A 116,447-nucleotide genomic window follows, 5' to 3' on the forward strand; every position below is an offset into this window, starting at 1 on the left:
ACCTGATCCACCCGTTCGCCGAGCACCCGTACTCGGCGTACTACGAGGTCATCACGCTGTCGGTGCAGGGCGCCGCGGTGTTCGTGCTGCTGCTCGCGTTCGAGTTCGTCAAGCAGCAGCTCGAGCGGGAGCTGACCGCTCTGGACGACGAGGCGTACCAGGCGGCAAAGGCCGCGCCGCAGTTCACCGCCGTGCAGCCCGCCGGCGCCGCCGTGGCGGACGGAGCCGCGCCGGAAGGGAAGAAGGTGGTGCCCGTTGCTCTCTTTCTTGCTTGCTTGCTTGGTTTATTCAAGGCGAATTTGGTACGAAATTGCCTTTGGAGATGCGGCTATATAGTTAGAGGAAATGCCACACTTGGCTGCGCCACGCTGACAGCGAAGCAGCTACAAGATACAGTACCGCAAATCAGTTCTGCGGAATCCCGCAAGGTGGGGAAGAGTACGTGAAAGAGAAGAATTGTCATCGGCCTTAATTGTAGCGCGAAGCCTCGCAATTGAAAAAGAAATTCGCCCTAATCCGGGATTTAGTACAATATAGTACTAGAAAAAAAAAGAAAAAAAAAAAAAAAAAACACGCATGTAGACACATTGTAGACCGTTTTGCTGTTTACAAACACGACATCCTCGGAAGCTTCCTGTTTTGCCCTTAGAGGATGACGGCAGCAAGCTAGCCTCGGCAAGCCAACTTCTCTGACGTCACCCTGCTTTCCTTTGAGCCCCACCTGAACGTTGACGCATGGGAAATATATCCTCATCGCTTGCCGGCATGGAAGAAGGAAATGAACTAGGAGAGAGCAGCATTACATCAAGCAGCCACCCTCGTCGAGTGAACTCTCCCTGAAGCCATTCTCTTCGCCTTTTCCCCTCTCAGTATTGGCCCAACACGTGACTTCTGCGACTGCGCATTGGCCCGGAATGTTCGGTTCCCGGCAGTCTTTAATCGATGTGCACTTGTTCGGCTCCTGTACCGTATTAGCTCTGCCCGCACAGCCGGAGCACTAAAACCTACCGCGCGCCTGACGGGATGATCACGCGTTGAACAGATACGTTTGACACAAATCGTGTTGCGCAATCTTATCTCCTAATGATTTGCATCCTCCGTGGTTACCGGACCTTAACTATCCTTTAGGGCTGTATGTGTCAAAACCTCAATCTGATTCACATCGCATATTCGCATCACACTGCGCAAGTCAGTGACGATTTCGAGAAGACGTGAGTATATGAACGTCACTGACTGTCAGCGAGTCTGATTGGACGTCAGTATGTACGCGAGTGAGTTCATGTCAGCGGGGAGTGGACGCCTACACGAGCGTACATAAGTGGGTGCCGGTAGGTGATGTGATTGGAAGTGAATATGAATGCGAATGAATGTTGGTGAGAGTGAGCGGAAACGTGGGTGAATACTGCCGAGTGTGGGTGCGCATGAGTACCGGTGAGTACATAGCAGCCCAAAATATTGGTTAGTATGAAAGATTATCCGCTTGTTCTACCGACCTATATGCTTTAGTGTCAACTACAGCTAACCTTGTGCAACTTTTGCTTCTTGCTGTTTATTTTGTTTTTACCTTTTCTTTTCTTTTTTTCCTGGTAGGGTGTCGACTTGCTCGACAGCGACGTGCAGGCGGAGAACAATGTGGTTGAGGGCATCGTGTCGGGAAAACTGCCAGTCACGCCGGGAGTCACGTGGCCCGTGATGGTCGTCCGTCGTTTGCACAAGTCGTACGGCTACTTTGAGAGCAACGTGGTGCTTCGGGCAAGTGCCTATTATGTCCTGTTGTCCTAGAGATGCAGAGGCAAATCAAATAGAATTGAATTTACTCCATTGGAAAGCGACCGGGTTATTGCCCACTGAAATGGACCACTGGGTTTAAAGGAAGCTCTGCCCCGCGCCGTCGACTCCGACTTTTTCATTCGAATGCTCGTGAAACGCTGAAATGTTACCGTTAGACAATGGCAGAACCAAATTGAATGAGATGTGTTGCATTTAATAGAGAAATCTAACAGTAGGAAGCAGCTTTTTTGATTTCGGAGCTTGCAATGTTTCACAAAAATTGCCGGAAATCGGCAGGCTAATAAAAACTAAAATAGTGAGTCTGCATATCTGTAAATGAGTAAGGAGAGATATCGCAGTTCTGTTAAGTACATCTGTTAGAGCATCTAAAGTACACAAAGTTGATACGTGAATTTACAGTTTAAATTAAATTGTTTACGAGGTTATTGCATCTACAGTACACAAAGTTGATACTTGAATTCACAGTTTAAATTAAATTTTTTACGAGGGTATTGCAAGAGGCCTACTGAAAAATAGTGCTTTATTTCGGAGTATAACACACTGATTCAATCTGCTTTACATGTAGTATTAGGCGCACTTTACAGAATTATAAAGGCCCTCGGCTAACGGTGCTTTCCCGGAGCAGCTGGGCGCGCGTGCTGCATTACGCGTTTTTGCTGGGGAGTGCGCCGAAATGGAACGGCCATGGCTCGCTCAAGCCAGCATGCCGACTTCCCATAGATGGCGCCACTGCCTACGCAAAGTAGCAGCACCCATAAAAGAAAGGTCTGTAAAACAATACGGGCTATTTTACTAGAGTGTACTAGACCATATTCTAGTACACTCTAATTTTACTGCCCAAACAAGATGGCGGCTGAGCTTCTTGGCAATTGGCTTGGCTTGGCTGGGAAAGTCGGCGGAAAGGTCGTCTGCGCACAGGAAAACGTAGTCATGGTTTTTTACGCGCTTAATGCTAGTTACGTTGTGTTTTTCATCTGTTCGCCCACGGAGGGTTAAAATACAGCGATAAAATTTCTTAGCTTTTCCTTGCCGACGCGAGGCGGCGTCACGTCGCAGAGACGTCTTCCAGGCGCGTTTCGTTATTTGGCTTCGAAGCTTGTATTGTTAGTTGTCAACGTACACTGTGTCGAATGTTGGCCAGAATTAGACCACACCCATGGTTAGTACATGTGTAGTGGGGATGAAGCAACGGACGTAGCAGTGGGACTCTGTCTTGGATGGAGGTGCGAGCGTAGATCGCGACCCGCTGACGCCGGCTGAGACTGTCTTTGTGCCCGTCGTGCAATACTTCCGCCTGCCGTCCGGCGTTAATAAACCCCCTTCCAAAGGGGTGGAGGTGCGGGGCCTGCAAACCTGGAACTCCGAAGTCGGACGCTACCACCTGCCCCGACAATGCCTGACGAAATCCAATAAGCCACCCAACAAGCCACCCAACAAGCCACCGCCCAATCTCCGCAGGTAGTCGTAACCGGCGCGCTGCGCCTGCGTGACCCTCCCTTCTTTGGTGGAACAGATGACCACGATGTGGAAGATTGGCTGGCCACATTCGAAAAGGTGAGCGGCAACAATAAGTGGGACGACCCGTCGAAACTGCAGAATGTGTCGTTCTATCTCAAAGACGTCGCAAGCCTGTGGTACCACAACCATGAGTCCGACTTCGCCACATGGAGTGCGTTCAAGGAACGCTTCGCAGACGTGTTCGACCGCCCCGCCGTGCGCAAGCTCCGCGCCGAACAGCGCCTCCGCGGACGTGCGCAGCAGCAAGGCGAAAATTTCACCAGTTAAATAGAAGACGTCATCGACCTGCTGAAGCGCCTGAATCCGTCTATGCCCGAGCAGGAGAAGATAAAGGACGGTCTCGAAAGGCATTGACGACGACGCCTTTCAAATGCTGCTGGCAAAGGACCCACGCACGGTAGCTGAGCTTACGACCTTGTGCCAGAGCTTTGACGAGCTCCGTAGGCAACGCGTCTTAGTGCGGCGGCCGACAACACCAGACGATTCCCTCGCCGCTTTAACCATCGGAGGTGATCACGAGACGCTACTCTCGCAAATCAAGAGTATGTGCGTGAGGAAGTGGCTCGGCAGATCTCGTGTTTATCGTATCTGCCGACCCCAGAAGTGCCTACGCACAATCTCGCGCCGTCTCTCAGACAAGTCATTCAGGAGCAGGTCTCCGAGGTGCTGCCTTCCGCCTCTCAGCCGCCACCTGTTGCCGCTCCACTCACTTACGCGGCTGCCGCTGCAATGCCTCCGCGTCGACCGCCGGCGTTGGCCCCTCAACCTCTCCGACAGCCACCGGCGCCATTCCCTGGTGCACAGCAGCACATCGTCAACCCGTGGCGCACTACTGACAATCGACCGATATGCTACGTTTGCGGAATTCCCGATCACGTCGCACGCTTCTGTCGTAGGCGCTTCGCGGCTGCCTCGGGTGCACCAAGATACCGCGACTATTCATTCCGCCCCCGGTACTACACTCCACAAGACGCGCCATCTGAGGTATACGCACGAGACCCTCGGTCACCCTCGCCACGCCGCCGTTCTTTGTCGTGTTTGTGGCTTCAAGCGCTCTTGCGCCGTTATTTATAAATACGTGTCTGCATTTTCAAGCACTCGTCGTCTTTTAAATAAATCTAGGCAATAATGCACTGGTTTTAACACGCAGAGGTGGGGACCAGTCAAGCTACCGTTATGCAGCTTTTATCCTGCCATCCCCACCACTTATGGGAGTCAGTGTACTTACGTGTTAAATAAACTTATGTCTTATGAGCCCATTCGTAGTCATTGCGAATTGCGGAATTTTGAGCGCGGTATGTTGTTGAAGGTGATCACTTTGCGAAGTCGCGAAGCCGTTTAAAGCCACAAGGACGAAATTTTTGGAGATCCCCGTGCTGTGCCCATGGCACCCATGCTGGGCCGTTATAACGTAAGTCTATTCCAATCTGTTTTTATTCCAAATCTGCCATTAGCCCTCAGTGATAGGTCAAAATGGCTTGGGCACTGCCCATTTAGGCGGTGCGTCCACCTATGTGGGCTGAACTCGAACCATTCTGACCTATCACGGAGAGATTAAGTGTGGATTTGGAATAAAACGTGCTGTGCTGGCAATCCAATTGGAATTAGATTGGAATAGTTTTACGTTATACCCGCCCTGGTTGCGCTAGACATGATGAGTATACCGCTAAACTCGCCCCCTCTCGCGGACATTCCCTGTATTAACTTCTGTAGCAAACTTGATAGCGCTTTGGACGCAGAATATGGCGATTATGAAATGAGGTACATACGAGCGGTTGGGCATCGATCATCGTGTTTGGGCGCTCACTCGCGCGCAGGGACTGTGCTTCACGGTGCGCTCGGGCGAGTGTTTCGGTCTCCTCGGCGTCAACGGGGCGGGAAAGACCACGACGTTTCGGATCCTGACGGGAGAGATCATGCCACACGCCGGAAACGCCTACATCGGCACCGCCTCCATCGTCGAGCAGCCTTCAGGCGTGAGTGTTGCCTGTTTCTTTTTGCATTTTTCAACGAAGTTTTCTTTTTTTCGGGAACCGGCTCTCCCGGACTTCGTATAGCTCACACACAGGACAGCATTGATACAACGATTCGGCTTATATGTGCTCCCGTGTGTACTACCTCTACAAATGATCCGGTGGCCGACTCGGTTCTCTACAGAAAGGGGCAGTGAAACAATACACTGTACCTGAATATTCTTAGTGCGAAAGAAAGAGACATTCGAAATTATAACGTGGGAAAGAATGAGAAAGCCGTAAAATATGGACGCAGCATGAAATCAGAGAGCAGAAAACTTGCTGTAGCTAGGACAAGGCAAGATGTATGCACTGAAAGATAAGCAGGGTAATATCATCAGCAATTGTAATGACGTATTAAAAGCAGTGAAAGAATTTTATACTGACCTGTACAGTGCCCAGAGCAGCCAAGCTACTTTCATTCGAAGTAGTGATGAACAGGATACAGAGGGTCCTTCTATAACTAGCGATGAAGTTAGAAGGGCCTTGCAAGACATGACCAGGGGAAAAGCTGCTGGAGAAGATGGAATAACAGTCGGTTTAATCAAAGATGGAGGAGATACCTTGCTTGAAAAGCTTGCGGCCCTTTATATTCAATGTTTCACGACTTCAAGTGTACCAGAGAACTGGAAAAATGCCAACCTTATAATAATCCACTAAGAAAGGATACGTTAGAGAATTGAAAAAAATTATAGGCCCATTAGCTTGCTTTCAGTAGTGTATAAAATATTCACAAAGATAGTTTCTAATTTAATCAGAGCAAGACTTGACTTAATCAACCAAGAGAACAGGCTGGCTTCAGGAAGGAATATTCTCCGATGGATCATTTATGTCATCAATCAGGTAATCGAGAGAAATCTGCGGAGTACAAGAAACCTCTTTATATGGCTTTCATAGATTATGAGAAGGCATTTGATTTAGCAGAGATACCAACAGTCATACAGGCATTGTGTAGTCAAGGAATGCGGGGAGCATACTTGAATATCTTGGCAAATATCAACCTTGGTTCTCCACAAGAAAAGTAGAAAGTTACCTATCAAGAAATGGGTCAGGCAAGGAGACACAATCTCTTCAATGCTATTCACTGCATGCTTAGAAGAAGTATTCAAGCTCTTGTACGTGGAAAGCTCAGGAGTGAGGAATCAGCGGCGAATTCCTCAGCAACCTTCAGTTTGCAGGTGACACTGTCTTATTCAGCAACAATGGGGACGAATTACAACAAATGATTGAGGACCTTAACCAAGAAAGTGTAAGAGTGGGGTTGAAGAATAATGTGCAGAAGACAAAGATAATGTTCAATAGCCTGTCAAGAGAACAAAAATTCAGTATCGTTAATCCGCCTCTAGAGTCTGTTAAGGAGTATGTTTATATCTAAGTAAATAATCACAAGAGACCCTGATCATGAGAAAGAAATTTACAGAATAAAAATTAGGTTGCAGTGCATGTGGCAGGCATTGCCAAATCCTGACTGGGAGCTTACCACTGTAGTTGAAAAGAAAAGTGTACAATCAGTGCATTCTACCGGTGCTAACATATGGGGCAGAAACTTGGAGGTTAACAAAGAAGCCGCACAAAGAGCGATGGAACGAAGAACGTTAGGCCTAATGTTAAGAGACAGGAAGAGAGTGGTGTCAATCAGAGAGCAAACGGAGATAGCCGATATTCTAATTGACAATTCAGAGAAAGGAATGGAGCTGGTCAGGCCATGTAATGCGTAGGATGGATAACCAGAAGACCATTAGAGTTACATAATGGGTACCAAGAGCAGGGAAGCGCAGTCGAGGATGGCAGAAAACTCGGTGGGGTGATGAAGTTAGGAAATTTGAAGGCGCAAGTTTGAATCAGCTATCGCAGGACAGGGGTAATTGGAGATCGCAGGGAGAGGCCATGAGGAATGCCTCATGAGAAGGCATTCTCTTTGCCTGTAGCAAATAAACAGCCGCTGCATTTACGTACACACATTGCGCATCTCCTGCCGACAGCTTCTGCTTCTATAATTTTTCTGGAATTATGTTTTTTGTCTCACCAGAATCACGCATTCATTGAGCGAAGACGCGCCGTCGCATTTCTTACAGTGAACAGAAAAAAAAATCGCGCGCTATTCCACTTCTGTGAAGGTGGATTACCAGCGAAGCAGTTTATCACATGACATAACGGTGACACAGAATTTACATCCAAGGTATGAGCAAATTTTATTTCGTTTGAACGGCGACAGCAATCATCCCGAAGAAAGACACACGCACTTCTATTTTGATCGGCGGTCTTGATCGGTGGCATACATTCGCGTGGAAGACTACCGCCACCTGGGGAAGCCGGAGGAAACTAGACACGCACGATACGGGACCGCCACGACCGGGAGAGCGGGAGGAAACTAGGCACGCAAGCGCTTGGAACGGCGACAGAGAGAGGGCGGTGCTAGCGTACACATGGCCTACGCGGGTCGCACAGCGGTAAATCTTTGAGAGACGCTTGTTATCTACCTGAGCATCCACTGATCTTGAAAATGGTGCCTATTGATAACTAATCTACTCAAAATACATATCTGATGAGAGGCATATGCATTATATGCATATGCGTACGCAGAAAATGCATATCTGATAAGTGATGAGACGTATGAGCTTTTGCATAGAATGAAGCGATTTGGAATCAAATTCGGGAGCTGAGTTTTTGCACACGCATATCTGTTGACGGACACGAAAAATGCTTAGAACCCTAGCCATAGACAGCTTCGCTGTAAGATGACCGTCTAGGTCCCTGTCTGCCAGCGCTGTGATGCCATCCAAGAACTGCTATAGCGGCTCGATTGGCTGCAACTCCATGCTACGTTCCGCTCGTCTACTACGGACTCGTTCGGCAGTCCGTAGTCGAATCCAGCCTGTACTCGTCCGTATACGTATGCTGTTTGTGTTCTGTCACCCGCAGTTCCAGCGCTACCTGGGTTACTGTCCTCAGCGCGACGGCCTGCTCGACATGCTGACGGGCGTGGAGACGCTGGCCCTGTTCACGCGACTCAAGGGCATCGCGTTGACGCCACAGTACCTGGAGACGCTGTTGGACGTGTTCCGCCTCGAAGACATCGGAGACCAGCTTGTGAGCACGTACAGGTATATTGAACCTCCAAAATAAAATTTGAACTCGTATAGGATAGATAACCGATGGACTATTAGAGTTGCAGAATGGGTGCCAAGAGAAGGGAAGCGCAGTCGAGGTACGGCAGAAAACTAGGTGGGTTGCTGAAGTTAAGAAACTTGCAGGTGGAAATTAGAGTCAGCTAGCGAAATACAGGGGTAACTGGAAATCGCAGGGAGAGGCCTTCGTCGTGCAGTGGACATAAAACTAGGCTGCTACTGCTGATGATGATTATACTGATGATGATGAGCGAGATGCGACTATTATAAGAACGTCTGTGCAAGTATCGAACTATTCTCTACACTCTTAAGCCCCAGCTATGAGCGGAAAAATTTGCCATTTTTCCACTTACCTGAATGGAAGAGCGTGCCGCATAAAATCGCAATATATTTGCAACCGTGCTTCGTATAATGATATAATTTTTTTTACTTTATTAGTACAGATAATCATGTGGAACCGTAGTGCAGTGAGATAGCCATTGTTATTTCGAACGCTGTTCCACCTACCTGTAGCTTTTACCCGGAACATTGTTCCACGCACCTTTTAAGGCGCCAAATAACACACAGTACACAAGAGAGGACAGCGGGGCATGAGCGCCGGTGTCTGTTTACAATGTGTCTGTTTTGTCGTCCTAGAATTGATTACCTCGTCTGACTAGCGGAGCCATATCACCTTTGCGTCTAGAATCAAATGTATAAAGGGTAGTCATGCAAAACTATCAATAGTACTATCGATAATACCGTAGCTTAGTCGTTACCAAACTATCGATAGTACAAGAACTGTCGATATAGTACCATCGATAGTGCACTATTGACAATGTAAAATCACGTGACGTACCGTATCTATAAACAGTGCAACGTAAGTTTTCCAGTTTTATGAGCTGAGTGTCACTGGTGGACAGTTATCGCAAAATTTGTTGTAATATCACTGACCAAGAATTGCAAAACTATAGATAATACTATCAATATTTACTAATACAGCCGAACCCGGATATATCGAACCCACATATAACGAATTATCGCGTATAAAGAGCAGCATTAAAATCACCTTTGAATAGTTTTCGAATGAAATTTTTATTTGATACGTAGAATTACCTATATATCGAACTTTTTAATGATCCACTTCAGATTCAATATATCCGGGTTCGACTGTATCGATAGTGTCATAATGAAATATCCGTGATACTATCGACATTCTTGTTTACATTATCCATTGTTCTTGCGTCACTACTCCAGAGATGTAATATCGTGTGTATCAAGGATATAAATTAGGTCCCGCTCTTTATCACGCGCGGCGCAGTGCGGGCTCCCGCCGCAAGCTGTCGCTGTGCATCGCCATGCTGGGCACTCCCCGCGTCCTGCTGCTAGACGAGCCGTACGTCGGTGTGGCGCCCATGGCTCGAAGGCGCGTGGTGAACTACATCAGCGCGCTGCAGCACATGGCCAAGATGTCGGTCGTGCTCACGTCCCACAGGTGATGGAACTAGTCAGACTGTAGGCGCAGATAACCGGCGGCCGCATTTGGGTGCTTGTATAGCGCAAAACTATACAAGGTAAACTCGGACGCCTTCCAGGTGAGAAAAAAAAAATACAGAAGTCAATGTGGGCACATGGTGATGATAATCACATCAACGCCCACTTCAACATCAACGCCCACTGATAATCACATCAACGCCATGGCATGACGGCACATGCCACCAAAGTTGTATACGCTCAAACTATGCAAGGTAAACTCGGACGCCTTCCAGGTGAGAAAAAAAATACAGAAGTCAATGTGGGCACATGGTGATGATAATCACATCAATGCCCACTTTGAAATGGCATGACGGCACATGCCACCAAGCTTGCGCTTGGTCGACGTTGGCCCTCGTGACCGAGCGAACGAACACGGCGAAGGGTGAAAGAGAACGCAGAGCGCACCGGCAGATGAAAGACGGCGATAGCTAATACAGCGCGAGGATAAAACTGGAGGAGGAGGGTGCAATCATGAATCGGAAAGTGGAGGAGGAGAGTATAGCGAAAACGTGCGAAGAAAAGCGTAGTGCCGCGCAAGACTGGCTTTGCGGCGACAATGGATACGAGATGGCGTTATAGTATAGCACGCGTCGTCTGTATGGAAACAAAGCGCTGCATGAGCGGAGGTCTGTCTGCGGCGGCTGCTGTGAATCGCGCCCACGCGTCACCCGCGTGCCGCCTCTCGCGATCTCCCGAATAGCGAGGCCTTCGCGCCACACTTCGCTCTGTTTGCAACGTGCCGCACGAGACATTGTCCGCGCCAGTCAATACATCGCGAAATGAGAACGCGTATACAGCTGCGCTCAAATTTCACATTAGTATCTTAATCGTCGATAATTTTTGTTGTTGTTGCTGTTGTTACATGAAATGTCACGGCAGTGCCGCCACATCTTCCTAAAGCAAAGGCGTGTTGAGCGCAAATGATGTCACAGTGAGATGACACGTAAAACAAACGGCGCATCTGTTGGCCAAATGTACCCTGGCACTGTTTGTCCATATTTGCACCCAACGAGCCATCATCCGCACGCTCTGAATTGACTTCTGGGGTTTTACGGGCCAAAAATTACGATTTGATTATGAGGCACGCTGTAGTGGGGGATTAATTTTGACCGCCTGGGGACCTTTAGCGTGCCCCCAGTGCACGGGGCACTGGAGTTATTGCATTTCGCCCACATCGAAATGCGGCCGCCGCGGCCGGGATTCGATCCCGCGACCTCGTGCTTAGCAGCGCAACACCATAACCGCTAAGCCACCGCTGCGGGTTACATCACGCTCTGCAGTTTGTGTAACGTCGTAACACAGCCTTTCTGCACGTGGCGCACAGCCTGACCGACGTGGAGTTCCTGTGCAACCGGATGGCCATCCTGGGTGCCGGCCGGCTGCAATGCCTGGGTTCACTGCCTCAGCTCAAGGCCAAGTTCGGCAAGGGCTACACCATCACCGTGAAGACCTTACCGGACCGAAAGCACGACGAGGCCTACCAGCACCAGGTGATCTACGCCGTCTCGGCGGCATTCCCGGGCTCCGAACTGGTGCACTCGTACGAGGTGAGCAAAAACCACCGGCGCGGGGTTGAAGTCAGCATTTTTAAAGGGAAGCTTTTCTGCTTGGGTTACCGGCGAGGTTTGGTGCTGTGGTCGGTGTTTGTGGTGGTTGGAGTGTGGAGGAGGAAGGTGAGGGTGGTGAGGAAGGGGAGTCGCCGAGAAGAAGGCGGGAAGAGAAGTAGTGACACGCACCGATTGGTTGACGCAGCTGATGTAATAAGGTAAGGGTACGACGGCACGGCGCCAATTGGTTGGCGTAAGCGATGAAGTCACCAGGCAGCGGTGGTGGACTGCATTGCAGGGGACTTGTACTACACGTTACAGATAAGAAAAACGTAACCGATTACAATTACTTCTTTCAGAAATGCAATTGATTGTAGTTAACCAATTACTGTCCCCGTGAAAGTAACTGAACAATTAGCAAATACTAATCGATTACTTTCACGTTACTTTCCTCCCTACTTTTATTAACATTGCACGAATACAGCAAATAAAAAGAGCTCGCCTGGCTCTTTCGGTGTGTCCTCTGCAGCCCTTCACACGTTGTTTACCTCGCTTTCAAAAATTTTCATGTCATTTGACCTCGTTGTCTTGTAGAGACATCTGCAGACACGCCGAAAGCTCGCTCGATGTGCCTGCTGGAGAGAATGGCTTTGCTGTAACGTACGAGCACCTTGCACACAAGGTGGTGGTTACTCAATGCCGCGATCCTCGGTTTGAGATGAAACGAGGCGCTTCATTGTTACTGGGGCTAAGGCTCTGATCGGGGCAGTGAAAAACTGAAAAATCGGCCATCGGCGATTCCCTGGCCTCAACGTCCGAACTGGCTATCGCTATCGAGCCATAGAAGCGCCGTTTACATTTGTCAGCCCACATGTGGTGGACCTCCTCCCGGCGCCCTTCACTCATTAGCCATTTAGACTGAAGCGACTTATTGTAGCCGGCAAACGTTCAGTTCCTTCGAACGGTGGCCAAATGTGTTGTGTGATTTAATTTAAAGCTGATTGTTATTTAGCCGTAAAAATACTGCTCGTGTTTTAAAGTCGCGTGTATACCAGGAACGAATATATCAGGCAGATAGAAACATACGCGTTTAACGGCGAAGAGCTCCTGTGTATACATCAGAGAAGTCGCAGACTGTGGTAAGCGAAGGATAATTGAGCAGCAACTCTTGCCGCCTATGAAGGGCACCTAAAAATGCTTCCAGGTGAGAGAGAGAGAGAGAGATAGATAAAGAGAAATAATAAGAGAAAAGCTGCGAGATTACCGACTTGGAAGTAACGAATTACGTGGTACTTACTCGTAATCAATTACATTGACACAGCACCCGCTGCAGGTGTGGCAGGCTGAATCGGAGCATGGTCGGAAGCGGAGGCGGAGCGGACACGAACGGAGTCTGTCATTGCGACTATATCGATCTGGTGGACGTAAACGTTAAGCGCAGACACGCACATAAGGGCGTATAACTTCTAAGCGTAAACTATATATGAACACAGCTGCATAGACGCGCCTATCTGAAGTACCAAATGTGGCAGCATGCTTGTCAACTGGAAGGAATATGGGCTGTGATAAGTGTGTGGGCATTGGCGACATAATTTTTTTCTTTTTTTCATGCAAACTTTTCTGACTTAAGTGACTCCTGCGAAGGTTCTAGCATGAACTAAAAAAAGAAAGGTTATGTAATCGCTGCTGGTCATCGTTCTTTTCAGGTGGCGCGGTGTCCGTGATGTATGCCTACTAACCTTTTGCATTGTACGCCTAAAACGCACTTGTTCTTTTCTTCCAGGGCGTTCTGGAGTTTCGCATCTCGTGGGTGCGCATCCCCTGGAGCAAGATGTTCGTCCTGATGGCGCGCATCAAGAAGAGCTACAAGCTGCTCGACTTCTACATCGCCGACACGTCGCTCGAGCAGATCTTCCTCGGCGTGACGCGGAAGGAGGCCAGCGAAGCAGCGGCCGCCGCTGCGAAGCAGTTGCAACAGCAGCCCGTCGCCGTCCACCAACTCATGGCATCCACCCTGGGCATCTGATGGGAAGGGGGCTCCGCATATGGGACGTCGTCATCACCAGCAGCGCCGGAGCGTCCAGGGCGCCAACTCTTGATTGCGAAAAGAAAAAAAAAAAGAAAAGAAAAAGAAAGAAAGAAAATACCACCACGTTTTCGTTTTCTGACACTGCTTGTTTCCGGATGTTACGTCGATAAAGGAAAGCACGGTATTACAGACCAATATAGAGCATGCTGCACATGGAATATAAAGAAAAAATATTACCAGCCCTTCCCCTGTCGAGAAAATGGGGGGTAAGCGAAGCCTGTGGCAAGACGACACTATCGCATGTGTTCCGCTTCGTTTGCCCTAAACTTTGGGTTAGCGGCTTTTCGCTGACCTTTCGCCTGGGGTACAGAAGCCCTCGCGCTAGAATCGGCACGTCGACAGCGAGCCCTTTCCCGAGCTAGTTCGCGGCACCGTTGCTCCAGCGCAGCCTGCTCCTCGGCGGAACGCACCACGCATCGGCCTTCCCATCCAGGCGCCGAAACTGATCTGAGGCGAGGGAAGCCGAGGGAAACCCGGCGGAGCGCGCGCCCAACCCCATTTCCTTCCCTTTCTCTCCCCGCGACACATCCGCGACACACCCAACGACTCTGATTGGTCGAGCGCGTCACGTGATCCGGCGCTGCGCCTGCTCCTGCTTTACTCTGGGAGCAGCCGGGTTATAGCGTGACACCACCACCACAGCCGACACTTGCGAGGTAATACAAGCTTCGCTTGAAAACCTTTGAAGGCGTCACGCAACATAAAGGCGTTGCGTGACGCCTTTATGTTGTGGCGATGACAATCGCCAGCTTTGAAGCCGGCTGGTAAAAATCTAATCGAAAGTGCGAAAGTAGTAAGGGCTACGAGGAGCGCCATTGAGGGGAGGAGGCGGTGTGTGAAGGTGGGGAGGGGAAGCTTCGGATTTATTTCGAAGGGCGCAAGCTGCGCCCTTCGCGCGCAAGCTGCGATTGTCGTATGTGTATCTTGTGTTAATAAACCGGGCATTTGATGATCCGACTCCGGAGCGTTCTCTGCACCGTGCCGGAGAGTCGAACCCTGCCGTAGCGTCCTTTGAGCGCTGCGGACCGTAGGAGCGTCGAGCCCTGTAAAGGTCGTCGCTCGTCGGGCGAGCTTCGCGTAAACCCATATGCTAAGTGAATAATGCTGTTTTGAAGCGTATGGTTCACTTTTACGTCCGCAAACGTTGCGTTGACTGCATCTCAGCACTCAACTGTGCCGGCTTGTATTGATTAGGCAATCGTGGCGCTAAAAAAAAATATTTCGCTGACATGGAACAAGAAAATCACGAAGGAGAGAGAGAGAGAGAGAGAATGCACTTTACACAAAAGAACACGTGAACGTAGGTAGCTCCTCCGCTCTGCAGTTGGTGGCCCCCTCAGTCGAGGAGTCCAGCGGCCTTAGCTGCCCTTCTCGCTCGGTTGACCAGGCTGAACTTGCCCTGAACTCGGAGCTGGATAGCGCTGCTTCCCATTGCCGTGTGATGGGGTGTGTTGTAGTTGAGAGCTCTGGAGTGGATGTGCAAGCCCATACCATGTTTTAAAGCGTTGCGCATTGTTCGCAGTGGGGGCATTTATAGTAATACAGCGCAGGGTGTACGGCATGGTAGAGACTCGAATGTGGATGTGTGTTTGTTTGGAGTTTCCGCCATACTACGGCTTCCTCTCGCGTGCGAGCATCATGAGGATCACGTGATTATGTTGAACTGCATTAAAGTCTGTCTAGCTCGCGGTCATGTCGCGGTAATCTTTAGCGTAGTCATTGCCACGTTCGGCGCACGAAACGACAACGGGTGCGAGAGTAACGGGGAGTTAGCGCACTTACGAGTTGCAACCAAGAAAATATATGTACTATATACACATATTCGTTATGGTTCGTTTGGGTTGCCACGCGGCATAACGTCAGTGTGAAACTAAATATACGAATGTTCAATTTCCCATCTTTAAGTACACTTTCGCGAATTGTCTTTGTCCCCGGTCGAGCACGTCCGAATTAGATGGTGGGCATCCACTGCAGACGCAGGGGCGGAGCTGTTCGGACACTTCGGACAGGGAGGGCGGTGCGAACGTACACATGGCCGACGCCGGTCGCACAACGGCAAATCTTTGAGAAACCCTTATTATCTACCTGAGAGTCTACTGGTCTTGAAAATGGTGCGTATTGATAACTAATCTACTGAAAATACATATCCAAGTGAGGAGACGTATAAGCTTTTGCATAGAAAGAAGCGATTTTGCATCAAATTAGTGAGCTCGGTTTTTGCACACGCAGATCTGTTGAAGGACAGGACGAATGCATAGAACCCTAGCCATAGACAGCTTCGCTGTAAGACATCACGTCCCATTCGTTGCTGTTGTCTGCGATGCGAACCGCCGACCAGCCTCCATTCACATACGCGTTTCACGTGAGTCGGGCCCTGTGAACCTAGCATTTGCAATCGATCTGTCAAAGCTCGACTAGCTGCACTGGACACCCGCTCATCCCGACAGGAGAGCGTTTAGATGAACACGACTGGCAAATCGTAACCTGACATGCCGACTCGGAGCGGCCTCCTTGGTAAGGCGTTGTTTCCGGGTTCGAATCCCCCGGACAAGGGACGCATTTTTGTTCAGCTGCGAAGCTTTCTTAGAAACCCGTGGTGGTTTTCTTTGTAGATTCGTGGTACATCCGGACGGATGACAATTTTTCTCTTTTACGACCTTTCATTCACCTTGCGGGCTTGCGCAGAATTGATTTGCCATATTCAGTGTTCCAAACCTTCGAGAAGCCGATTAATTCTCTCATTCTACTATATGCTATCCTCTTGTTTAACTCAGATGCTAGAGCGACTGCCCCGGTAAAGCGTTGGTTCCAGATTCGAATCCCGCACCACGCCGAATTTTAATAGCTTTATTTGCCTCACTTCATGTGTTTTGCGGTATATATAGTGATCTGGAGTAGAAAATGACGCTTGATTCGTAACCTTTGAGAGAGTCTGGCGCAGTGCCGTTGGGGGAGAGGGAGTCGGAAGAGAAAGTGGATAGAGGAAGAGAGAATGAGGGGTCGCAGACTCGACCGTGCACGGAAGTCGGGGGGCATCACAGTGAGCATCGCGGCAGCTTCACCGGCGGGATGCTTAGTAATACCTTCTGCTTCGTTCTTCAGGTCAAGGCTGCCCTTCTAGAAAGCCAGCTATCGCCGAGTGGCAGTCTTCCAGTGATCAAACAAGTCGACCACAAGTACGCATCTGTACCGGAGCCACTGCTACGTGTTAATTACATCGACAGTATCGTGCCGAGTGTCCCCATCATGACAGAATGCACGTCACTTCCCTCGTGGGTGACGTCACATCACGTGTTCTTCTTGGACACTACAAAAAGGACTGACACCGGCGTACCTTTCCAGTGGGTATCGCGGCAGCTTCACCGGCGGGATACCCAGTAATCCCTTCTGCTTCGTTCTTCAGGTTATGGCTGCGCTTCTAGAAAGGAAGTTATCGCCAAGTGGCACTCTTCCAGTGCTCAAGCAAGTCAACCAGAAGTACTCATCTATACCGAAGCCATTGCCACGTGTTAATTACGTCGACAGAATCGTGCCGTGTATCAGCGTACGTGTGTCGCCAGCATGACAGAATGCATGTCACTTCCCTCGTATGGTGACTTCATATCGCATGTCGTTCTTTGACACTACAAGAAGGACTGACACAGGCGCACCTTTCCAGTGCGCATCGCGGCAGCTTCACCGGCGGGATGCTCAGTAAACCCTTCTGCTCCGTTCTCCAGGTTGGTGATCGCTGGCCTTTTCGTTGTTATCGAAGTAATGACCCATTTTTGTTGCTGGTGCCTTGTCCACCGTGCGCACAAAATGTGGTATCTAGTATTGTCGTCTCGTCGAAATTTTTATTGGTTTGTGGTGACATATAGACAAATCCTGGTCCTCCTGATAATGAAACTTTGATGGAGCTACCAGCCGGGCAACGGCAAATGTCGGAAACAATGGGCTTTATTCGATTCTCGCAGGACAAAATTGAAAAGAAACTCTCCGCGGTGAACTACAGAATCGATCCATTAGAGAGGCGGTTGTCTAGTCTTGCTACATAAGGTTAGCAGATGCTCGACTTCTAGAACAGAGTGTCGAGGGATGGGAGGGGGGAGTTCAACGCCGCGAGCACCCTCCCGGGTAGCTGTATCTTAAAAGCCATCTGCAGCGGGGGCACAGTCCACCCTACGCTGTGTTTCGGCGACTTAGTTCGCGCTGATGCGAGCGGCGGCACGAAGGTCAATTCGCTCGCTGCTGTGGCGCGCTTACTCACTCCAGCGTTTTGACAGCGAGTTTCCGCGGTCATCGAGTGAGATGCGTTCATGTTTGCTTGTGCGCGCGTGACGCCATGTTAATTTAGTTAGTATGTCTATGTTTAGAAGTTTATGCGGCGGATAAATACACTATCCTTACTTCGTATAGCTATCCACTAAATTGCTATCGCAATCGATGCTTCGTTTTTCGGGCAAAACTGTGATATTTTATAGAAGCCATGTACCGGCCTCTTGACTCTACAGTTTATTCAATAAATCTATTGAATTTCTATTTAAGCGAACATGTTAAGCCTGATGGAATAATTTTATCAGGCGATTTTAACATTCCAAGTGCTTACTGGCTCACAATGTCGCTAAAAATGCTACTGATAAAATAGGTGAAGCAATGACGGATATAGCATTTACATCTGACCTGATTCAAGTTGTTGCGGGATTCACGTGAATTCAGGAGAGTAACAATGCTCCTGCTGGATATTTTCTTCGTTAGCGGTACTATTAACGTCAATGTTAAGTCCGAGATTACTCCGCGAATTTCCGATCTTCTGGCTGTTCTCCTTAGCCTCAGTGATGTTGATGTCAAGAAAAATTGCGAGACTTCACACTTTCCAAACTTTTCACGAGCAGATGATGTATAAATAATCGATTTGCGTCTCTTTCTCGTGGAAAATTTCTCCCGCAGTTCGTCTAATGTATATGATCTTTGGATTTTATTCAGAGACATTGCGAGTGAGTGCATTGATAGATTTATGCCTTTGATACTTCAAAATAAATCTAGCTAACACTTGGGTAGGCCGGTATACTCCACAAATGGCATAGGCCGTTAAACAGGTTAAAGAAAAGATCACGCTTCCTTGTTCACCCTTCACACTTTCCAAACTTTTCACGAGCAGATGATGTATAAATAATCGATTTGCTTCTCTTTCTCGTGGAAAATTTCTCCCGCAGTTCGTCTAATGTATATGATCTTTGGATTTTATTCAGAGACATTGCGAGTGAGTGCATTGATAGATTTATGCCTTTGATACTTAAAAATAAATCTAGCTAACACTTGGGTAGGCCGGTATACTCCACAAATGGCATAGGCCGTTAAACAGGTTAAAGAAAAGATCACGCTTCCTTGTTCACCCTAAAAGCCTAGAACAAAAAATTGTTGTTTTGAGTTCGAAGCTCAAAGTTCCTGTGGTACTTAACAAAGAAAAAAACTATTTCGGAGTTTTAATACATGATTTCATCACTATAGTGCCCCACAAGACTTCTGGTGAGCGATTTCCCTGACTTCAATGGTTGCTCTCAATTTTGTTGTTGATGGCATTCGAGTATCTGATGGCACTAAGATAGCCAATGCTTTCAATCAACATTTTCACTCATTATTTACCAGCAACATTGGTATGCTGTCGAGCTTAGCGTCAATCTTATCATCGGTACTTGCCATTCTAAATGAGCAGGGTATTTTAAACATGCATCCAAAAATTGACATTAAAAATCTTGTGGCCCGGATCAAATCCTGAACACTTTCTTCAAGAGATATATGTGACCAATGGGTGGCTAAATATTTGTTTTGTTTTCAAAAAATTGCAAGGGCAAGTGCTGATTGACTGAAGGACAGCCAGAGTAAGACCATTTCACAAAAACGGGAAAGAAGGACTCAATAATTACTGACCAATATCTATCTATTGTTAACATCCCTAACTTCAACAGTTTGTAAAATGCTTGAGTATGTAGTTCACCAGTCATACCTACAAGTTTTTAGCTACTCATAAGGCCTTTCCCGAGTCTCAGCAAGGCTTTAGGAAGGGTTATCCCACATGTAGACAACTAGCAGAAACCATCCACGACTTTTCATTGGCAATAAACAATGGTGTCCAAACAGATGCAATATCCATGGATTTTTCGACGGCATTCGACAAAGTGTTGCATAGCTATTAACTTTTAAAGTAGGCCAGACGGTTAACAAATTGAATTACAGCGTACCTATAACTAACCGACAGCAATTTGTTTTGTTTGGGGAACAATGCTCCGATAGGTTTCCGTAGATTCTGGCGTTTCCCTGGAATCGGTGACTGGACCGCTTTTATTTATTATGTTCATCAATGACGTGTGCTCGACGTATCTGTTAAAATCAAATTGTATGCAAATGATTGCCTTATGTATTTTCAAGTGAAAATCCCCGATGACCAAGTGCTGTTCAACAATATATTTCCAAAAGTAATCGCTTGGTATGATGTTTGGCAAATGCCTATGAACTTCGACAATTAAACCATTTTCATGAGAATTACATATAAAAAGCACCCATTAAAATTCCAGTACTTTTCAGACAATGATTTCCTCTTGAAAAGCGTAGCATTATAAGTATCTAGGGCTCTGGATTACTAGCAATCTTTCTTGGAATAAGCACATAGATCACGTCGCAAGCAGTTTTCTAAACTTTTCTTTCTTGGAAAGACCCTGAGACATTCCACTCCCACTGCTCGTTTGCTTGCCGAGAAATTCATAGTAATACCTTTCCTTGACTACGCTGTCATAGTTTGCGACCCGTTCACATCAATAAATGAGAGCAAGATTGAAAGCGTACAAAATAGGGCAGCTCCTTTCCTCTGCAATAATTTTGGACGAACATGAGTAAGATCTATTGTAACGAGAGCAATCCTAATTACCTTCTCCAAGTGAAAGAAATAGTTTCTCGTCTTAAATTTTTATTAGATAATTAACGGGCACTGCAAAGTAGATCTTGCTAATTTCATACACTTTTCCTTCCACAAGACAACGCGACGATCTAGCCATAACACCCTTTCGAACGCACGATAACTGCTGTAAGTACTCGTTTTTTTTTTCAGGCACAGTAATTAAGGGAGCGGAACAAACAGAAATGACGTTGTTTTTGCAGTCATCTCTCGAAACGTTTGCCTAGCGTGTATATCTAACGATTTCGAGCGTTGGGATTGTACGGCTGTGCTTGTAGAACTTGTCGTTCTGTTTCCTTGTTTCATCCTGGTATTGCCGATGTACACGTGTTTAATGGTCCTTTTTTATTTTGTTTTATCTTCTTGTCAGTTGTTCGTAATACTTTTGGTTGTATTAATGCACCCTGATCAGATCACTTCTTTGAATTGCGGCATCTATAAATAAATAAATAAATAAATAAATAAATAAATAAATAAATAAATAAATAAATAAATAAATAAATAAATAAATAAATAAATAAATAAATAAATAAATAAATAAATAATAATAAAATTGAATGGGCAGGTGGCAGTCCTCAGCAAATGGCCAGCGTTGTAGCGGGCGCGCACAGGGTGGCGTTCCGAGTTGCCCCTAGAAACTATGTAGGTGGGCGACCAAGTGTCGCTGGGGGCAGTTGGTCTCCGGTTCCCGCAGAAGCGTCCTCGACTACATCCACGACGTGCTGTGCCGCCTCTTCACTCGCCGCTGGGCCTGTCACAGCGGCGTTCAAGTGTTCATGCAGCCGTCGTCGACATTCCCGAAACGTCTGCAGCGGGAGCAGCGGTGGACCTTACACTCGCGACGGACACGAACCCTTCTGTGGCAGCGCAAGCACTGCATCGACCGACCGGACACCACCACCAAGGCCAACTCTTCGGAAACGCGGACCTGATGAGGAAGGTCCTCCACCTTCAAGCACCTCTTCCGCTTGAGAAGAACCGGTCCCTGTGATTGAATACTTGTCTGCAACAAGTTACACGCCACTTCTCCCGGCTCTCCTCAGCCACCTTGCCGAAGGCCGCGTGCACAGTCTGGACGTCTTCGTCGGCCACGCCTTGCAGCAGCCAGTGAAGCCTGAGCTTCACTTCCTCGTCCTGAGGGTCGGCGACAACACAACGACGCCCCTCCATCTGAATTGCCTTGGAGGCCATCAGGAGTTTCGTGGCAGCCACATTGCTGAAGGTCACCGCCCAGACACTGGAGAGTTTAGCGCGTCCGGTATTCGAGTAAACGCAAGTGGACTCGGATTTTTACCGGATGAGCGGAGGGCGTAAATGTGAATGATGATGATGATGCCTTGTTGCCATCCCCTTTGAAACATGGCGGTGGCAAATAGTCACCTGGCCTGCTTGAGTTAATCGGGCATACCATACGTAGTTTTCATTCTAGCATTTTCGTATGCATATCCTTAATGTTTTCTCTTCTTCAAAACTTATCTACTTTGCACCGCTACCTATACCTGTACCGGATCCGGTCATATCAATCTTATCACTGCATTTCTTTCACCAATAATATAAGTTTACGAGCGCTTTACTGTAAATTGTATTGCGATAGCAATTATATGGACCCTTCAGGCACATTTCTGACGTCGCCGTCAGCGTCGCCGTGAGGTTCCGTATAAAGTACAACGCCGTATGCTTTATGCGCGAATGAAAGCGTGCGAGGGTTAGCCGACAATGGCGGCTCAATCTCGCGCGCTCAGGGGAGGAAAGCGGGGAGTAAGCGCGCCGTCTTCCGTCGCGCGCAGGCCACTAGAGTCAGGGGAGGAAGGCAGGAGGGGGGGGGGGGGGGCTTTCCACTCCGACGGTTTCTGCCTACGGCGCGGCCGCGTGCAGCCACTTGGGCCCTATCTTGAAAGTGATCTGCTATGGGGACAGAGTCGCCGAGTGCTTATTGCTTCGTGTGCGATGGGTTTTCGCCACTTAGTTCGCGTGGAAACGAGAGGCAGCATGCAAGAAGGTCAATTCGTCCGCTGCTGCTGCCACCACGCTTCCTCACTCCAGCGTTTTGACTGCGAGTTTTCGCGGTCATCGAGTGAGATGTGTACATGTTTGTTTGTGCACGCGTGGTACCATGCTTGTTATTTAGTTAGCGAATGTTTGCAGGTTTGCATGGCTGATAAAATTAATATCCTCACTTCATATCATTAGTCTATATTTATGTCCACTGCAGGACAAAGGCCTCTCCCTGCTATGTCATGAGGGAGGTAGTGGCCGAATACTGCACCAAGGAGGCCAATTCCTGTTCTGGTGAGGGAATGAATTTGATGAAGCTTAGTGGGCCTGCCTAGTTTGGTTGCACCTGGACTAGTATAGCCCCACTAGCTCTCGGCAATATATTTTTTTGCCGGTGTCAGGCACCACTCCATGCCTGAAAATGTAGTGGACTGGAGCAGGATTCGAACTTACGACCTTCAGATTTGAGGTCGGGTGTTCTACCTCTGCTCCACGCCACCACTCTCACTTCATATAGCTCTCACTAATTTGCTATCGCAATCGATGCTTCGCCTTCTGGGCGAAACTGCAACTTTTTGGCAGCGGCGTTATCGTGTTGCTACCGAAGATTTACACCGACAGGGAAGTAAAATACACTTGGTCAGTGCAATATTAGCTTTGTGTTCGTCTGGTTGAGCTCTGCGTCGTCAGGTGGCTGGGCATCGTGCAGGCCGTTCAAGTTTGCCCCTCCGCTCATCCGGTAAAACGCCCAGTCCGCCAGCGTTTACTGGAATACCGGATACGCTAAAACTTTCTATTAATTTACTACGCCCCAAGGCACACGACTTCAGGCAGCATGCCCGTCGGCGTAAGGGCATCCCTAAAATCATCGACCTTGTACGACGTCGCTGATATATCACCGTGTAAAAACACGGTGTTATTCACAACTAATACTTTCGGTATTTGAGACCAAATAACTGGTAGTCTTTGTCTTCTTCGTTGCGGAACCTCCTGTCGCGGCCAAAAGTCACCGCTGTCGCAGCCCCACTTGAGGCCATGATTCTACGATACGATCAGCTCGCGGGCTGGAAGCAGAATAACTAGGCCTACTAAGTCACGATCGCATGCACACTTCTCTCGTACCAAAGCCGACTAGCTGCTTGAGACATTTGGCGCGTACGTGACGTGTCAGATGCTCTTTTGTTGTTGTTGTTGTGACAGCAGTGACAGCTCGCGCTTTGGGGCGCCGTGTTAAACGGCACCCCCCTTCTCCGGGATCGGCCCACATTTTCCACTACTTTCCCTTTATCAGGTAATGCTATACGTAGAAATTGTGAAACACTGCACCGCCTTCATGATCGTAGTTGGTCCAACAGGCTTTAGCGTTTCATCGCCAGAGGGCAAATGCCGTCGTCGCTTGAACACGTGTACACAACACATGACATAGCTATAGGCGCGTACGATTGTATAACACTCAATCGCTGATGACGTCACATTCCGTGTATCTCTCGCTCACGCCTCGTCCAGTACCTGTGTATAACCGAACAAGTAGCATGTAAACTCTCGTCGAACGACCGGAGTAAAGTCATACCGTCGGCGTCCCGCGATCGCCGTCTTTATGCCCTCGTTACACACACGCTTGTGTCAGGCACGTGTATATCTGTTCGTCTTACACCACGTTGGTCCACCTAGTAACGCTTTGCGTAATCGCAAACGATGCTGGGTAGCCAGCTACCAGCAAAACGCTAATGTTGTCGCAGCCTCAAAACATGGCTCGTACCGACGAGTTTCACCACACTGGATTTCAGATTGAAAAGTGCACTCGACACGCGACAAACAGGGGTAAAAGGCAAACAGTCAAAACGAAGCACTAGGCAACTAAAGGTCGAAAGCAAATTTTGAGAGGGCTCAATTTTAAACATTGAAAGAAAGAATTAAGTGCACTACGGTCGGCACCCTATAGCAACGTAATCTTCCGGGGACGCTTTCATGAATCTTTTGCAGAGCAGTTATCATAGACTCATGGCTTGTGTGTGATTGACAGGCACCGCATGACGATATGTTTGGTGTTGTAAGTGCCAAATCCAGTTTACTAGCCGGAAATATGAGAAACATTCTACGGAGGAAGGAGAAGCGGCGGCAAGAGAGAAAGAAATGGCCAATAGTTCTTGGTTCGTTACAAAAAGGGCAGTGATTAGTTATAGATAAGCCACATCTATGAAGGTAAAAATTCAGGCGGAGAACTCTACAACGGAAGCTCGATAACATCACCCCGCACTGTCGTGAAATGGCATTTTCTTGTGTTTCATTGAAATTTCAGATGTCGTAGATCCTCAGTGGAAAGTTGGGATAATTATTCACTACAATTTAAGAATAATATGCGTTTAAATGTTCTTCCTGATTTCTCTTTTATAATAGGAGCTACATTTAATTCCAGACCATTTAGTGACGACGACGCGAGCGAGCCAGCGGATTCATTTAGAAAGATTTCACTATGTCCCAGACCCAGACAAAGGGGACTTCAGACAAACTGTCCGGAGGAAGTATCGAAAATCGATACTCAGCAGGTGCGACCGATTATTAAAGTTAAATATGTACAGACCGAAAGCGCATCTGTAGCAATTATTACTTTAGATTTCTGTGGACCCAATTTTCTGATGGCCAGGATAAGTGCCGGAAACTCTGCAAGAAATATTGGGGTGTAATCAGCCAGATGGAGAGAAAAAGATCACTTAAGGTGAAAAAGATGCCAGCTCCGGCCTTGCCCAAACTTTGTGTTGCGTCCGTAGAAATAACAAAGTGAGACGGAAATTGACCAAGATGATCTTGAAGAAAATCTTACGTACGCGCGCTTCTCATAACATCGATTATCTCTGTGCTTGAGATCTGCGTCATTCTTTCAACAACCAATGCTTTCTTTCTGACAAACCAGTCGGGGTATCCATAACTTCGAGCTACAATCGGGTGGATGACAATTGTCCCTATCACATTTTGGAATCTATGTGAAGCGGGGGAGAAAAGTTTAAAGATACGACATGCTGAGGGCTCGGCCTGAGGTACATCCCTCGAGCCAGCTACTCTGCCCTGGGGGAAGGGAAAAAGGGAAAGAAAGAGTAGCATGATGGGTGACGATGACGGCAGAAGGAGAATGTAAAACGTATAACAGACAATTAGGTTGGCTCAAGGCCTACAGTCCAGACCCGTACATTTTAAAAAGTAAAGCAAGGCCTGTAAGCTCTCGCGAAGCACTTAATAAAATGCTATAAATTTGCCCACTTCATTCCTGCGTCTCTGACTCTCTCACATATAGGAAACTCGTCCGCGCCCATGTGCTCTCGTGCGCCCGTGCTACCCATTGTAGCTATTCCGTAAGACAGCAGCACCAACAACAGCAGTCAGCAGCCACTATCGGGAAACACCGGGCGAGCTTCGCTTTCCCGCTGATGGCCTCTGAGATTGGCAACATGCGCTGGCCGCTTGCGCGTGCAGCTTCAATCTCAGAGGGCACGCCAAACAAATATTCGGTGCCGGGCACTTGGTGTAGAGGGCGCCAAAGTCCAATTCATTGCAAAGATTGTTTCTCACGCTGCGCGGCGTTTGTTAGCGAGCGGCTGACCTTGCACATGGCAATAGGCCCATGACTCTGGAGGGCTTGGAGGGACAATAAAGAGAAAAATAAGTTGGATACACGAATACCTTACCATTCTGTAATACCAAGAAAAGCCACCCTTAATTGAAGAGGAGGCTTGGTAAAGACGCACATACAAAGGACGGGTGGCGATGCTGCCTTGGAAGTCGCACCCCCTGCTCGATGTGACGTCATGAACTTAGGCTGCGTCTGCTCGAGCCCAGTTAGTTTGTTATCTGTAAAGCTGGGCTACATTGTATATTTGCAGAGCCAAAGGCTGAGTTTATAAGTTTCTAGAACTTTAATTACGATAGCAAGTGACACTCCAAGCGATTTTTTCCCTCGTCGTCGACACCGCCGGTGTCAGCGTGGGGCTTCGCATATATTTATGTGTATGTATGCTATGTGCTTATCCACGCCACATAACCGGGTTATATTCGTACAAAGAAGAGGAAGAACGAGTCAGTAAGACGGGCAACTATTTACAAGTTGTATTTACAACAGCGGTTGCAGCGCTGCCCGGTTAGGTTCACGCGCGAGCCCAGCTCGTTCTTCCTCTTCTTTTCTCGAGTGATGGCGCCCGCGCGCCTCGGTCAAACAATCAAATACCACACGCGTGTAGCAATATTCACTCACTAAAGTTGCTCATACCAGGTCTTACGTTCTTGACTAAATTGTTCCTCGTAATTTCGAGAATGGTAGCCCACCACAAAATGTCATGAAACTTAACATTCACAGCGCATGCCTTTTATATTGCTACACGCGTGTTATCAGACTATCTTCCCAGACTATATGGTTTTGCACTATTAAAAGTGCAAAAAAAATATAAGTGCTTAAACCTGAAAGGGCTGTAATGTTACTGGCGTGGCGTACGAGCAGCGTAGTTAGAGTGTAGCTTCATGGTGCCCGTTACTGAGTTCGATGGTGTTTCCTCCAGCTCAGAAGCGGTAGTGAGTTGCCTGTACACAGTTATCATCATCTCAGAAACAGTAGGCTGGACCGGTGTTAAACGTGCTGGGAAAAAATAACTAGCTTGGTGCTTCACAACATCCATCATCCCTCTGTTGGTAAAGTATTGTGGCAAAACTTCATTTTCATTCATTTGGGAAAATGTTGGCTGTTGCCGGAGAAAAAAATGAAGGACATGCCTCCCTTTTTTTTTTTAACTTCGCACCGAATCCTCAGCGTCGTTATATATTGTGCGATGTCATGGATTACAAAATACGCGTATTATATGTCGTAAGATAGGCGGCTTCGGCCCAGAAGAGCTTTGGAAACTTGGAAGGTTGAGTCCTTGCTTCACTTATGACGAAATTAAGTCTTACCTTTTATATAAACCTAGAGTACACCCTAGCACTCTCAAAATCCGTGACGTCTCGGCCAGCTGATGAGCAAAGCATAGGCTGGCGTCGCCACCTGTCGTCCGTTCTCGCGTGTTTTCTTGCTCACTAAGCCTCTTCTGGCCATAACAGAGGCCGTTTCGCTATTTCAGGTGTCTTATTTGGCAAGGACCGCACAAAGAGCGACGGAACGAAAAATGTTAGGCCCAACGTTAAGAGACAGGAAGAGAGCGGTGTGGATCAGAGAGCAAGCGAGGATAGCGGATGTTCTAGTTGACATTAAGAGGGAAAAAATGAAGTTGGGTAGGCCACGTAATGCGTATGATGGATAACCGGTGGACCATTAGATTTACAGAATGGATATCACGAGAAGGAAAGCGCAGTCGAGGACGGCTGAAAACTAGGTGGGGTGATGGAGTTTGGAAATTTGCAAGTGCAAGTTGGAATCAGCTATAGCGCAAGACAGGGGTAATTGGAGATCGCAGGGAGGGGTCTTCGTCCTGCAGTGACATAACATATGGGCTGATGATGATTTGTTAATGATGTGTCATGTTACTTGTCATATTGCTAATGTGTCGTATTAATGTGTCCAATTAACCTGGGGACTTGACGCCCTGGACGCCGACGAGTTAACTGACCGGGCCATCGGGGCAAATTACCTCACCGGTGGTGTTGATAAAGTAGCCCACTTGAACTCCTCGTGAGCTTCCAGCCTAGGTGGCGCTTCAGTGGTAGTGCATTTTTTTCTCGTTTAATTCTAGGTCTTCATTTCATAGTGTCAGCTGTAAAATGATTACTGGCATAATATTTTATATCTGTCCTTTCTTTTTTTTTGGAGGGGGGGGGGACTAACTTACGGTCAAGACCATCTAAACCCCAGAGGAATAATGGCAAGCATCAGAGCTTTTTAATTGACTTACTCTAATACTTCTTTCTATAGACCGTCTACAGCGGTTCGCTAAGCTAAAGCGGTAGCTAAGCTTAGCTAAATGAGCAGACTTCTCGTATATACAGCTCTGACTGTTCTTGCTGCATATGCATCTTCGGGGACTACGAGTCTTTTGAATGTTCAGAGAAACCGGTGGTTACGAGAGGCAATGAAATCAATGAAGATGTACTTTTTATGGCACTGAAAACAATATCATCGACAGACGGCTCGCACATAACCACTATCCCGACGGATCACACAATACTCAGCTGATACCTGCTAAAGCAGTACCTACTGCATAGCTTCATCCGGGCACGCAGACGCGCCGACTTGATAGTATTCGCTCAACGTTATCAGGCTAAAATAAGGTCGTGTGTAATTTATCACCAGCACCACGGCCGCTAGATATCCAGCGGCCGTGCTATAGCACTAACATTCCGTTTGCGATTTCGGGTTAAAGCATTGCATTACTGGCGAATAATAATTCTGCCAGAGAAAGCGAAAACAGCGCTTTTCTGCCTATTACTGAGCCCGTCGTCTGCTATCGGAAACGGGAAACCAGAAGGCACAGAATGGCGGCGCGCTCATGTGTTCAAGATGGCAGCACCCACGGGGGAATGACAATCATAGGAGCGAGCATCGCGCAACGCGATTGAAGACAAGAGTGTCGTCCCAACACGTGGTGAAGACGTCAGAGCACGGAAGAAACGTCTCGGCAAATCTCGATTCTTGCTCCGTGATCTCGAGCAATCTCGACGCAAGAGGTCGCGTGTAGGCCGACACTGAGCGAAGGGACTGGCGTCACGGACCGTTCGCTTGCCGAGGCTGGCTGCGTGACGTAATGCTGTCGCCTATCTTTTTCCTTACTTCATGGCAACACCCATGCAGAGGCGCTGTAAACAGTCTACGCGAATCCAGTTTCGGTTTCGGTACCCGGCTGGTGGGTGCCTCATGACACACTGGTTCGCTTCATTCCTGGGATATGCGCCGCTGCTACACGGGAGTACGCAGTCAGAAGAATCACGTGCAGCACTGTTTATGACGTTTTTATGAGTAACCTAGCCTTATTGCTACACGGCGTGAGCAAATTTTGCTCTTTGTCATGACGTCACCAGAATTTGGATGACGCCTGCAGGCCCGGCATTTCGAGACTAAGTTTATAGTATCAAATTAAAATATCTAGTGAGTGTTTACAACTTTCATAGTATGAATTGGCACTTTTTTTAAACACCCATCCTCAGTTTGTCCAGTTTCGAACACGATAGCGTTAAGGGCCCCGTGTCGCAGAAAATCGGGTGTCGGCGTCGGCGGCGTTGTCAGTGAGCGAATCTTTTCGTATATATTTAGGTACATGTGTATGCCACGCCTTGCTATATGACATGCGGTATACGCGGGTTATATTGCAACACCATCCTATCGCTAAAGTTGCTCATACCTTGTCTTACATTCTTGACAAAGTTATCCCTCAGAATTTTGAGAATGACCGCCCACAAACAATAGTTAGGAATCAAAACACCGGCCGCGCATCTCTTTTATGTTAAATCTTCTCAGACTGAAATATTAAAAGTGCGAAACAATAGCAGGAACCTGAAAATGATGTAATTCTTTTGGCGCGGCTGTGTACTACCTCTGGGATTGGCGCGCGCCAGTCGGTTCTTTGCAACACCATCCAGATGGCGCTCGCCTCTGCGCATCCGCTGCAGCGGCGGCGCCCGCCTTGCGGGGGAAAGATAACAAAAAGAACCAGAAAGCTCGTCGTCGAGCATAGTGTTCGCCGCCATCTTTTCCCGGTAAACATTACGGTTACATAGGCTGCAGCTGCCAGGAAGCGCGAGATGCAGTCAGGGATCTTAGAATGCTATCGCGTTCCGCTTTTAAAGGCGAAGCTTAAGCATCCTTCAAGTTCTTTTTTTTGTTTGTGTGTGTGCGCAGCTGTGATCTCCAAAATATTTTTACGGAGAGTACTTTTTACAATGTCGCCAGTTTGCTATCCAATTAACACTCCGTTTTTAGCGAAATGTTTCTAGCAATGAAGATGACGACGCACCATGAAGTTGTTTTTTTGTTTTTTTTAATTGTTACTATACGGCTCTCTTATTTTTAAAAGCTGTCTTTAACTTCCTGCGATGGCAAGTCAATGGTCGCTCTGTGAAAAGGGAAAACGAACCACCATGTTTGAAAACGGTATCAGCTCACAAGATTGTGTTTCGCTTAGAAAAGCAGCTTTGATGCATACAAGTTGGCTCACGAATAAGCTCTTCAGCACGTCTTTAAAGAAGTAGCGACAAAGAAAATGTTGGTAAGACTCGAAAAAGGCAAACTTGTCATGAAGGCCATTAGACGCACTAAATTTTGCGACTTTCTCGCTAAGCTACCGACGCTGACGGGAAATTTGTGGTGCAATCTTACGGAATAGTGTACAATGCTTAGCATTGTGCACTGCTTGTAAAGCATTGTACGGCGCTAACAAGACAAAGTGATCAAAGGAAGGTGGAGACGTGAGGGCGCCTGGCGTTGTCATTTCGTCACGTTGTAACCTTGTCAAAACGTTGGCTCCAGGCTGAGACGTTCTTCGTTCGCTCACCTGTGACCACTGTACGATGCCTTGCGGCCATGGCAACTCCAAACACACTGATGGGTGAAAAGTGGCAGGACCATCCCCTTTCGACCTTTGTTTATTAATAGTATCGTTATTTCAATAACGCGACTACGATCTCGATGAGTTCTGGTCGATTTGTCTTCTTCGATGCTCGCACAAAGTAGTTCATGAAACAGAGACACAGCGGTCGCACTGTGAGATCACTAGGATACACAATAAACAGTATGTTTGACACACAGTGGGCCATGACTGATTGCCACTTAGACGAGGCCGACTCGAGTGACAGAAGCTGCAGCAGTGGGACTAGCTCCTGATATCCAGCGTTTTTTTTTTTTTTCATTGGATAGCGTATAAGTGCCTAGATTAGCGAAACAAAAGGCACAAATGTTTAGCTGAGATCCAAACAAGGGCCTCGGAGTGACTTCATAACTTTGCAGATCTTAAACCAAAAGGGCAAATGTTTGGTGAGATATGAAGCGATACCTTGAAGTGATTTTAACGCCGCACGTCTGTCACTAGAATCAATCCGAAAATGATGCGCGAAGAAGAAATCAAACGATAAAAAAAGAAACGAAAATGTTGCATTGAACACAAAACGAAACACACTTCTGATATTCATGTCAATAAACTCTGAAACACTCAACTGCAAGCTCGCAAGAATGAAGAAAGCGGTACGATAACAAAGAGAACAAAAAGACGTAAATTGCGGATCGAGTGCTAATTCCACTTTGTAGCCCATGTGACAACATCACCGTCTCTCGTTCAAGCTGGAAATAAAAAAGTATCATTGTTGCTTCAATTTCACGAACATTGTTGGTTCGTCACACGCAGGAAGTACCCTTCATCGATCAGCACGCAGTCGCAAGAGAAGACAGCGCTCGGACTTATATTTTGTTCGTTGATTCAGCGATGCCGCTCAAACTTCGATCGACACTTGGGAGAAATATTTAGTCCTGGTTTATTATACTAAATTGCACTTTTGAAATAATAAAAACGACAGAGGCTTCGCTACACCGAAAATACGCAAAAACGAAAAGAAAGACCCGTGGCGACGCCATCGCAAGGATCCCGCAACAGCCAACTTCCTGTGACGTCAAGAATTTTGCTACCACATGCTCTGAATTAGTTGCCCATCGGTAATGAAGGATAATATTGCATTCTAAACGGATGGGAAACTCAGCCTAGTATAATTTTCTAGAACTTCTGCACACACTCAGCCCGTCAAAGTATACTGCGAAATATGTGACGTCACAAGCATCTAAATCAGCCTCTGCCAATCATGTGAATGCAGGCAATGCTTTTTTGAAGAATGCCGCTATGTTCTCTAGTGTCGTTTGTTGTTCACTAGTGTTCTCTGGTGTGACTGTTTTCTCTAGCAACATATTGTGTGAATGAAATTATATAAAGCACACTCCCCGATATCGTTAGTCAGCATTGTGGTCAACTAGCTGCACTAGAGTTGCTTCATGGCTTCTGAAACACGTTACGTTCACCTGAACCACAATGGCTATAGGATAGTTATAGATGTTGTTCAATATGGGTCTCTGTCTACGCAAATCTAAATTGAACGATTGAAACGTCTTTTTAGTGTCCTAAACTATAAGAGCCGATAAAGGTTTTAATGAAATCGTCACAGCATTGCGCGACCGCATGACGTCACCAAAGGCCCACACAATCAAAGACGAACACTTGTCGCCATTTGCAGATGCGCATTCAATTTCAAAAGACATTCTCCGTTCCCCTACGAGTCACGTATTTGCTCGACGCCACCAAGCTCTATGGACTTTTTGTCTAGTTGTCTGATCAGCTAGCACAGACCACAGCGAAAATAAACATCATACACACTCAAAACAATACAAAACAAAACAGAATAAATGTTTTAAACGAAAGCGTGCTCTCAGCAACCAAACAAAAAGCTCTGTTAGCACAACAGAAGGGAAGCTAACAACAAACACAAAACAGGAACAAACACAGAAGAAATTGCGTTACGTTTTTTTTTTCGTTTTCTGATGGTTGACATGCTATGAAATTGTCAATACTTGAATGCGTGTCAATTTCGGCACGATCATCGATAGCTGGCGTCGCCACTATATCGCGCTAGAAATTCTAGAATGCCTGCTGCATAACACATGCTCGCTTCACAAAAGTGTACTTTCTGACGCCTTGAGCATGGTCATGCTAACACTTTGCTTTTGAACGACCGTATTTGGAATTGCACAAGTACTACAGTACTCTATTTTGCCTCCAACTGAATGACTACAAGGCGTCGTGAATAAAACAGTCTAAAAGTGACGCTGTAGCCCTATATATATATATATATATATATATATATATATATATATATATATATATATATATATATACATTAATCAGTAATGCCAATTCCTGGCAGGCGATTTTTCGCTTCGCGCTCCGGAACTAACCGTAGTTATTTCTATCAAAACAGCCGCATTACATTGCTCTCTAGACAAGCGCCAGAATTAATCACTTTCTCTATCTTGTGTTTATTGAGAACCAATTTAGGGCTTAAGATAGTTACAAGCACAGCTATCAACGTAGGCGAACATGTGTTAAAACCACACAATGATATTGCAAAAAACATGGCTGAAGAATACTGAAAAAGGAATACTGGAACGTTTCAACGTATCATTTGTACTAGTGCACATTTAAAGAACTGAACTGAGAAAATTCGTCTGAATCATTAAAAAAGGTATAATAAAAGCTAAAAGAAATAGGAATAACGCTGAGGTTAGAATAAGGCTTAGTTCTCGTAACACTTGAAATAATGCCTTTTTACGAACTGACAGATGCGAGCATTAATGAAACCTGGAGAGTGAAAATGTAGTCGTTATACATCCTCACTGGCTCTTTCTTGGTGGTAAATTAGTCTTATAGCGCATTCGGATGCGCTTGGCAACTATAAGAAAAATATAATTGCTTCATGCTAATCTATTTGGCACTACTTTCGCATCGAAATGTGTGTCAGCTAGGTGGCTACTAAAGGCCAAACGCGTTCATGCAAGAACAGAGATAGCCTAAATTTGACTGGAGAAAAGAGACGCAGCACACGCCGCGAAGCGTTTACCGCGAACAGAACCGGTATCAGATATTGGAAAGTTATAGCTTTTCCGGAAACTTATACCACAGTTTACGGGATACCAGAGCGCCGAGTACGTCGACGGCATCCGCAGCGCTGCCAGCTCCATCATGTAACTCTTTCATCAATACAATCCGTTCAAAACGTTTGTGTTTCTCCAATGTTCTCACAGTAAGTGGCAAGCAAATAAACCTACTTTACTCTAATGATAGTTGTTTTCGGCGCTTTTGCATCGGCAGGCGAGTAAAACGTAGTCCTTGCAATCGTAGTTCATTGTGTTCTAGTTAAGGGCAGCGTCACGAGATGGAGCCAGAAGCGTCGCTGCGCACGTCTCTCCGGTGTTTCGCTATTGCATAAACCATAACACGTTTACAGCCAGGCTAAATCTATTGAACGCTGCCCAGAAGAAGCCCTACTACTATGCACATGTGAACCATCAATAATGGTTGTGAAAGCTTTCACAAGAGCTGCTGTAAGACTTCTAAACGAGATTTCAAGTTTTACATAGCATCACAACAACAAAATACGCGCGCTGTCGAAACGCGTGTTCAACGCGAGGCTTTGACTCTCAAGTGTCCAAAACAAGAAGGAAGAAAAAAAAATTCTCGAAAGAAGCGTCACTATGCCTGCATTCGCATCGACGCCAGCGTGACGACACATTCGTTGCCGATTTTCTCATCACCTCTTGCAACCGATGTCTCTGCAAAGACCATTTGGGATCAAAGGCAGAACCCAGACGGGATCACCGCACCACAATTCACGGGCATTGCGCTCTTCTATCATTTCGTGTCACGCCGTGTCGCCTGCACAACAGGTGATGAACAGCCACCTTTTTCAGCGCTACAGTTGAGCAAATGCTCCAAATGTGGTCCTTGTATGGTTTGCTTTCACGCACACCACACTAGCGCCTACTTCTGTGGCAAGCTGCCTATCCCCACAACACCCGGCTCGACCACAGACTACCACAGGGGCACTGTTCTCCGGCAACTAAAAAAAAAGCAAGAGTCCACAAGGTTCACAGTCATCCAGCGTAAGCGGCACCTGGAGGCTCCTACTCATTAGGATTTCGTGACTATAGCACTGAAGCCGACCATGGATTCCAAAATCTATGTTGATAAATTCTTCGTTGCAGTGTTACAGCACGTACAAAGCGTATAGGAATAACAAGAGGGAGCAGGCCAGAGTGCTGACTTTCAACTAACAGAGTTATTGAGGGCAGCTCGCCAGTTTATGCCCGAGGACCCGGCAATGTATGAAAAGATAATGGAATGGAAAGAAGACAATCGCCCGCCACCGAATCGCCGTCATACGCTAACAATCACAAACGTCATCGCCGGTCTACAGATTAATACAATTGACGGCGAACTGGCACAAACTGTTGCTTGACACTGACACAAACCGTCGGTTGAAAGTCAACAGTCTGTCCTCTTCCTTCTTGTTTTTTTTCCCCCTACAATTTGTGTGTGCTGTAACACTGCTATATACGAACAATACATCCCGAACTAGAATGCCAGCATTCACTACGTTGATGACGGTCAATAGAGACGGTCAGGTGTCCGCGGCGTGGGAACAATTCCAAGCTTGCAGCTTGGAATTGTCGGCTAAAGAGTGAGGGAGGCGGGGGGTCGGCGAATCGTCCTTTCCCACGAACGATAGCTAACACTGGTGAACCATGGGCTGCAAACTGTGGTGCATCGGGTCGAACGCGCACGAAGAGTACAGCAGTCCCGGCGACGGGTACAGTCCGGGTTCGGTCTTCACCGACATGGCGGGCATGTCGTCCAGCGCGGAGGACCTCGGATGCTGCTGCTGCTGATGCTGCTGCTGGTGGCTGGAGTGGTGGGCCGCCTGCTGGGAGTGGTGGAGGTGTTGTTGCTGATGATGCGTTTGTTGCTGCTGTTGCTGCTGCTGAAGGTAGGCGAGCGCCGTCAGGTCGTCCTGAAGGTGGTGTCCCGGCAGCGCCGGCGACAGTCTCTGAGCGGGTAGCGCCGTCTGGTGGGGAGTCGCGACACTCATGCACATGCCGGCCATCAGGGGAGGAGTGGAGCGTGGCGTGCACGGCACGGAGTCGCCGCCGCTCACACGTCCGCTGGCACCGCTCCTGCATCGAGTGGACCGACAAGACGGGAAATAAAAGTTAACGCTGCGGAAGTCACAGTCGTTTGTCACAGTCGTTTGTCACGGTCGCCGTCACAGTCACAGTTAACGCTGCAGTAGTCACAGGCGGGAACGTTTGCACTGCAAACGTTCACGCGACTGTTTGCTATTCAGTTTCGCTGCCTACCTGCTTGATGTTTATTGAATTTGATATTTATTTATTGTAGGATGACATTGTATTTTATTTATCTTTTTTTTTCTCGTTGTCTCTCTTTACACATTTCCGTTTGTATTCTCCTGCTGACACCAACCTGAGTGCTCCTGGCTTTATGGTTTTCTTTCTTCCTTTGAAACTCACAGATTTAGCAAAATTTAGGACCATTTAACTTTTCTTTGCTCAAACCATCCGATTCTAGGCTGACCTTCCTAAAAGGGTATGTCCAACAGTTCCTGAGGGCATCCTCATCACGATCATCACCATCAAAAAAAAAAAAAAAATCCTAAGATCAGGGTTCCTTTTAGGTCCCCACCATCATCGTAACCATCAACGTCTTCATCAGAAGATTTCGGGAACGGTAGTCCAGGACCTACATGGAGTTTTCAGTTTCTAGTCCACTAATCCACACAGATAAAATCAACATCGTCTGCGCACCATGAGGAGTGCTGCAATTCTAAACAGACTTGAAAACAATAGTGAGGCTACTCGTACTACATTTGACCGAGCAATACACGAAAGAATGTGTTCTGTCGCTGTTGATGCCTGTCTGTCTGTCCATCCGTCCTAACTCAGAAATAAGCGAACCTAAATAAATAAGTACTCGTTCCCTCATCAAACAATTTTCTTTCCATCGGATAAAATCTGTCTATTGCAGGCCTTTCGAAATACCGATCGCACATCAAATTTTCCCGAGATAATTGAGAGAAGCGCCACAGTATAAACATGTCAGATGATTTTCGGGATATCACAACTGAATCTAAGCCCGATATAATATATTCGTTTCATCATCTAAAAAAATATATATAATTTTTAATTATGAGAAATTCGTCTATCATGAGCCTTTCGGAATAGTACTTATCACAGACCATACTTTGCCAGGGTATTCGGTATATCGGAAGGGCATCAAACGAACAGCGTGGCGGGAAACTTATCATTGGAGAACTGGAATATTGCGCTCGTCTTCATAGAACTTATCTGATGTTAGCGAATTTTCTGATTGGCTGGTGCCCACCACAAAAAGTAGCGATTGGCGTGATAACCAAGACGATCGCCAATTGCGGGAAATACTTACGAAAAATAAATTTTGTCAATACGAATCCCGCATGGGCCCGTATTCACAACATTTCTCCTGCGCAAAACATCTGTGATAGGCCATCGCCGCAAACGATCCTGTCATTATACATTCAAGCTTCGCGGGCGGCAAAAGCTGGCCAATGTGGAAGCGGTGTTACACCAGAGAAGTTTTGTGAATACGACCTCTGTAGTGAACTGAGCATTTTGTATGCTGGCCTCGTGTTCACATAGATCATACCCGAGAATAGGCCGTAATAGCAGTTGCCAGGAAATCGTGGTTTTAACCTTTATTAGCGGACGTGTTCAGACAGTAACAAACTGTTACGAACTAAAAGCTTTTTGCGAATTCGGCCCCATTATTTCTCCCTGATTTCATTCCTTTCTCAACACTCATTCGCATCACCCAGTATAGCCTAAGACCAAGCTACAGCGTGTCAATATTCTGCCAGTCCATGACGCCAGTGCAAAAAGAATGGAAAAGGAAAAAGAATCGTGGAAAAATACGGTTCCCGATGCAGGGTCATTGCCCGCGATAGGTACAGACCACGCGTAACAGTTTCATCGCAGTAAGCAAATTTGCGTGAACAGTTTGGTGAACGGGAGGCTGTCGCTAACTGCCAGTTTTGTGTTTCGTAATTAAGAGGTCGCGCTCATCTGGATGGGGATAATGTAACGACTTTATTGCGATGCTATTCCTTCTCGCACTTGATCAGTGATGCGAGCAGCGCTCCGTACACGTTATCATATGGATCAGTCAGCCTTGAAAGGTGAATGATAAGAAAACAACCAAATCGAGCGAAGTAAGTTCTTATATTATACCAGCTATGGAGCAACTTGTCTTGTTCGTTTAGGTCGTCACCTGCAGGAATGTTGCTCTTCGTTAACTGTCTCAATTTGGCAACTGGCGAAAAGTCATCACATGCTGAAGAAGATAAAAATCAATACTGCTTTGACTGCGCACACGTATAGGGCCCGCCGGCTTTTTTGTAAGCCTAAGCGCAAGAACGTGTCCTCCGACCGGGACGAACGACAGCAAGTTCTGATTTTGTGGGCGTGGTCATAAACGACTTTGAGAATTTAGCAGTGACCCGGCGGGCCGGAGAAATTACAGCAGTCGTGGAATTGGTAGACATGGTCGAACCGTCCGTGTAAATGTGAACGTTGGTCCCGATACACTTCTTTGTTGAATATATTGAACAGGAATCGCCACGCAACCCGCCGTGGTTGCTTAGTGGCTTTGTCGTTGCATTACTAAGCACGACGTCGTGGAATCACGACCCGACCGAATTGAATTGAATTTAGCAAAACCTCCATTGCATCCATCATAGGAGGAGTGAGAGGGGAAGGAAAGAGCGTGAGGGGTGGGAGGGAGGGGAAGAGAGGGTGTTACGTATCAGGGGCGGCAGAAGACTATCGTCTTTCGACGTCATTTGCAGCGAAGCAAGCAGATATGCGGCCAGTTTTTTTTTTCCTACTATTGAACGTGTAATCTTCTGTAATGCTTCTGTAGATGCACTACGCAGTTCACAAGCGATGCCGGAATGCAAAAATCAAATAAGGCGGATGCGTAGGATTAGATGCAGATGGAGCAATGTTACGAAGACAAAGACGCGACGTATATGATGCTTGTCGGGTGAAGGATGGTATAATGAGATGTGTATGGACAAAGAATGACAAAATAGAAATGCTTTAAAGTATTCTATATTCTTTGTGTCACCGTGTCCCACATACTCATTCCGGGGGACTGGCCAGGAATGGGCAACACACCCAGTGACATCACGTGCATACCTAATGGACCATGAACGAAGTAGCCCAAATATAAGAAGTTTCAGAACCAAAGAAGCCATTGAATGTCACGCGCCATTCTTTAAATGTCCTGTCGGCTTTACATATACCTAAAATCTGCAGTTACACGTAGATTATTTGTCCCATATAGTTTACTTGTTTTATTGCACAGAGGTACGCTCACTAGTACGTGCGTTCATTCGCTTCTGTGCTATATCATATATACACAACGAAGTGCGACTGCTCACTTTTGCAATATGATACGCGTTCTCTTATAAGAACTAGGCTTCTTCATTCATATTTCCTGAAATCAACACGTAATACATTAGTAATAAAGCGTTACATGAAGCATACTACTTAGTTTCCTGCAGTATGGACAAAGAGCGCGAGTAACCTTAAAAAAATACTCACAGAAATATTCTGTGCCTCCCCTTTCTTGCTTTATCGCATAACTGGAGACTCCGCAACTCCAGTATGGCTCCAGAATTCCACGAACCCGCAAGAAGTAATTAATTATATTTCTTTCCACTTTCACTCTGCACTTCGCGGCGTTCGATCGACACGGGATGAGAAGTTCGGTCTATTGATCTAACGTGCGGCACACTTGTAACCTTCTCTCCCCTAGTACACTGTCATATAAGCTTTAACCAGGGCGATTATAATACTAAAGCACCGATCCGTGCATCAATGACACCACGTGATCACTACACGCCGATTTTCATGACGTATAGAGTAACCCTTGCACCATAACCTATACGCCAAGAAGCCACGCTTCCTTTGGCGCGCGCTTTGAATTCGTCGCAATAAAAGATGGTATAATTTGTGGTTTCCTACACGTTCGAGGAATTTAGGTCTCGTACCGCAATTACGGATTCGGCAACCATTTAAGAAAACAAAAAAAGAAGAAAGAAGATCAGGGATAACAACTTTGCGACAGTACTCTTTAGGAATCAATGAACGAGAATATCTCGTGGAGCGGGCTGGTGGGGTAACGCATTGGATAGCCACACCAGCCCGCCATGAAGCCCAATGAAATGCACGATTTCCCACCATACCTATTTACAACAGTGCATGACACAAATTGAGATTTTTTTCCAAGTTAATGTCTATGTAAAAGAAAACTGTCCTCAGTAGTTCTACACAATAGCCAAGCGAACTAGCATGTTTATTCAAGAGCACCGGGCGTTTTCCAGGAAACCGGGGCTTTGCGAATATTTTTTTTTCTTCGAATCAGTTTATAACCCGAAGATACCTGTTCAGAAAGCCAGGAACCGGCTCCAACCGTTCTAATTTTCGCTCAGGAGCCGATCCTGAACCGAGCCGATAAGCATGAATCCGATCCGAACCCGTAAAAATTTCGGTTCGACTCCCCTCGCTACACACTTCGCTACTGGGTGTAGACCTCACTAACTCGTACTCCTTCCTCATGGGGATGACTTGGGAGGCCTTCCTTTGACAGAGAAGCGGTTCGGACGTACAACGCCTGCCTCTTCGGAGCGCGCTTTGCCAAATGGACAGAGGCAAAGATCCTGATGATGGATGCATGGTGATGAGACAAAGATGATGGGTGCGTGGCATTGCCCATCACAACCAAGAAAGTTACGCGTGCTCTAATAACTTTTATAGAATCTACGGACTTGACACTTATAAGAGAGCCTGCGTCTACTACTGCGGAGGTCAACTATCACTCTCGTTTTTGCCTTCTTTTTTTTTTTTCTTCAGTCCTTCATCCCCTATAGCTCCCTTGTGCAGGGCTAAGCGGACATCCACCTGATTAGTCCTCCCTGCCTTTTCTTGTTTCTCCCTCTCTCAACCGGGACAAATTGAGTGGCGAGTGAGCGAGTGAGTCAGTTATTCAGTCATGAGTCTCAATCATTCAGTCATAATTTGAGAACTTACACATGCGCTAGGAGCGAGACACCGAAGTAGAAGAAGACAGGACGAACGCAGCGTAGCCAACCGGACGTCCACCTGGTCCGGTGCATTTCTATTCAGTGTCTTGTCCATAGAGCAGTTTAAGTTCCCAAATAATGTCTTGTCAACTAGCCTCCCAACACACTCTCCTTGCATTCATAGTCATGAAGTTGCTAACTTCATGACTAACAACTTCATAGTCATGAAGTTGTTCTGTTGGTAGGTCAGTCAGTAATTATTTCGGCGAGTCGATCTGAGAGTCGGTCAGTCTCGCAAATAGAATGCCCATGGCGAACCTCCACCAATCAAGTGGCGCACAAGTGTTGCTTCCGACACAATGAGAAGGCGTGTCCTGTACACGTCTTTTCGACGCCGTGCGCACCTTGGCGTCAGCAATGGCGACAACACGCGTGTCATCGTCTCCGTCTCTTCCGTACCTTTGCACCTTGACGGCGCGCGCCGCGATCGCTGACGCCGATAGCATAGCCTTGTCATTTGTTTGCTTGCTTGCTTCCCACATCCTCTCCAACAACATCCCTACTACGCCTTCTCGTAGCCGTTGTTGTCGCCGACGTCCAGGGGAAAGAGAGACGGCAGCAACGCTCACGCACAGCTTTCGACCAATGGCAGCACAGCAGCGGCAGACGACGACAAGCGTCTGCCGCCAACGCCACAACGCTGTTCATCCGGCCAGGCGGCGGCGGCGGCGGCATTCCATGCAAGCAGAGAATCAAAGGCACGCCACCGAACGCCATAACTGGCACCGGCTCCGTCAGGTGCGAAAGACAGGTTTCGTATGACTACGACGTCTGTATCCCGGACGGCGTCGAGTCAAGCGCAGAGCGGAAATGGCGAGCGATGAACGCCGGTGCCAGTATTCGCTCCCCCCGCTCGCCTGCCTCCTCCCGCCCATACCTCGGCCCTCGCGGCAGATCGCTATTCTTTTTTTTTTTTCGTTTTTTCCGTGCCTATACCTTACACCACCGGCGCCACCGAGTCTGATGAAGAGCAGTCTTTTTTTTTCTGTTCTGCATCTTTATTTCTTTTTTTTCTGTGTTGCATTTTTCGTTTTTCTTTTCGTGTTTCTTTAACGTGGCGGTTGGCTGCGGGGTGTGTTTGTGTTTAGTTTTGTTCGCCTGCCTGTGCCTGCGCTGTTCGGTGTTTTCTGGCGGCGCGCATCGAATGACAGATCCGGTGTCCGGTGTTGTTTGCCCGTTTTTGCGAGGATGCCGCAGTGTGTGCGGAGTCAGTGTGGGCTCTTCTAGTTAGGCCAAGGCGAACCGCGATATGCGAACTTGGCGTCAATGGTCGGACCTGCGGTGAAGCCAACCCTGAGGCTTAAACCTAATATCTAGATCTATCTCGTTTCTACTTCTTCCTTGTTTTCTAGTGACTGCGTGTGTCACCGTGCCTGTCACAGCGCAATTGAACGAAGCTACACCAACTAGGCCATTTTCAAGCTCTGCTTACTTTCTTTAGATGAATACTGGGGTTTTCAACTCTGCAAGGCCTTGTCGCGTTATCACAGTATCGCGTAGGACCTGACATACATTCTCTCTTGAGATCATTCTCTCTCAGTTTAGTTCTTTATCGGCAGCAAAACATAGCGTTCGTCCTATCAATATCTCTTTTTGTGATACCAACGACGTCGGCTCGGACGAAGAGCCTTTTTACAAGAAAATTATTGTCTCTGTCTATCTTCTTTAGCGGTGTGTGAGCTCACTCGCGGTCAGTCATGATAGCAAAACATGAGCCAATTAGCCCGTTAAGATGTCCTCAAAATATTATTGAAAAGAACAGCAAATATAGAAGCCATCTTCATCTTTGCCTTTCACATCCATTTTTTCCTTTTCGCGTTCCGATGAATTCTGCGACGCCACAGATATCGCGTCATTTTCGCACATTGAAGCCTTCTGGTCAGGAGCTAGAGCAAGTCTCAAATGTTTTCCTGCTCTGTTTTCATTCACAATGGAATGCAACGCCTTTATTTTAGCTACACACACTAACTAGCCTCATAAAAGAGCTATTACTTCATGGTTCGGAAATTTCAGGGTTGATATCGCTACCAGCAAGTCACTTTCATTTCGTTTCCTGGCTCACTCGACTTCTGTATTCGGTTTAAACGAACCCGCTTGCTTTCCCAAAAGTGAACCCCGGACGCTTAGCTGGATGTTATTTCTCAGCGTCCATCAATTCCATCAAAACTGTTATGTAGCTCGCAGTCAAGGCAGCCAGAGAACAATGCGGAGTGACTTTACTACGCGACATCCTAAGATTATTTAGGGCCCATTCACACTTGTGACTAGGCGAGGTCGCGCGACCGATTGCGACTGGCTACCAGAAAACTACTCAAGACGAACTATGTTCACACTTACAAATGCGACTGATGAGTCGCTAAACGGAAATGTCTCGCGATATGCCGTTCACGTCTGCTTGCAATGTCATTGCCGCGTAATATAAGCGTCAGCGTATATGGACGTCCTGTTCCTTCGCATCTGATTGGTTCGGCTGTTCTGCGACTGTGGTCGCGCGACTGAAAAATCGAGCAGTGAGCGACTGGCCCGAAACGGTCGCATTTCGAGAAAAGCGATCATTTGCGACTACTTGCGACTGGTCGCTTTGCGACTAACTTCGCAAGTGTGAATGGGCCCTTAGTGCACGCAGCCAGCGTGTTGGCTGCCCGCTATACTGGCTGACGTAAGCAGGACGTCACCCTGGAGGGGCGCGGCTTTGCGCTCGCAGCGCCCTCCCAGTTTCGGTTTCGCGCCGAAATTCGTCGTGCCACATTTCAGCGGGTAAGCACTTTTTTTTTTCCAGATTCGAAAGTCGACGTGGATTGTGCGGAGAGTTCGCTTTAATTTCCCAATTACGATAAGCCCGATGAAATCAAATGTTTACAAGTTAAATAATTGATTTTTTTTTGTTTTAGTGACTAATTGCCGCGTATCACCCGTCACCCTGCGGTCGCCACCACTGACGTCACCACTGGCATGTGTCCGAAGGAACCGTCCTTTTATTTCAAAACGACTATATACAAGTATTGCATACATTCTTCGCAGAAACACCCGGTGTACATTTTATTTGTGCTTGACAGCGGTGTATGCTAGCACTGCATTCTTATGTTGCCACGTACTAGAGAGTGCAGTTTCTTGCGAATATGACGGTTTGTCGCTTGTGCGTGGATGATCAGAAAAGATTGGGAGCAGTGCGGAGAAGCTTCTGCACTACACTCAGCGATTCTGTAGGAATCGCAATGCCTGCACGAAGCAGATTTGACTGACAGGAAAGGCCAAAGTGGAAACTATAATGTGAGAATTTACGGTCTCGGCAAATCCGACTGCGTAATTTACGTAAACTTGGTGGAGCAGATCATCGAGTTTTCGTGAAATTTCGGAAGCGTGCACAATGCTGCACAAACGGAAACGTGCACAATTTGGGTCTCGTGAGCGGCTTACAATATGCAGAGCTTGTGATACATAAGGCTTCGATAATTACGGGAAACTAAGCTGGAAAACAGTGTGCGGAGAAATGTTTCTCCTTATATTTTCTTCTTCTCTGTATTCTAGTTAAGATGCACAAGTGTACATTTGTGATGCCAAATCCCAAATTGGAACCGGAAAAGGTATATTTAGCCGATGATGGCCATGCAGATTCATCATAAGTCTGGGCATCAGTCTGTACGGCGCTGTATATACTTCAATGGTACGTGCCGACCATGGTGACGCATCCAGAAACAGAGCACCACGTCCTTCATTTTTGCCTCCAGTACACGCTTGCATAGAGGTCGCTGGCTGATTTTCTATCCGAACTCATCAACGGACCGCTCAGTGAAGACGTACTAGACCTTGGCTAGACGGTTGCAGAGGGAATCCAGTTGCAGTTGCAGAGGGAAAGGGCACCACTTACATTCCTACAAAGCACGGGCGTGTTGACTCGCGGCTGTGACTAGTCCGGCTGACAGAAGACTATCCATGCCTTTCAGTCCACATCGTCAGAGCTCTTAATTCTCCTTCTCTCGTTTTCCCTTTATACTGGGGCGGAGTAGCATAACTTCGTGCACCTATGAACCGAAAGTTAAGGGGGCGGAGCTTTTGCACATGTTTTGCGGCGTCAAGTATATTCTGCATGGTAGTATTCTGACAGCGCTTTCAGTTTCTTGGAGCAGATATTAAAACAGCATTGCCGTGCGTGCGGTTGTTTCGCATTTCGTCGCAGGCGAAAGAGAACAGTACTTTATGTGTTATTTTAATAAGACGTGAAAATGTTTGTGTTTTAAGTTGCCCGGCTGTATAAGCTATAACGCGAATAGGTCTTCTTCCGAACTATATTTAGTAGTGGCGTTACTCCTGCGTGCTTTGCCTCCATCGCGTTCCCACCATTTCCACAAAAGTTGTCCGCGAGCATAGACTAGTCAACCTCAGGCCAATCTTTCTGCCATTTCCCAAACAAATCTATCTCTCAAGCTGAAAGGCATCGCACAGTCTGCACGAGAAATTGCCTCGAAACAACCGCAATAATCGAAATGGGTCATAAATAAACGGGTCGCATTTCGCACGCGCCAGTTGACGGCGGTTTTCCAGATCGCATTGGACCATGGGCGTGGGCAAAAAAAAAAAAAGTTAGGAAAGACCCAAAAGAAAGGCATACTTGGCTCGAGCGCCAAACCTCGCGTTCTCGAAGTGCGAAGGCCTGGTGGCAGCTGTTACACACTCGCAGCCGGCCTGCATGCCATACCCCGAGTGACCTCGCTATTGCAACGCCGCTTCCTCACCAAGATAAGCAGAGCGGCAGCTGTCAACAACGCCTTCTTCGACTGCTTCACAGACGCCTTATGGCGGGTGTCGCTTGGTGCAGAGTTACGCGATGGCATGCATCGATGCTCACCACTTTCGTGATTTTTGTTGTGTTTCTGTTTTTGTTCCTCTAATACACTTCGATTTGATCGACGCAAGGCCTAGTTCCCACGTTCGGCGCACGAACCACAGTCCACCCCTTACAGATTCATCGATGCTATATAAGAAAAGGAGGGGGGGGGGGGGGTCAGCAGACTTCAGCGATTTATCCATGTGGCAGAGACAGGCTCTCACAACGTTGTTGTTGTTGTTGTTGTTGTTGTTCCTCAAGTGATTTGGCACCATACGCACTCTGAGGGATCGCCCATGAATCGGCAATCTCAAAGAAAGTACATAAGCCCGCGTCATCACCTTATTTATCACCCGTGGCTCATATACACATTGACCAAGAAGCAGGCGGTTTTACATATACCCCGAGCTACTAGACCCTCACTGTAAGTTATGTGGAGATATCGCCACTCTGAACCACATTATCTGGAACTGCCGGAAGGACCCCCCCCCCCCCCCACTCTCTCATGGCCACTCCCTCATACCGGGCATGGAATAATATCCTCGCCGGGACCAGCCTGGAGGATCAGCTCCGGGCCGTGGACAGAGCCGGGGAGGTGACTGGCAGGCACGACCTGACAGACTACCTCCCCCCTTGAATTTTGTCGGATAAAATTGTAGCTACCTACAAGTGATGTGTTTTTTTAGGTGTGGGCGAATATTCGAAGTTTCTAATACGAATCGAATGTCACACACTTAGTATTCGTATTGGTGAATAAACTGTTCGGTACTTTGGAGTACTCTAAGCTTACCAAATGTTTCGCAACAACCGACTGTTAAAGTCTGGTCACTGTGCTCCGTCTGCTAAACGAAGTATAGCAATTTATCAGAAGTGAAACGCCGATAGAAAACGGATAATGCAAGTTTTGTTATCGGCTTTATTATCGTGGGCTACCAGATTTTTGGCTAATTGTTTAGAGCGAGAGAGAGATAAAACTTTATTTTGTCCATGATGGGGTCTGGGGGCGGCGGGGGTTGGGAGACTAACCCCCAGGCCTCCCCTTCCTCAGACGGCGGCCAGCCCTTGTTTTCTGGCGGCGTCTTCGGCCATCCGGACGGCCCAGAGCTGCTCTTCTGGGTCCAAGCTGAGCAGCAAAGTCTCCCACTGCTCGGCCGTAGTTATGATGCGTGTAGTGTTAGTGCGGTGAGTGTTGGTGGGTGTAGCTTTCGGGCATGCCCAGCCATTGCAGCGTAAGGCTCTTCGTCTACTTAGCAAATCTTTTGAGCTCTTAAATATTGTCGTAATAAAATTGAGAAGTGCTGGACATTTCTGTGACTAAGATATAAGACCCACTTGGCAGGGCACAAGAGTTTGAGGTTTACGAACTGGTGTCGAAAAGATCGGAAACTGGCAATACTGAAGGTTGATCGTTTCATCCATCTCTGAAAATGAATCAAGGTGGTCTTGACGTTCGAGGTTTATGACAAGGTTGTTGACGAGATTGTTATCTCTGAAGCTTTAATTACTTCTGGCAGCCCTTGGCAGCCTGCCACTGTGACGGGCATTACTATGCTTATCGAAAAATAGATTCCTATTTTTACGTATTGAGATTTCTAGAGCAAAAGCAGATCAACCGAATACGCTAGAAAAACCAGAGCACAATCAACTGATGTTTCTTCTTTGATCCCGCAATTTACACATGCCCTAATCAGCGAAGCAAGGAATGACGTCAAAAGAAAACCTACGACACATCGAACACTTAGAGCATATGTGACACGTGTCAAAGAAAGAAATTTACAAATTCATTATTTACAATGATAACGAAAGCTACACTGGCGCAGTAAGAAGTCAAGCTCATCTAGCCCTATTACATGCATGTTGCCAAGCGGGTTTGGCGAGTCAACCCGCCTTTTACCAGACGTGCATGTTGACAGAACTGACTTCCACACTCGCTATAGGGCCGACTCGCTATTCTTTACATGAATCTGACGACCGGATTTTGGCGCGAGAAGACAACTCGATCCGACTTTATCAAATTCATGTAAAGATAGATTATGCCCAACCAAATTCCCTTTTCACATTTCTCGAGTTCAAGTTAAAGCTAAGCATCGTGAAAAAATGCAGTGCTGATAAGGTTCAACTGGAACCTCAATGCATGTATATGTATATGAAGCCAAGGTTCTTTGGCTTTATATGGTCATGATCAACCAAAATTGAGCCCCTCGGGTTTCCGTCTTTCTCGTTTAGTGGTGACTGTATTTATCAGTGGACCAGGCGTACTTAAAAAGACGAGGAGCACAACTTCGCGGTTATCTTCAGGTTCATTTGCACAACACTTTCGGTCGGTGGACCGACTGAAATTGTTGGGCAAATAAACCTGAAGCTGACCGCAATGTTGTGCTTCTCGTCTATATATATATGTATATATACTTTTCAAGATTGGCTCTAAGCGCACGATTTCTGCTAAAGGTATGACTTCATTACATCAATAAAAAAGAAGAAAGAAACGCGTAAAAGCATATAATGAAGAAAATAGAAAAATAAAGCAGTGTTGCACCGATTTCAACAAAGCTAATCAGTAGCCATGTCGCGATGGACATTGCATCCTTTCTTGGGGAGGAAAAATGAGAGAATATCTTAGTAAATTGTTGGAGCCACTCTGCGCAAGAAGTTATCGCTCACGGGGAAGTACTACGCAAGTACTGCCACGGTCGTCTGCGCACAGTAACTGTACGGACTGTATCGGTGTGACTACTGCAACAACTGCTACTGCTCCGTTTTGCGCGCGAAAAATAGAAGAGCAGGCGTGAACAGCACCCCCTACAGAGTAGATCAGCGCCGCTCGCCATTCAGTCGAGGCATGTGCCCGCGTATCAAGCCCAACGTGCGGTTAAGAGCACGAGTGCGCGCAAGGGGAGGTTGATGGCGCGTAGATCGCACGCGGGGCCCCGGGGCACATTTCGCGATAAGATACCGAACCGAGCAGCAGTCGGACCACAGCCTCGACCCCGCGGATGACTCTCACACGCCCCGTCTCTCCCTCCCCTCCCGCATCTTTTTTTTTTTTTATATTTCTATTATCGGGCTCCAGTCGACGAGCACGGTCGTACGTCTTCTGAAAAGACGTCTGGAGACCCGACGCACGCTGCCTCTTTGACACGGCGGTCCACAAGCCATTTTTCAGTTGCGAGCGCACATGCATATAAATGCATATGTAACAGCCGCCTCACGCTTAGCAGAGGGGGCCGTATTCTCAAAGCCATTGCGTTCGTAAGGTTTACTGTTTGTCATTAGAGAGTTTTAGCGCGTTCGTGTAACTTATTACAGTTTACGTATACTTGAACGCAGGAGACATGGACGGCGGCGGGGACAGCGCTAACAGCGACGTCTTGTGGCGATTTGTTGAACCATAATGTGTCCGAAGCGTGCATTTGTGTGTCGTGCCGTAATCGTGGAAAGACACTATTTAAAAAAAAAGGAACTTTACATTCATGATTATGCTGCTGCTGCTCCGTTGTCCGTTTGCTTGATATAGTTGTAATAGAAAAAATTCGAGCCCCTTGGCTCGTCTTAATATCCTTGCTGGTTAAACTCGACGTCACAGGCTAACACTGTCCATTGTTCGGGGGAGGGGGGGGGGTGCTATTGTGGACCCAGTTAATTTCCAACATGTCGAATCCCACCATACAGCTTCATGCTAAAGTAGAAATGTGGTGGCACAGCCGATAAACCGTCGTTAGCATCATGGGTAAATGCATATATTTTTCTATACGGTTTCATACGGCATATTTGACCTAAGACGTTTCCACTTGTAATAACGTTATTTTAGACTAAATTGTATATTTAGTATGTTTTAGATTGTGTCATCGTGCAAATTCCAGTGAATGAAGAGTGTTGCTCAGTCGCGCAACACTTATCAGCACTGCACTTTTCACAGTGCCGATTACCATCTGCTAAATAGATAATCAATTTTAAGGACGCTATAGATCTTACTGACACATTTGTCAGGACAGGAGTTCTACTAAATGCATATTCAAATGAAATCAAATTTTATTAGTTCATACTTATAGAATTACAAAATATACAGAAGGTCACATAGTCGGGCACTGTATTGTGACCCCATGACCGAAATATACAAACAATAGGTTAAGGAAATGACCAATTAAAACTTAAAACACTGATATATAAATCTCAAATAATATCAAACGAATGAAAATACCGGTAAACAACAAGTTATGACTATTGACAGAAAAGCATAAGTACTAGGAGAGAGTCTATCGCAGTGTTAATGTTCGGCATAACGTTCGCAATTGGAACATGTACTCTAATGGGATTAATTGCGAATTAAGTAATTAGATTTGGTTAATCAGGTAACGTCAATCAGCAATTTTTCTTGCAGGTAGTCTCCGCCTCTAAAGCAACCCAGATAATTAGACAAAATTGCGATAACTACTATACAGGAGGTCTATAATAGGTATGTTTCTATTAAAATATATAACAATATAACGGTAACAATATAACGCGGTATAATCTCGATCGTTCCCGTCGGTAATGTATGGCGGACCGTTAGTTCGAACTAGCCCACTTAAAATTTCCTAACTTCATCACCCCAACTAGTTTTCTGCCGTCCTAGACTGCGCTTCCCTTCTCTTGGTATCCATTCTGTAACCCTAATGGTCCACCGGTTATCCATCCTACGCATTACATGGCCTGCCCAGCTCCATTTCTTCCGCTTAATGTCAACTAGAATATCGGCCATCCCCGTTTGTTCTCTGATCCACACCGCTCTCTTCCTGTCTCTTAACGTTAGGCCTAACATTTTTCGTTCCATCGCTCTTTGTGCAGTCCTTAACTTGTTCTCGAGCTTCTTTGTTAACCTCCAAGTTTCTGCCCGTGTGTTAGCACCGGTAGAATGCAATGATTGTACACTTTTCTTTTCAATGAGAGTGGTAAGCCCCCAGTTATGATTTGGCAATGCCTGCCGTATGCACTCCAACCCAATTTTATTCTTCTGTAAATTTCGTTCTTATGATTAGGGTGCCTTGTGAGTAATTGACCTAAATAAACGTACTCCTTTACAGACTCTAGAGGCTGACTGGCGATCCTCAATTCTTGTTCTCTTGCCAGGCTATTTAACATCATCTTGGTCTTCTGCCTAATAATCTTCAACCCCACTCTTACACTTTCCCGGTTAAGGTTCTCAATCGTTTGCTGTAATTTGCCCCCATTGTTGCTGAATAGGACAATGCCATCTGCAAACCGAAGGTTGCTGAGATATTCGCCATTGATCCTCACTCCTAAGCCTTCCCAGTCTAAGAGCTTGAATACTTCTTCTAAGCATGCAGTGAATAGCATTGGAGAGATTGTGTCTCCTTGCGTGAACCCTTTCTTGATAGGTATCTTTCTACTTTTCTTGTGGAGAACCAAGGTATACTGTGGAATACTTGTAGATATTTGCTAAGATAATCACGTATGCCTCCTGTACTCCTTGATTACGCAATGCCTCTATGACTGCTGGTGTCTCTACTGAATCAAATGCTTTTTCATAATCTATGAAAGCCATATAGAGAGGTTGATTGCACTCCGCTTATTTCTCTATTACCTGATTGATGACATGGATATGATCCATCGTAGAATATCCCTTTCTATATATGCTGTATCAAATAGCTTACTTTATTGGTTTACCGGGCCGCATACCACGAGATTCACCAATGGTATATAAGGCAAATGCACAAATCATTATAATAGTTTGGCACTGCGGTAGCATTGTACTCTCACGTATACATTTCGACACTTGGGTATATCTGCTCATTCTCTCTTTGTTCTTTTTACTTTGCGGTTTGCGATATTTGTTTATCTCTACAGTATTATTGTCTATGTTCTTTGTATTACGCTCTTTTCTTACTCACGAGTCATTTTGTATGACGTGTCTGAGACGATATGCATCCGCTGATGTCACTGCTGCTGAAGAAAATAAAGAAGACTGCTGCTTGTCAACATGTCTGGGATAGATGTTTTTTTTCAGCCCCTCTGCCTGTAAACAACGAATGGAAATGATGGAATTATGAATGAATTATGAATGGAATGGAATAGAATTCGATGTGATTAAATTTGATGACCAATTCGCTGAGTTGCATCGCAATAGTGGGGGAGAGGGAAGTGTCTCTTCCCCCTATACGAAAAATTCTGTGCGTAAAAAAACATCCGTGCGCAGTCATCTTTCAGGGTGAAGAAAACAAACAACCGCTGAATCATTGCGTTCCGTCTAAATGACGTAAGACTCGGCGTCACAGCGCATCTCTCGCTGTTTGCTTGATTCCATTCACTATAGTACCTCGTCAGGGAAGAGCTCCCGGACGCCGCATTCTGAAAGAACAATAGTGGCTGTGTATGCTTCGTTGCCGCAATGAAGGCCTACCACGAGTCTCCGTTCAGCGCGCACCCTGGAGCCCGTGGGATCAGCACAGGCAAGGAGAAGACGTATGGGGACGTCAGGTGCTTCGAAGCGATCAAATCGAAGTGGCCAGCTTAATAACGTTCATCTATACTGTGCGGAACGCGGACGGACGGACATGCGTTGCGTCTATTCAAGCTTACCATAGTAGCTCCCTGCGTCCCGCGCTTTCCCGCATTGCCAGTTGTTCTCCCACCCAACGTTCTCAAAGTTGTGCGTACCCCCTCCCTCCCTCCTTGCTCCCTAGCGACGGACGAAGTGAAAAAAAAAGTCTGAAAAAAAAAATAGGAGCGTCATTCACTTCAACTGCGTGACGAGCATCATTGAACTCCGCCCCATTCTTTTTCTCACGCTGAAAAATTTCCCCCACCCGTTTTGTGTGTCTCCGCGCTTTCTTTTGTTCTGTTGCATGAACGGTTTCTGATTCCCGCAAAACTAAAAAGAAGCAGCAAACCAATGTTTTTTAGGTCAAGCAACAACTTTTTTTTCGTACTTTCTAGTGAATGTGCGTGCGTGTGTGTGTGGGTGTTTGTCATCGTGACCACGCTGACGAACGTGTATTACAACAACCAATTCTCGAGTGCCCGTGGCACGATACTGGGACGTGAAGACAAAAGGCTGATTTATTGTTCCATAATGAGTACGGCAGTCCAAAACACGACATTGACATGGAAGTAAACAGGGTGGGCGAACACCAAATTGATTTAATGCTGTTACACCGTCGAACGTTTACCCTTAAAGAATACTTGGACCACGGCCAACAATGGGTCTACAGAAAAGAGAACTTGTAGCTTTCAAAGCCGTTTTAGAAATTAAAGAACTCTAAGGCTCACATACACGTCCATGGCTGAGCCCACTATTATTATATTTAGATACTACAGCTCATACGTGTATAATTCACGTCTGATTTTCTTATATATTGATATGTGATCTTTTATGCAGCAATACGAAGATAGGTCAGCCGTCTTGTCTGCAGAACTCTCAACTTATGGGCATGTTTTCAGACTGACGTTTAGATACTGAGTGTATCTAAGGAGTGCCATAATGTAGTCTATAATGTACATTCTTTACTTGTGTTCAGAAGTTTACAAATGTTCGTGATATTAGACTGTCCCCAGTGTTTTCTTTTTTTCATAGTTTTCCGTGCTTTCAGTTTTGCGGCAGGAGAAGGCGCAATTTGGTAATGCATTTCGGTAAGTATACCGTATTTGAAAAGCTTGCGGTCTTATTTGCCCTATGAAATTATTCAATAAGAAAGGAGATGTTAAATAACTTAAGACGTATATGTAGATTGGCTCGCTTGCGGCATTGCGGAAAATATTTAATAAGGTAACTTCAGGTAGAATCAAGACAACGTTCGACTTCAGTCAGGCCAGAGAACAAGCTGGCTTTAGAAACTAATATAAACAACGGTTCACCGTCCTTCTAGTCAATCAGGTACTCTGGAATTATGTCGTAATATAACCAACCTCTCTTTATTGCTTTCATTGATTACTAAAAGATATTTGATTACGTATGAATACAAGCATTCACGAAGGCACTCCGCAGTCAAGCAGCATACAGAAGCATACGTAAATATCTTTTGAAATGTGTATAAAACTTCCACACCTACCTTGATTTTCCACAGGAAAAACCGAAAAATGCCGATTAAGAGTGTAGGGTAAGGATACAGTCTCCTCAAATTTTTTGCCTGCATGGTCGAAATATTTGGTAACGTTTATTGATAAAGATCAAAAGGGAATATCACAGCAATCTGTCGTTCGCATATTGCATTGTCTTCTTCGGCAATGTTGGAAACAACTTGTGAGAAATGATTCAGGACTTTAAACGACTAAGCCAAACGGTAGGTTTGAGGACTAACATTCAAACGGCTAACGTAACGTAGCTTGCCAATGTTCACAACTTAGCAGTCAAGGCTCCCGAAACTGTACAAGAGTACTTTTATCTATAGGCGAATGAGGCACTGCAGAACCGAATCACGAGAAGAAAAGCTACTCAAGAAAATTCTTGCAAAACCATCAAGTATGATTGTCAAAGTAAGGAATAAAAAATTATGCGGACCGAAAACAATCAAATGGACACTCGATCAATACTTCTGGAGTACGAGCATACTGCTGACGTCGATAAAAATTGTTTGATAATGGCGGCACAAATTATCGTCGACATGTTCTGGCAGACGGTATGAAAGCATGACGCCGACGATGTGACGACAACGGAATTTGCGACGATCGATGGAGGTGGTGACGACGCGAAGACGGCGGTCGCATCGCCACGACGTATGTCGACAACGGAATGACGACAGCGTGCCGACGATGACAGGGCAACGGCCTCACAACTGCACTTTCTGCTTCGCACGTTTCCTCCGCGGAGGTCAGGTACATCCTCCGACCGTTCCCGTTAAAATCGTGAAGATCTCGCGCGCTATGAGAGTCGCTCTAAGCGAAGCTGTGGTCAACCGGCAAAAACGAAACGGCGCAGCACGACAACAGACGCACAGCGGACTTCGGCAGCTTCGGCGACGAACGCGCGCCACAACCGTCAGCCCAGGCTATAGAGTGATCTAGACTTCTACACTCTACTAGTACACTCTAGTACTAGTACACGCCTACTAGTACACGACTAGTACCCGACTAGTACACTCTATACCCAGGCGTGGAAGAAATGCGACACAGTGCCACTGCAGCAACTAACCTTCAGACACCACAAAGCTATTGCTCGACAGAACGATGCGTTTCTGAGCTATAGGACGCGTGTTTGTAGCGATGTCATTTCTGATGCTGCCTTCTCGCGCTTCGTCATGGGTCAGAGCTGCGCAACGCCAAGCTCCGCCCGCGTTATCGATTGGGTCAGCCAACCGTGAATGGTGGACGTTGCAAGTGGCATAGAATCGAGCGGAAGGCATATAGCTACGAAATCGCGGCCCCATCTCTCTCCCATTAGTTCCTTTCAGCCCTGTGGAAGCTGCAGGTATTCTTGGCCAATAGGAAGGCCAAATGCTTCTCAAGATGCGTTCGTCTGCGCCGGGTCGTCTGCTCAACCTATGCCTTGCCATCGCGTTGATACGCGCTCCACGATTGGTGGACTGACGAAACAAATGTTCTGGAATTTTTACCATGAGCTGCGTTTACAGTGACTACGACAGCGGGGCTTCGCTGCACCTATAGATGCTTTTTGCGACGATCCCATGGGCGCCGCCATGTTTGATCACGTGATGAAGAAGCGTCGATCCATTGCTTGTTTCAGCCGCCTCCGTTGCCTCCGTGTTTACGATGGATGTGCATGATGACGCCCGGTGCGACTCAGCAAACCATTGTTTGGGCGGATGTCGTGATAAAACGATACGCCATTCCAAACGATAGCGGTCATTTCGTCGCTCGTCTGAGTGTTATGCCCTGCGCATGCGCACTTTCGAGGTTTTCAAAACTCGGACACTCTTGCCCCGTGATAAGCAATCGAAAGTGTCACGGCGAATGTATGCAGCGTCCCCTCCAGTTTTGCATCCACCACTCGTTAGGCTGTGTGTTCTGGCGCTGCTGTCTACTCTGCAAACCTTTAGCGCAGGGTGCCTGTAGCCGGCGTCACGCATGTTTCGGCGCATTGATTCACGTGTGCGCACATTCACTTATTCTTGATGCGTTGGCGACAGAATCGGCGCAAGTTTGCATGTGAGTTGGGGTAGATGTGCGTAGATAACGTGCGAGAAATTTACGATGCCGGGAAGCGGTGCTACTCCTTTTGTCAGCGTGTAACACCCCTTTTTTTTTTCTTTTACCCTTGAGGAAATCCGAGAATCGCGAAGGGCCATCAACACGGGCACTCCGTGTGTAGCATCAGTGCGTGAACACTGATTAATTCAATTCCTTAATATGCCAATCACTATTTTCGCACCTAACCACTGCACACGTCTTCACTCTACCGTTCCACATTTTTGGAACATCAAAAGAGCACAGTGCGTTAGCGATCACCCAGTTGCATTTCCGACAGCTGACCGTACAGTAGCAGTGTCGAAGCGTTCATGGTCCCGCATTCATGCGCTTTCGCTGAGGCAGCTTGCAACGGCGCCATGTTTGTCCAGAGCAAACTATATACTCCGCGAAAATGGTCAATAGACCCGATTGTCAAAGTTAATCCCGAGCCTTCCACTATGGCGCCGCCCGCAGTCCCAGCGTTGCCTTGGAACGTTCAAACTCCCGAATAAAAAGAACGCGTCCCTACTACCTCCCAGTCACCCTCCTCTTAACTTTTGCGGTATTAAAATTATCCCTATACGCAGTCCAGTCAAAGCTCCCCTGCGCGCAGTGTTAACCGTAATGGCGCCGCCTGTCTGTCGTTTTTCCTTCCTTTTTTCTAATTTTTTTAATGTTTTGAACGCACCCTGTCGGCGTGTGGGGGAACTTTCCACGGGCTGCTTTGAAGCTGGCCCTGGTGCATCGCGCGATATCGCAGGGGGAGTAGGTAGGAAAAAGAAAAGCCAGGTACGGTTGCCAGAACAATGGGAACGCTCCTCCGCTGCTGTAACGTGGAGCGCATAGCACACATCTGGGGCCTCCTTTGTTCTCGCGAGGTCTTTGCTGCGTCCGCTGGAACGGAGCATTTCACTTCAATTAATGGCCGCCGGCTTCAGCTGACTCCGCTTTTTATTCGTCCCATATGTATAGACTATACATACCGCACTGGCTGGGAGACGGTACGCTTGTTCGGAAAAGTATATCTTCCTTTTTATGAGGCTGTGTTTTCTCCGGAGCTGATTCTAGCTTACCCCGTACGATTTCGTTGAAGAAACCCACTTGATAGCTCAGTTTATAGCGATTTTTTGTCGTTCATTTGCTTTTGCCTAACCTTGTTTAACCATTGTTACAAACGAACCAACAAACGAACAACCTAACAAGGTAACCTTACTGCGCTACTGTCGACTCACCTCGAATGACTAGCGATTTTACTTCTTCTTTCTCGCTAGTGTTGTATAAGTGCTTTCTTGCTCTTTGTCGCTATTGCCTTCCACAATCGAACATCATACAAAACTATTATAGGAGCCTGTGAGGTGAATGAATGAATGAATGAATGAATGAATGAATGAGAGCTGAGAACTTGCTGCCACTATCGTACGTACGTTTACTTAACGTGCCCTAATGAGAAACGAGACGTTAAGATAGAATGATTGTTGATAGGTTGAACGTTTGAAATCACTATAGCCCAGCGGCACCGTGAATGACGGCAGGGGTAGACAGGCACGAGTCGATAACGAAGGATATGGGTGGCAACAGCACTTCAGACATTTGATCTCCGGATTCCCGTGACGTCATCGGAACTTTGCAGCGTCTGCTCGTCTCAAGTAATGCCTTTGGCAAGAAATGAATCTACCGCTCTTTAAAGCAAATGATAATAATAAGTAAGTGGACGTGGCCAGTTCGCGAAAATTTGCTTTTACAAGAACGACCCAAATACGGCGACAATATTGCGAAATCCGTGACGTAACGCTGACGTCAGCGGAACCGATGCATGGGCGCGAAATGAATTCGATTGGACGAGTGTCTTAGCACAAATAATGAACCTTACTTAGCCAAAGAAGTCGACATATAGATTTTCAAGGATCCACTGTCAACCTAAGCTGACTTGGTGTTTCTGTTTAGGTTCCTTTAACGGGAATTTTTGACGACGTGTCCCATATGTTCAAGCAATGTGGGACGCAGGAACTGTTTCGTTTGACCACTGCTTGACCAGTTTGCAAAATCTCGGTAGCATTAAATAATAAAAAAAAACTATATGGTGACTATTGGAAGTCGACCATAAATTTACAGGATCTCAAATTTCCGAAAGCTGGAAAAATATTAAAATGTAACTTCGCAATAAAACGGATCTCATAACTTTGCCCACAAATGTAAACAAAGAAGTGATTTCACGCTTGCTAATTGACACAATAGATATGTCTACTTGAGACACGCCAACAAGCGAACGTTACAGAATTTCATTATCTCAATTACTATTTGGTGTGAAGTGCAGGTTATTAACATCTCTCTGCATTTCTTGCAACTTTCACATAGAAGCAACTGGTGGTAAAGATCTGAAATCTGCTCCGAACAGTCGTGATAGCAATTATTTTTTTATTTTTTTCGTTGAAGCGAAACCACTTTTGGTATAGTCGTCTCAGCGACAGATTTTGCCAAGTACTTCATCTCGTACTGTTCCAAAACAAATTTGTAAGGCCTTAAGTTCAAAGATTGCCTACAGATTTGGCAAAACAAAACTGACTCCCGCAAATTGTCTACATCATACGGCCTAAACAAATTTTCATAGAAGGACTGACCCGATGCCTGCCAAAGGCAGAATCCGTTTGGAAACAAAAGCTGACCCCATCTGTCCCATTTCGTATACGTACTCACGGTGCACCAAACGCCACGGCTCGCAGTACAACCCTTCGTCGGCACACAATATGGCGTTCCAGCCAGCGAGCATCTCTGCCAGTCGCAAGCGATATACCATGCCTTGCAGCCCAATCCGCAGATGGCGTCTATAAGTATCAGCGTTACGGTTTTGCACGCTTCAAAGCTTCTCACCATTATGAACATTAACTCTGTATTCATGCACTCAGACACAGTGGTTTCGTACGCACAACTCTATCGTGCCTACCATTTGGGCGTCCCATCGGGACACACTAACATGGTTTTGCGGGTTATGTTTATGCCAACGCGAGCCAAATGGGTCCCGTACATGCCTCGTGTACGATACGCGGAGCTGTTTGCGGGCTGCAGCGGTCGACGGGCCCAGGAGGGACGCGACGTCAAAGGGTTTGTGTTCGTCGGGTAGCTAGCAGCGCGCTCGACTGCACCCGAAAGCCGTCGCACCGCGTTTGGTCCAGCCTCCTATTTTGGTACGGGCGCTGTCCGCGTGGGGTCGCCACACGTGGGTGACGCACGGGGCCGCAGCATCATCGCCCCTTCACCCACTTACTCCGCTACCAGGGTGAACTCTGCTGTATATATATATATATATATATATATATATATATATATGGGTCAGTTGTAGAGGCCACAAAACGCTGTGGCCTGTGCTGTCGTCAGTGCGGACAACCCCGAGGTACTCTGTGTATATGTTTGTTCGTTGAAACTGTCAAATCTGCACCGCTATACGCGGGGCGATACGCAGGGAAACCTGGCTGCTGCGACGGTTTGTTCATGTTTCACTCTGTCCAGCTGAATTCGGTACAACGCAGTCGAGGCTACGAAGAGGTGCTGATAAAGTGAACACGCGTACAGAGATCCGTTAATCTAAATCCACATGTCAACCATGGCATGTTTGCACAGTTTAGTTAGGTTGCGTGGCTAAGTTGATTCACTTTGTGGGCGAGGGTATACGACGTATGTGATATCAAAAAACAAAAAAAAAAACAATATGCGTACGTTAAGGAGTGATGATTAAGAGAGGTAACATGCGAAGTTGGTGTCATATAGGGGAGTATTAAAAGGAGTAAGTGGTGTCGGGCTGGTAGTCTGACAGAGTCGCGGTATATGTTTGCCAAGAATAGGGAAACGTGGTCGTGGATTATACGGAGCAACGAAATTGAGAATTTGAAGGCAGAGGTAGGACACGGGTCATTAGAAATATATGCGTGAGAGATTGTTTCCGCACGGTAGGAATTTAGGCTGCTGCAACTGCTGCTGTTAGTGACATGCATTTATGCCGCTCTAGACAGACAGATAGATTTAGCTGGAATATCAGGCGGAGAAGTTGAAAGCATGTGCTTGCAAGACCGCGCTAGCTCAAGCGGACCTGTCTGCCTTGCTTCAAATAAATTATCTATCTATCTACCACTCACACGCGGGCTAAAACACTACGAGTGATGAAAGTTACTCGAAAATAAAATGAACTCTTAACATACACAAAAAGAATGCATAAGAAAACAATGGTGGATGACTTAATGTCACACATAAGAACTTAGTTGGAAAAGTATTTAGTGGCACGAACTCTGCCAGAAGCCTACTCTGACGGTAGGTTGCACGGCAAAAAAAAAAAAAAAAAAGAAGGGGGGGGGGGGGGGGGAGTTGCTTTAAATAATAAATAACAATTGCTAATGTTGTCAGAAGAAGAGTGATAATCCAACAAATAAAGGGATTGGAATAAGGAGACACACAAGGAATTGACACAAACTAGCAGGAATTTCGCGGCATGAGGGGGGGGGGGGGGGGGCAACTAAAGACCGCTGCTTTCTATAGAGCGATTCACTTGTGATGCTCGAGCCGAGTGCTGCTACAAATCCAAAGCTCCTCAGTTTCCAAGAGGTGTGCGGCACCACAGTGCCTCGCATTCACACTTACAGCATCCCCATTTGGTTCTTCAGTGACATTTACCTGACTGACGGACCGGACTTGTAATCCAGAATGCGGTGCTGTTGTCGCGTATGATGAAATAAAAAAAACTGGCCAAGAATTTGAAGCTGAATTGCATGCTCAGTCCCCATCTCCGTTTGTGGGCGTACATTAAATAATATTGTGACTGAGTTCTAAACAATATAATACGTACGCACGGAGACAGGTAACTGTGTGTGCATGCGTGCGCGCGTGTGTGTGTTCCTGTTTTACGGCAGCATTAACTTGGTACTGTGCTTACTGGGACACGAAACTCAAACGATTTACTCTGGGTAGCGCGTTCGAAACGTAATAAACCAACAGGACTAGTCAATCAAGGACACCAAATGAACCTGGAACTACGGCGAAGAGACAAATAAAGTCCGAACACCGTCTGGTAACTGCCTAAACGGCATCGAACTAGCATGAACAAAGAAATAATGAATACAGCGTGAGAAAAAAATAATAAGAAGAACCCGGCTGACGCGAAAACCGATTGTCGAATGGAAGCCCCTGAGAACGCTAACCGATGCCGGATGGAGGAAGTGCTCCCGATAGAGAAACGCGACGAAAGGAGAAATGGATTGATGTGCGAGCAAGTGCCACAAAGAAAGAAAGAAAGAAAGAAAGAAAGAAAGAAAGAAAGAAAGAAAGAAAGAAAGAAAGAAAGAAAGAAAGAAAGAGAATCAGTAGAAGACCGAATGCAGAGCGAAAAAGGAATGCACGAAACAGAACGAAAAAAGAAAGAAAGAGCTGAAAAAAAAAAGAATAAAAGCAAGGAGCGGTGGAACCCGAAACCGCGATGGCACGGACTGCACCGCGACGCGCAGTTCTGAGCTCGCTGGCGAAGGGCGCATGCCTGCCAGGCGGCGGCAGCCGCGACGACTACGGCGCGCTGAGGAAACCCGACACCACGGCGAGCCAAAGCCGAGCCAAAGCCGACTGCGCCAGCCAGACGGACGCGCGCGTATGGCTAGAGAGATCGTCCCGCTCGGAGTTCCTCAATCACGCCCCATGTTGCGAAAGTACTCGTACGCTGTCCGCACGCTTTGGGATAACTAACTTATTGTTTCGGTTAATTCGAAACGAAGCTGCTAGACGCGTTGACACCGTGTTACGGTTATTAGAGAAAATGATCATTGACTAATATTCTTTCTGACATACATGTAGTCCTTATTCCTCATACATTGCTTATGACATAAATGTAATATTGGGACATGTTGACACCACATTACCACTTGTAGAGAGAAAAACCTTACATTGACATCACAAATTGTTTACGTGTATAACTCCGGGCTAAAGCATTCCGCGAAGCACGCTCGATGTCGCAGCATGTCTTAATAGCCTCAGCCGCAAATTCTTGGAGAATGCGTAACATGTTCCTCCCACTTATCTTCCAGTTCAACGGAACTGTTGAAGTGCGACCAAGCGAAAGTTGAAACGATAATTTCGTGGTTCAAAGACTGTAAGAACGGCCACGCCTTGAATGGCTTCTCAGAAGGCAAACGTCATTGACCGACGTTAACCTATCGATAATGCATTGAAATCCGTTCCTGAGTGGCTTACAATTCTAAATGCTTGTGTGCGTTTATTTTTGTTTATTTTTAGGATGACCCTTTAGCGTAGCATTGTTCATGGCGTGTGCTTCTTGTAATCAAGTGTTATGCAAAACATTCGCCATATATTTCCGGTATCATGTAGTTAATAAGAAGAAAAAAAACCTGCCATGGAACACTGGTTAGAGTATCTTGTTCTTAAACTGAAATCCGTAGAGTACGAATCACGCTCGAAGACGAGAAGTTATTTGTCCTGCCTAGCCGCACTTCTCTTGACAAATAGTGGCAGATATAGGCATCCTGAGCAAGGGAAGCGTTTACGACCTCGTTCATATTGCTCTCTCTCCATTAGAGATGTTTCAGAGCTTCAAACTTTCACTTGGTGATGCTGGTGTGGTCACTGGCCTTCGGTTCTGATGGTCTCTAAAGTGGTTGCATCATGCCAAAGTTCGTACTTCGGGATAACGTAATCGGGATGTGCCTCTTTTTATTAGATATTCTAAAGCGTCCACTCACAAGTTTCCCTTCTCAGTACTGATATTCAATTGACACAATTTTTATTATCAAGCGCCGCGTGATAATAAAAAGTGTAAGAACGGTGAATAAAAAAGACACGATACAAAACAGCGCACAGGAGAACATGACTATACCAAATCCCAGCAGTGCGGCTTGAATTGGACGACCATTCTTCGATGCCTTCGATCACTGGAAACGTCTCCTCTTTATACGGTTCGGTAGGTGCAGAGCAACGGCCTCTAAAATGAGGCGGTGCCAGTTTCCGCTCTATGTCAAGACGGAATTGTTATTCGACCCAGAAACCAATACGTATTTTCTTAGAGCTTTCATGCAACTTTCAAGGTGGGGCTAAGTGTTTCCTTTCATTTTTAAGGATAAGGGTACTCTTGCTTCGCCAAACGCTGGAGCCTGCACGACCGCGTTCATGACACTGAAGTCTTGAATCGCAGCTTACCGATATCCTCGGAAGGAAGAAATGGTAGTTACTGCATTCCCCCTGTACCAAATTACACGGCTGAGGAGGAGTAAGGCTTGTACGTGAGCTAATAATCTTGAAAGGAGACTTCTATGCAAGAAGCGATAGAACGGCAAATGTTGACGCAACGTTAAGACATAGAAAGACGGCAGCGTGGAATGAGGACTAGCAAACGCGGCATATAGCGTGGTGGCGCAAATTTCTTTATTGGGATTAAAATATTGACCTCCGGGCCTATAGGTCGGTCTCCACTCCAACATCAGGAAATCCATGCTGGAGTCAGTGATATGGAAGTGAATAAAGATGGGGACCATGAACCAACGCCCAGAGGCTATTCGGGACAGCAAATGAAAGGAGCCATCGACGAAGGTGCTGAAATTTTAGTCCCGACAGAGAGAAAGCAGTGAAATGTAAATAAGACAGGTAACGTGATGGAGGGGGGGGGGGGGGGGGCGGTACAGATCACTGGTGGTATGCAATATAGCAACAGAGGAAGAAAAATGCTGTCGCCGGTCGCACAGCATTGGGCGGAGTGATAAGATTGGAAACGAAAATTTTCTGGCGTAGAATGTTTTATTGACGCGGCACAGGCGCAAATAGGGGCGATGCACTAGAATAGGGGGAGCTAGAGAGGCCTTTGTCCTGCAATGAACTTAAAACCGGGTGTTGCCGATGGCGCTGATAATTGTGAAGATTCTTGGTGATATGGTCTACGATAATGAATGAATGAATTGTGATGATGATGAATACGATGATGATGCTAGAGGACTATATATACAGTCAATTTTTCTTCCTCTGGTCGGACCAAAAACAGGTTAATCCGTGACATCGGTCGCAGCTATCGCTGCTTTTTTCTCATTATACCAGGCTGAAACCCACACGGAACGAACACAACACAGACACGAGCACGACACGCGCATTTCCACTTCTTGCACGGAGTGGTGTTTGCTGTTTCTCACAACAGAGTAACCCCATCCCTGGCATCTTCTGTCCGAGCCCGTTCTCTTATCTTGAGCCGCCCTAGCTGTCTGCTTACCCCCTTCACCGGAAAAGCAGCGTAACTGCAGCGCGCGAGAAACGGGGTCGGTGTACTAACAAGCAAAGAAACAAACAGAGCAACGTGCGAAATGGATATATGCAGCTGACAGCGCTGTGGCAGTCGCGTTTGAGCACCTGGCCATTTCGAGAAAACTCGTACCGTATGATTCACGAGCTTAAGTTACGGGGGTCTTTTGTTCTGAAGCAACACATGGAGCGTACACGAGTGTTTCTGCGTGTTGCCTTTATCAGAATGCGGCAGCGCCGCCACTGAGAGTCGAAACCGGGACAAATCTTACTCAGCAGCAAAGCGCCGTATTCACTGAGCCACTTGTAGCGAGTAAGGCCCCATTTTCGCTTTCTAAATTTTTCTTGGGCTTCTAAATACTGCTACCAAAAGCTAGACATGTGTCGTGCTTTGTAGTTTGTAAAACGTACCTCACAACCCCTTAAACAACACAAATTGGACAATTGTGGCCCCACACTTTTCCCGGATCCCTATAAATTGAAACGTGTGACCGTACGGTCGCGCTTGGTGCACAAACGGACCAATGATGCTGAACGGCCTAAAGCTACACATCTGCTATGAATGAAGCCGTGATGCGGGGCTCCAAAATAATTTTCGCCACACCGCGAGGGTTCCTTTTACCGTGTGGCCAAACCAGACTATTTGCGCCAGCGTACTTCCTCTGCCGCCCGCACCGAAATGTTGTCGACAGTCCAAACCGCGACTGTCGTGATTAGCAACATGCATGAACGCCATGGCCACTGGGGCATATCAGTGGCTGGAAAACTTTCCAGCCACTGATATGCCCCAGTGTGGCAATCGGACGCCTGTCAACGACGGTGCCCTATATATAGCTCTGTACAAACACAGCACCACGTTGCTCAAGTTCATGTACGCACGACCAGTGGAGCTTTCAGCCGAAGCGCAGGAAAGACGCAACAGGACCACCCGCTCCTCCGCTAGAGAGACAAAGGTGCGCGTTGACAGGCTGTATACGCACGCGCGAAGATAAACTTCGCACTACGTCCACGACACCCCCCCCCCCCCTCTCCCACGCAGAGAGAAAAAAATATAAACTATAAAAAGAAAACAAAGAAATCGCAGTAACCGCAGTGGTCTCTCTTACAAGTGTCCGTTGTTGACACGAAAGCCGTAAATCAGATTAAACGCCACGGAGTCATGTTTTGTTAAACGTAGGACGGGATTGCTGAGCTCACTCTTCAGAAAGCATAGCGGCGCATACGCATATACAGTCTGTACTAAAGTCGGAGATCTCGCGCGCGAACCGAAGACACCACACCGGTTGATATCGTAGACTCCTCCACGCGTGATTCGGGGCGCTATGTAAACACAGCCCCCCCCCCCCCCCCCCTCCCCGACAACCACTGCAGCAAATTCCGAACTACTACTTCTTCGAGCCTGCCAAGAGGTGCCCTTCGAAAACTAAACAGTAAGCTCGAGACACCCAGGGCCCCGGAAAGCGTCTGTCTGGAGAAGGTCCTGCTTGCCTGCCTCGTTCCAAATGGTCTCGTGTATATATATGTCCAGGGCTGCATGGTATCAACATGGTTTACAACCCCCCCCCCCCCCCCCCCCCCCCCTCGAACCGCGAGGTGTTGACAGCCGTTGGACGGTCGTGTTGTGAAACTGGCGAAAGGAAACCAACTCTGCGGCCGGGCCCTCCATACTGTGGTGATCGAGCTCGTGGTGCGTTCCTCGTAAATACCGAGTCCCACGACCGTATACCGCCAGCTTCCGCCACGTTACAGATACTCTGCGGTGAGATCACGTAAACGGCAATCCGAGCTCCCCCGCATCGCATCGACCTGACTCGCCAAAAACACTGCGGACGACAGAGCTAGATTACGGCTCCATGCTATCGTTGAGACTTTCCCGTTTACATCCAGGTCGACAAGCTTGTACTTCAGCAGAGCAACACCCCCGTCCTCTTTGCACTTCTTTATATTCTACGACCATTCAAACTGCGGGTTCTGTTGTCTTCTAGTGCGCCGCGTATTCGTTCTTGAAAGCGACACATTTAGGCTCCCTATCATAGTACAAACATTCTAACCCACTATGCGGTGTAAATTTGCACGCATTTAGGAACTATCTGCCCGACTTTGATTTTCGCAGTGTTGTGTATAACGTAGATGCGTCTTCCGTAGTTGTGGCCTTTCTCCATTGCGTGGAGCGACTTTTTTTCATTTATTTTCTCTCCTTCTTTGCAGCGACTACCCCCCGTCCCGCCTCTTATATATATTTCAATCTCTCTCCTATCCTTCACTCACTATACCTTGTATGCACAGTCGGGAGCAAGTCTAGAGACAACGGAATCACGAAAAAGATTTATTCTAGCACAGCCGTGCAGCATTGAAATATTCTGTTAGTGTCCACCTGGTGGACATGTCCATGTCGTCTGCTGCTGAAGTGCTGATTGGCTGTAGCGCCTGTATCCCTTCTGACGCGCACGCCAGCCCAGCCAATCAGAACTTCAGCAGCAGACGAAATGGACATGTCCACTTACGGAAAACATCCCCCTGCACAAACAGGTGTTCAAGCGAGATATGTACGAACGCGTCGTCCACTCACCCCCTGCGGTGCGGTGCGTGGTCCCTCTGGCGGCGGTTCTTGAACCAGTTGCTGACCTGCGTCAGCGTGAGGCCCGTCTTGTGCGCCAGCGTGCGCTTTTCGTCGGGCGTCGGGTAGCGGTTGACCTTGTAGCACTCCTTGAGAGCGATGCGCGACTTCTCCTTGAAGCAGTACACGGTGTCCTCGCCGTCCCAGATGGTCTTGGGCAGCGGGTACTTGCGCCTGCAGACAGTACAAGACACGACACCATGGGCGTTGTTGTGTCATCGATTTCTCAGCATCGAGACCGGTGCGTTGAGCGAATTCCTTGCCGGTGTAGCTGTACGTTCGTTCAGCTTATATAAAATTATTGGGTGGTATTGGGTGGTATTGACGGCTGCCGTTGAAGATGCGTGTGGTTTAATCATTCTTCTCATTGTCTTATATATGCTTATAATTGCATATAATATATGCCCTGCCATTTTTATGGCGATAAGCGTTATCTAATAAATCGTCTTCAGTTATGGAAAGGCATCGCATTTTGCAACTTTGAATGAATGAATGAATGAATGAATGAACCTTTATTTGAAGCAGTGAGTTAGTTGGCAGTCGAGGTGGGAGGGTCCCTTATTCCAGGAACCCTCTGGCTTGGATCGCCCTCCGGGCCCGGGTGACGAGTTATGCTTTTCTTTTTTTTTTGTGAGACACGTTGATCTTTAAGAACGTTCTTGAAAACCTAGATGTGCATATTGCCAGCTAAACGTAGACCTCTAAGGCTGTCCCGAAACTTGCATAGTTCGTCGGTAATGTTCGCGCGAAAAATAATATAAAAGAAAGACGAGTTTGCTCCAGAGAGAGCAAACGTTCCATCATGGCTGAATTGCGAAGTGGTAGCGGCCAAGGGTTAGCGAATTAACATTACGCACCCGTCAACGTCTCATCCCAGTTCACTGCTGTACCCGCTATGCTACTGGTTAGCAAGCTGACTGGACACCACACCCTCAGCCTGACACGCACCACATGGTGAAGCAAAAACACCACTGGAGGCCGAACGCGTGCGCTTGCCGTCACGTATACATTTGGAAGCCGGCTGCGCTAAAACCAAGCCATCGCATATTCCGTGGTTGGCAATTTGTGCGGGTTGTTTATGCGCCACGCCGACACCGTAAGGGGCGGCGGCCTCTGCGGATGTGTGACGGAGGCAGCAGCGCTAAATATAGAAACGGAGGTGCACGACTTTGTGCGCATTTAAAATTAGTTGTTTTTGAGAAAACAGTGCGGCATTATTGCATTTGTGCCAGCGCCGGCCGATTTGCGGCTAGTTCCTCGTTAGCGGGTACGCGTCACAGTTCTTGAAGTTGTCGTTATCATGAGGACAGTAAAAATTTTGTCTGTAGAGACGCAACGCCCGGACGTTTTGTTTTCTTGGCAGAGTTCCAGCATTGGCTGGATATAAAGCAAGCAAGCAAGATGGCGGTGTTGCCTGTGACACTCTGCCACTGTTGTAGCAAGGGGTTTCAACTCCAGAGGGTTCGCTGAGGACAGTCGATTTGATTTCTTTTTTAATTTTTCCTGTACACAATATAGCCTATGAGCCCTTGATTCGTGCACTCACATGTCCAGTTACTGGCAACACTTTTTAACACGAAAGTGTTTTATGCCGGGGTCCACCAAGACTTCACTGACGTATTTCCGTCACGGAAATACGTCAGCTTACAATGTACACGAACATAATACAAAGAAAGAAACCAGAAGAAAAAGTTCCACAAACATGCAAAATCTGGAAATCGAACCCACGACATCTCGGTCCGCGACGATAGATCGCCGAGCGTTTAACCCATTGCGCCACAAACGCATTTGCAGAGAGCTACACAGACGCGCCTTATATATCTAACACTCCTCCGTGTACCCGCGCTCTTGCTCGGGGCGGTGCCGCCGCCTACGAGCAGAAAAGAGTACTGCATTATGACACTAACGCGCACCGACAGTGAACGCTTCGGTGGTCTCAGCACTACGACGCCTCGATGCCAGCATTCGAAGGGACGCTGGCATCAAGAAGCACTACCAACGCCACCTAGGTGGCGTTCACCGTACTCAGCAGAGCGGAGCGTGGCCTCCGCAATTAGCTCTGAAAATGTTTCTGAAGTTGATTGCGGAGGCTGCAATTACGACGCGCTGTACGCGCTGATTTGACTCGGTGACGATTCAGTTACGTGCTTTGTCTTGCGCGTTGTATTAGTGTGTCAGTTACGTGCTTCGTCTTTCGCGTTGTGCTAGCGTGTGCAGCGTAGTGCAGCTTCCATATGCACGACGGTTGCTCATGGTCATCGACGTTGGTAGTCGTGATGGAGGAGACGTGCCACCAGGCGTCAGCGTGGGTGCATCAACGCCTAAGGGCGCTTTAGCCACAAAACACCAATAGATGATGATGATGTATGGTGTTTAATGGCGCAAGGGCCAGATATGGCCAAAGAGCGCCAGGCCAATGTTCATGAGTTGACAATGGAGCAATGAATTGCGAAAGGTAGATGTGTCGTGGCTGTAAAAGGGCCTAAAAACAATCGCTGTAAAATGCGTAAAATGTATATGTAATAAAATTATGGCAATGGCTAATGAGGTGCACTATGATCACGAAAGAACAAATTGCAAGATAATGACGATAGGCGAAAATATATCACAGACAAATGTTTTTAAAAAGCACTACTGCCTTGACAGACCCTTTGAAAACGTAAGGGCCTGGAGGCGCGTGCTATGCAAAACTACTGTCGCGGCGACATCTCTCTGAAGAGAGGACGCGCTACGAAACTATTGGGCAAATAACATGCAGTACAACATCGCTCAGAAATGCCAGAACAGCTTTAGTGCTAAACAGAGGTTCGTCGCCAAGGAACATAGCAGGGTGGAGAGGGAGACGGTACTGGTACGCTAAAGGGAAGTGTCTTTTTCTCTCTCTTTCGGCTTCCCTGCACTCCACGAGCACGTGTAGCACAGTAAGCCTCTCTCCACATCTACCACAGGTTGGCGGGTCATTTCCAGTTAATAGAAAATTGTGGGTGCCATATGTATGTCCTATTCTCAGACGAGAGAATAGGACATTAGTTCTTCGTATTTTCGTAACATGATGCCACGGGCCAATCTGTGGCTTAACTAAGTGGAGCTTATTGTTCGTTTCGGCATCCCACAAGCGCTGCCAGTGGCTTCGAAGTTTCTTTCTCAAGTAGGGCTTGAGATCTGTGGCAGCGATAGAAGCGGTAGGGTTAAGGGCTCGCGATGTAGTTGATGTGGCCATTTGATCAGCCAGAACATTGCCCTCAATGCCTCTATGGCCAGGCACCCAGCATATAATAATATGCTGGTTAGACAGGTATGCCTTGCACAGAGCAGAATACAGTTCAATAAGTATAGGGTTTTTGTGTCTATGTAGAGTCATGACGGCTTTTACGACGCTTAGGGAGTCTGTAAATATTATTGATCTTTTGAGTTTTGATTCGCCTATACTCTTCACAGCCGATAAAAGTGCATAGGCCTCAGCCGTAAAAATGCTTGTTTCCGGGTGCAGTACATCGGACTCGGAGAACGATGGGCCGACTACTGCAAAACACCAATAGACATTATATATCAATGTGCAATAAACATTACACTACTTCTGTGAAGACACGTTTCACTTTCGTGTTCTATACCGATTCCTATATAAGAGGGATCAACCACATTTTTTAATCAAATTCTAGCACCGTTATTTCAAATGTGGGGGCGTGTATAGCTAATGTAGCCTTCCGATAGCGCCCCGTTATATCGATCCGTGGGTGCCACCACATGAATGTAGGCTAATGACTGGTATAACTTCGTGTATCAGGGGTAAGAAGAAGCTCACCGGAGCCGGTACTTGTCAACGGCTCCCAGAGGGCGACCGCGTATCTTCTCGGCCTCCCTGTAGTGCGCCTTGTACCACATCTGCTGCAGTTCGTTGTGGTACTTGGAGTCGAAGTTGTGGCTCTCCAAGATGCTGTACAGCTCCTGCGTGGCGGCGCAAAGAAGCGTTGTAGCTGCGCTCTTTACGCTATCCCGTATTTTACCACTGCCGGCAGAATTGCCACTACTACATACGCAGTGGCCAGATTTGTGCCCGTTATAAAAGAAAAGTAACCAATTACAATTACAGATACTTCTCTCAAAAATCTAGTTGATTACGGTTGCCAATTACAGCCCCACAAAGGTAACTGAGCAATTACTAAAAAGTAATCGATTACTTTCACATTACTCTCTACACTAAATTTATTAACATTGCACAAATGCAGTGAATCCAGCGAGCTGGACTGGCTCTTTCAATGCGTCCTCGGCAGACGTTCGCACGTTGTTTATTGTAACTATGAATTGCTTTCAAAATTTTCTTCGATAATCTTCTTTCGTTTACTTGTAAAGACATATCTGCAACGACATTGAAAACTCGCCAGATGTGCACGCTGGAGAGAGGGGCTGTGTTGTAACGTACGAACACCTTGCTCATAAGATAGGATCTGCTAATACACCAACATGATTACTCAAGACAGGGCGTGTCGATTCTGCCAACTGTATTGCATGCGAAGAGACAGGAGACGTGGAACACTTTCTGTGGTCTTGCCTAAAATATGGAGGCGAAGACGATAATCTGTTCGGCATCCTGCAGAAGAATCACCTTCTGCATGCGTGCATGCAACAGCTTGTGTGCCCCAGAAGGGTGAGTTGTAGCCAGCACAGACGCTTTATGTCTTCTTCCATTCCAATGAAAGACTTGTTTCGTGGCCAAGCGGTAACGTACGGCAGTTATGTTGTAAACAATGCTCTGGCGCAGCAATTGCCGGCCTTGATCGCCAGGCTAGGCCCACCGTTTGCTACAAGATATACCTGATAGGTTGTTAGTGACCCATATCTGAGTGCATCAAAGCTACTTTTCTTAGCAAAGCACGCCGTTTTATGAAATCGGGTCTTGTTTTCGCTTTTCCCATAGCGACCTCAGACTCGCCACCACCATAAGTGATTGAAAGCTATAGTTTAAAAGAGGAAGACGTCTTTTAACAATGGAAACACAATTGAGACAAAAATTCAAAGCGAGTCGTCATGATTTTCACTAGCTAGCGACTTTCACTAAAAGATAGTTTGTTTTGTGCTGCAAACTTGGGACAATAAAATTCTGCCAGCAGTGGATCCAACGTGATATCCCTACTGAAAAATTCCGTATCGCCAATGTGCCCAGAGCCCATAACCCTGTACGGTCACATGGGTTGCATGGGCTGCTGCATGAAGACTTACTTGCATGTTCCTATACAAACTCGTACAACCATATAGAATTATAGTAGGACGTGTATGGGTATTTTTCAATGGGACTGGGCATTATTGAAAATAAAGATTACGTGTCACGTGGACATTATTATAAGCACATGTAGGTACCAGCAAGGGGGTGTAACCATCGCGACGCATTCTTTCCGGCACCGCACCTTGTAATTCTCGCGATGGAATGCCACCGCTGCTTGCGCCCTCAGTACCGCCTCGTCCGCCCGGAGCAGGTCACCCGGGGGCAGCGACCAGAGGAACCGGGCCAGTCGGTCCAGGTTGCGCGCCTGCTGCAGAGCCTCGCACAGGCAGGCCACCTGCTCCAGTGTGAACCTGAGCACCTTGCCCCCGCTGGTGGTGCCCGAAGAACCGCTTGCCCCGATGCTGCTGCTGCTACCACCGGTAGATACGCTGCCGCCGCTGCTTCCGCGTGACGGTGACGCGGTCCCGACGCCTCCTCCGAGGCCCGCGGACATGAGCTCGGTCAACCTGCTGGTGGCGCTGCCTGCGCTGGTGCCGGTCAGCGAGGACGTGCCGTTGCTCAGGCCCACGCTGCAAAGAAGGAAAAGAAGCGGGTCTCGAAAAAAGGAAGCTTCTTTCTTGGGCCGACTCGTTTTCTCGCGAATGTTAAGAATAACGCTGGTAACGAAAATATAGGCACACAAGAACCCAAAAGACCGACCGATCGACCGACCGACCGACCCACCGACCTGAACTGAACTGAGGGACTGACTGAGGGACGAACAGACTGACTGAGGGACAGGCTGATTGAGGGATGGACTCTGCTACAAATGTGCCCCGGTCTTTCCACAACGTCAAATTGTTGCACAAGTGATGAGTTCGACTACAGACCACCGCAAGGCTATTTGCAGTGACTGACTTAAGAGAACTACAGTTGAGACTCGGTCTTCTTCAGAAATAGCAGTTCACCAAGAGCACCGCAATCGAACGAAACCTTAGAAAAAAGACAAGAAAAATAATAAATACGCACACAAAAAGAGAGGACCGGGCAGACCGATGGTGATTGATATTATCAGCGCTGCGACTAGCTCAATACCACCTCGCGTGCACCGACTCACTTTACACGAGTGTGCATTATACGACACACCAAAATGGCAGAGAGGCGCTTGTCTCTGAGGCTCAAACACGCATGCCGGCAGACAGCACAGATTGAAGCTGCGGAAAGGGAATGGTGGGGGTGAGGGGAAACGGTGGAGGGGGAAGAGGCCGCCAACCAACTTTAAACGCTGAAAAGTGAGACCATCTGCAACTATATTTACGACCGCGGTGCACCAGGAGTGAGAGGAATCCTGCAGCCCCTCCCCCCCCCCCTCCCTTTCCTACCCTTCGCCCGCCACTCACAACGCACCCGAATAAAATCGGTTGTGAATATTTTTTTCCTCGGTCTTTCTTTTTTTATGAGTGATTACGCGCGTTAGCGCGTCTGCATATAGTGTGGCCGGGCGCGAGCCTTGAAACAGACGATAAATGTCCTCTGGCACCCCCTCCGAGGTCCTCTCCTGGCCAACCTCCCCCCTCTCCTTTCTTTTTTTCCCTCCGTGACGGCGTGCCACGGGCCGTGCCCCGTGGCCGATGTTATCAGAAGGCTGGAAGTCTCGAGTTTCGACCACAACATGTCGCCACAATCGGTCACCGCGCAGCAGTCATCCCCGTGTAAAGTGAATGTTTTCTTTCTTGCTTGCTTCGCGCTCAACTGGCGCTAGCCGTGGGGTCGTCCAAGAGCGCCAGGGCTCGTTTATAACAGCTTCACGCCGAGGATGGCACGTCGAGAGGGCGTCGAAGTCGTATACGAGCGGCGCGCTGATTGTTGTAGACCGGCTTGCACGCGGGTGACACGCTCGCCAACGCATGCACTACGTGCGCTATAATATACTGTTTTTGAGCAGCCGTCTCTGTGGGTTTTGAGAACCGACGTCGATTTGTAGCGCGAGAAAGAAATTCAGGTGCGTTTTTGGAGTGGCGTCGCACCCAGTACGCAAAGATTTATACAAGAGTGAAATAATCGAAATACCGGGGAAACCGAAATGAACGAAATACCGTGGATGCCATCTTCAGGAGAAGATGGCATAACTGTCGATTTAGTCAAAGATGGAGGAAATATCATGCTTGAAAACCTTGCGGTCCTTTATACGCAATGCCGCATGACTTCAAGTGTACCAGAGAGCTGGAAGAATGCCAACATTATACTAATCCATAAGAAGGAGTCGTTAGAGAATTTAAATATTAGTAGACCCATCAGCTTGCTTTTCAGTATTGTATAAAATATTCACCAAGTTAATTTACAATAGAATCAGTGCAACACTTGACTTCAATCAACCAAGAGAACAGGCTGGCTTCAGGAAGGGATATTCTACGATGGATCATATCCATGTCATCAATCAGGTAATCGAGAAATCTGCGGAGTACAATCAACCTTGCATGTTAACAAAGAAGCTCGAGAACAAGTTAAGGACTTCGCAAGGAGCGATGGAACGAAAAATGTGATGGGTAATGTGTTAGGAGTCAGGAAGAGAGCGGTGTGGATCAGAGAGTAACGGGAATAACCGAAATTCTAATTGACATTAACGGAAAGAAATAGAGCTGGGCCGGCCATGTAATGCGTAGGGTAGATAACCGGTGGACGATAAGAGTTACAGAAAGGGTGACAAGGGAACGGAAGCGCAGTCGAGGATGGCAGAAAACTAGGTGTGGTGATGAAGTGAGGAAAGTTTCAGGCGCAAGTTGGAACGCAAGACAGGGTTAATCGGAGGTCGCAGGGAGAGACCTTCGTCCTGCAGTGGACTTAAATATAGGCTGATGCGGCGGCTGCTGCTGCTGCTGATGATGACGACGAAATGCAAAATGAACCCTGTACGCAAACTGGAATGTAAGATGAAGGTGCTACTGGGAATGTTCGCCTGGTTCTGCGAAACGTTCTCTGCCGAAAGAAAAGAAGGGAAGAATGTCAAATACTGAATGTAGAATATACTTAAAACAAGAAGTTGATGTCATTGTTCCCATCGGTGCAACGCTATTATATTTACTTGTGGATCGAGCGGTAAGAGAATGTTTTGGGAAGCACTGTGGCAGGTTTCGTTTGCTGCAATGCCTCGCCTTACTTTCTCCTTCCCTAATTACCCCTCTTCACCCCCACCTCCTACCCACCTCGTAATCACCCTCTTATTTCGACCGCCTGGCCTGCCTCTCTGCGCTATATGGGTGTGACGTCACGGGCTGGCGCCGCGAAAGGAACAGGAGAAGAGGCTGTAGTGGACTCAAACAAACAGCAAGAGTTTAATGACGTATGATGGTTTGTATACAGGAGAACACTAGTGCCATCAGCGCGTACAATGTTGGTAGACGATGCGGTATAATATAAACCAATACAGAACCGAGACCGAAACTGAAAGGTAACAAAGGGTCCATTCGATCCACCTGCGCATCGTGAACTAGTTCCCACCAGTTCTGTGCCAGTTCTTGCTCGTGCGGAACCAGCACGGTACCTGCTGCACGAAGGCTGTACTACCTTTCTGACGAGTGCAGGGAATTGCTGTGAACTGGTCCTTGCATGAAGCCTGCACTTAGTGACACGAGTGGCGACGTGCAGCGAGCACCTCGTGAACTATTTCGGAAAGTGCAGGCAAATCAAATGAACCTTATATCTCATTAACTCCGGGCGATGCTGTGAAAGCTATCAGTAAAGCGTGAGCCAATCGGGAATTAAGGAGCCAGGGAGGGTATGACGTAAGGATTACTTTCGCTCGGTTCTGTTCCTTTCACCCACCGGTTCGTGACCAGCCGAGCTCGATGATAACGGGGGTGGAGCTCCCCTTCAACCAAAGCGCGAAAATAAATAGCATTAAAGAAACCTCATGCCAATGACAATTATCAAATAGCCAATGAAATTTTCTCAGCCCTGTTCGTAAGTGTTCTATGTCATTGGCCGGGCCACTTCGGTAATGATATGTTCAGCTTCAGGATCGTTGGTTAGTGCGAATGAAAAGGATGCGTGAGTTAGGCCTCAAAGGTAGGGAACGTCCCTGTCCTGCCGTTGGTTTTTTCTTTCCTTCCTCTGATACTGTGCGTCTGATTCACGCGTGAAATGGACGAGAACGAGTAACGAAGAACACGAGGCAGCGATGGCCTCTGTTCTTCAGGGAAGGATTAGTGGAGCACTATGGGCGAGGCCTGGGGGTATTCTGTAAGTGTCCACCTTGTGGACATGTCCATTTCGTCCGCGGCTTAAGTGCTGATTGGCTGGGAGCACCCGTCTCCTTCTGGCGTTTACCCCAGCCTCAGCATCAGAATACCCCCCCCCCCCCCCCCCCTGCTCCTCTCCAGGGGCGGAGTGTCTGAGGCGAAGCGCACGTCGCGGAGGAGGCTGACAGACGCGTCCTCGATGGTACTTCGGGTCCGCTTGATAAAGCTTCCAGCTCATAACTAATATGAAACAACCCCGTCCTCCCTGCAGCCTTCTCTCAGCCCCTCCGTGGGAGAAAGAAAAAAAAAACACAGAAAGGATCAGAGATAACCAGGAAAATTCTACATAACAAAAAAATAAAGATAAAGAAATACCTCCCGGGTCAGTAGTAAGGTCCCAGACTCTTATCACCGCATCCCGATGTGTCCCCATCACGACCAGGCCTTTCTTTCTTGCTCAGCCGCTATCTGCATCTCTCTCGCTCTCTCTCCTCCGCGAGCTGATATCAGCGCTACGCGCCGTTGCGACAGCGCGTGTTGACGGCCACATCCATGGTGTCGTTCTTTAGAGGCAAAGCACCGCTCCGCGGCCCTCCTTATCAAGCGTGCCCGGTGGCCCCCCGGCTTTTTTTTTTTTTTTGCCTTTCTGTTTGTCTGTCCAGCTGGACGTTATCGCGCCATTGGCCTGACTATAATTGAGCGCGGAGTTATGAGATCTCGCTCGAATGTACGCGCAAATACGTGTCGGCTCTCTACGAGGGACATAAATTTGATCTGCCATTTCTTTGCTCGGTCTCATCGCCCGTTGCCCGTTGAGAAGATACTTCTACGCAGAACTCCAGCTCTTCGCAGCGCGTGGCAATGAAGGCATAGAGATTCCTAAAAAAATCACTAGAGTGAAATCTGGCGCTAGTTGTCTGCGGCCACTGCAAGCACTGGGGTTTAGCCAGCATCGGAATTATGGTTAGTATACTGCACGAATTTTCTATTTCGTGCTGGCATTTTTATATATAACCCCTTGGGGACTTTGAAAATTGATCATTTTTAACGGAGTGTTGTGTTATAGATGCAACAATTGGGCAGCGATAACGCCTAAGCCGCAGAATCTTATTGCCTTGTTGGCATCCTTCGAAAACAAGATTGAAAGCGCTACATTTCAGACGCATAAGCTGCCTACCATCAAACAACTAGATATCTTCACTGATTCTTTAGCGGCTATTCAGGAACTGAAGAAGGTTGACAAGGCGATGGAAATCTGCGAGACAATACACACGATGAATAGAAAAACAGCTACCTGCGTCAAGGTACACTGGATTCAAGGCCATGCAGCGAACCCTCACAACATTGCTGCTGACCAGCAGGCACATTGCCCTCCTAATCCAGACCTTCCGTCTATTCCCCTCCCACCTCAACCCCTTAACTCGCTCCGAGCCCGTAAAAATTTTCTCCGGCAGGACACACGCGCTCTTATCCCCCCGTGTGTCTGCTCCCTCCCCCTTAACCTTACTAGGGCGGAGGAAGTTGTGCTTAGGAGGCTTCGGGCCGGGGTGGCCCTTACACCGGCTGTGATCTCAAGGTGGAACTGGTCGCATTTACCACTGGGTGCTACGTGTCCATACTGCTCCGTCCCTGTGATGGAAGCAGATGCATACCATCTAATATGGACATGTACTGGTTTACAATCGGAACGCTCGCGTCTCCTACTGCAAGCCGGCCTCCGCTACAGTGTGACAACCAGCTATGACCGCTGGATACATGATAACAGATTCCACAAAACACTGCTTCAATTCATACACAACACAGGCCTCACAGCACACATGTAATACACATACACACATCAAGAATTATGCCTTAACGGCAAGTCTCTATCGCAATAAAAAAAAAAAGTGCGCATTGATGTCATTTCGTTTTTTTTTTTTCCTATTTGGTAGGCTTTGTTTGGACCTCAGAGCACAGAGACCGATTGAGCGGAGCGGGATTGAAGGTGCGGTCCGCATGGCTTCGTCGCTTTTTGCAGCCAAACGCACTGAGACGTCTCAGGAGACCTCATAACCTTATCCACAGACGGGTCCCGCATGCGTCGTCGAAACCCGCACAGCACGACGATGGGGGTGCAAGCATACCTCGGGTGTTCGTAAAACTGCTGCCGCAATAAAATTATGCTAAGATCCAGCGCACATTTTGGAATCTTACGGTTTCGTGAAGCGGTTAAATAAATGATGATGCATAGCTGTTCTGAAACGCTTTCACAGAGCCATTGCCTGCTTCCCCGGCGAAACAGCAAGAGCCGGAAACCTTCAGCACGCGACCCATGCAAGTGATCCACGCGACCGCAGAAAACCAGTCTGCCGGATCGGCCCGCTTTTCATCACGCCATCTGGGGGACTTTGTAGCGATGCCTCCCGCTTGATTCTATGCCACTCTTATCATCCATCGTTCACGGCCGGCATGATGCCCGTGATAACGCAGGCGGAGCGTCACTCTGCCCGCTATAGCTAAGCGCGAAAAAGCGCGAAAGAGAATAGCATCGGAAAAGGCATCGCCACAGCAATCGCGGCCATGTTTACTGTATCACTGTCTCCAGGACTAGACAGTCTTACTCGGCAGGAAGCCGACCAAATATGCGTCAAACCCGGGAACGAAGGCATATAAGCTTCACTTTCATAAATGAATTGGGTGTTTGAAGGCTTATATGTCCGTACTTGTTGCACTGAGGATAGTTGGGCAGTGTGTGTTGTTTCACTGCACAACTCAGTTGGAAACAGAGCCAGGCTCCGGCACACCTGCGGATATATAGTGCAGGTGGGACAACATATATTCCGATAGGTTATAACAGCGGTGTCGTGCGTGAGTTGTCGTGTCGTGCGTGAGTGAGCAAGATGGCGGCGGCGGCGGCGGTTAGCAAAGTTAGGTTTGGCAATAAAGTATGCGAAGCATACGAGTCCTTCCGCCATAAGCCTTATTCAAACCCATTCGCCAGCTCTGAAAATGGTACTACCGAAGGTGGTCGATAGAGACACAAGCCACAAGTTCCACATCCATGTCCACTAGATTTACTGTATATCTTCTGTTGCTGACTAGACTTACTGTATATCGCTCCCGCAGGGAGCCATATATGTAGCTCTAGTCAGGACATCTCTTGAGAGCCACCTATAAGCTGCTGCATGCGAGAGGCTGACAACGGAGTCCCGCCGCGTTTTGAACATTACGCAAAGCTTTGTTGCTAATAAGTTCGAATGTTTAATCATATTTGATCAAGAGGTTATTGTGGCCAAAGGAATACCGCTTAATGAATTGGGACGCATTTTTCGTGTGACTGGAATGAAATGTTGCAAACCTTCTTTTACCACAGCAGCGCACCTTTCTGCGTTCTACAGAGCAGCGGTTCAGAGACAGGGCAGTCATCGCTTCCGTAACCGTTTATGAACTCGTTCGGTTTCAAATTGCTTCGTTCGCATAACAGGTGTTCCCTTCCGGCTGAAAGTCCCATAGAAAAATTTGCCGAGGTTGAACGCGGTTCAAAACCAAGTTTCTCGAGCGATAGCATGGCATTGTTCGCTCTGGGAACGGACACTACCGCATCCCCAACTGCACCACATGACAATACACAGACGCTGGTCGGCGCGGCAGCAGCAGCGAGCGAATTGACCTTCATGCTGTCTCTCGCTTCAACGCGAACTAAGCGCCGAAAGCACACGGCATGCGAAGCTACCAGCACTCGGCGCACTTTGTACACATCCCAGATCACCTTGAAGATGAGGCCCGCGTGACCGCGCACTTTGTCCACATCGCAGATCGCTTTTGGGCGCCCACGCGGTGTACGCAGCAACTGCCGGTAGTGGCAGGCTAAATCCCAGTTTGAGCTTAGCTGAGCTTGAAGGTCAATATTACGGAACCAGCCGTTTTTTTTTTTTGTTTTTTTGTACTTGGATTAGTAGAGCTATCGCTCTAAAATTGGCGTATTTTACGTTGCGCTTAAGGCTCGTCAGACAGTGTTCTAAGAATTCACAGGGGCGACATGTTGGTGCGACACAGAACGCGAGACGACTGCTATACGTAGCAGAAACGGCGCTCTGCGCAACGGTGGTGCAAGATCCCTATTTAAAACAGGTTATTGCGATAGCAATTATATGGACACTTCAACCAGATTTCTGCCGTCGGCGTCGCCGTCGTCATCGCCGTGAGGTTCCGTACAAAGTCCAAGGGCGATAAAATCGTCGCCGCGCACCGTATACGCGAGTGAAAGCGTGCGCGGGACGCGCGCTATCTCGGAGAGCGAACGCACGGCGGAAAGCAAACGCGAACTCCCGTCACGCGAGAGGCCGTGGGGGTATGGGAGGGAGGGAAGCGGGGCGACGCTGTGCTGCGGCACCAAATGCGTATCTTGCAACCGTGCGCAAGGGGAACTGGCCACTCAATCTCCCACGCAAAAGCAAGAAAGCGGGAAGGCAGCGCGGGAGGGAGGGGGCTTGTACTTTGCCTGGCTGTGGCGGTCGCCCGCACCGTCTCTTAAAAGCGATATCCACACGGCTCTGACCTTTGTACGCGCTCTGCATTCGCCGCTCAGTTTCCGTTGAAGCGATAGACCGCACGAACCTTCGCTCTCTGCGGCGGCTGCGCTTGCTGCCAGCGTTTTGACAGTCGTTATCTGCGGTCATTGAGTGTGATCTATTCATGTTTGCTTGTGCGCGCTGACACCACGCTTGTTAATTCAGTTAGTAAGCGAATGTGTCCAAGTTTATGCAGCCGATAAAACTACTATCCTTACTCCGAATAGCTCTCTACTAATTTGCTATCGCAATTGATGCTTCGCCTTTCGGGCGAGACTGCGACATTTTTTTTCCATATATAGTCGGTGACAACCTAAGAATTACAAGGTTATATGTACACTCTCCAACTCGAACACAACTTGCATAGATGCCGTAGCCAATTAGGTTCGCTTATTTGGCTGACGTCAAGCAGTTTTACGTGTTTAAAACGGACGTTTTAAGGCGAAAGCGTTATATGCCCCATGGAGCGAAAAAAAAAACTGGCGAGCGTCCCGCGTTGTCAGCCGATGGCAAGAAAACCCACGTGACCAAGTGATGACGTCACGTTAGCGGGGCTGGACCTGCTGCGGCTCGCACATGCTTGCACTGGGAAACCCCACGGTGAACAGCCACGGCGCACGCCGCGGCCAACGCCCCAAAAAACGACCTGGCCCACTCCCAAAATTGAATTAAGGTGGATTAAAGTGGATTAAAAATGGAATAAAGTGGGTTAAGGTAGAGTTTTAATTTAAGGTGATAACTTAGAGAAGTCATCATGATTTCGCATTCAAATCACGTAAGGACACTCAAGTGGCTAAGTTTTTCTCCACACAGATCGCTCTTTGTGTCGCTGGTTTCAGGATAAAACCCGAACTCCACGGGCAGATTTTATGAGTGACCTCTATAGCTAACATTTGAGGCTCAAACAACTAGCTTTTGTAATTAGCCTAGCCTTTATACTAGCAGAGCAAAGTCATTAAGCTGTGAGTGGACTCCAGCAGAATCGGCTCTCTTTTAGAGGTGAAGGGCTTGTCTACTGCGTTCTGGTGGGAGGAGCTTGTTTGTAATTGTTAGTTTGTCACCGACTGTAGAGATTGCCCGCTGGCGTCACGAGGAGCGCCACCACTGGTGATGCAGGTATCGCCAATGGTGCACGACATGAGACCGAAGGAAAACCGTCAGCCTTTGTGTAGATAAAATAAAAGTGTTCCATCTGTTCCGTTCAGATCGCTGTATAATAGGCACCACGGTGTGGTATGCGCACATCTGCACAGCGGGAACGCTATAGTGTCTGTGCGCAAAACGCTCAGGCCAGCAAGTGAGAGGCCCAACGCTGGCCTGGTTCCGCTGTAGAGCCGATTGAGCGGAGCATGAGGGCGGCTCCACTCTTGTTGCTCGCTTTGTAGCGTGAGCTACACTGGCCGAGGTTGAGCAGTTTCGTGTGGCTCCGGGAGAGCCGTGCTGCGCATGCGCGAGGAGCAGTGACGTCACACGGCGCACAGCTGGCGCGCCGGGCGTTTGCCCGGCGTTTGTACTGGGCGTTTGATCGTTTGCGCTGGGCGTTTGCCAGCGTGGTATAGCCATGGAGAAGGAGAGCGAAATTGCTGCTCAGCGGCGCAGAAGAGCGGAGAAGCTTAACTCATCGGATCCCGAAGTAGTTGCCTGGCAATTAGCGGTTGAGCGTAGGAAGAACGAACAGAAGAAGGCTAAACGTGCTGCGGAGACACCGGAACAAAGGGAGCATCGTCTAGCAAAGCGGCGTCGCCAGGAGGCTGAGCGACGTGCCCGACCATCTCAGCAGCAGCAACAACAACAAGACGCCGTCGATGACGTCGAGGCTCGCCGATTGACTGACTATATGGTGAAACTTAGCGAAAGCGCCAGTGCGACTCGGACCTTCGAGACGGACTTCGTAAGCAATCTGTTTGGATATGTGTGCGACGTGTGTGAAAGACTGTGGCACATGAAAGACTTGACTCCGGTAAGTAGTGCCATGCGTGAAACGTTGAGTTTAGCGGCGCCGCCTGAGTGTGGTGAAACCGTGGCGCGGGTTTGTACAACGTGCAAGAACTTTCTCGTTAAGCAGAAGATTCCACTCATTAGCGTTACCAATGGGTATCGTTACCCGCCATTGGTACATGCCACCAGGTCTACCGGTTCTGAACGATGTGGCCGACTTAGCTCACGCTACGTATATCCTGGCATAGCCGAGCTAAGTCACTGCTAATTTTTTCAAGCGCAGCTTGTATTGCCTCACAAGTGTCGGTGGTGGTGGTGGTGGTGTCACGCTAAAACCCTTCGAAAACCTGTCGAAATCTCGGGTCTCGTACTCTTGGTATATAACAAAATTGGCATGGAAGTGTACGAATGTATGACTAACATGACTGATAGGTCATGAAATCAATAACATCACACGCTCGTCATTTACGTCACGAATAACGATAATAAAATCACGTGTCGCGCATACCCGCATTGGGTATGCGGTTATGAGCCAGGGATATGCGGCTATGAGCCGGAGCGGCCGCGGGCGCTCCGCGAAGAAACGTCGCGCTATGTTCGTTCTTTCTCCGTAACACAGGCTCTGAGTGCCCTACAGGCCGAAAAGTGAGTGAGTCGAATTTTGCCTAAATGATAATGCGCTGTATGTTGTCTGCTGGATATTAAGACATGATGTCGCACGGAATTTCGAATGATTCTGTGAACTGGTTTCGCATATGTTACGACTGTGCTGACTCTAGTGCTTTTCATGCATTGAAACATAAGTTTTGTTTGGTCAAGTGTGTTGGTTGCATTATTATAGACGAATAAAAGTGAAGTTGCTCTTGAAACCTCTGTCGCCGTGTAATTTATTTCCATCCTATTCGCTCACTTTCCTAAGGAACCTACTGGAGCAATTGCCGTCAATAACAGCCTAATTATGCTCACATTAAGACATACGCCACTCCTATCGCTTAATGAGACGCTGGCGCTTCAGATGAGGTGAGTCGCAAGCTCGTCTCAGCCTCGCAAGAAAAACTATCAGTGACTTAGCTCGGCTATGCCAGGATATACGTAGCGTGAGCTAAGCCAGCCACATCGTTCAGAACCGGTATACCTGGTGGCATGTACCAATGGTAACGATACCAATGGGTAACGATACCCATTGGTAACGCTAAAGAGTAGAATATTCTGCTTAACGAGAAAGTTCTTGCACGTTGTACCAACCCGCGCCACGGTTTCAGCCCACTCAGGCGGCGCCGCTAAACTCAACGTTTCACGCATGTGCGGCACTACTTACCGGAGTCAAGTCTTTCATGTGCCACAGTCTTTCACACACGTCGCACACATATCCAAACAGATTGCTTACGAAGTCCGTCTCGAAGATCCGAGTGGCACTGGCGCTTTCGCTAAGTTTCACCGTATAGTCAGTCAATCGGCGAGCCTTGACGTCATCGACGGCGTCTTGTTGTTGCTGCTGTTGAGATGGTCGGGCACGTCGCTCAGCCTCCTGGCGACGCCGCTTTGCTAGACGTTCCTCCCTTTGCTCCGGTGTCTGCGCACCGCGTTTAGCCTTCTTCCTGTTCGTTCTTCCTACGCTCAACCGCTAATTGCCAGGCAACTACTTCGGCATCCGATTAGTTAAGCTTCTCCGCTCTTCTGCGCCACTGAGCAGCAATTTCGCTCTCCTTCTCCATGGCTATACCACACTGGCAAACGCCCAGCGCAAACGCGCGTTGCGCCAGCCGGGCACCGTGTGACGTCACTGCTCCTCGCGCATGCGTAGCACGGCTCTTCAGGGCCACGCGAAACTGCTCAACCTCGGCCAGTGTAGCTCACGCTACAAAATAACTGCTCGCGTAGCGGTCGACATACTGGCCGATAAAGAAATTCAAACATTCGCGCCAAGCATTATAAGATCTCGACGTGAATTCCATTTCCGGGTGTGACACCGTCGTTCTTTCTTATTTTTTTATTTACAGAAGTTGTCCCCACGACACACAGATGGCGACGGTTGTCACACGTCGCCATTTTCTTGACATGTGGGCTCCTATGGAAGCTTCGTTATCAATTTACATATACCTTGATTGAGCCGCGATCGCCGGCTCACCTTCGCACGCTTTCACTCGCGCAATACAACATACGGCGCGTGGCGACGATTTTATCGCCCTTGGACTTTATACGGAACCTCACGGCGACGACGACGGCGACGCCAGAAATGCGCCTGGGGTGTCCATATAATTGCTATCGCAAAAACTGATAGTCACTTTAGCATACGCAAAGAGGGTGAAGGCGAAAGCCTGCGCGCTGTAGAGACATTCATTAAATTATTTGGCATTCTCATTAGAATGCGTTGTTACTTCTTGTTTTTTTCCGACCAAAGGTCACGGGTTCGAGTGCCTTAATTGACGCTACCTTAATTAACTCACCTTAATTAACCTCGCCCTAATTAACAACAAATGTCGTGGGTCCGAGTGACTTAACTCAATAATAATTAACTGTGCCTTAATTACCTTCACCTTAACGCCACAGGTGTTGGGTTCGACTCCCACATAAGCTCGAGGGTTCGACACCCATCAGAGGTCGCGGGTTCGAGTGCCTTAATTAACTCTTTCTTAATTAACACGATGACGATATATATATATATATATATATATATATATATATATATATATATTCGGAACATCACGGCCACGGAGAAAATTTGCCTGGAGTGTGTCCATTTAGTTGCTATAGCAGTAAAGAGGCAGAATTTCTACCCAAGTACGTTGGCGCACCCTGACTTGATCTGCGTGACAAGGTTACCAACTTATGCATATGACCCGTTTGCCAACGTGAATTCCGTGTTCCCGACGTGTTCTTGCTGTAGCTCATAACTTCGTTAAACGCATGGTGCACGCACGATGAATGTCTGATTGTTAGCATTTGTAACTTCCACTCGTATCATACCTCTGGTTAACTTCCCCGTGTTTTGATGAATTTTTCTCTTTATATCTGACATTATGCACGGTGTAGCAAAGAAACATTTCCGCAAGTTTCTTGCTACTCACTCTAGCTTTGACCAGGAGCAAGTCTGGTGTCCGATGCTTGTCTGGATGTCTGGTCTCCTGCACAGTAAAGGACACATCATTGAGAACACGAACCTTTGTGGAAGCAGTAGTACTTTAATATTTTGATTAATTACATTGTCCTATTTAGCAACAATGGGGGCGAATTACAGCAAATATTCAGGACTTAAACTGAGAAAGTGTAAGAGTGGGGTTAAAGATTAATATGCAGAAGTCCAAGATAATGTTAAATAACCTAGCAAGAGAACAAGAATTCAGGATCGCCAGTCAGCCTCTAGAGTCTGTAAAGGAGTACGTTTATTTAGGTCAATTACTCACAGGGCACCCTGATCATAAGAAAGAAATTTACGGAAGAATAACATTGGGTTGGAGTGCATACGGCAGGCATTGCCAAATCCTAACTAGGGGGCTTACCATTGTCGTTGAAAAGAAAAGTGTACAATCATTGCATTCTACCGGTGCGAACACATGGGGCAGAAACTTGGAGGTTAACAAAGAAGCTCGAGAATAAGTTAAGGACCGCACAAAGAGCGATGGAACGAAAAAAGTTAGGCCTAACGTTAAGAGACAGGAAGAGAGTGGTGTGGTGGAGAACAAACGGGGATAGCCGATATTCTAGTTCACATTAAACGGAAAAAATGGAGCTGGGCAGACCATGTAATGCGTAGGATGGATAACCGGAGGACCATTAGAGTTACAGAATAGATACCAAGAGAAGGGAAGCTCAGTCTAGGACAGAAAACTAGGTGGGTTGATGAAGTCAGGAAATTCGCAGGCGCAAGTTGGAATCAGCTGGCGCAAGGCAGGGGTAATTGCAGATCTCAGGGAGAGGCCTTCGTCCTGCAGTGGACATAAATATAGGCTGACGATGATGATGACTTCTAATGCTAATAAATTTCCGGCGCTATATTTGTAACCTTTGGGAGTTACTATTACTGCGTTCATCTCTGTACTTTTTGTTGCTGATTGGACGACATACCATTACGAAAGAGATCAACGATATAGCACCTTGGAGTTGGCCTTCGCTCGCACAGACAGGAAAGCCTTGCTGTACATCTTTGAAAACGACCGGATGGTGCAACCACCTTCGTATTGCTCTATTGATGTGCGCAAGCTCTATTGCAAATGCCAGCGAACCTTTTATCACTTCCGTTTTATCTTCCCCCTCCCCATGTGTAGGGTAGCAAACCAGGTGCAATCTCGTTAACCTCCTTCAATTTCCGTTTCTTTCTCTCTCAATTTGTACTATACATTTAACCAGGTATAGGGTAATCAATTAGAGGATTTATGCGTCGACAAGGGTGCAGGATGTTCCTTGATATATAGGGAAAGCTGACATCCACTTTACAGCTTCACGCTGCCTTATCGTTATCATCATCAGCCTATAACTTATGTGCAATGAAGGAAGAAATATTCTCCCGGGTAGTATCCAATTATCCCTGCCTTTTGTCAGGCAAGTCCACCGTATGCCTGCATATTTCCTAGTTCGAGCTGACGACCCAATCCTATGTCGTCCTCGGCTGCGTCTGCAATTCCTTGGTACCCCTTCTGTTACTCTAATAATGACCTGCTCAACTCCATTTATTACGGCGAAAGCTTTAGGTGTCTATGTTGGCCTTGACTTTGCGGTGACCTTGGCGAAACTGTGCCATGACGATAAACGGCCGACGCCGCAAAGAGTAAAAACGCGTCTAAGAATGCTCGGATTGACGTCACATTTGTCACGGAGGTTCCTATACACAAAGTGAATTAGTGACTTTGAAAAGAAAATTTGTTGAATTTCGGTCTGGCTGGGAACCGAACCCGTGCCGTCGTGGTGCGAGACGAGCACGCTCCCCAAAGCCAATGGCTGTTCCACGGTTGTGGCTTACTAAAGGTGGGCCTAGTGCGTGCCTGATTGCACACGCCACGTGGTCACAGAGACGCGCTCGTGCCACTGCTCACAGCATTCGTCGTCTTTTTCCACAGGTGGCTCCGATGCTGCTGATCATGCCAGCGTTCCCATAATGCCTCCCGCGCTCGTGGCCCTGCTCGCGCGTATGTCGTCGTCTTCTGCCTCAGCTGGCAGGCTTTCGCCATCACGTTTTACAAACGTGTAACACGTGCTTACTTTTCCTACACTAAACAGGAACACTGGATCAGTCTGGATGGGTAAAGTATTCTTGAACAAGTCCAGTTTCGTAGGCTACGCGATAACGAGGTTGATTATGTAGAAAAGAAAGTGACGTTCGAATTTCGCGCCGAAATCCCAGGGCCGGTACGTCACTGTGACTTCACGGAGTTCAAGGTATTGTTCTTTCGAATTTGGGTCCATTGTGGCTAAGTAAACGTTCTCAAAGCATCTCAAGTTCATGTCTTTGGCTCTTTTAGAATACAATGTATAGTCCATTCTTACGGATGAAAGTTTTATTGGGCTTGAGCAGACGGCGTCAAAATCCACCTGTCACGGCGAGCTAGTGCGGGAACTTGAAGACGGCGTCGCCACCGGTATTTACTTTTTTAAGCCTTTTTCCAGCTCACCAAGCGTCTTCTTGCGGCAAGAGAGCCTTGTTTTTTGTTATCCTAGAAGGGTAATTTACTAACGCAGCTATGATAATCTTTCTTTTTAGTGCCCCTTTATGCTCAACTACAATATTGGCTACCGCTGTTCGCTCTCTGATACTCACCGCTATCTTTCTCTACCTTAACGTGACTCCTGTCTTCTTCTTCTTTTCGTTCCAAGGCTCGTCGCAGGGTCCTTAGCTTCCGAACATTCCTTGCTGACGCTAATTTATGGTGAATTCCAACCTCCCCTTTCGCTAGCGTCTTAATTTGTGAGGTGTTTACAGTTGCGAAACTGCACACTTGAGTTATGAGGGAGGCGGTTAGTGGAAGGCTACGGAGTTACTTTCGACCACCTTGGTTCTTTATCGAGCACTGCAGACGCGTTTTTGCATTTCTCGTGCCAACTTAGGCAACATATAAATGCAAGTGAAATTCAGTTGCGGGAAGGACGTGCTTCCAGCCTAAATATAATGAAAGTATAATGAAATAAATAAGCCTGTAAATACATCAATATCTCACAATGGTACACTGACACATTCACTTTTCTAACAGCGCTGAAACGTATTAGTTATAGACACACATGAGTACTTGTAGTATATTTCTGCACTGCGTTGAAAATTTTACGCATCAATATAGGGATTCGAAAATTGTACGCATATTCCTGCGTCACCTATAAGAAGCCTAAAAAATGCATGTTGTATAATTTTACTTTGACGGGTTTCTTTAGTTCTGTTCTTATGTTTCTCTTGTTCATAGCCTTTTTTTTTTTTGCCGTCCAATGACCTCGACAACATAGCGGGTCATACAAGAATTTCGAAATGATTCGATTCCTTTAAGAGGAAGCTTTAGTTCGGGGACAACTCCGACCTCTCTAGTCAAATACAAATAAAACGCAGAGATGCATTCATTAGACAAACACTGGACCGCTTTGAATGAAATTTGTTGCATTTAATAGAAAGGGTTAAATTCTATAAACTACAGGAAGCAGCACTTTGATTTAGGCTTGGATTATTTCCGAGAATCCTCGAAATCTCGTATGCATAAGAACATTTAAGAACGAAGTTTTACAAATCGGTAACTCTACACGAAAACAGACATCGCATTTCTGTAAACTGAACCTGCTGCATCATCCGAAATGGACAAACTTGATATATGACTTTGCAGTTTACGTGAAGTTGTTAGAATGCTTACGAGAGTCTTGCAAGTGCCCTTATAACAAGTTAGCGGTATATTTCAAAGCGGTGTATAATACATCTATTTTGTCCACTTTAGATTTTTTATTAGGTGCAGTTAACCTAATTGCGATATCTTTTTCTATAGCTGGGTTACGTAGTTGTAAACTTTATACACAGGTTTTTTTGCTTTTTTTTTCATCTTTCAACATGAAAACTGCCACAATCAACATTAAACGGCTTAAAAAATTAGCTCCTGGAAGTCACCGACACTACTGTATCAAATTTCAGTCAGATATCGTCGATTTACTCCGCTGCTGGAAATCTTGGCCGGCAACATTATTTTGGCTCGATTTCTCCACTTAATGTAATGGGGATGAATGAGTGAGTGAGTCAAACAGCTTTATTGAAAACAGCGGATTGAGGCCTGGGCCTAGGCCACGCCAGGGGCGGTAGAGAGACCCTGTCTCCCAGCCGCCTCTCGAGCTCGCTGGATGGCCCACAGTTGGTCTTGCAGATATGAGCTGATCAGCGGGGCTTTCCACCGCGCGCCAAGCTGTTCTGAGGAGGCTGCATTTTTATCTTGTACATGTGCGCATTCCCATAGAATGTGTTCTTGGGTGGCGCGTTCTGTCCTACGTAGGCTACAATCATCCCTACGTGGATGATTGCCAAAGCATTGCGATGGCCTCGTTCGCGTACTCGCTTGGACGTGCATTCTTCTTCTTCTTCTTTGTGGGGTTTTACGCTCCAAAACCAGTTCTGATTATGAGGCACGCCGTAGTGGAGGGCTCCAGATTAATTTTTACCACCTGGGGTTCTTTAACGTGCACTACAACGCAAGCACACGGGCGTTATTTCATTTCGCCTCCATCGAAATGCGGCCGCCGCGGCCGGGATTCGATCCCGCTACCTCGTGCTCAGCAGCGCAGCGCCTTAGCTCACTGAGCCACCCCGGCGGGTTGCTTGGACGTGCAAAGGAGCCAGGCGCAGCTACTGACTGAGAAGTCGAAGGTTCGTCCACCGCGGAGCGCACAATAGAATTAACTCACCAAACCGACTGGCAGCGCCGCGACGCGTGGTGCTATATATAGACCGGACACCGGCGCGCCCCCGTCTCTGCGACCACGTGACTTTATGTACCATCTCCAGCCATGCCGCCGGATTTTCCTATCCATGGGCCATATAATGGTTTCGCATTAAGAAAAATGGCCGGAAAGAGGTTTCGATCCTCTGCCCCACCGCCACTGTTTCGTAGCCGAGCGCGCTAACCACTGCGCCACCGTTGCTTTTTTTTTTCATGGTATTTATTACGAATATAAAACGTACATTCGTAAGATATCTTCATAACGGCCAAAACAGTCATAGCCGCGTCTACAGGCACAAAAAAAACACTTCACAGTGCAATTATTACCGTAAACAGTTCTCTAAAAGGGAGGCAAAGGGTTACACTGCGTCAACAATGGATGCCAGTCTGGTTGGGAGTCCCTCTGATCATAAAAGTCTTTCAGTTGTGAAATCATCCGAATGAAATGTGACTCGAACATACAATTGGTTCTGCATTCCAATCTATACATGCGAGTTTTCCAATAACTGTGCAACGCCATTAGTATAGGAGCATGTCAAAAGGCGCATCTTCACATTTAGGTGGTATTGCATGTCGTATCGTGTGAGGATTTATATCAAGATTGGGCCGACGTAGCAACAGGCGACAGTGATGAACATCTTCGAGGCTGTGCACGTGGTTGAGCTCTGCCTCGCGGGTGATTCACTAGATTGAGCACGATAGGAGCAGGACGTAAAGCCCCTGGAATTAGCAGGACGAAGGGATGTGAGCTGTGCAGATCGCCGAAACGGGACTCGTGATTGTGCGCTGCGTACGTGGCTCCAAATCTGTCTCAAACGGACGCGGCAGCGTTCGTGTACAGGAATCTTTCTTCGGCTCTACGCTGCGGCACGTCCGTGCTCGTCGTATATGGAAGCTTCAATCAGTACGCACGTTCAACGCCAATGTTCATACAGCGCGATGTGTGCCGATCTCAACTTAAGACTCGCCTCTCCAGTAGATGCAATGAACACTTTGTGAGGCACCGGAATCGACTTGGTGTTTGAGAACATGCCACGCACAGTACACGAAGTAAAGTATGCGCATCGACATAATACTACGATCACAAGGTCATGCTACTGTCGATCAACTTGAACCTGCAGACGCAGTCGCCGGAGCCCATGGACGACGACGACGACGACGAATGAGATGCAGTGCGCTTCAGGTACCCGTCGGACGACGACTACGACATCCCCCCAGAGTATGAGGTGGAGTTCGCCTACGAACCCGACGAAGAAATGCAGTGTCAACACCATGGTGCTGCTCGGAAAAGTACTGTCGTCGCTCGGCAGAGGGGTGTCATCGTGCTGAAAAGTGTTGCCATCGAGAAAGAGCACTGAACGCAGTGTGCGTGAAAAAGTACTTTAATGAGAACTCCGCAACTAAAGCTCAGCTGAGGGATTGCAATAGGGCCGGTTTGTCGCCTTGCGTTGTTGCGACATCATAAGCAGCAACGTTGCACTCGGAAACATGACGCAGCAGTGCTAAATACAGCAACATTTCGCCGCGACGCTAAACTCAGCGACACCCTCAGCAACAAGTAATGATCTCGCAGTTACACATCATAAGAAATCCTTAGGTGCCCCCATAGATTTTTTTTTTCAGTAAGGTGTACATTAGAAGCAATGTGAGGTACAGAGATTCTTCCAGGTCTCGTGGGGGGTAAGTGGACGATAATCCAATTAGTCACGCTGCGGAGGATTTGCATGAGGCTGTTGATACGTAGGGTTAACTGATGTATCACGGGAAAACAGACAAGCATTTGCTTTCGTATACTCTATTTCGCTTCTGGGTGGAGGCAAATATCTAAAGCTTCACGACGTGCGACAGAAGGTGACAATTTGCACACCAAGCCGCTATGAATGGCTTTCTTCTTATGTGTACCTATCCATTTCAACCAATGAAACTGGCAACATTCTCAATGGTATAGCAGTTACCGTTATAGGTTTTTTGTTGTTATTGTTGTTGTTCTGTTTTGTACATTAAACTTCTCGACAAAGCTATTCGGGATAATTACCCATCACAATGTGTTTATGAGAGCGTGGGAGGGTGGAAATACTTGAAATGACGGAGCTCAATTGAAGATTCATGTATGCTATATGCATACCTTGACACTGTATCCAACCCTTTCGTGATACGCAGTACTGTTTGAGTGAGTGCGATGATTGTGAAGAGGTCGACTGTAGCCTTGGGGGTTATGCTGTAGCATTGTTCCACTCACAAGTGTGCTGTGATGTGTACGCGACAGATCATATAAAACAACTGCGTGACGTAGAGGCGCGATACAGTATTCATTCTGCTCCAATAGCGACGAGTGACACAGGCACAGATGAGGGAAGCATTTCTTTCCGATGCAGGGCAATGCATGTTACCTTTAATGAGGCTTATAAACGCCATCCTATTTACTAGCAATGCACTGCTTCTCTGTGTCCGGATACGCCATTACGTATATGGTGACTCGGAACGCTTTGCATTTCCTTGTCCTACCATTCGCGCCATACATGACTCAGAAACTTTGTTTAGTCAAGAAACGCCACACCCACAAGGAAAGGGAGGTCATTCTGAAACACTGTCCGTGTAGAGAAGGGGCACATCGGAGAACCGAATCTGCTGTTCCTCTTCAATGGCAAGTATTCTGAGGCGTTTATTTTTTATATCCCCCTTCAATGGCAGATGTACAGCACCCGCCTACATTCCGCGTCCACGTTTTTTTTGTCCACGCGAGGTCGTCTCCACAAAGATAGACGCAACAGAAACCTACGCCCTCAGTGTAATTGAATTAGAGCAGTGACTCCGCCCATAATACAGACGCGGTATGCAGGTAGAAAAGATATATTACCCGTACATGGGTCGGGATTCATCCGTTCGCTTAAAGACGGCACACTCTTGTCAAACGATTAAAAAAAAAGGAAATCGACACTAACCATATTGAGTCCGGATCCAACGATGGGAGCACAACACGGGACACCGAGTCGTGTTGCCCTGCCGCCGCCACGAGCTCAGCGTGGTGCGAGACGCCGTTGATGAGCTCGTGTCCGCCTCGCCTCAGCAGGTGGTGGTGGTGATGATGCGGGTGACTCTGGGGTGACGAGTGGTGGTGGTGACCGACGACGTCCGGGAGCGACGAGTCCTCTTCCTCGTCCTCGTCGTCCTCATCGTCGTCCATCAAGTCGTCGCGCCGACTGGCCCCGTACACGGACGTCGTCCCGCCGTGGTGGTCCAGCAGCATGGAATGCGAACCACCGGCCGACCCCCCGTGCTCGTCGCGGTTCAGGTCCAGCGGAGCGGGAGACGAGGAGGACCGGTACCGGCAGCTGTCTCCGGACGAGTCCGTACCACCGCCGCTGGTACTGCTCAGGGCCGAAGTCGCCATGATGGGCGAAAGGCCGGATGGGGCGGAAGCGCGGCCTCCGACGAAGACAAGGATTGCTCAGTGGCCTGCAGCTATTCTGCCGATGTTAGGACCACCGGCTCTAATGTTTCTTGTCATGTCGCGGAGAAACGTGAAATGCCATGAATAGCTAAGTAAACGAACAGGTCTCCAGCGGCCTTCGCTTGTGGCACACTAACCTTAGTCGGCCAAGTGGCGTTCGTATAATTCACAAAAGATAGAACCAAGCGTGACGACTGCCCGGTAGTTCTTCAGTGCCCTTTATTTACTCCCTTGGAATGTAAAGCTTGCAACAGAGACGACGCGTAGGATGGTGTTGCTTTGCCTGCGAGTGATCCAAGGTGCACAACTGGCTTCCCAGGATGAGGGAGAGATGAACGTCCACGTGTCTAATCACGTGAGAGAACTGGGGTGTCAATTACTAACTAAAATTGCACTAAAGCACTGCATGCTGCGCATGGAATTGACCTTCCAGGCTCTTTCGTAAGCTCGTTAGTGCAGTTAACGTCACGGATCACGTATTTCTGCAATGAGCATCAGATTCTCACTAGTCGCACTGAACCCGTTGGCAATTATTTTTAGAGGAGTACCTCAAATCGGAACTTCGCTCGGGATGTATCGGTCCCCGCCAGCGACCAGACCCTCTAAACGAAATAACGTCAAGGTTTCCGTTACCTTGGGGCACTTCATGTAGCCCAAAAGAATCGCCTCTGCGTTGAACCAATGTTGACTACGTCAAATAAAGCTGCGGAAGCAGTTCAGCTTAGGCAAACACGTACTATTCGTCGGCCAGCACCTCAATCTTCAATTTCGAGCATTGCAACTCAATATTAGACACTTGAAGTTCAGGTGAACCCTTCGAGTTGAAGTATTCAGCTTTCAATGCAACTTTCATGCTTCACTGATTCTAATGGGACTTGCTTCTTTGTTTGCTCCTTGGTCACACGTGACGACTGATCGACGACTGCTGAGAAGCCACACGCTTATAGCCTTCTGTTGTGTCCTTGTGCTCAAAAAGAGGGAGTGTTGTTGCAGTGATGTGAGATTCACACGCGGAACGTCGGCCTTTCCAAAGAGGTTAAGCAGAAAGGCACTATGTTGAAAACTCGCTCACACGTTCCACTTACTCGAAACGTAGCAACCCTTCGACTCTCAAACGTGTCGAACGATTGGCACACACACGCACAGGAAATCGGACAGCGTTGCAGTTTCAGAAGTGCCAATCAAGCAGCAGCACCACAAACACTCACAGGTGGCAGATCACGTCGTCCTCGGCCTTTGGGACGTTCGAGTAGTTTAGCGAAGTCGTTGCGCGAGACACAGTTTCCACAGAAACATAGCGGCTAACACGACGGTCCCTGGTATCCGGGGCTTTCTCGATGCAATAGCTTCGCCGACAACACCAACGCCCGGCGTCACCGACTGAAGTTTCTGGCCCTTCACGGGACAGCTATCGCCACGCTCGAGCCTGGTGGGGAAGCCCCGTCGAGAGAATAAAAACAAAGCGCCACAGGGCGGAAAGCTACGCTGGGAGGACGTCTTCTCCGACGGACGCCTCTCATTGGTTGCCGCCGAGTTTCGGTGGGCGGTACCTCCATTGGGCATCGCACCAATGAGAGAGCGTCGACGCGAAAGAGAGTGAGAAGGGTGGATTCGTCGTCACTGGAGGGAAAGGAGGAAACATTTCTCGGCGGCCAACAAGCGAGAAATCGCGGTACCCCGCTCTCCGTTCTTTCTACAAAGAGCCTTTCGGTTATTTCCCCGCTTTATTTTTGGTTTCCTTCTTTTCAGTGGTGGCTGAAAAAAGACGTACGGTCTGACGTCGGTGGGGTGGTGATGGGGGGCCCGTGAAGGCAGTTTTGGTCGTGAAAGCCTCGTGTTGATCGCTTGGCTGTGCCAAAGCACCGATGCCCTTGGTAGAGCTGCCGCTCGCTCCCGATGTATGTGTACAGACTTGGTGTAGTGCTTGATGTTACTCGTTTATTATTCCCTTCAACGTCTCATGACGAACTTTTCTTTTCTTGCTATTGCTTTAATGAAGCGCTACGATTCTCGTAAAATGTGTACAATCGCCATCGAAGTTTCTACTACATGTACGTTTCCTACACCTTTCGTTGTATGTACTTTTTTTTTTACCCTCTTTCTTTTTCTTCTGCTCTGGGTTTCGCATCGGAGGCCGGATTCGTGAAGCTTTCGTGAAGTAATTTTTGTCATTGGCCAACCGCCTTCGACCAAAAATAATGTCCGACGGGCCGATTTCCTGTATCCTACTCTTAAAAACAGTTCCAGCGTAAGGGCATTTTTTTCTTAGAGTACTGATTCCGCAGCGGTATAATGTAACGATTCATTTGACTCGGTTATATTCTGTTTCCTTGTTATCATCAGCCGCTCATGTCCGGCCAATATCGGTGATAGCGTAGGCGAATCACCTCAAGGACCATCGGCGAAGCACGGAAAAGAAGTGAATTGAAATATAATGTTTTACATGATTCCGGACCTAAGTCACCCAGAACGTTGGAAAATGCACGTCTTCATCCGAAAAGCCCGCCTGTACTAGAATACGCTTTTGCTCGGTAGCAAATACGTCCCGTCTCAAGCAGGGGCGGTATCTGCGTACTACTCTCACAGCGTCAAACTCACCACATATATCAGAACTGCCATTAACCATCCAGAACTGCCATCCTCGGAATACGCTGGTCTAACACCCAGCCATTGTTAAACAAACTTAATAAACAAATTGTAGCGCATACGAGATAGCGAGTACATGCATGCTGCATATAATTAGAATACACCGCACTTGTAGAGAGATGGGCACGCTTCATTGTAAATAATTATTAACGCGCACTTGCGTAAGAATTCATTAAGAATTTAACATCGACGTTCGCCGGCAATAGAGACAGCGGCAGATCAAAAAAAAAAAAAAAAGACGTGTTCTCCCATTCAACGTGCAGGCAACGTTTCGTCAAAGCCATCGCTCTATTGTCTCTCTTTACAGTTCTTGTTTACGCGCGCGTAAAATCGGAAGGCTTCTCTCAGCTTTCTGAAGGCCTCTCTTTCAAGGTTTGCTGTCCTGCAGTGGGAGGATAATTTGCCCACTGTCTTTGGTTCTGTAGCTATATGCATAGTTTTGTGGAATGAAGCGGTGCGAATATTGTCCGAATTCCATCCTTTTTCTTTGTAGTGTTTCGAAGCTTTGGCACTGTTTATAAGAGGCATTAAAATCTGGCCCGTCACTTAATTGTGTGCGTGTTGTTCTTGATGTGCTATGTTTCCTGAGCGTTCTTTTTTTTCTCTCTCTCTCTTCTTTAAAGCGAAGCACCCGAAGCGAATACTCCCGGAGTTTGTTGAACCGTGACTGCTTGGTGCTGTCTTGCCGAGTAGCTTACACACAGGACCGCACAAGCAGATAATCAATTGACTTTGTTATGAAGAAAGACGCAGATGTCGAAAAGCCGTTTAATCCATCTGACGGCACTACAACACATGACACAACACAGCTTGGTCGCCGTGCTTTTAAAGGCAAAAGCGCTAACAAAGGATGCGCGCGCATAGCCGGCGCACTGAACGGAAAAGGGACAGATAATCAGCACAACCACGTTTCATACGATTACAACAAACTATGTTGCCCCTTCCCCCCCCCCCCCCCCTTCTAACTATTACTAGCCGCCACAGATGTGCTGGTTGGCGGCTCCATTCTTTGCGAAATTACTGCAGCGAAAGAACGAAAGAGAACTAAATATCATCGCTGCAACAAGAACAAGCCATCAAGCGCATAAGTGCTTTATTAAAACGAAGCTTTGTACACCTTCTTTCCCTACTTTTGGCGCGTCTGATTGGTCAATTCCTCACCGAGTAAAATAGGCCGACCATGGAGATACTGCAATTTGCTATTGCACGATCTCGCGTGAGAAAGGTCTTCATGTCGTGCCTACGGTATAGGATCGTAATTTTCGTGCTGCAAAACGCTGCGGTGTAGAAGATCGTCGGTTGAATATAGCATTAAGGTAACCGCGTCAAAAAAGTTTTGGTTCACATAGACTCTAATAAGTGAGTTGGATCTGTTTTTTCTCTCTTTTCTTGCGACTGTCGATGCGTGTACATTTCGCAGTTTTTACTCTCCACAGTTTCGCTGTATTTCGCTTTAAATCAGGAAAGTTAGCAAAATTGTAGGAGCTGTACCCCACGCCTCTCAGACGTAAAAGGATAATATTTAGCGAGCGTGAATTCTGGGAAATATTTATATTATACTTCGACCGTGAGTTGATTCGAAGCGCCGAATCTGGCGCCATCGACATTATTGCCACGTCATGGCACAGAGCAAAATCTGCTGGGGTCGTATTTATTAGTGTTTCTTTCGTAACTAGCATTTGCCAGTGGTCGGCCGTCTTGGCTAATAATACGTCCAGCATTACGATTGGCGTTTGCTAGCGCTTACGAACAATATTAGCATTCTATATTTGTTTCGTATTTTTTTATGTTCTTTAGTTTAGTTAAGATGCTCTGGATGTTCGTTTACACAAGCCAAAAATACAAGTCAGGAATGTCAAGTCAGTGTTCCTTCAAGTGTTCTTCCTGAACCAATGTCGAGCCTGCTTCAGCTGTGTCGATGTTTGTTGAACATAAAAGAGAGAGAGAGAGAGAGAAATCTCTTTATTGAAATAAAGAAAATTTTGAGAATGCATCTCTTACAACCTCGTTATCCTGAACGATTTCTACATGGAATTAACATTCTCTTGGAACTTCGCGCACATTTGGATACGTCCGTTCGTATCTAAACTCTTTCACGTCAACTTGGGTTACTGGGTGTAGTCAATTGAACCTGTCCCCGAATGGACAACTTGGGTCGTTAGGTATGTGCGCATAGGTGTCGGTATATGTGCGACTGAGCATGTACCACGGGGCAAGTGAACATTCTTGTTCAATGAGGGAACAGCGCTAAAGACGCGGACACAGATGAAGGCACGTGGAACTTGACCATGGCAGCCACTTTGCCGATCCTCAATAGTGTATATGCGCCGTTCAGTAGGTGCCTGCATAGACAAGCAGAACAAGAGGCAAGTCGTCAAAAAGGCGAGCAACAGAAAATTGAAAAATTCAGCTACACACGAGTGAAAAAAATTGGCTGTGGCTTAACTCAGTTATGCCTGGGTGTGCGAAGCGAGAGGTACGGTTAATCTTATTGTTTAGCTTGGTTCTCTCTGCGGTTACATCTTTATCGTTTAGCTTCGTACGTCTGAGTGGGTTTGGTTGTTACCTATCGTTAAGTTATGGTTGCATTAGATTTTTAAAGTGCAACGCATTTATTTTGAAAGTCTTCATCTTGTTGTTTCTCAATTGCCACAAAGACGGCCCGATGGTCGGTGAGGCGGGAGGATTCAGGGTTGTCGTCCAGTGACCCGCCGACGCTTCTCGAGGCGTGCGGCTCGTTCTTCCTCCGTCTCCTCGGCTCGCTGCCTCCTCTTGGTTAGTTCAGTTCCGACGACGAAGCCTGGCTTCTTTCAGTCTCTTCGACTCACTTTCCATATCTGCCGACGAATCCCACCGAGCCGCCCCTTCTATACGATACGATGCAACGCCGGCTCCTCCTCTGTTGTTGCAACGCGGTTTCATCGGCTCCTCCTCTGACATTATGCCAGATGGCGCGGCGAGCGGGACTACCAGCTGCGGCAGTTGCTAGGCAACGGTTCAGCTCGCGGTGCGGCCACCGGCCATAGCGAAACGGCGAGAATACGGCGAATGTAGCTTTCGCTACAAAAGTCTGCATCAAAAGCAGCCGGGTGTGAAGAAGTGAGGTGAACAAAATGGGACCAGAGCATGCGCTGAGAGAAAAGTGTTGAGTGAGGTACGTAGAAGTGAAGATGCGGTAACGGAAAAGTGAAGAAAACATCTGTATAATTCCTCGATTTGTGTGTTCTATCGGAATGACTGTTCATTATTTCGTCTCGTATTTTACTCGCTTTACCTTTTTTTCATCTCTATTATTGGTTTATAAATGTATTCCTTCAACACACGTGTAAAATCTGATCGACGCTTCACTAGATTACACTGATTGGGTGTGCGCCGAGGACCTTAAGGTCATCAGCATCGTTATCTAGTCGGCTACGCCGAATTAGAGAATTTCACAATATTTTATGTCACTTTATATTGCTTCAAACGCTAATCGCAAAAACGTCCAAATATAGGCTCGTTGGCGCCCCTCGGCGCCACAAGCTGTGGAACGTGAACGCGCTTGATCGTGCCACTGCTCGCACGGTCGTCGTCGTCTTCTTCCAGAGCTGGCTCCGTTGTGCAAAAAACTATCATCATCGCATCTGTTTCCATCGCATCCAAGCTAGGGAGCCTAAAAGCAGGAATCAGAGGAAGAAATTTGAATTTTCATTCTCTAAATTGGGTATTTCTCTATATAACTATACTCAAAATATCATCTCCTTCGGGGCTTCTTCAATGGGCTTTAGCCACAGGAACATCTGCGTGGCACTCTGTGACTATATCTGTGACACAAAATGACTACCCAGTTAATTCTCGATATAAATAGTTGGATAACTCATTAAATCGCTAATTGTTGTTTTGAAATTATTCTAATACCACCAAAAATTTCGTGCTGTTTATATACAATTACAATGATTTTAATTCTGTCTCTGCCCTGTAAATCTCTTTCCAAATTACCATAAATGCTATACTTCACCCTGATTTACTTTTTCGTGTAGTTTTTTTTTCCGTCTCCCCCTTCCCTTTAACCTTTAACCGCCTGCTTCTTGGCCAATCCCCCGTAGGGGGTAAGCTCCACGGATGAGGATCAAGCAAGCAAGCAAGCACAGCGCTTGCATGTAGGCTCCCGAATCGAAGCGCGCTTTAGCTGCCACCTGTGTCCTTGAAACGACATATTATCGAATGTATTTCCCCGTATACATACATTTCCCCGTATGTATTTCCCCGAGGTTCAAAATAGACTTTCTAGAACTTACTCGACCGTTACTTCGGATCGAGTTGTACAATTTGCGATCGATCGACTGTGGTTCGACAACGACTTCTCAGAAATCAACGGGATACGGTATATAGGAAGAGCGACGGCACAAGGCGATGGATGTGTTGGCTCGGTGCTCTCCTTCTTCCAATTAATCCCGACGTAGAGGAGTTTATGAACGACCACTTTCGATGGCTGCTCGATCCGACAGACGACGATGAAACTGCAGTCCTCGTCATTGGCGACTTCAACGTGGACGTGTCGCGGACAGATGGCTATTGGCTGCCCTCGTTTATGCTCCAACGGTTAGGGCTATACAGTGCTGCACCTGACCCCAAGTTGCCAACGACCACGAGACGCTCGTGTTTGAACTTAACCTTCGCCAAGAACCTGTCCATCGTCGTCACCGAATCCTTGGCCGTCTGCCATAGCGACCACAAAGCATTTGTAACTTGCGTGAAAGAATAAACAACACTAAAACATTTATGTATCTCTGTGTTGTACATTTAAATATACCATCTATATACAGCTTGGTTGGTCGTCCACCGTCACAGAGTGGAATGGCTCATGAATTTCTTCTTTTTTTCTCGGATTCAATCGCATACTCTACCTCTCATATCTCTCCCTACTCTGGCGTATGTTTCGTCTCTTTCGCCATCTAAAAATAAAGGGAATGATGGCAGCACCTTGATGTTGGAGTCTTGGCACTACTCGATGAATAGCGTTTATATACACTGTGTGTGACCGATCAGAGTGAACTTATGCTCCTTTGGGAATACTCCTTGCAATGTCTGTTTGTCTATTCCCTGTCTCTTATCTTTATATCTCCTTTAAGAGGTGTACTTCTAATGTTCTTGCAGGCCTTCAGGCCACGATTTCTTTTTCTTCGTTTACCTTTTTATAGTTACGATAAAAACACGGTTTCAACGACATATCTCCTTTTCCCCGGTGTAAGGTTTCAAACTGGGCTCACCTCTGGCAAACCTTCCTACCTTTCCATGTATTTTTATTTTTCTCAAAAATGGAGTTAAGCACAGCACAAGCAGTTTCTTCCTCAAAAGCAGTTTCCAGCACATACATTTGTTAAATTAAACTATCCCCTCCTATTTTTCTAGGCAACTATACTACATGCTTTGTTCCTTCCAGGTTGAAACCCAGTGGCCTGTTTATTATTATGGTTATTATTATTATTATTATTATTATTATTATTATTATTATTATTATTATTATTATTATTATTATTATTATTATTATTATTATTACAAATAACTGTGTTTTTTTATAGCTTTGCGTTGTCATATGGCACGACGGTTTAGGCATTGTAGGTTTAGGTTTGGATGCTTAAGGTTTATCTCTTCTAGGTTCTATAGCGTTGTGTGTTTTCCGTTTCTCAGGTAGTTTAGGCGACAAAGGCAAGACATATTCTCAGTGGCTTATTCTAGGTGACATTTCGACAGCTAAGCTCACAACGGGCAACGTATTCCTGGCACTCGACATTATATTTCCTTTTTTCGTATAATGTTTTGCAAATGGTAGAACTAGTAGTCAGATGAAAAATTAAACTAACCTTCCTCATATAAAGAATATGTACTGAAAAATTCGCTTCAATAAGGTTGGCATGCGAAGTATGAAGAAGCCTCAATGGCAAGAGCGAAGTTTAGGCAAATGCTTTTACATATCTCCACGCTAAAGATTTTCATGCATGTTTACTTTACAGGAAGCAGTCGCTGCAGCCGTTAATTAGTGATGTGAATAAGGAGAAGTATAGAATTTTATTGGAATTTCTTTGACTGAATTTCTTGTCATGATACAGGAAATGAACAAGAAAATTGGGCATCTTGAGGCTACAGTTCGGCAGCAGGCTGAAAAATTGATCGAGTATTAAAACCGCAGCCGACGTAACAATTTGTTGGTTTTTGGAATCTCGGAGGAAATCGGTGACTCAGAGGCGAACTTGAGGGCAGCTGTCGTTGATGAACTGTTTCATCAAAAACTAGGGGTTCAAGTTAAAGCTGTAGAAAGAATCCATCGCATTGGCAAAAAAAAAAAAAAAAAAAAACAGTGAACGACCGAGACCAGTTATTATGTTTTATGATACCAGAGAAAAGCAGCATGTATTGAAGAACTGCAAAAAACTTAAAGGAAAATCAGTCAGTATCAGCAATGATTATGCAAAGGAAACAGTAGATGCGCGACGGAAGTTGTGGGCGAGCGCTTCTGCCGAAAGGGCGAAGGGCGCGAAGGTATTTTTGATTGCCGACAAGCTCAAGGTAAACGATAAGCTTTACGTATGGGACCACGAAAACAACGCGCGTCTCCTTCTACACCACCGAGATAAGAACAAGCACCGCGCACAAAGGACAGATGACAGGCGTGATGATTCTGGTCCCTCAGGCAGTCCCAGCGATTCTCCGGGTACTTCAACCATTTCATAGCTCCGAATCTTGTCGCTGAATGCACGCACTGTTGTTAATAAAGTAACTGAGTTGGAATATGTGTTGCTGACGGAGAACCCTCATGTGCTAGTGGTAAGCGAAACATGGCTGAATAGCAATGTACCTAGTCACTGTATAGTGCCACCAAACTACCGAATGTTTAGATGGGATAGAGACACTCGTGGTGGAGGCGTTGCGATTATTGTTAAACAGCACATTGATGTTCTAATGACTGAATGTTCTATCCCTGAGACAGTATGGTGCAAAATTACTTACGCGAACACTGTATATCTTCTTGGCGCAGTATATAGGCCACCTGCCACTGCACCCGAGTTTTTGGATAAGCTGAACGATTTCCTATGCAATCATTTGGATCGTAACACCAGACTAATAATGACCGGGGACTTTAATCTACCTAATATTAAATGGGACAGTTTACTACCTGGGCACGTAGAAATTTCTAGTAGCGAAAAGCTGCTTCAAATAATGATCTCGCACAATCTAAACAAATGGTGAAAGAAAACACGAGGGTAACGCCTGAATCTCGGTCATTGTTGGACTTGGTGTTTCTTTCGAATAAAATAGGTGACTATACAGTGTCTGTGGAAGATGGTCTATCAGATCATAAGATGGTTCTTGTGCACATAGTGACTAGCGCAAGCACTCGTCCCCAGCCGTTTATACCTGTGCAAGTTAAGGACTATAGTCGGGCAGATGACACATCTATTCTCGATTTTTTAGAATTGTCATTTGACCGGTTTAAATTTGTCTGCGATTGTGAATCAGTTGACGAACTATGGCAGCGCCTCAAGGAAATCATAATACATTGCGTTGATAGTTTCATTCCCACTCGATTAAAAAATATAAAACGACGGAACCCTTGGATTAATCAACATATAATTCATAATAAGCGCAAAATGAAGCGCTTACGCAAAAGGCAAGGTATTTCTACTGAGGTGTCGAAATTGCGGAGGGCATTGAAAACGGCTCTGAAGGAATCGAAAGAGCGGTTCTTTAACCAAACACTCAATACCTTTATGAAAACATCACCTCAAAAATTTTGGCTTTATCTCAATGACAAAAAAGAACAAATAAAGAAGATCCAAGTTAACAACGAAACAGTGACGCAAAAAGCAAAAATTGCGAGTCATTTTAATAATTTCTTCCAGTCAGTTTTTTCAGCGCCTAGCAGCAATTGCGCAGACGCCTGTCTGCCTTCTTCCTTTTCATGTGGGATGGAAGATCTTGTCGTCACTCAAGCAGGCGTGTTTAACCAACTACTACTTTTAGATCCCAAGAAAGCTAGCGGGCCGGATGGAATACCAACCCAATTTCTAAAGCGATACGCGGAATGGGTGTCATTTTTTCTAAATATAATCTTTGTGAAGTCATTGCAAACTCACTCGTTGCCAGAAGACTGGCGTTGCGCAGTCATAACTCCTGTTTTTAAAAGCGGTAACCGATTGCTAATAAACAACTACCGCCCAGTTTCCCTGACGAGCGTCTGTTGTAAAGTATTAGAGCATATCATAAGTAAGCATATTCTCGTTTTTCTTGAAAATAACGACTTCCTTTATCAGCACCAACACGGTTTCCGAAAGGGACTGTCTACAGTAACCCAGCTCATACAAACTATTCATGATTTTACTTCAGCTATAGACGCCCAAAAGCAAATTGACGTCATCTGCGTAGACTTTGCGAAAGCCTTCGACAAAGTTTCACACAATAAATTACTCTTCAAGTTGCATAAGGCAGGAATAAATGATAATATTTTAAAATGGATTGAAGCCTACCTACACAATCGCAAGCAGGTTGTACGTGTGGACGAATGCTTGTCCTCTCCGTTAGAAGTGCTTTCTGGTGTTCCACAGGGGTCAGTTTTGGCCCCGTTGCTGTTCTTGGTTTATATCAATGACATTACAGAGATTGTCGAGTTTCCTGTGGAATTGAAGCTTTTTGCTGACGATTGTTTAATTTATTCTACAGTAACACACATTGACGACCAAATTAGAATAAACCGGGTCCTTCATTCCCTTCACCTTTGGTGTGAAAAATGGGACATGGAAATCAATTACAACAAATCGACTTTTACACATATTACTAACAAAAAAAGTGTGGTGCCATTCTTTTATAACATTGCAAGTAACAAACTAAGAAATGTAGATACATTCAAGTATTTAGGAGTCACAATTTCACATAATTTAGACTGGCGTAAACATATCGATACCTGTGCTCGACCGCTTCAAAAAAACTTTATTCACTGAAGAAAAAGCTGGAACATGTCAACGAAGGATGCCAAATTAATGGCGTATAGAACTCTCGTACGTCCATCTTTAGAATACGCCTTGTGTTGTCTGGAGCCCCCACCAATAAGTCTTAATAGACAAACTAGAAATAATTCAGAGAATGACTGCTCGTTTTATTGCTTCAAGGTATACCGAAGGACGGACTCGGTAACAACAATTCTGCGTTCATGTGGGCTTGAGTTGCTGGAAACCCGAAGGTAAAAAGCCAGACTTAAGATTCTTTTTTCAGATACTTCAAAGGCTATTGAAGATAAAAATGGAAAAATACGCCCTCTTCCCTGCAAATCGTAGCGAGAGAATAAACCACAGCAGAGCCGTCAATATAACACACGTGTTGATGTTTTTCGTTATTCTTTTTTCCCGGATGTAATTAAAATGTGGAATGCCTTACCTGATGTTGTTGTAGATCAGAAAGATGTGCACAAATTGAACGCTCTATTGATATTTTTATCGTGGGCATCCAACCATGAACTGTCAAATTTGCTTGTGTTCTACTATCTTCCCTCCCTGTAACAGCCCTCAAGCGATGGTTAACAGTATCAACAAAGAACCAAACAAAAAAAAAAAAGAGTCTGCTTACGAGACTGCGCGCGACCTCACCGACCGCGCTTCCTCTGTAAGAAGAGCCGCCCCCCCCCCCCCACCCCCCCCCCCCTACGGCCACAGGGATGCTCCCGCTACTCACAACGAGGTTACGAAATTCTTCTACATGTCTAGAAGGCTCTTTCCACCCGCTCACCCCAAATTGAAGAGGGCGCAAGCTGTTTCTCTTATACTTTTACAGACCGGCACATATCCGTGTCTGGCATTTCTGCACGAAGTTTACCCAGACGTATATCGCGACGACGCCTGCCCGTCCTGCGGGCAGACCCTCCACTCTAGCACACGCGCTCTGGGAGTGTGGGTCGAGATACCCCAAGTTCAGCAAGGATGAGTGGGACTCGCTACTGCGTAGCCCCGCTCTAGACAAGCAAATCCTGGCTGTCCGGCGTGCACGCGACCGGGCCGGTGGGCTAGACCTGCCGGTCCCGACGTGGGACTAGCCGGGTGCGCGACGAGTTCGCGTCCTCGCCGGACCTCTAATATAAGTTATTTCACTCACTCACGTACGATGCTCTCTCTCTCTCTCTCTCTCTCTCTCTCTCTATATATATATATATATATATATATATATATATATATATATATTGTAGGCGTTTATTACGCACATCTTCCTCATCTGTATATTATCATCCTCTTCTTCACTTGTATCTGCGATCATCATCATCGCGTATGTGCTGCGCTGGTTCGCTGACGAGCTCCCGGACCCAATAAACGTCGTTCCAACCGAGACGTCATAATATATATATATATATATATATATATATATATTGTCACGAGTGGAGAGTGAGTGAAATAACTTTTATTAGAGGTCCGGCGAGGACGCAAACTCGTCGCGCACCCGGCTAGTGCCACGTCGGGACCGGCAGGTCTAGCCCACCGGCCCGGTCGCGTGCACGCCGGACAGCCAGGATTTGCTTGTCTAGAGCGGGGCTACGCAGTAGCGAGTCCCACTCATCCTTGCTGAACCTTGGGGTATCTCGACCCACACTCCCAGAGCATGTGTGCTAGAGTGGAGGTCTGCCCGCAGGACGGGCAGGCGTCGTCGCGATATACGTCTGGGTAAACTTCGTGCAGAAATGCCAGACACGGATATGTGCCGGTCGGTAAAAATCTAAGCGAAACAGCTTGCGCCCTATTCAATTTGGGGTGAGGGGTGGAAAGACCCTTCTAGACATGTAGAAGAATTTTGTAACCTCGTTGTGAGTAGCGGGAGCATCCCTGTGGCCGTAGGGGGGAGGGGTGTCGGCTCTCCTTACAGAGGAAGCGCGGTCGGTGAGGTCGCGCGCAGCCTCGTGAGCCGACTCATTGAGGTTCGGGGGAGCACCCTCGACTAACCCTACGCAACCAGTGAATCGAATGATGCGTGAGAGCATCCGGATTGGAGACGCTAAAAGACGAGCAGCTTGCTCGGCGATGCGACCCTTCTGAAAAGCCCTAACTGCCGTTTTGGAATCGCTATAGATCTCAGACCCACGACCGTCTAGCAGGGCGAGGGCGATGGCGGCTTGCTCTGCGACTTCGGGGTCTGAAGTGCGAATTGAAGCGCTATTGGAAAGCTTGCCGCTGGAGTCGACTACGACGACGGCAAAGGTCTTTCCATCGCTGTACTCCACGGCGTCGACGAAGCGTGCGCTGGTGCCTTGTTGCTTGATCTGTTTGAGAATCGCTACTGCTCTCGCCTTGCCTCTGCCCTCGTTGTGGACGGCATGGACGTTTCGAGGCACGGGGGCCACTTCGAACTTGTCTCGAATGCACCTAGGGATCGGGGTACTGACCCTCGAAGATACCGCGGGAGGGTAACCCAGCTCTTCGAGGATGCGTTTACCTGCCGCTGTGGTGGTCAGGCGAGCGAGTTGCGCACGTTCTTGGGCTTCGGCAATCTCCTCGGCGGTGTTGTGTACCCCCAGCTTGAGATCTTCGGTATGGGTCCTAATGGGTAGCCCGAGAGCCCTTTTGACTACTTTGCGGACGGGAGCATTGAGCTTGTCTCGCTCCGCTCTTAGCCAGTTGTGCATAGAAATCGTGTGCGTGAAGTGGCATAATACGAAGGCGTTGATCAGGCTGAGGAGATTGGCTTCCTTCATGCCTCTGTGTCTGTTTGCGATTATGCGAACGAGGCGGAAAGCGTTGTACGTGGAGATGAGTGCACTGCAGCACGACGAAGGAAAGGAAGAAGTGATTCGCGATTGTGCACGGCAGCGTGGCACCTACTGCCGCCCGATTCTTGGCCTATCCCCCTCAGTGGGTGCGAGCCATGATATAGGATCATCATCATCATCATCATCATCATCATCATCATCAGCGTGGCACGCGCGCGCTGGGATTCGATTTGGACGGGTCGGCAGGACGAGCTCGGACCGGCTCGGACTTGGTGGGACCTGTTCCAGGGGTGACCAAGACGGCTACCGGTCCGCTTGGTCAGCCACGTCCGCCTACACACACGAGCGGCTAACGGTCCGCTCGGGCAACCGTCCGAGGCTCGTCGGGACCAGGGACCGACTCTGGCGGCTGACGGTCCGCCCTGTTGGCCGTACCTGTGCTCCCGCCTGAGGCCTGCCGCCGCAACCAGAAAACGCTGCAGCTCGCGTGGCCGCCAGCGGCGCTGACGACCCTGTACGTGGACAGGAGCCATCTGAGCTCGCCGCCAACTGGCCACTCACGCTCCACGAGCCCAGGGTGGCGAGCGTCTTTCCCTGCCCCGGTGCCGGGGCGCGACAGCTTCGCCTGACAAGGCCGCGGTGGTGATCTCGCCGTGGTACTGCATGTGGTGAGTCGCCCGTCGAGTGGAAATGGGCGCTGCAAGTGGGCGACGGACGATTGCATGTGCACCGCGAAGCCAGTTCTAGACTTGTCCGAGTGCTGCATGCATCTCATGAGTTTTTGTCCTTGTATTGTTTGTAAGGACCAACCTGATATACGGCTAACTGTGTTGAGCCCCTGGGCACACGAACCTCTATCACAATATATAAAATCTTGTTTCCGGAACAAATTTTATACAGGATTTTACAGATGAAAAAGCAACAAAATTGTAGCAGCAGAATGTATAAAACTGCCAGAACTCGTAAAATTCACACGTTGCTATGCATTTTCGTTAATATATCTGTAGAGATGTAGAAAAGAACGTGATCAAATACCTGTAGCGTCGCTATAAAGCGAAAAGTTGACGTCCTCGTCGAAACGTTATTAGTAAAAAGAAAAAATCATCAAAACTTCAACATTGAACAATATACCTCTTGCACAAGCCCTCATCTCTTGCGCGCGTGGCTCAAGCAGCCTATATAGGGACAACAGCTGTGGCAGGCGAGCTCTCGCAGACTCTTGTTCGTCAGCTGTGCGACGGGAGTGCAAGACATGTAGGTCCCCTCGTGCGTTGGCGCTCGACCGAGTCCCTCCCACAGCTGTTGGCCTCCCGATCGTTGACGTCCGACCCAAGCCAACGCGTCTTCCTTGCTCCGCTTCTCGGCTCTGTCTATCTTGCCGGCGTGCACTAGGCTGCTTGAGCGACGCGTTATTTACCGATTCGCTGAGCGCTCTTTTGTGGCCGTCTGCTTCTTCGTAGTTTTCTTCTTGATATATTATTTTTCTACGCCACGAGTGCACGTGCAGTGAGGCGTCGTCCTGCAGTGAACGGTACACGTGCTTGCATATTTTCCACGCCACTTCGTCGTCGTCCATGCGTCTCTTGGTACTAACCACAGTGATTTCTGTGCATGGAGACAACCTGACGTTTAGTGCCGTGCACGCAGCTTGAAACCGCTCTTCTTCTTCTTCTTCTTCTTCTTCTTCTTCTTCTTCTTCTTCTTCTTCTTCTTCTTCTTCTTCTTTTTTTGCAATGTCCGGTGAGCGGTGATTAGCTATGGAAGAAAACTGGGAGCTTGGTCAGTGCATAAAACTTGAAAAAGTTGCTTTTAAAGGAGAGAGAGGGGGTGGGGAATCATTCTATGGCTGTCATAGAATGATTCCCCACCCCCTTTCCCTATATGGCTGTCATAGGCTGCTGACGCTGCGTTTTCGTTAGCGCCCAGGTCTTTCTTCCGTTACTGTGCTACTATTGGTAATACGTATAGAGTCATGTGGTGACGTCAACGAAATCGTGGCATACAGCGTGCCGGTCGCCGGTGCGGTAATGACGCGAAAGCTGGCGCATGCATGGAGGCATAAAAGAACTTAGTTTCTGTATGATATATTATAACTCACTATATCCACGGGTGCATGGATACATTCGTCGTCTAGGCAACCGTTGGCGCGACTGAGGGAGCTAGAGCCAGAGCGTCCTTTTACCCGCAGGCACCATACAGCAAGTGCGCTGCAGGCAACAGGCCTTTAAACCATCGTACGCTACCTCATCCATGGCATCAAGATTGCCAAGTGCGAGGCTGTGGCTATTAAAAAAAGTTTAATTATGGGGTTTTGCGTGCCAAAACCAGTTCTGATTATGAGGCACGCCGTAGTGAGGGCTCCGGAATTTCGACCACCTGGGGTTCTTTAACGTGCACCTAAATCTAAGTACACGGGTGTTTTCGCATTTCGCCCCCATCGAAATGCGGCCGCCGTGGCCGGGATTCGATCCCGCGACCTCGTGCTCAGCAGCCCAACACCATAGCCACTGAGCAACCACGGCGGGTAGCTGTGGCTATGCAATCATTGTGAAGAATCGGGGGATCCGAAGGGATTCATTTTTTGTTAGGCACAACCCATTCAAAGAAACAAAAAATTGAGCCAGAGAAAGCAGTGAAGTAATTGTTATATCTAATTGAAATGCAGAAATAATAAGGTACTAGGTAATGATGTAATAGCCAATCAACAACTATTACCGCGAGAGAAGAGACGCAAAAGCGACAAACAAGCAGCGACATTGCCGTGAAGTTTTCTTAACAGGATCTGCCTTGACGTCATGGATGGTGACAACCCAAGCATGGTCCTATAGTTTGTTTGTTTAGTTATTGATTTATTTAAATACCCTCATTCGCCGAGGCATTATAGATGGGAGTGGATTAGGGAACAAGAAAGTAGTGATACAAAAAATGGAGAAACGCAGCAAGCGTACGATAATGGTTCCAAAAACGCAATGGTTACATACTACAATAACACAATACAATACACCATAAAACGGTTGCGTCATACAGTACTAGCGAGCTAGCAAAACAAAATGAACCACTGTATGGGCAGTAAAAGGAGGTACAAAACTGCGCCTTCAATAACAACGAAAGAACGAGATTAAAGACTGCAGAAAACAAGTATAGTCGGTAACGAACATATATCAGTGCGAAGATGGTTCCAGTCAGTAGAAGTTTGCAAAATGACGGTTTGCTGACCAGCTACCGAGTCAAGAAAGGCTATAATGTGGCAGAAAACACTTTGTACTGATCATCTGGAGGAAGAGGAGGATAAGGTGCTGCGATAAGCTCAGCTCATAAGCCTGGGAATCGTTCATCGTGTAACAGAAAGGCATGACCATATGAAGGAACAAAAGCACTGAACCTGGGAAGTTTCGAGCATTTTTGCTTCGTTAACGACCTAAAACATAACAGAAAATACATCGAAAGCAGCAATGTCACACACGTTCCGGTGGCGAGATCGTATAGCGTGATATTAAAAAGAGAAGTTTGGGCTTTGTTTACTGCGGTAATGATCAGCCTTGTTATCAGCCTTATTTATGTGCCCCCACTGCAGCACAACGTCATCTATCAACGTTCTTTTATTATTCCTGTTTTGCGGCACCTGGCTCCATTCTGTGCTAGCGAATTTGCTAATTTCATCACGCTACCAAATCCTCGACTTACCTCAACTGCAATTCTCCTGCTTTGGAACCGTTATCTATCCGACGCATTGCATGTCCTGGGGAGCTCCATTTTGTCCCTCTTAATGTGAAATAAAATATACCGTCTAATCTATAACCCTTTGTTCTTGCCTACTTAACAGCATGCCAGCTATAATCGTTCTATATCTCGTTGGGTGGTCTTTAGATTCTACACACGCTTCTTTGCACTCTAAGTTCCTGCCCAGCGACACTGCTGCTATGCATCCGTACTCACGCAGAACACTTGTACAGGTTAGTTATTTGGAAACTAAGTGTGACCGCGACAATAATGTTTGCATCTTTGCGGTGTCATGGCCACCTGGTGTAATGGATTATGCGAAGTATGAGCGCGCGGCTGTGTTGTACATTTGGTGCCTTTTGGTTCTTGCCGGTGACGTGGAAATAAACCAGTGCCCTATGACTAAAGCGCGAGACGGCAAGCTTGACACCGTGGCAGCAACAGATTAGCGTCTTGAGGCGAACAATATATGCATTTCTGAGTCTATAAATCAGGTCTTGCACATCCACGTTACCCTCAGGAACTACCTGGAACAGTTGAATAAAAGAGTTAATGAGTTTCAATCCAAAATTGAAACACATACCTTCTAAACAGCCTGTTTCAAATGAAAATACTGGCCTTTATAAAATTCAGGACAACGTGGACGACCCGGAAAATCGCTCAAGGCGGTCGAACCTGTTGTTCTTTGGCATTAATGATAGCGATGCAGCCGAGTCTTGAGAAGATTCAGAGCGGTATGTAAGGGAATTTTGCACACAAAAGCTTGGCATTACTGTTACCACCGTGGCCAGAGCTCACCGCCTGGGGCGTTTTTCGACAGACAAGAAGCGACCCATCATTGCAAAGTTTTATAAGGAAAAAGAAGTCGAATCTGTCCTTAGTCTTGGCTACAAACTAAAGAACACCAATTAAGGTATATCACGCGATTACTCTATGACAGTTCGTCTTAAACGCCGGTGACTGTGCCAGTTTTCTAAAACGATGAAGAAGGAGGGGGACCGCATTCGTCTGTCGTTCAAATAACTTCGCGTGAACAATGATGCTTATCTCTGGGACACCACTGGCAATCCGGCTGTGCGTGCATCTGAGTTTTCTACCGAATGAAATTATTCAGGTCATCATGATGCTTCCGATCGTGCACCACCATCGTTGTCGGGACCGAAGTGTTTAGATACCACATCTTTTATATATAGCAACATCAGAAGCGTTACGGCGAAAAGTGTTGCCCTCTCCTCACTTATCGACTCCTCTGTAGCCTCGATATTAGCGCTGATTGAAACGTGGCTAAACGATTATATTTATGACGATAAAGTCCTTTCACGCGAATCATGTTTTAATTTTTTTCGATGTGACAGAAGGAACAGAAGAGGAGGTGGCGTCCTTATTGCGATTAAGCAAGAACTGATTACAGTACCAATTGTTATTTCTTTTTTTCTCGAAAGTATATTCATCTCATTAAAGTGCAATACTACAAATATTATTGCCAGTGTGTTGTACCGTCCACCAGACATGTACGACAGGTTTGCTGACGAATTATGTCGCCTATTGGCCGATGTGTGTACACGTTTTCCAAATTCTGTCCTAAATATTTCTGGTGATTTTAATTTACCAAGTATAAATGGGGCACTCTGTCTTAGTAAGTGATAGAGGTGCGCCACGCTTTTCTGCAGACTTGTCTAGATTTTCACTTATCTCAGCTTATTACGAAGCCCACGTGATCAACAGGTACCACTTCCAACATTCTCGACTTGATTCTAACCAATAATTCCGATGCTTTTTGTAAAATATTTCACCTTAGTGGTCTTTCTGATCATGACATCATTACTAGGCGCATAAATCGCCGCATGCTTCACAGGAGAACCACCTCCAAGCTGGCCAAGTGTTATAACACAGCTAATTTTGCCCAGATAAATCTCCAATTAACCTCTTTTCCTGGGCGGTCCCTAGCTGAATGTTCTTTCCGTTCCATTGAACAGAACTGGACGCTGTTCAGAACTACCTTAATTAACTTCATTACAATATTCATACCGGTTATCACAATTAGGTGCAGTAAAAGTGCGCCTTGGTTCAATGAGCGGCTGAGAAGAGCAAATAAAAAGAAAAAAAGCGTTTGGTATAGGCAGGCAGTTGCGAACAACCTGTTAACTACATGGGAAACATGCAGAAAAAGCGACAATGATTACCAAAGAATGCTTAAAGCCACCCAGTACCAGTTTTACAGTGAAGTCTTACCCACTATGCTATCTAATAACCCCCGAAGATTTTGGAGCGTAATTAACCGGCATTCACGTCCTGATTCGTCCTCAAGAAATTCTAATGGTGATCAGCTGGACGGATGCCCATTCCGCTCAAGTCTTTAACAACACTTTTTCGTCTGTTTTCGCTGATGAAGTCACTATCCCTTCTCTAGTTCTCAGTTCATTTCATGATTATTCTATGCCCCCAATAGTCATAAGTGAACATGATATTCTTTCTTTATTAACTAACATTAAAATACTCAAAGTACGGACCCGCTCGGCTTTAACAAGAAAATATTTCGAAACATATCTGTCTTTTTCAAGTCATATCTGCACTTTTTTCTCAGTCATTACCATCTGGCTCCATCCCTCACGACTGGCGAGTAGCTAAGATAAAGCCAATTTTCAAATCAGGCATCCGCTCTGGTTCTCTAAAATATAGACTCATTTCATTGACTTGCACCTTTCCAAGCATATTGAACACCCAGATTAATAACTATCTCGAAGATCACAACATTTTTAAATATCCGCACGGTTTTAGCAAGGAATTTTCTTGTGTGACACTAAGCTTGCTGCATTTACTAACGATTTATTTACTTTAATAGACGCTGCGATTCAAGTCGACGCTTTGTTTCTCGACTTTTCCAAGGCATTTGATCGGGTCCCCCACCACAGACTACTAAAGTTATCGCATCTCAATATTCAGCCTCAGGTTTTAGCATGGATTAAAGACTTCCTCTCATCTCGTGTTCAGTTCACCTCTGTTAATGGTTCTAACTCTTCAATGGCTCAAGTCACATCTAGTGTACCCCAGGGGAGCGTGCTTGGTCCCCTGCTCTTTCTAATATTTATTAATGATTTACCTAACTGTGTATCTTCCCAAATTAGACTGTACGCTGACGACTGTGTTGTGTACCGAGCCATTAAAAGCGAAACTGACCACCAATTTTTACAAACTGACCTCGATTCAATCAACACTTGGTGTTCATCGTGGCTAATGATCCTAAACCACTCTAAGACAAAGCTCGTCTCCTTTACAAGAAACTCTTGCCGCATCCCAACCACATACACTATTAATGACGTAACATTTGAGACAACTTCTACTTACAAATATTTAGGTGTTCACCTGCAGTCTGACTTAACCTGGAACTATCACATTGATCTGATTCCAGGAGCTGCGAACCGTTCTCCTTGGCTTATTAAAACGTAACCTTCGACATGCTCCAGCGCCTGTGCGTAAACTTGCTTATATCACCTTAATCCGACCTAAAATCGAATACGCTTCAGCCATATGGGACCCGGATCAAGCCTACATCACAGATAACATCTAACTTGCGTCACGGCGTTAAAAGCTCGTGCAGGTCTTGATAACCTCTCCCGTCGTCGCAAACTTGCTCTCTTAAATCTTTTTCACAAAGTTTACCATCATCCATTGCTTCATGACGATTTCATTCACTCACCCGCAGCGGTCTTTCCACGCCGTGACCATCCTTTCAAGATCAAACGCATCACATGCCGCACATCGTTCATACCAAAAACCATTATTGTGTGGAACCGACTGCCTCCTACAATACCAAGCGAAATTAATGCGAAACATTTCCATGACCTTCTAGAAAAAGGAAGAGATGCGTAGTTTTTTTTTAGTTCCGCTCCGTTTACCGCAATGTGTTGATTTTTTCTGTACGGTTTATATGTTTTTTTTTTCATTATGTTTCATTGAGTGTTGCGTTTCTGCCACATTTTGATTCTTGTTGGCTATTGATGTATTGCGCTTCTATAGTTGTCATGTAATTTTTGCCACCTCCCTA

General features: G+C 47.1%; 1 protein-coding gene across 2 annotated transcripts; it reads right to left on the bottom strand.

Moving 5' to 3' along the window:
- Nucleotides 1-31,060: 31,060 nt before the first annotated feature.
- LOC119457948 (protein sine oculis-like) lies at nucleotides 31,061-95,749 on the bottom strand. 2 transcript variants are annotated; one of them, XM_037719723.2, is made up of 6 exons: nucleotides 93,809-95,749; nucleotides 86,046-86,102; nucleotides 72,454-72,841; nucleotides 70,854-70,996; nucleotides 67,004-67,225; nucleotides 31,061-36,198 (listed from the first exon to the last, which is right to left on the bottom strand). In XM_037719723.2, the coding sequence occupies exons 1-6, from the start codon at nucleotides 94,255-94,257 to the stop codon at nucleotides 35,754-35,756; spliced, it is 1,704 nt and encodes a 567-aa protein (XP_037575651.1). In that variant the 5' UTR covers nucleotides 94,258-95,749; the 3' UTR covers nucleotides 31,061-35,753. The 2 variants fall into 2 exon arrangements, with proteins under 2 accessions (XP_037575651.1, XP_049526535.1); XM_049670578.1 differs by lacking the exon at nucleotides 86,046-86,102.
- Between the last annotated feature and the right edge of the window lie 20,698 nt (nucleotides 95,750-116,447).

This window comes from Dermacentor silvarum, chromosome 7 (assembly GCF_013339745.2).
Source record: "Dermacentor silvarum isolate Dsil-2018 chromosome 7, BIME_Dsil_1.4, whole genome shotgun sequence".
NCBI classification, from domain to species: Eukaryota; Metazoa; Arthropoda; class Arachnida; order Ixodida; family Ixodidae; genus Dermacentor; species Dermacentor silvarum.

Bases quoted from the DNA above. Each gene is read 5' to 3' on its own strand.
- LOC119457948 (XM_037719723.2), bottom strand. From the start codon at position 94,257: ATGGCGACTTCGGCCCTGAGCAGTACCAGCGGCGGTGGTACGGACTCG. The intron at 86,103-93,808 runs GTTAGTGTCGAT...TTTACTGTGCAG, and splicing joins TTGGATCCGGACTCAATATG to GAGACCAGACATCCAGACAA. The intron at 67,226-70,853 runs GTGAGCTTCTTC...TACTGTCTGCAG, and splicing joins GTTGACAAGTACCGGCTCCG to GCGCAAGTACCCGCTGCCCA.